A 144,179-nucleotide genomic window follows, 5' to 3' on the forward strand; every position below is an offset into this window, starting at 1 on the left:
AGCATGATTTCATTATGGCTAGTGAACATACTCGATATGATTTCAATTCTTTTAAATATATCAAGGTCGATTTGATGACACAAGATATAGTATATCTTGATAAATGAACCATGCTCTTTAAAAAAATATATATTCTACTCTCTTCTGGAGGAATTTTCTACAGATATCAACTCAATCTCATTGGGTAATAGCATTGTTTATTTCTTCTATATACTTGCTCACTTCTTACCTACTGATTCTGTCAACTACTGACAAATACATGTTCCAACAGCCAACTCCAGTGTGAGCTTGTTCATTCTCTCCATTCAGTTCTAGTAGCTTTTCCTTCACATGTTTGGAAACTCTGTTTTGTACATAATGCATATTTAAGACTGACACTTATTTTTAATGAATTGACCCTTTTACCATATAATGTCCCTTTTTATAGCTAGTAATTTTCTTTGCCCCAACCTGATGTTATGGGATATAATATAGCCATGCTAGCTCTCTTTTGATTAGTATTTGAATTATATATTTTAATTCTTTTACTCTATTCAGCTTACATCATCAGATTTAAAATGAATGCTTCTAGAGATCATATACTTGGGTCATTTTTTAAATTACTTCCCTTTCTGTCCTTTGGAAAATGTAGGAAATTTCTACTAAATGTGTTTATAGAGTTCTATAATTTTATTGTTTTCAGGCTTTTGCTCAGTTTTCATTTCTGTTCCCTTTACCCATCTTTTGTGGGTATTTTGGAGTGTATCTCTGTATTGTTATTCAAGTGGTTGGAATAAAGATTACAATATGCTTATGTAGCTTATTGGAATTTGCTAATGCCAACATTTTCCACTTCAAGTGAAATCTACACAAATTACAAACACTCAAGGCTCTTTACTCTCCTTCTTCATATGATTATCTTAAATGTTGTCTCTGCATACACAAAGAACAACATTAGACAGCACTATAATTTTGCTTTTAAATACAAATGCAATTTTGAAAATTCAGGAGGAGAGAAATAGCCTATTGTATTGATGCATTTATTTACCCTTTTCATTGCTTTTTCTGCTTTCCTGGTATTCCAGGTTTATAATTTCCCTTCTAATCAGAGCCAGACATGTAGAGGAATTCTAGCAAAAACAAACAATTCTCTTAGCTTTCTTTCATCTGAGGATATCTAATTTTACCTTCATTCTGAGCATATATTCACTGATGTAGGATTCCATATTACCAGTTCTTGCACCAAACCATTTTAAATGTGTGCTTCTGGCCTTTGTGGTTTCTGGTGAGAAGTCTGCTGTGATGTGTCTTGTTAGTGCCCAAGGGTAATGAGGTTTTCTCTCTGCCTGCTTTCCACAAATTTTTATTATTTATTTATTAGTTTTCATAGAATTTATTGTAAATAGGTTATGTTGTTTGGATTCTTTAGTCTGAATGCATTTTGGCAGATGGCTGAATTTCAGCTATTCTCTCATCAAGTATTTTTTTCAATCTCACATTTTTTCCTTTCCTTCTAGATGGTTGGACTGAGGTGGGACAACTGTGAGCTCTCTTGGTGTTGAGTCACCATGACCTGAGTCTCAGGCTTTGTGGTTTTCAATACATTGTCTCTGTGTTGTTCAGATCAGGTATTTTCCTCTGTTCTCACTTCACTTTAACAGATACTTCTAACATTACTGTTGTGGTTTTGAGCAGCTCTATGGAGTTTTTAAGTTTAGCTTTTGTAGTTGTCTGCCCTAACATTTCCTTTTGGCTCATCTCTGTCTTTTAATTTTTTTCCTCATATTTCCTATTTTATTTGTTTTAAGGGTTTTTGTAATTTTTCATTGGAACATTTTTCAAACAGCTGTTTTAAAATATGTCATGTCCTATAATTCCAAATTCTGTGTGATTTAGTCTAATAGAAATTCCCCTGGTGCTTGGTTAGTAAGAGACATGAAACAGCAACCCTTAAGGGTAAGATAGCCACATATTTACTGCAGGGGAGATAGAAGCCAGAGATCTGCCTGCATCTGCTGCATGGGGAAGGGCACCTTATTTTTCCTGTAGAACAAGAGTGGAATCAGAATTCTGCCATTAGACTACTTCACGGAATCTCTTTACAGCTGTCTCTTTAAAGAGAAGAAAGTCCCAATTCAACCCACAGACTCAGTGCAAGAAGGACACACAAGAAAGGTGAAAGACAAGATTGCATCCATGACAATTGCTGCAATGCCTTTTAGAGCCACAGCTTTTTCATGTTGTTCATGTACAGAACATAGAGGTTAGGAAGGCTAAAATTTTTTTGTTTTGTTTTGTTTTCCTTTGAGCTGTAGTTTTCCTGGCTTTTGTCTAAAGAAAGTAACTTTTTGTTGATGTTAAATATCTGTTAAGTGTGATCATTGTTTAGTAGTATTAAGAGAGAAAACTTTGATCTTGTCTGCATTAAGATGTTTGATCAGTGTTTTTGTTTTGCTACTAAGGTAGAGGTGACCACAGAATTTCAATGATTTGCCTAATGTCACAGAAGTGTCTAGTGATTAAACTGAGGCTAAGATCTTAAGCCTACCCAGTGAATTTTCACCACATTGTCTATTTCTATTTTATAAAGCTTCTCATTTTTATAATTTTGGGTATAAAACCAGTTAATTGTTTTAATTGTTACAATTCAATTTAAGTTCTTGCATTTGGGAAACATCTGGATTTTTATGTTCATTCTCACTTAATCTTTATGATAGGTAAACAACTGTCTTTGTTTGCTTTTCTTGCTCCCATTTCAGTCCTTTCTGTTTTCTTTTTCTATTATCCTTTATGATTTCAAAACTGTATTGGCTTCTTGAACCATCTTATTTTTACCTCTTTTGTTTCATTACCCATCGTTTTAAGTCTTTAAAATGGCTTTTCAATATAGTACATTGAAAAGTGAGCTCTGTGTTATGAAATCTTTTCAGACACCATCTGGTTCATTTAATACCCATAAAGCAAGTGACAATAAAACCCAGCACATTTCAGAATTGTTAGGTAGGGTTGCAGGACATTGTTTTACCTATCCATGTTTGCCTAGTTGACGACACTATAAAAATTTTTGATTCAGTTCTGTTGAAATAGAAATATAAATTAGTAAAAAAGTGGCAAAAATAGAAGACTGAAGTTCATTTCAGTAAACACATTGACACTGGTGTGCTGAATCTGCCCCAAGTACAAGTTAAGACTCTAGTTATATACATTCCTAGTTGGGGATCATTTAACTTAATCTGAGATTTTCATCTTTAGCCATATAAGGCTCCGGTAGATAGGGGCACAAGTAATACTACACATGCGTGTGCACACATGCACACACATACTGAACACCAAGACACGCTCATTTATCCAGATCTGGGGAAAGGAAGTTACTGTCCAATGGTACAAAGCATAATCCTTCTAAGGGAGAGTTTTCTTTTTTGGTTTATAAATATGACATAGGTTTGTCTTACATTTTTCAGCTGGTACCTCAGATAGACAGCAAAGGAAATCAGCCTGATTTACGAACATTAGATTTTTAACCTGCTGAATTCACCAGTCTACCCTGAGCCCAGCAGAGTGCAGTATACATAGTAAGCATTAAGCAAATTTTTGTTAAATGAATTGACGAATATTCTCACACCAATCAGCAAACCCATCATTTAGCAGTCTTACTTTCATTATTTGCATAAACTAAAATAATTTTCACTGCAATACTGCTAGTTATGAGCTAGTAAACATCTACTTACAGAGCTGGGTATGGTGGCACATGACTATAAACCTAGCACTCTACAAGCTGAGAGGCTTGAGGTCAATCTGGACAACATAGTGAGTGTGGGGCCAGCTTCAGCTACCAAAAAAAGGAAAAAAAACAAGCAAGGTGCTGGTGGCTAATGCCTGTAATCCTAGCTACTCATGTGCAGAGATCAGGAGGATCGAGGTTTGATGTCAGCCAGGGCAAACAGCTCATGAGACCCTATCTTGAAAAAACCCATCACAAAAAAAAGGGCAAGTGGAGTGGTTCAAGGTGTAGCCCCTAAGTTCAAACCCCAGTGCCACAAAAAAAATCCACTTAGATTTCATAAATATGTTCAGATTTCACCATCGTCCCTGGCAGTCACCAAGCCTCTGTCAATAATCACTTAGCAATACTTCAGGTCCTCGAGTCTTAAGACAACAAATAAAGCCAGGAGGCTAAGAAACAAACATATGAAGTATTATTTGAGGAATACTTAAAGAATTGCCTAAAAGTATTTTTCCTTCACCAATTTACCATTAGTCTGATCTGAAATTGCCACTATTGTCTACTTATTGGACTTGAAGCATTCAAAGGTTCTGGTAAAAGGCAAATATGTTACAGCCAGAATCTGAATTTTCTTAGGCCCTAACACATGTGGGTTAATATGAAGTTTCATACTCAGGAGGCTAAGGCAGGAGGATCATGAGTCTGAGTTCATCCTGGGCTACACAGCAAGACCTTGTCACACAAAGACCAAATAACAAAAATAAAAGCTTCATTTAAGGGAATAATTTAAATATTCCTGTCTTGTACATTCACTTGTGCTGCCAGGCTCTTAGGTCTTCAGCCATTCCCCTCACTCTTCCATTCCCCACAAACTTCCTTCCAATGTTAGTGGGTCTTCAGAGGGCATCTCACACCTGTTCCTAAATAATATCATTCCCACCAGCTTCTATGTTAACCATCGCTAGGCCCACCCATAGTATCCTAGTCAGTGATAGAGCCCTCTGGAAATCAAATCTGTGCAAGCAACTGTGTTACAGCAAAGAATAGCTCACTTCTACTTTTGCTTAGGAGAGGTATTCCTGTTATCTTAGTCCCAGATCTTACAGGGTCCTCCCCACAACATCCCTTAAAGTTTTGGTTATCATCCTGCTTCTCTCTTAAGTATATTCCAGCAGAGCCAGCAGATAGCTTTAGGTGACTAAGCCATGATACCTTTGAATGCCAAGGCTGTTTGCAGAGAGTGCACTGACCTGGATCCACCTTCTTCCAAGAAATTCCTCAGCTTGTATAAGCATGCTTCTGGCAAGCACAATATAAAAATTTGCCAAGTATGCCTGAACTAAAGTCTCAGTTGTGACCATATCCATATATGGGAGATGAAAAGTTAAATATTGACCCAGTATCATCCATAAACATCTTCATAAGAATTAGATTAGAGATCAGTGATGCCCTGAACAGAGAGCAGATCTCTGAACAACAGGACAAATGTGATTTGATGAGAGGGAGAAAGAGATAAAGGCTAAAATATTGGGAGTTTGGAGGTCCTGCTCAGGGAGTAAAGAACCAGGAAGATAAGACCAAGTGCCTGCAGAGTGAATGGCCAAGAGCAGCCTGAGGGTATTCGGTCCACAGACAGGAGACACCTGGTCACAGAATGCTAAAACAGGAAGGAGAGACATAAGACATGAACATGGCTAGTCTAACTGCTTCTGAGAATCCATCTTGGAAACAAATAACCATGTTGTCCAGTGAAATTCCATACAAAAGTTCCATTTCAAATTTGTTTCCCTGTGACTGGCTCTGTTTCATTTTTAACCAGTTATAACATCAGTCTACACAATACTAAACATTCAGCCAGTTCAGCCATAATCAAAGATCCAATGAACCAGTCAGCTGGTTTCTGTACAAAATGCCAAGCAATCAACTGGATGAACTTCATGACTGGATTGATGGAAATGACCAGATATTTTAGTGTTATGTAGATTCTCAGTGTCAATTGGAACAGGAATGTTAGCTGTCATTTGCATAGCCTTAAAATGAGCAGGTACACTTTTCTCATGAATAGGATATAAACTCAGCAAAGATCTCAGACATGCATAGGCAAATAATGCATGTACATACATTCACTGAGAATGTAGTGAATGAGCATGTGGGGAAAATAAGAAATTAATCTGCATAATCTTAATTTTATAAAATGTATTCAATGTGCCTGTCTTTTGCCAGTCTGTGCCTGTCTTTGTGCCTGCTTTGCCCTGCTCTGCTCTTAAACTTAGGGTCTGACTCTTCTAGACTCTCACCCTCTGGCTTAAGCATATGAGAAAAACTGCTGGGAAATGGGGAGAATATGGAAGAAAACAGCTAGAGCTTTTCCCCATATCTTCTTCTGTGTCCTATGATGCATGTAGAAGCTATAGTTCCTGACAAGTGTCCCTTCCTGCCACAGGTCTGCTTCCTATTCAAAGACCCATTACGGTCCTTCAAGCTCCTTCACCATCTGTGGAGAATAATGTGGCCAAGGCATCTTCTCACCCTATGGTCTCCAAGGCAGTCTGGGGCTTATTAAAGAGCAGCCCAGGTGCTAAACCAATAAAGTTTGTGAAAAGAACTCCTTTCCTCCTTTCCTCTCTTCCCCATATCAAGACTTCCAGCCAGCAGGGAAAATAAGAGTGATTTAGAGCTTGCTTCAGCAATACATACATCATGATTGGAACAATTATGATACATGTGATATGATGTATAGATCTGTAGTGTCCCATATTCTTTACTATCTATATGCACCCCATAACGCCATTATGTATACCTTAGGTATGCATAATAAAACCTATTTATCAAGCCCTGTTTCCAAATTTTCCTCCAGTGATTCTTATGGACAGAACGCCCAAATGAAATGTCCAGCACACCTTCCAGAATCAACAAACCACCTTTTTCCTGCTTACACTCTGTATATTTGCAAATAGACTTCTTATTATAAATCTTCCATCATTAGGCTTCTGTTTTGTTTTATTTTATTTTGCAGGAAGGAAGGCAGCAATTTCTTTTTTTTTTTTTATTATTCATATGTGCATACAAGGCTTGGGTCATTTCTCCCCCCTTGCCCCCACCCCCTCCCTTACCACCCACTCCGGCCCCTCCCTCTTCCCCCTACCCCCTCAATACCCAGCAGAAACTATTTTGCCCTTATTTCTAATTTTGTTGTAGAGAGAGTATAGGCAATAATAGGAAGAAGGAACAAAGGTTTTTGCTGGTTGAGATAAGGATAGCTATACAGGGAGTTGACTCACATTAATTTCCTGTGCATGTGTGTTACCTTCTAGGTTAATTCTTTTTGATCTCACTGAAAAGAATTCTCTAGTTCCTTATAAACTTTTCCTACTGGCCTCAGTTGCTTTTAAGGTATCTGTTTTAGTTTCTCTGCATTAAGGGCAACAAATGCTAACTAATTTTTAGGTGTCTTACCTATCCTCACCCCTCCCTTGTGTGCTAAAGCTTTTATCATGTGCTCAAAGTCCAATCCCCTTGTTGTGTTTGCCCTTGATCTAATGTGCACATATGAGGGAGAACATACGATTTTTAGTCTTTTGGGCCAGGCTAACCTCACTCAGAATGATGTTCTCCAATTCCATCCATTTACCAGCTTAGGCCATTATCTTAACAGAAGCATTACAATATATGAAAAACATAAGCTTTGAATATAATTAAAAAGAACACATCATTTGAGTATGGTATGCAGAGTTGTCCCATGAAGCCACAGGAACTGTCCATGTGTTTGTCTCCCTTACATCACTGTTGTCTCTGATTATATCATCTCAGTATATTTTCTGGTGGGTGGTCAATTAAAGTAAACAGAAATCAGTACAAAAGCCATGGAAAATCTCACAGCTCTTTCTGCTTATAAGAATTTTTTTTATTAAACACACCAGAATGTCTTCACCTTTGCTTTTGTGCAAGCCTGGAATCCAGCATGAATCATGATAACGCTATAGAAGCACATCCTGCACAATGAAATTCATAGTGCAACAGCCAGCTGAGTCATTTCTGTTGCTCCATCCTCAAATTCGGTGAAAACCCCTGGCTGTTATCTCTCACTGCTCTGTAACTTTCTTACTTTTCCCTGCCAAATAAAAAGTCTTCAGAGATTTGATAGAAAGAGAAGACAAGGTACAAGGCTAATCAAAGTAAGATTGATTACCTTCCTGACATTCTGTAAAGGGAACAATAGCATCTTAAAGAGCTAAAAAGCTTTCAAACTCATTCATTTTTATAATAAACCTGTAATTGGATCATTTGGCTTTAAATGCTTCTTCAATTTAGAGAAGCAGATTCATTATAATTCATTCCTATTTGAAAATTCATGTCAAAGAAACATTTATTAAGAATCATGGTTAGAATCTGTAATTGGCCAATAAAAGAAAATATTCTACCAATCCTGAATATTTTCTTACAGAATTTTTAAAAATTATTTAACAGTAAGATATAGTAATCAGAGATATAAAAAACACTTTTTAAAGACAGTTTAAACTGCCACAAAAGAGAAATTTTCTTGCAATATATTCCCTGTAACATTGGAAAACCACAGCAAACTCTGAAACAGCAGAGTTTTTACATATTATTTCTTAGAAAAATATCTCTAAGTGCACAATGATAGAAAGTAGTTTTATCTGAAAATTCAAGACACGTTAAAAGACAAATATTAAAATTATAATCCTTTATAGAAATTGAAGCTATATACACATATTCATGTGTGTACATTTATTTCATTTCTGAATGGTATTACTATACTCCTAAAAATGCTGTACTCTTTTAAAGGAAGATTTAGATACTAAATTCTGCAATGAATCTCTAGTGATTTGTATCAAAGCTAAAGCAATGTACCAAAGCAAAATTGTAAGAGAAGGAGAAACGGTCTTTAAGCAAAAATGAGTTGAAAGGCAACTATGTGTTTATCTATTAGGAATTTAAACATAAATTCTTGTGATCTGAAGTCAGAAAATTAAAGTTGCCTTTCATTTACCTATCCCACTACACAAACTATTGAGGCACTTGGCAAAAGAATTGTACTTTGTCCCTTCCTGCCATTCGCCTGGCAGACACAAATGTAATAACCTGACTGAACTTCAGTTACTGCATCTGAAATACTGAGAGCAGTACTTTAAGTTCTATGAGTTTTCAGAAACTTCTCAGAACGAGGAATATCATGAAGGATATTTCATTGCAATTAAGAAGTTAATTCATCAAGGACATATAATTAATTCTGTTTATACACCTGCAATGTACTGAATTGTCACCCCCCCCACCAAAAGTTCATATGTTGAAATCATGTACCCATTTGTGTGACTATACTGATCAGGGCCTTTAAAAAAGTGATCAGGATTAAGTGAGGTCATGAGTGTTGAGCCTTGTTCTGTTAGACCTGTTATTTGTTTTTCTTTTTTTGTTTTTTTTCAGGGGGGTCTGTGATGGGTATGGAACCCAGAGCTAGACAAGCACTCTACCACTGAACTACTTTCCCAGTCCCTAGAACTGGTACTCATATAAAAGAGGAAGAAACATGACACCTTTCTTTCTTTGCTGTATGACGGCACAGTAAGAAGGCAGCCATCTACCAGCTGGAAGACAGCCCTCAACAGAAACTGACTAAACTGGCACTGTGCTCCTGGACTTTCCAGCCTCCAGACCTGTGACAACATATGTTTATGGTATTTAAGTAACCTAGTCTATATTATTGTGTTATGTCAGTTTGAATAACTAATATATTCTTACATAAAGTACTTCAAAATACAAATTGTAGGGCTGGGGGCATTGTTCAAGTGGCTGAGTGCATGCCTAGCAAGCACAAGGCTCTGAGTTCAGGCCATAGTACCCAAACCAAAAATACAAAATGTAAAACTGACAGACTTGAAAGAAGACACAGGAAATATTCCATTATAGAGAATTTCCCCCTTATCTGTAGTCTCTCTATCTTCAGTTTCAGTTACCCACAGTCAGCCATGGTGTGAAAATAGTAAATGAAAAATTCCAGAAAGAAACAACTCAGGGGCTTTAAATAGCACAACGTTCTGAGTGACATGAGGACATCTCACACTGCCCCACTCTGTTGTTTCCAATATAGGAATCCCTTTGTCCAGCATACCCATGCTGTGTGCACTACCCATGCATTAGTCACGCAATAGCCATCTTGTTTATCAGACTGCCAGGGATTGCAATGCTTGGGTTCAAGTAAGACCTATTTTACTTGATAATGGCCCAAAGTGATGCTGGCCATTTGAACATGACAAAGAAAAGCCAAAAAGTGAAAAGATGAAAGTGTTTAAGAGGCATGCATGATAGGAAAAAGCACAGTATACGTAGGGTTTGAGACTATCTGCAGTCTTAGGCATTGAGTAGGACTCTTTGAGCATATCCTCTGTGGCTAAGGTGGGGGAACTACTGTGCATGGAGACTGATGCTTCTCTCTCAGTAGTTGATAGAGTAAGGAATCCAAAGTTCTGAAGGATATAAAAGACTTGAACAACAGTGTCAACTCACTTGACCTAATTGGATACTTACAAAACACTATCCCAGCAAAAACAATACACAGCTATTTTAAGAACATATTAAGCATTCATGAAATTCAGTATCACAACACAAGTCTTAATAAATTTTGGAAAAGTGACATTATACAACATCTGTTCCCTTTCTCCAAAAGAGTTAAACTAGAAATCAATAGGTACTTGGGAAATCTCCAAATATTTGAAAATTAAACACATTTATAAATAACTCATGGCTGAAGAAGAAATGACAAGAGGAAATGGAAAATGTTTGAACTAAATGAAAACATAACACATCAGAATGGGTATAATGCACCTAAATGATAGTTTAGAGGAGAAATTATAGTAAATTCTTATATTTGAAAAAAGGAAAGATCTCAAATGAATTTCTGCAGTTAAGAAACTACAAAAAGAATGGAAATTTAAAACCAAAGCAAGTATACAGAAGAAAGTAATAATGAGTAGATATCAATGTAATGAAAATAACAAAACAGTAGAAAATAAACAAAACCAAAAGCTAATACTACGATGAAAATCATGAAATGATAAATCTCTAATTAGAGTAAATGGAAAAAGAAAAAAAAAAGGGAGGCACAAATCACCTACATTGGGAATAAAAAGAGGACCTCACAACAGATTCACACACATTAGAAAGAAGATCTGTGCCACCAAAGAATTTAGAATGTAGTTGGTAGGAAGGAAACAATTGAACAATGTTATTTAATCATACCAATAGTAATAATTAGAAACATCAATCAATCACTTATTATATGAAAGAATAATTCAAAGTATTTTATATATATTAAGTCATTAATCATCATAGCCCTAAGTAGGTAGGTAATATGTTATTATCCTCAATCTACAGATATAATCCTAAAGTACTTCTGCAATGTCCATATAATGAGACACTTTAGTAATCTGGAATCAGGAGAATCAGTTGTAGAGGAGAAATAAGTATTGTGTTGACTAAGAGAAATTGTCATGGAACTGATAAGGCTTGAGCTAGTTTTTATAAGATATTTGCTGATGACTACCAGGTTTTTCAGAATAGGTGTCACATTCTAATATTATCAAAGACCTAAGACTTCAGCTGAGTACTTTAAATCAGTTCCTCAACTATCTCCTCATGCATTTCTTGAATATATTCTATACTAAATGAATAAAAGATGGTTATCTTAAGAATGTACATACAATAAATACCAATTGCTTGATGTCATTGTGGTATAGTCCCTATCCTCAAACAGCTAGGGGTATAATTATGAACATATGTGTAAAAACCAAAAAAAAAAAAAAAAAGCAACAAAGATTAGGTTACAATCACAAGTTAAAGTGAGCACATTACATTTGGTCCTTATCCATGGGTACCACATGCATGGATTCAACAATGAATAGAAAATATTTTGAAAAAGATTGTATCCGTACTGAACATGTACAGACATTTTTTCTAGTCATTCCCTAAACAAGATAGTATAACAACTATTTACATGACATTAACATGGTATTAGATATTATAAGTAATATAGAGATGATTTAAAATACAGGCAAGGATGTATATAGAATACATGAAAGTACTACACATATATTTTGTAAAAGGGACTTGAGCATCCATTGACTGTTATTCACAGGGATCCTGGAACAAACCTCTGAAGATATTAAGGAAAAATTGTATACAAGTTCCAGGCAGCAGGAGACTTTTGTGACTTACCCAGAGACAGCAAAATTTTGAAAGAGCCACATTTATTATAAGTAAAGGAGGGAGAAAGGGCATACCAGCTGGCGATTTTTTTTAAAAGTAAGAAATACTGAATTGTGAATAAGTATTTTCAGTTTGGCTATGGGTAGATAATGTGAAAAGATGGGTAAAGATAAAACCAAGCAAACAAAAGCAGGAGGGATACACCAATTGCATCACAAAAGTTAACTTGCATCCAAGGCTATTTCTGAGAACATAGGCTTGACAATTCCCATCTGCAAATTCTAACTAAATAATTCTGCTTTACTTATGTAGGAGAAGGGTAAAATACATGAGGAAGTATAGAAAATGCCCAAAACAGTAAGAAAAAAAGTTTCAAAGTTCATTTGATATGCATATAATTTCCTTAGAACTTAGAAATGCCAGCAAAAATTAAAACACTTTACCTGATACAAGATTATAATTTTTTTAAAGCCAAGAGCTTCTTTAAGCAATTAATAACCATTATCAAGTTACATAGAAAGCAAGAACTTTATACAAAAGAGTAGCATGATCATTAATACTCCTGTGGGCTACAGAAGTGCCTATTCTCCTCAAATGGCAAGTCACCAGGCCTTCAATGTTTCCGGGATATTCCCATTGCAATTTGTCCGCAAATTAGCAAATGTTCTTGCTGATGGCGTATAGGCTAGGGATATAATCTTACCCTCATGCTCAAATCACCTCAGCTCAGTGTCCCTCTGATCTCCTGGCTCCTTCTAATGGTCCCAACTGCCAATTAAACAATCTCACCATCTCTGGATGAGACTGATTAAGTCCTTTAAGGAAACGTGCAGTGACCAGTCCTAGAATGAAAGAAAAGGAAAAAAGAATAAAATCCAAACAGAGCCTGAAATATTTCCTGTCTCTACTGAAGATTCCTAAAATCACAGCTGAAAGAACATTCTACCATAAGTTGCTGTGTTAACAGCAGGAAACAAAACCTTATCTCCTGAGACTTCTCCCACTAGCTCAGTTCAACCATCCTAAGTTTTAAAATCGTATGTCGACATCTAGTGGCCAGAGTCAGGTAAGCCCAATAGTGACATTTCTTTTTCTTTTTTCTTTTTTTCCTTTATTTTTATTATAAAGGATTCATTAATGGCTCAAGTGGGTTTCATGTAGCAATCCCATAGATGTATACAATGTATTTTAAGAAATTTCATCCCCTCTATTTTATTCCCTTAATTCCCCTCCCTCCCTTTTAAAATAAATTATATTTTAATTTTTAAATTAAAATAATTATTTCTTTTGATGTGCAGAAATGATTTCATTTGATGCAGTACCATTTGTTAATTCTTGTTCTTATTTTCTGGGTGATTGGAGTCCTATTTAGAAAATACTTACCTATGCCTAACATCTTCAAGAATTTTCCAATCATAGCTTTAAAGTATAAGGTCTTACGTTAAGATCTTTGCTCCATTTTGAATTGATTTTTGTACACAAGAAGAAATAGGAGTTTATTTTCAGTCTTTTACATGCAGATAGATAACCAGTCTTTCCAGTAGCACTTGTTGAAAATGCTATCTTTTCTCCAAGGTATGTTTTAGGCTCTTTGTCAGAAATCAAATGTCTGTAGCTTTATGAATTTATTTCTATTTTGTTACCTTTGTCTTATGTCTGATTTCTTGCCAGTATCATGCTGTTTTTGTTTCTATGGCTGTGTAATATAATTTGAAGTCCTGTTTTGAGATACTTTCAACATTGTTGTTTTTGCTCAAGATTGTGTTGGTTATTTAGGGTCTTTTATGCATCCATATTAATTTTAGGACTGAATTTTCTGTATGTGTGAAGAATGACATTGGGATTTTGATAGGGATTGCATTGAATCTGCAGATTGCTTTCAGCACAAACCTTTCCCAATATGAATTCTGCCAGCCATGAGATTCTTCAGCTTCTCTCTTCAGTGTTTTGGAGTTTTCATTGTAAAGAGCTTTCAACTCTTCAGTTAAATATATTCCTACATATTTTTTAGGCTATTGTGAATGGAATTGCTTTCCTAATCTCTTTCTCTGCCTGTTCATTGTTGATATGTAGAAAAGGTACTGATTTTCTGCATATTAATTTTATCACCTGCTATTTTGTCAAAGGTGTTAATCAGATCTAGGAGTTTTTGGTGGAGTCTTTAGGGTCTTTTTCTTAGGACAGTTTTCCTCAGTCATGCACCAAAGATTTCCTGTTAGACTTGCCCATTCACTACATCCTCTGTCAGGATCCTTAGTCTGGTTTCTCACCCTACCTCAGGATATATCTGTGAAAGTGTAATTAGAGACTTATTTATTGTAGCTAAACTTGCATTTGATAGATTATCTTCAAGTACCGTGATATTACAAACTGTTCCTCAGGATGATTATTCCACTTGGCATGCATTAAACTCCCATCTTTCCTTCTCCTTACTTTCCTTCATTATTATCATATCTCTATATAAAGTTGATTATTTTAATTTTAGCTTTTTACATGAAAAATAAAAGAAAGTCTGCATAAGAAATGCACAAGAATTGTTCATAGCACCAACATTTGAGAGGCTTTACAATTGTTTCATTTTGACGTTCACCTTTTCCCTCTTATTCCCTCAATCTCAGAATGAGACAGAGAAGGAATAAGCAGAGTAACAGAATACAACAGAAATAAAAATTATCCCAAATCTTCATAACTTAAGAGGCCCTATTTCTTTTTTTGTTCAACTAAAGGATTTAATTCAAAATCACTTCATAGTATAATATGTTTGACTTTAGAATATGATTAAGTAGATCACTATTTCAATTTAAAATGACAATTTTGGGGATTGCATAGGCTTAAAAATAAAACAAAATTAAATAAATTTAATTTAATTCATCCTCTAGAATGAAATTTACTTAATATTAATACAATTATTTAATTATTTACGACATAAATTTTCCAAATAGGACAAGAGAAGATGCTTTCAGTGGTCTGGTGGTTACAATTTTTCTTTTTTTATCATTATTCACTTATTCACATGTGCGTACATTGTTTGGCTCATTTCTCCCCCCGTCCCCTCTCCCACCCTCTCCCCTCCTCCCCCTCATTTCTTTCTAAGCAACTTTGAAGATACATTTGAGCCACTTCTAGAAAGAAATTGTGAAAATCTTTTGGAGATTAAGCTTTCAGATAGCAACAATTTCTCTGAAAGCATTTTTACACCTACATTCTCATCTTCAAGTTATTGTTTTTTCATGATCATGTAACACAGAAGATGTGAATCTTTAAATGAAGTTGATATATAAAGCATAAGAATAAGACAGCATTCTTAAATTGGTCTTGGAGTTATATGTGCTGTATTGTCATGCACTATTTGGGATATTCTTATGCTTAAAAACTATTCATTGTTTATTTAAAATTCAAATATAACTGAATGTCCTATAGTTCACTGGACAATCCTGTTTGGAGTGGAACAAATGCTACTGGGAAAAATAATGAGGCTGACAGAGTCAGAGACATTTTTATGCATGAAAATGGTGCTTTCATGGAATTCCAAGATTAACTATGAAAGCCAAGTCCCAAGCATCAAAATACTTTGCACTTATTTAATCATTTACGATTAATAAAGCATTTCAGATTTATTTTATTTTCTGGATCCTTGTGTGGCATTTCTATGACCACTTCAAGGAATTATCACTGTGATCCACATAGAGCTGTTTTTGTTTGTTTGTTTTGGTGGGATTGGGATTTGAACTCAGGGCTTCGTGTTTGCTAAGCAGGCACTCTACCGTTTGAGCCACACCTCTAGCCATATGATCCACATAGCGTTGTATGGAAAAGCCAGAACTTGAATCCACCTCTCTCAGGAGGTACAGTATCCACAAAGAAAGAAAAAGAGTGTGAACTCTACAAAAGACTTCTGATCCCTAGCTGCAGATGAACATTAAGCATCTGGCAAACGCATTATAAAACTAACATTTTGTGGCAGGAAAATAAAAAAGTTACCTCTGATCTGCCCCATATACATTCAAACTTTTTAGTCCAGTTTGGGTTTTAAGCCCCAAAGTATTTGCTTTATTTCTCCAAGTACAGTTTGACATTATTCTTCTGACACAGGCCTTTTCACATGCACCCAACCTCTCTAACTCTGTAGCTACTATTCTTTGTAGCCCATTTATATGTTCTAGAAATCTTTAGTAGGAGCTCAAAATGACATAAATGTGTTAATTTAGAATTAATTTTTCCCTCACATGTAGAAAATGTTCATGTAATAATTCTCTTCTTTGGGAACTACTAAATTGTAGACTAGTGACAGCTGGTGTTCATAGCACATATTACCTCTTCTCACTTTAGTACAGTTTTTATGTCTTACATTTGATCCACAAATTCTAGTGTTCATAAAAATTCCCAAGGATCTTAAGACTCATACTCCTAAGCCTTCACTCTCATAGAGTCTGGTTCTATATATACCTGGAGACCATGTACATATCATTAGCCCCACTGGTACTATCCCTTTTCTCACCTACTCAATCTCATCCCAGAGTGTCACAATGCTTCTCCAACTTCACTGTGTAAAGTGCAAGGAATCTTGTTCAAATATAGATTCTGGGATAGTACTTTGGGGATGGGGTCAGAGATTGTGCAGTTTCACAAGCTCCTGAGTAGCTTTGTATTCTTATTTTTAAACCTAAGTATTTCCACTTCTTTATGTAGCTAGAACCCCAGAGACTGAATTCTCTGAGCTTTCAAAATTGTGACTGACTGACATTTCTCCCTCCAGTAGTTAAAAGATATTTAGTTTAAATCTCCTCCCCTTGTTCTCTATTCTGTCTGAACACTTAAGAGTCCATGTAGCTAAAAACAAAGCGGGCCAATATCCTGATGTGAGTCCCACCTAAATCCACTCCTGCTCCTCTCAAGACAGTTTTCTGTCCCAAACAGACAGAAAGGACAGCATCATCTCCTATGAGTGCTATGCACATGCATGAGAACCAAATCTCCTTACTGCATTATCACCTGTCTATAAGAAAGGGGTTCAAAGGAGTTCAGTGATGACAATAATGATACTGTCAATGAAAAGGATATTGGCTAACATTTACTTGACACTTGCTAAGAGACATTTACTGGGATAAATTCTTCATATGGATTATTTCATGTACTTCTCAAAATATCCCTGAAATAGATTATACCATTATCTCCATTTCAAATGATGAAAAGAGACATGAAGAGAAATAAGTCAGATAATAGTTAATATCTAATCTATCAATTAAAGCTGAGTTTCAGACTGTACAAGTCACATTCAAACTAAAAAGTAAAATATTAAATCAAGAATTCCTCTTCCATTGTGTACCAAAGGTATAACATTCACTAGAACATTTCTCTCTAACATTCCTGTGCTGCCATCTAGCAATGAATGACTAGAACATACAAAGGGGTTTCCAGAACAACCTTCAGTGTTCTGGAAATGGTCAGAGCATATGCATGTCCCTATGCATCACATACTAAAAAGCTACTGGAGCATCCATGCAGGCAACATAACAGATGTTGAATTTTGTGATCAAGTCAAAGAACAAAACTGTTACTTTTTTACCCATACACTTTTTAATTCCTATTATTAACCTTGCTTTACATGTTATTTTATTGCAAACAAGTAATAGCTCTAGAAACCTTTCCTTAAAATAGCACAGAATATTGTCTTTAAATTGCTATGCTAATATGCTTTAGCTGTGCTTAGCTGAGCAGAAAATGTTTCCTCTTGTCTCTTCTGCTTTTATAATATAATTGTCTTTACAGAAAATCAGACTGCAATACAATAGTCTTTACAGGTTGAGCACTTAAAGATGACTACATATTCCTTAGTTTGCTTAAGTGTGCATCATTTGTTGAAGAAAACTACTGGTATTTAGAAAAAAAGGAAGCCCATATGTTTATCAGAAGGCATTAATGCAGGCAGCTGTGAGAGTGAGAGAGAAAACCCTAAGGATTACATATTGGCCTCTGAATAATCTCATAATCTGGGACTTTGATCAACCTTTACAGCTCTATGAAGTCTCTGCTTTGGCTCTGAAGAATAAGAACAAGACAAGAGAGAGTAAAAGGAAGAAAGCAAGTGCATAAGGTTAAATTGGAATTACATTTGAAAGGCAGCTAGTCACCTCTCTCTTCTTTTCAGCTTTGGTGTCATGGAAAGAATAGATTTTGGAGCCACACAAATCAAACTTCGAATCTCACACCTATCACTGTATCTGTTCTACTGCATCAAGCAGTTTACTTAACATCTGACACCTGCTCAGTTTCTTTGTCTGTGAAATGTATAAACTATTTATCTGGCAGAGTTGTTGGGAAGATAGATGCTAAGTAAGTATGGAGCCTGGAAATAAAATAACAAAGAACTGTTTTTAATGGTAGCCACCACCATGTCTTCATCTGTCAACTTCCAACACATTTATTGATCACCTGTTGTAAGAATACAGTGAAGTCTGAGGAACAGAGAGGAAACAAACACAATCTTTGTTTTCAGAGGTTCATGCTTCATCTTCTGAATATCACAGTACTCCACTACTGCACTGAAACTCCTTCAGTAACTCATCATTGCCCTACATATCAAATAGACAGGACTCTTATTGAGGACTTTTCTTGGTCCTCAATAAGACTTCTGTGTTCCATCTAATAATATTGTGCAGTAATCTTGATGCCTAGAGTTCTCTTTCTCTCTCTGATTTCCTTATATTCTCTGATAAACTTCTCAGTCTCTCTTGCAAGTTTTCCTTCTTTGGTCACCCCTTTAGAAGTTCTAACTTTTGTGTTTTCCTTTTACACTCTCCAATAGTGGCCCTTGATCTTTTCATGGGCAGACTCATTTAAGGATCTGAAGAAACTATGCACTTTCTTCTTAGAGGGAAAAATGGATCTACTTAAAAATACAGACAAATTCACACACATCTCAGGAGTTTCACAAACTTTACAAGCCCTCAAAACCTCTCACTGTTCTCCAGACTAAGAGATTCCTTGTGGCTTTACCACTACCCTTGTGCTAATGACCCTCAAATCCCCATTTCCCACATAATCCACTTCCTGAGCAACAGGCCTGCTTTCAAACAACTAATTGGACAAGTCCACATGACTGTCCATCATGCATCTTAAATATCCCACACCAAACTCATTATCTTTCTTTCTAAACTTATTCTCCTCCTGGGAGACAGTATCCTGTGGGAAAGAAAACACTATTTTAAACCAAAAGATGTGGATTTAAATCCAGCCCTGGAAAACTCAGTAATATACTTAACCTCTTTGGGCCTTAATTTTGCCATTTATAATGTAAAGATAATAAATACCTTCCTTTTCTGCATTGTTATTTCTAATGAAATAGGCAATGGGAAAATACCTATCCAAGGGCCTGCCACATAGCATATATTCTATAAATTTTAATATTGCTGATTCTCAATCTCAGTAAAAGCAAATCCATTCACAAAGTACTTTAATCTACAAAATTTAGAAGTCATCTTCAACCTATCCCCTTTTCTCCATCTAACTAGTAGATGTCTATGTGTTGATTCCTCTTTCCTCCTGCCCTTAGTTCAGTGTCTTATCTTTCTCATAGTACAGCAAAAGTCTCCTATTTAGTTGAGCCAATTGTAGCCCCACAACTTCCCAGTCCATTCTCTATACTAAAGCCAGAAGATCTTCTCAAAACACAAATCTGATGCCATGACTTTGCATAAGTCTGCCCGTTGGCTTCTCATTGGTTCTGTATTACATCTACTTTAGTATTACACTGAAAGGTGACTGTCCACAGTGTCCACACTATCTATAGTGTCCACACCTCTATTCATGCTGCTTTCACTGCCTAGAAGTCCTCAACCTTCTACAATTCTTCTTAGCTTTTGTAAACACCTACCCAGCTTCCAAAGCATAGTTCAAGCATTACTTTCATTGTGAAGTTATTCCTGATAATAAGCCTCCTGCCATACTGTTATCACTGCCTTTTTGCTCTTATGTTTGATTTCCTATCACAGCAAAGATTAATAACATATGGTTCCTGGTGCCAAAAATCTTGCTATCATCATTCAACCAGAAATTTTGCTATATAGGAAGACAAATGGGAAAAGGAATTATGAGTCACAAGAAACATTATTAATGAGTTGTAAATAGCTTCAACACTCAAATTAGTGATCTCTTCTCTGAAGCCTTTTGTGCTCTAGCCTACTGCAAGTGTTCTCTCTCTCTCTCTCTCTCTCTCTCTCTCCATCTCTGTACTAAGTTTGGCTATGTATTCTCCTTTGACTTCAAATCTCAGCATAGGCTAATGACATTAGTCACTGGCCTATTTTTACAGTTATACATTCTCAGCTTTAAACAGCAACAGTTTAAAAAAAAACACAATTTGAAGTTAAGAATTTTTGTTTTCCATCCCAATATTGACCAACAGTGAAAAGGAAAAGAAAAAAAATTAAACAGGTAGCATAAGGAGTCTGGGGCAGCGATAATTTCCTAAAGTGAGGGGTTTTAAGACATCAGATGGCCATTTCCCAGGAAAGTCAGAATCTTCTTCCCTGCATTTCCTTAGCTAAGACAGTAGGATGTTGTTCTTTATCTGGGATTGAGTATTCACTGATTTGAACAGCTGCATGGGTGTCAGATAGCATATGGTTTGTAAAACCCATAAATTTGGAAATTACTAATTATAGTCATTGGACAGGGTGTTAGGAAAAACGCCGCTCGCAAAGAAAGCTCACAAGAAAAGTCTCCCGTCCATAGAGCAAGGTTTAATGGCAGGCCCAAACTGCCAGGCTGGCCGGGGAAAAGATGGCGCAGCCCAGAGCCTGGGCGAGCAGTGGCTTTTATAGAAGGGGGAGGGTAAGGAGGTTGGGGTATGCACAGTAGTCTCTGGTAGGGGTGGGGCTGTCTTAGAGCATGGGAATTTGTTTAAGGGCGGGGCTGCCATTTTGGCTGATTCACAAAATGGTGACATTATTATTCTATGACAGGGGTAGAATGAAGTTGGCTCTAGGTTACCAACACAGAAGAGGATTCCTTGCATTTACTATTTATATGATTGTAGGAACAATGCTCAAGATATCTAGCAGAACTGTTTTGTTTTCAAATATCTTATAAAAATACATATGCCAGTAATTGTGTTCCTAGGTATTATCACGTCCACAGAAAAACCTGTACACAATCATCAAAAACTACAAGAAACTGAAATGTCTTTAATAAATGAAAATAAAACACTGCCATGTGCTGGTGGTCACACCTGTAATCCTAGCTACTCAGGAGGCAGAGATCAGGAGGATAACAGTTCGAACCCAGCCCCAGCAAACATTTCAAAAAACCCATCACAAAAATAGGACTGGTGGAGTTGCTCAAGATGAAGACCCTATATTCAAACCCCAGTACACAGAAAAGCAAATAGGGAAACATCCATACATTAGGATATTAGTCAGGATTAAGAAAGATAGGACTGAGCTTCATGAAGCCAAAACAGTGAGAATTATAAACAAAACAAATCAGTCTTGCAATGTTTCATATCGTATGATTCCATTTGTACAACATTCTGGAACAGTCAAAACTGCAGAGATAGTTAATACATCAGTGGTTGTTGGGTGCTTGCAGGGTGGGGGTGAGAAGGTTTAATAGGGGAAGCAAAGGGGATTTTGTTTAGAAAGGCAAAAGTATTCCAAAGCACATCATAATAATGGAGCATATATGACATTGTGTACAAGGAGAACTTCATCTTTAAGATGAAGACTTTTTAAGAAATCTTAAAAGCTTAAAGAATCTCATGATAGAACTATGAGAAAAGACACTCAGTTATATTATAAATGTATGAAACAATCTCATTGAAGGGAGTGGGGTTGCTGACCTGAGTAATTCTGGAAATGAGTGGAGTCTATAAGGCTAAAACAAAAGCACTACCCAAAGCATTGTGCTTTAGCTGGTAAATCTGTTTCCCAAAGGTGTAACTGGTAAAAATTTTGTATCCACCATACACGTACACTGAATATAGATTAACAGTTCTGAACTCACTGTACATGTAAACTGGAATTGATCAAGAAAGTACATGGGTACAGATGGGTGGAGTAGTTTCTCACTCATGACTCCTTGGGAAATGACTGATTCTAGGACTGGGGCAGGCAAAATACAAGATGATCCTAGGGCATCTTGTAGTGTCAGAAATGAAGGAAATGCTCAAGGAAAATAAAATACAAAAAAAAGAAAAAAATTATGCCAGTGTGTCAAAAAGGCACAGATACCAAGTAAAAGAAATCCTAATTATCAAAACTGTAACATTTTGAACAAAAATGTAGTATTAGATTATGACCCAAATGTAAAATTAATATGCACGAGTCCACATTAATATAAAGAGCCGAATACATAAACACATGATGGAGAACAGACAAATCTCCCTTGTAGAACTTCAACTAAACTGTGAAGAATCTCTGCCCTGGAAGAGGTGGAGCATAACTTTGGACTCCTACCATTTGGGCTGCACATAGTAACAGGCTTACGACATATGGGGACTAAATGTGACTGGTATTCTGAATCCTGGAACTGAAAGGACACTAGATAAAAAACTAAAGAATTGTGAACGAAGTATAATCTTTAGTTACTATTTTAAAAGCATATTAGATGAATCAAAATAATACGCTATTTCTAAATAAGGCGGCAGCTATATTAACTAAGCCTACTGAGAGTCTAGCGCTGAGAACAAAAAGAGAAAAAGACAAGTGCCCTATGCTCAAACGCAATGATTCATGAAAACTAAACAACCATCAGACAAAGAACAAAGACTGTGTCTCCTGGAGGCAGTAAGAAGGCTTCGGGAGACAGATCTGTCAAATGAATCAAGGAGTCAATTAACCGAATGAAAGGCCCCGCCTACTCCAACTCAGGAGCCCGCCCCCATCCCAAGTTGGTCCCCCCACCAGTGGTCCACCCCCATACGGGCCTAGCCAATCCAAGGACGTCTCGCGTGACGTACCTGAGATGCGTGCGCATCCACGGCCGGCGCTCCCTCGGTGCATCGATGCGCTCGGGAGCAACCTCTTCGGTCTGGAGGCGGCCGAGCCAACGCTCATCTGCGGCTTCCGCCGCCGCCATCTTGCCGGCGTGAACAGTCACGTGGGCGGCGGCAGCGGCAGTGGCGAGCACGGGGGCGGTGGCGGCGGCGGCGAGGACGGGGGCGGCGGCGACTGGAACGCACGGTTTCAGCCCCGGTAGCCCCTGCACATTCCCTCGTGTTTGGGCCACAGCTCGCGGTAGTGTCCCCGTTCCCACGGGGCCCCGCCGCCCTGAGTTCATCTTCGGGCGCTTGTCCGCGTCCTCGCCCCTCACCTGAGCCCGAACTTAGCGAGGCCGTCGCCTGACAGCCCTGGCGGGTGTGGAGACCCCTGCGTGGACCCGGGACCGCGGGCCTCGGCCGGGGCGGCGGGAGGGACGCCGGAAGTAGCGGGCAGTGCCGCAGCGCAGGTCACCAGCCGTGTGGTTTCTCCTTCCACAGGAACCCTTCACACGGGGAACGCGTGTGCGTCTGTCCGCTCCTCCGGAAATGGCCAAGGTAAATCCGTCTGCCTTGCACTAGGGCGTAGAGGGACAAGAGAAGCGGAGCTCTAGCAAATGGCACAATGTAGAGTGTGATCCTTGTGTGCCAGGCAGAAAGGAAAGTGGCAGTTTGGGAATCACTTAATCGAAAAAGTCTGTGACTGCCCTTAATGCTTTTGGAAGATGAGTGGGGTTTAGGTCTTTAAAGACATGGGTTGGGAGATACGGAATGAACGCCCCTCCCCATCACAATTAAAGAATTGGGCACCCTCTCTTGGGTCCCCTCCCAACTCTGGAAGCTCTAATCCTGGCGGTTTTCTATCCCAATAAACTCTCAGGCTTCACACAGATGCAGTAAGATGTGTGAAAGATTGGTGGAAGACGAGATGGGATTGCGAGGTGAGAACCAAGGTGAGCCTTGAATGCCAAGCTAATAATTTAGACTTTTTCTTTAAATCGTGATGATTTAATCTGAGCCTTGTGTTAGGAAGATTAATGTGGCAACAGTTAGCAGAGTGGTAGGTATCCTGTAATTGCAAAGAGGCTAAAGGTGTGATTGTATCCACAAGTCATAAGAGTAGGGTACTAGTAAGATTAGGCCAGGTTTTACGATGAGTTTTTACTTGGCTATTAGCTGCACAGGAAAGGGGTGTTGTAAAAGAAGCATGTGGTACTCCTAAAGGAGGGAAATTTAATTGAACTCTAATGGAATGCTAATATTTGAGCTGATTTTCTTTGCTCTAAATTAAAAAATGGGTCCAGTACAGTGAAGTGTTAGAAGATACTTTTACAAATTGTTTTGGAATGTAGTTCATATTATATTTTAGTATTGCAGTATACTTAAATTTGCGTATTAATTGAACTAGATAATGTGTCTTGAGCAATTTGGCATACATATTAAGAGTCATAAATGTCCATGTTTTAGAATCTAGACAAACTAAACTTCTCATGCTTTGGAATATACTTTATGACTATATTTTCTCCTCAAAGTAATTTTTTAGTAAAATTTCTTAGATGGTATGATACCTATCATTGATGACACACATAATCTTTTTCTCCTTAAATCTCAGAAGCTATGGCAACAATAGACTCACAAATCCAAATGGCATTAGTTAGCAAGAAATCACTGTAGCTGAAAGAAGACTACTGCTTTTATATCAGAAAGACATATTTCAGTTGGTCTACATTCTGAAGGGTGGACATTTACGATTCTTAATATGTATGTTTGGTAAGTTGTCTGACTTTCCCTAAACTGAGACCTGTTGGGGTTTTTCTTTTGGTTTGGTTTGTTTTATCTAAACAGCGAGACAGTAAATATTTTAAGCTCTGTGGATGAAGACGTTCTAAACCTACATAATGTTACCATTATGTTATGAAAGCAGTCATATGCAGTACATAATGAGTGAATGTAGCTGTGTTGCAATAAAACCTTACTTACTGAAGCAACGGGCTATATTGAGAAATGATGTGCTGTCTTGTGCTTTACCTTATTCTAACTCAAGTATTGTAGTGAAAGTTTATCCATGAATACTATTTACATATTCATCCATTTTTTATTCATTTATTCTTATGTGCATATATTGTTTGGGTCATTTCTCCCCCTTGCCTCCTTCCTACCCTCTCCACCCTCCCCCCCCCCCCCCTCAGTTCCAGGCAGGTCCTGTTCTGCTTTTATCACTAATTTTCTTGAAGAGAAGAGACAAGCATAATAAGGAAGTCAGTGTTTTTGCTGATTGAGCTAAGGATAGCTGTACAGAAATATTCCTAGCATTGCTTTCGTGTACACCTGTTCATATTTATCCATTTCTAACTGATGTTACAAGTCTGGAAAATGAACATAAGATAAAAAAAAAAGTACGGGAAAAGTATGGGCTGAAATGAAGGAAAGTGAATGTTGCCATCAAACCAAGAGGAAATAATAGCATAGGAGACAATTGTCATCATATATTGTAGTAAAAGAAGAAATGGATGATCTGTAGGCCGAGATACAAAAGGGGAAATGCAGAACAGCTGCTTCTTCTATGTTGTTTACATTCAGAGAAGTAGGAACACAAATTTCTCCTGTTACGATGTCACGCCCCTCCCAGAGAACTACTGCTCCACTCTGTTTAAGACTGGGGATATAAGACACACTTCAGGAGGAAGTGTTTTTGCTTTGGGGGCTCTTTGCTTTGGCTCTGGGGCTTTTGGCTTTTTGCTGTGGGAGGCTTTTGGAAGGGAAAAGAATTGCTAAAGGGGAATTGCTAAAGAGGCGTTGATAGAAAGTCTGCACCAAGAAGTTTATACATAGTCTTTAGAAATGCTAAGAGAAAGAAAAGCGAAAGACAATATTGGACAGTGCAAATCTAAGGACCAGGTCTTCAGTAGTTATGCATATGCAGTTTTAAGGGGTGGCTGTTGTTTGCAAGTCTGAGCACCAAGGCTTTAAGAAAGCAAGTCTGGGGGCAAAGACTTTGAGAGATTATGCTAAAGAACAGCTAAGAGGAAACATGGGACAGAGCAAGTGTAAGGAAAGAGGTTTTAAGCAAGGATTTTAAGAAGACTTTAGATGCAAAGTTTTAAAGAATTGTAAAGGAGTAAGGTCTTAAAGAAAAAAGATAGAGAAAAGAAACAATGAGGGTTGTGCCTCTCCACCAGAGTGCCCAACATACCTGATCCCACTTTCTGTCTGTCTTGTCTGTCTACCCTGTGTCTGTTCTGTTCTGCATCTCCAGTCACCGCCAGTTAGCCCCAGTTAGGTTCAGTAATAACCAGGAGTGAGAGAAAGGTCACTGCAACAAAGATACAAGAGAAAAAGCTCGCTCCACATACTAATGTAAGATAAAAGCCAGCTGTGTTATTTTTACTCCAGGGATTGAATTCTGTCAATCATGGTATTCTTTTTCTGGCAGAAAAGAAAACAAAAAAGTTCTGCATTTATGAAAATAAGGCCTAGGGCAACTTAACATATAAGACCTAAATGCATAAAAGAAATATATGTGTAGAATCAGGTAATATGAACTAGGAAAAACAAACAGTACTTGATAATCAAGTCTGCCTAGACATTGGTATTTTGAATATGAATATTGTATAATAAAATTGAAAATGAATAGCACTATGTTAAGATCAGATAAATTCATGAACATATAAAACATATAAAACAGCACCTGTTGTGTTTGCCCTTGATCTAATGTCCACATATGAGGGAGAACATACGATTTTTGGTCTTTTGGGCCAGGCTAACCTCACTCAGAATGATGTTCTCCAATTCCATCCATTTACCAGCGAATGATAACATTTCGTTCTTCTCCGTGGCTGCATAAAATTCCATTGTGTATAGATACCACATTTTCTTAATCCATTCGTCAGTGGTGGGGCATCTTGGCTGTTTCCATAACTTGGCTATTGTGAATAGTGCCGTAATAAACATGGGTGTGCAGGTGCCTCTGGAGTAACCTGTGTCACAGTCTTTTGGGTATATCCCCAGGAGTGGTATCGCTGGATCAAATGGTAGATCGATGTCTAGCTTTTTAAGTAGCCTCCAAATTTTTTTCCAGAGTGGTTGTACTAGTTTACATTCCCACGAACAGTGTAAGAGGGTTCCTTTTTCCCCACATCCTCGCCAACACCTGTTGGTGGTGGTGTTGCTGATAATGGCTATTCTAACAGGGGTGAGGTGGTAAACACAACTTGTTTGGTCACTCACATTGTAGTTTAAAAGTGTTTGCGTTTCTCCCACATAGATAAAAAGAAAAACAAAAGAGTCACTGAAAACATGCACTCTAGACCTTGCTTCTTCTTAGAGCTCTCATTCCTGTCCCCATCCTTTCCTTGCTATTCAACATCTTTCATAATTGACTGCATTTACTTTCCCAATTCTGTTATTCATTCTTCCATCCATTGCTACCTGGCTTCTAATCTCGTAATTTAAGCAAAGCAGATGCAAATATGTCTTTTACCTTAAGATCTAGTTAACATTGTCCGAGACCTTCAATAATATTTTCTAGAATTTTCTAATTTTCTTAGAGTATCATTGATGTCAGTGTACTTCTCAGTATATCCAGAGATGTTATGTTCTTAATCAGATTGTGTAAAAATTTCACCTTCCCATTCATGCATAATTTTGAGATTATATTTGGAACTTGGGTCTTTTCCTGGAGTTTCTATTCAAACATGGTAAAATCTGCTCAAGCCAAGTAATTTTTGTATATAGTATCATTTGTTGAAAGGTGGGTAGGAAATGTTTTATATTACAACACAGGAGTTCTTACATTGCACCGAGAACACTAAATCAGAACTGTAATTTGTGAATCCAGTAGGGAATTTTGGTCTTTATTTTGTTGGATTTCTTCATGAGTGCAACTTCATGAGAACACTCTATTCTTGAAGAGTTCTTCGTTACTTCTTCTTAGAGTAGTCATGCAATCTCTTACATAGAAGGCTCACGAGCTCCTTTTTCTTGCCTGCTCTTTCCACTTGGGTGTCACTAAAGTGTAATAGATATTATTATGCTCCAGCCATGTTGCTTTGTCACTCTAAATTATTTCTGTAGGAAATAGCCCTCTTCTGGTTTTAAAAGTTTACTTTTATATGCTATTAATTCCCAAATACCCTAGAAGACCTGTCATTGTGTGTTATCAGTCTATTTTCAATCACTTATTACACATTCACTCAAAGATGCCCCATGTATGCCTCAATTCTAATATAACCAAATAGAGCTCATTATCTCCTTCCATGCATGTTATCTCCATCAAAGGTAAATTTCCTGCCTTCTCTATTTCAAAATTGAACCACCGCTTGCTGCCATCACATGCAGTTTTCAAATACCATCTGTTGTCCTTAAATCTTTAAGTCCATTCTCTTTTATTCCTACTTCTGGTGTCTTAGTTCAAAAAATAATGACTTGAAATCAACTTATTTTCTGAAACTAGCATTGGAGCCCTTATTTACATTTACCAATCCACTTTTCATCTGTGTTTGTTTAGCTTTACAATGCAAAGCTCATTTATATTCATCTGATAAGAATTTCCCAATGTCTCTGTGTAATGTATAGCTTTTTAATTTAACATAAAAATTATTTCATTTTCAGGCTGCCAGTGCACCTTCTCAAACTCACCTCTCAAAACTTGCCCTTACACACTGTTGCTCCATTTCACTACTTGAACTATGAAACCTCTGTATGTCCTCCCAATGCCTTTAGCATACTATTTTATTAAACTGAAATACCCTCCCCTTTTTTAGTCTAAGGAAATCCACATCATTTTTTAAACTGAAGTTATTTTGAAGTTTTCCTTTAAACACCAGCTTGCTCTCTTCTCTGTTTCTACCGTAACTACCATATGCTTTTAGTATAAAGAAATGCATAGCCTTACAATTGTGTTTTATTATATTTGTCTTAGGAGTGGGACACATATTTATCAACTGTGTTTTCTTCAGAGATTAGTACAGTAATAGTACACAGGACAGACTGAAAATACACTTTATTAACTACTGACAGGATGACTTTTTCGTCTGGTCAACTGAGAAACCGTTAAATGCCTACTGTTTTTGAATATGTAAACTAGTTGCTAGATGAAGGAAGAATAGAGAGAGGAAGGAACAAAGAAGTAGAAGAACCACAAATACTAAAATTTCATTTGGAAGAAATTTTTGGTTTTCAAAAATCTTACGGCCCCACAGTGATCACTGGATAAAGATGTGATTATAGATCTCGCTTTAAGTGTGGAACCTGCAGTCAAGGTCACCAGGTGTCCATCTCCACAAGGCAGAAGCCTTAGTGCCTGAATCCACATCTTGCAGGCACACCTGTAAATGTTCATTAGAAATTTGACTTTTGGAGCTAATACAGAAGTCTTAAAGCAACAGAGTTTATCATGAGAAGGGGATCAGAAACCAGGGTAAAATTCAGTTAGAGATGAATCAACATGGGTCATAACACATGTACACGAAAGTGATGCTAGGAATATTTCTGGATAGCTATCCTTAACTAGCAAAAATACTTTGTCTTCCTTATTATGCTTGTCTCTGTTCTTCACCAAAATTAGTGATAAAGGCAGAAAAGGACCTGCCTGGAACTGAGGGAGGAAGGGGGGTGAGGGCGGGAGGGGGGACAGGAGGGAGAAATGACCCAATGTATGCACATGTGAATAAATGAATAATTTAAAAAAAAAAAAAAGGAATTTGGCTTTTGCCTAGGCAGTTGCTAGGGGGCTTCAGACAAGCTTCTGTATTCTCCCTTCCCATAACAGGAATTGTGTTAGGAGTAGGGGAAGAAGGGTAGTTTTTTTCACCATGCATCTCTGCAGGTTTCTTTGCAGATAAAATTTTATGTTTTTATAGGTTACACAACTGTAAAAGAAATTTCAATAATTTAATTTTTGAGTGTTCCAGGTTTTACAGTTCCTACTGTTTTCTCTTCACTTGAAGTATATATCTTGAGCTACTATAATATACTCTCTTCTGCCTCATTTCTTATAATAGCCTCTGTTTGCTACTAAGTGGCTTCTGAATAAAAGGTGCAGTTATATTTCATACTAATTTGAATTAGCAAATTTAAAACAGTGAGAGATGAAAAGTATTACTAACATCTTCCTTTATATTCATAAATTGAAATAAAGAAAATTCCCCCCACCAAATTTTGCTTCTGCTGCTTTAAACAAAAAGTTTGATGTCAGAAAGGCACTTCCATGGCCTAGATTTATATACACGGAAACTGTTATTTCTTACATCACAGTTATTCTTAAGGAAGAAATCTGCCTGGTGAAGTTTTCAGAAGCCCTTCCCAGAGTGGCTCTCAAGAAGTTTGGATGATTCAGTTCCCCAACGGGGAATCTGTTTTATTTTTGGTACTGATGCAACTAAAAAAGGTACAAGTTAATGACTCCTGTACCAGGAACCATGTTAAGGAGCTACATATTAAATTATGTGTGCTACACCTGTGAGGCAGGTATTATGAATATTACTTCTGTTTTATAAATAAAAATCTTGTGCTTAGCAAATTTAAGAACTTGTATCCAAGGGATTGTCTTTGGATTTGGAGCTGAAAAAAGATTTGTTTCTCTGTAAGTTCTAAAATTGCTGTTAACCAATTTTGAATAAAGTATTTGCCCTGCTAGCCTCAATGACTTTAGTTCCATAGGAAGAAGGCAGGTCTTTGCCTCTGGGATCCTGATCTTCCAATGTTGAGTTTGACCTGCTTCTTGGTTCCTGGGTCGCTCACCTGTCCTCCATGAGGTGGTTATGGGGCAGGCAGTAAACCTCTCACCTCTACCCTTACTCGGAATTTGAACTGGACCTCTTTCGCCTTTTTCCTTTGCTTGTTTCCTTTGGTGTTGGAGCTTGCCCACATCAATTGAAATTATTGTATAGTTTCCTAAAGGATGCTATGTACAAACAACAGTATCTCCAAGTAGTATTTACCTCTTCTTAGGAGTTGTTGATATGACTATTATTTTTGAATATTCTCTTTACAAATTTGTGTGTCGTCCTTGCTCAGGGGCCGTGCTAATCTTTTCTGTATGGTTCCTATTTTAGTCTATGTGCTGTCAGAGTGAGCATGATATCATTAACTGTAAAATGAAAATGGGTGGTTGTGTGTATGTGTGTGTTGAGGGAGGTGGTGTTATTAGGTGTTTATTTGTCTGTTTGCGAACCTTTCTCCTCTTTGGGGTTTTAAAGCATAGTAAATCTAATCATAGGGGAAGTTTGGTTCCAGCTCATCTGAGGCATTTCATGTTCTATGATGTAATTTCTCTCCCTAACTCCTTTAATTCAAAAAGGTAGAGTAGCCCCAGAGCAGACAAGAGCCTAAGTATTTTTAGTGTCTTCCAATCTTTGGGAGCAGTTAAGCACCTGGAATGGAGGAAGACAGGTTCAGCAGGTATTGGGACTTACATATTTCACTCCAGTTACATTTTCTATGTATAAAGGCGTAACCATGATCATAATTTCCTATTAATGAAAAACTTAAATCCCTGCTACATTATGCACAATCTTTGTGAGATCTTCCTTATTACTTTTCATGAATAATTAATTTGCTGTCACCTCTGCTAAAAGTGAAGTTCTGAAAGGCACTTTCATAGAAGACTGTCAGACATACAGTAAGCATTCAACTCATTTTCAGTGAATGAATTATGAGTGAATAATTGAGGCCTTGCTAAAGTAGCTTCTAGATGAATTTAAGGAAAGAAGTGGAGAGCAGTGGGTAGCAGGTGCTCTGGAGGAGGATTCTGGAGAGCCTGACTCTGTGTTCAGCTTTGCCCTCAATAGGTGACGTGTAACCTTGGGCAAGTCCCTAAATACCTCGAAAAATCTTTCCCTCTCTGAAGTCTGTGTTCTAATTAAAGTCCTATCCAAGTACTTGATGACATACGCTTTGTCCTCATTTCTGACTAGTTCTGATTCAAGGTTCTTATAGATTCAGTTGATGCAGTTCTAAGATGTGTGCATTTAAACGGTCTAAACCTGATGCCGTTGGTTATAGTTAGTGTATTTCTTCAATGAAATGCTAAGGCCTGTGTTAGATACTGTTGAATTGGTAACTATTTCAATTTTGGTTTATGTTCTATCGAGTGTCACTTGTTAATTAAAATGATAGCACTTTCTTTTTGTTGTAAATATTCTTCCTGGAGTTTTTTTATAGTCATGTATGTACCTATGCATCTACTTTAAACAACAACTTCACATTGTTCATTCACTAATTAAAGGGCTGTTTTTCTTTGGGGAGGGTTATTGTTATTGGGAGGTTATGCCCAGAAGAGAGGAGTGACAAGACTCACTCTATAGGTCAAAGAAGTCAACTCTGATTCCGCCTGCATATGTAGAATCCAAATTACACGTGAGTGGGAACAAGAGGCAAGACAATGTCCCCATTGGGAGTCAGCATTTCCTTATGTTCATTATCACCTGAAATTGCTAAAGACAAGAACAAGTAGAATCCTGCTCTGACAGAGGTCCAAGAGTGTTCGCTCTGAACTTAGAAGGTGAGTTCACTGGGACTCTTGATATTTGGAACTCTAATCTCATGTTTATCCAAGAAGGGCATTCTTAGGGAAAGCTAAACACTTCTAGGCAAAGAAAAAGCAGTCTGTGCTAGTTCATTTTACTAACTCATTTTTCAGCTATTTTGAGGGGAACTCTGTTTCAGATTAATATTTTCCAAATTTATTTGTATGTTTATAACTGTAAAATATAAAAACTACACTCTGTATCTCAACTCATTCCACACATGCATTCATACATGAATATGTGAGCACACACCCGTATAAAACAAATTAATTTTCTTCAGCATAGTGTGTATTCTAACTACAAAAGGGCCATCTGATATTTCTGTATTCTATTTCAGTTTTTAAAGAGTTACTCAGTATCATGACTCTAGAAATTTCAGAAAAAACAAGACAACCACTATTATAAATGATTTCAGGATATTCAACAAGAAATTATAGCTTATGACCAGTAGACACTATTTACAAAAATCCAAAGATAAAAAATACTGTGCCTGTCCATAAATGGTTGTGGGGTAATGGGGTAGCTAAACGTAAATGCAATGGAATGGAATTGAACCCCTACCTTATACTATATACAAAAAATTAACTCAAAATGCTTAGAGGCATCAATGTAAGAGGCAAAACTATTAAAGTCTTAGAAGAAAATATAGACGTAAGTTTTTATCAGCTCTGATTAGGCATTTGTTTCTTAGATAAGAACAAAAGAAAAATGGACTAATTGGACTTAATAAAAACACAAAGCTTTTGTGATTCAAAGTACTCCATAAAGAAAGTAAAAAAAACAACCTATATCAAATGAGAGATGTGAATTTAGAATACATAAGGAACTCTCGCAACTCAATAATAAATAACCCAGGGCAGAGGGAGTGGCTCATCTGCCTACCAGTAGCACACCTGCCTAGCACGTATGAGGCTGTGAGTTCAAACCCCAGTACTTACAAAAAGAAAGAAAAGGTTTTAAGAAAAAATTAACAACCCAATTAAAAAGTGGACAAAAGATTAAATGTACTGAGGGTGGGTTCAAGTGATAGAGTGCCTGCTTTGCAAGTGTGAAGTCCTGAGTTCAAACTGAAACCCCAGTTTCACAAAATACAAGAAAATATGTCCAGAAATTTGACACTTTCCCTTACAAAAAAAGTGGAGACTAATTTCCTCCTGTTGTATGTGAGCTGGGCTTAGTGACTTTCTTCTAATAAATAGGATATGAAGAAAGTGATAGTGTGACTTCTGAGGTTTGTTTATAAAAGATGCTATGGTTTCCCGCTGACTGTCCCTCTCATACTTCTTTTTCTGGGAGAAGCCAACACGCCAATGTGTTATGAAGTTAAGAAGCCTGTGGAGGGGCAGGATGCATGCTTAACATTCATAAAACCCTTGGTTTGATCCCTAGCACCAAAACAAAAACAAAAACAACAAAGCCTGTGGAGAGGCCCACATGGGGAGGAACTAAGGCCTCCTGCCTAACATGAACAATGGTGTGAGGGCTCCTACTGATAGCAATGTGAACACTCTTGGAAATGGATCATCCAGCCTCAGTTAAGCCTTCAGAGGGTGGCAGCCCAGCCCAAACCTTGACTACAACCTTATGAAAGAGTAAGCATGCTGTTTAGCTTTACCAGGTACTTTTAGATATTTGCAAGTCCATTTTAATCGAATGATCTTACAACTCCTACCACTCATGTAAACCTTACTTCTCTGTCAGTTTTAGGCCTGGTTCTGATCTGAAAACCTGTGGCTGAAAGGGAAAGTTGGTTCACTTCTTAATGATTTTTTTTTCTTGGTGGGGTTTGAACTCAGGGCCTCACTCTTGCAAGGCAGGTGCTCTTACCGCTTGAGCTTGAGCAAGAGCTCTTACCGCTTGAGCCCCTCCACCTTGGCTCACTTCTTTATTCCCTGTTTTGTTCTGAGTACACAGACAATAGCTAGAGTACATATGAAAACAGAACTGTGACCCATAACGTGCACCAACCAGACCAGAAAGGTGGTAACATCTGCAGCAATCAACCCAAAATGGCCAGAACGTGACCAAAAATTGCCAGTCTCCCTAGTTCCATTTCCAACTTAAAGTAGGGAAAGCCAAATATGCCTCCCTAACCAAACACTTAGCTTTGTAATTTGCCTCTGGCTTACCTCCAGTCAGGGATGAAGGGCATACCCTGATCTTTTTCTTTGTTCCACTATAAAACTTTTGCATTGCCCTGTTTGCCTTTGAGTCACTGCCCAATTCAAGTGATGGTGACTGTCTGTCTTACTATAGCAAGCCGTGACTACAAACCCTGGGGCATTGGTTCCCAGAAGCTCCTTGCAAACCCAAAGTACCACATATAAAAAGGGTATGCTATTGGCACATAACCCATATATATCTTCCCATATGCTCTAAATTATCTCTAGATAGTACCTAATACAAAGTAAATACTATAAATCATTTTTACACTGCAGTTTTTTCCTTGATTATTTTCAGTCTGCAGTTGGTTGCATCCATGGATACAGAACCCATAGAAATAGAGACGGTAAATTCCCTTTGTTCGTTCACATTTGGATTTTCATTTATTCCCATATTTGGAATTTACAGGCTTCTTATAGATGAATTAACTTAGAAACGCCAAAGACTCATAGCATAATCCTTTGTAATTTGCTAGGGCTTGGATTTAAATTATAATCTTTGAGACCGGTATACTGGAGAGTTAGCTAGTGCCAGCCCTGTACATACACTTGAACTTTTGTGTTTATATTCATATGGTGGCATATGTACTTTGGGGGAGACTTAGAGTCTTTATCCTTTATGACTTTTGTAGAATAGCTACCAAACTAGTAAATAAATCCTCAGTTTAGGATGTTCAGGAAATTATATCATGCTCTAAAATTGAGTCTCTTTCCTTATCTTGAAATTAGAAAAATCTTACGAGAAGTGAAATTAAATGAGTCACATTTAAATTTTATAGATATTGCAAGTGATTAAATAGATGAGGCAAAATACACATATGTAAATAACATTTACTCCCTTATTTATGAGGGAAAACGTAGAAGCATATAGCTATTGAAATCTTGAGGGGGAAACAGCTTAAAACCTGAAGAGTAGACAGAATAGCTGTTTTTTCTTATAAGAAAATACATTTCAGAGAATCTTATCAATTGTAACCAACAGAGATTGAAAAAATATGGAGTGGTAATAGTTAGATAAAGCCCCGTGGGCCCACCTCCCCCCTGGCATCCATGTTTTCCCTGGCTGGAATGACTGGCATTCTGCATATTCCTTTTAGTCAAGCTGCCCAGAGTCCTTGTAGTCCTGAGAAGGGAAAATCTGTGGCCTTGATTTCATTTGTAAATATGTTTAAGTGTTTTCATTTGCAGTAGCAGTCACATAGTGCACATACTGTCTGTGCCTTCCATGAAATATAATCCTGACTATGTTACTAGATAAATTATATCTTAATACTCCTTGGGTTTTAGAATGATACATAATTCAGTTACAAAGACTACAACTGGTAATATAGGGAGAAGTTTGATATATCATCATTGGGTACTTTACTACTTAACCTGACTTTCTTACAACAGTGTAGAAAATTGTGATCTTAAATATAAGTTGTATATTTACTTCTTTTGGCAGCCCTGTTAGAAAGAGTGAGATAGATTAAATGACCTTTCTTTGCTTCCTTTTTTAGATGAGTTTTCATATATCTCTCTTCCTCCTCCTTATTCTAAGGCTGATCTTACTTCATTTCCCTGAGAAAATACAAGCAATTAAAACAGAACTTTCTCACTCCAAGTTCATTAATTCACCAGTCTATGAATCTAGAACTAACTGTTTTACCTTCCTTTTACTAGAATTGAAGAGCAAACTAAGTTTTCTCTTACCAAAGATCAATCCTGCCATTTCATACAAATTGCAACTTCTCTCACTGTTTAAAGATTAGTGTCATGCCATTATCTTTATTCTTTGAAATCACTAATGCCTTCTTTTCTCTAGATCTTTCCCCTCAGCATTCAGATGTGGTGAAAATGATGTAAAACAACTTTCTTCAACTCCATTTTTTTCCAACCACCACATCATTTTTCCCTTTCCAGAATAAAAATACTCATGAAGGATGTATTCTTCTCCCATTTTTTTCCCCTTCTGTCTTGAACCCACTTCCATGGGTTGTACATTATTCTACTCACCTACACCCACTGGCAATTTCACCAGTGACGTCTATTTGCCTAATTAGTAAGTTACTGACCTCAGCACACAACTAATAGTTCTCTACTCTTTGAATACTTTTTTTAATCAAGCACCACTTCTTGGACTTTTGCCCATACCATACTTTGCATTTTCCTCCGGTTATTTTGTTGCCACTCTCCTCATTTTGCCAGTAACTTTGCATGATTCAGAACTCAATCTTCTATCTTCTTTTTCCTTGTTGATTCTGTAGGTCCAATTGTTGTATATCATGTCTTTAAAACACACCCTGTTCCACGGCTTTGAAATATATTAGGAGACTGAGACTTCTAAATTTTTATCAGCCATTCTGATCTCTCTGCTAAACCCTAGACTCAGATTCAACTGTATGTTCAATATCTGCCTTTGAGTATTTAACAGAAATGCCAAATTCTGTAGGTTCCCAAATGGTCTCTTTATTATCTCCCATAACAATGTTCTTTCTTCAGTATTCCCTGTGTTGGTCAATATCACCTTCTTTCATACAATTTTTCATGCCAAACCACTGGAGTCATCCTTGACACCACTGTTTCCCTCAAACTCTTTTGTTTCTACTCTTAAATTCATTCTGAATTGGACTAGATTATCTAAAGAGCAGCCTCATCCACATACTTATGCTTTTCCTTATCTTCATAGAATTTGTCCCTGCTAAACAGTATGAAGTAATGCTTGCTTACTTTGCTTATTGTCTGCATTGCCAACTAAAAATGTAAGCTGTATGGAAGCAGAAATTTTGTTAGTTTTGTAAACTGCTTTTATCTGTAACTTCTAGAGGCGAGCCTGACAGCCACTACTCAAGCTCTATAAATAGTTGTTGAAGAAATAAATGAATTTGTGAATGAGGTGGCAGTATTTTTTTTTTGAAGCCAAATTAAATGTGCCTTCTCTAAGGACCAATATTTTGAACATGAACTATTTTATGAGTAGTGTTACTTAGAAACAATTTTCAACTAAGTCAAACTATCTGTTTCATTTTACACTCAGATATTATCAAGTATAGTAGCTCATAGAGGAATATGTATGAGTTGGGGAAATGTGTTCCTATAAGTAAAGGAGCTCCGGCTGACAACAAAAAGGTGCCTGGGAGATTCTATAGTAGCTAAAATGGATCAGCCATTCCTGGAGTTTCTGCTAATTGAAATACTCATTCAATAACCTAAAATTTCAGCTAATTATTCTCTGCAATTTACTTGTTATGAATTAAGTTTATTTAATCATTTTCCTAATTATAATCCGAGTATATTATTTCATTATACTCATTGAAAGATATACTTTTTAAAATTAGAATATCGGAGAAATACCCCCGAAATCATTGGCAAGTTCATATTGAAATATTCATCCAAGCTTCATTCATTTATTGAATGCTTAACCATATGTCAAGGGAAGCCTTCAGATAATAAATGACATAGCTTCTTGGTCTGCTGAGGCATCTGTCTAAGAAATAGGGAAATTGTGCTGCTAATTAGTAAAATAAGATGCCTTTATTTTCATTTTCATGGCATGATATTATTGATTTTTGTTCTTATAAAAATGAGTTTTCAGTCTTCTTCCTGAGAATGCATTTCATTGTTTTTCAGTTATAACATTTAAAATTGGAATATCCCTTAAAACAATGAACCAGTATTTCACTAGGAAGGTGTAAATAGAAAACTGATTAAATTGGTTATGGTTATGGCAAATTCAGGTTTTTCCATAGTTTACTAGAGTGAGTTTTTCAATATCAAGGTAAGATTGTGAAATACTTTTAAGCACTGGGCAGTTTTGCCAGTATTGAACTCATCACCTTCCCTTAAAACTGACTTGGCTTTCTTTCCTTCCTGTTTATTTTAATGACATCATCATTCTCCCCAAAACCTAAATCTGAAATTCATGTGAATTTTTAGGCACTATTATTAAATCAAATGATGACAGATTATGAATCACTTGACTTTCTCTTTCCTGGTAGTCTGCTTCTTTGAGTCTTTACAAGTTAATGGAATGTATGTTTTTCATTGCAGTAATTATCCAATTCATTGTAAAACCCAGCTACAAAAATCAATTAATTTTGTCAAATAAGCATTTTGCACTTTGAACAGTCTCAGGGGAATCTTAGCACTTCTTCACAGTCCAGCATCTCTCCAAAGAATGTTACGGTTTTCTTAAGCTTACTGACTCCTAGCTAGCTAAGAAAGATTGTCTAAATGTGCACTTCATAGAAAGCTTTGCAGCAAAGGAACTTTCAAAAGTTGTTCATTCTGAGTGAGAGGCAGTGACACTGAAGTTCCTTTCATTATCAGATGAAGACATTAAGCACTGTCATTAGTGTCAGTGTATATTTGTTAACCTGATAACATAACCTTCCGAGACTGTTCTCTAACTGAGAAATCTATGATCTCACAGGTTCAGAAGTGCCAAGGTCACCTGGAAAATGACAAAGCTAGGAGCATAGAAGAGAGGCATAGTGAACCTCTGGATGAGGGATTGGCAAGGGGAAGTTTAATATAGTCTCATGATAGATTGAAAAATGCAGGGTGGAAGCCAACTGCCTAACTTGGCTCAGATGCAGTCAGATGACAAGGTTGCATTAAGCATAAAGGCTGTACAATTTTACTGGTGCTTCTAAGAGAGTTTGTTTTTGTGGAAGTGATCTTATAATGCTTTTTGTTTTTTGCTTTTTTCTGTAGTGGGCTTTGAACACATTGCCTCCTGTTTGCCATGCAGGTGATCTAGCCATGCTTCCAGACCTATCTCAACAGTTTTGAGGTTTGTTTGTTGGTTTATATTCACTCGGACAGTCCAAGATAGTCTCTTGCATCCATTGGTAAGAAAACGTTGGGCTAGACCTATGATCTCATTGAGGCCATTTGTTTGTTTCTTTGTTGTTGTTTGCATTGCTGTTTTTGTTGATTTCATTAAGCCAAAATGCTTTGTGTCTGCTTGAAGGTAGAAGTTTCTTACAGAATCCAATAGCTTGGTTGAGGTACTTTTTGGAGGGATAAGAGTTTCAGTGCTCACAGAATTCATTGGGATGCATTCTAGACATGGTGTTTTAAGTTTGTGAGGGATGATTCAAAACCATCTCCACTGGAGAGCTCTTCTACCTGATGGAAACATGAGGAACATGATATCCCTACTCCCACCGAAATGATAAGGACCACTAAATAACAGTGCTTTGAAACTTTAGGTTTATTTAATTACAATAGTCAGTGTGTTTGCATTTGTTTTGACTTAGCTTGCAATATTCAACATTAGTGGAATTTTTACCACATTTACAAAAATTTCTGGATACTAAGTCATTTGCTAGATTCCCTTCATATTTAAATTTTTATTTTGTTACTAAGCTAGCAATAAATTCATAACACATTGTGATATGAAGAAAAGGAACTAGACTCTACAAGAAAGAGGAAAGAAATGTGGGTTGAACAGTAAGAAAGATGTCTTGAGGAAGTTAAATATAAGCCCAAAATTGAAGAAAAGCAGGGACCAACCAAATAGAAGAATTAGAAGTCAGAGAGTTTAAAGTTTCTGTCAATTAGAAGCTCTGGAATCCTGGGACACACATCTGTTGCCTTAAAGAAATTAGATATTTTGAGAAAAGCATTACCATCATTTAATATGCAAAATTCTTGAGCACATTCCAAAGGTTATCTTGACATTTTTTACCACACATGGTTGTTCTGAGCCTGGAGGGAGTGTGATCCTCAAATATTGTTTAAAAGTCAAGTATTTGCCTTCACGTAGCAAATACTTCACTGTGGAGGGGTCTACAGTTTTTGGATGAGTGGTCATTTGGCAACACTTTGAGGAGCTGGATTTTGAGAAGGCCAAATTGGTATGATTTTTGTTCTACCAAATAAGAATTTTCATGAATTCCTGGACTTCCATGGTGTTTGTTGCTATCTCCCCTTTTGCATTCCTGATTCTACTAATTTGCCAGGGATCCATCAATCTTGTTTATTTTTTCAAAGAACCAACTTTCTGTTTCATTAATTCTTTGTATTTTTTTTTTTGGTTTCTATTTCATTGATTTCAGCTCTTTTATTATTTCTGTCCTTCTATTTGTTTTGGGATTTGCTTGTTCTTGTTTTTCTAGGGGTTTGAGATGTATCATTAGGTCATTGATTTGGGATCTTTCAGTCTTTTTAATATATGCACTGATGGCTATAAACTTTCCTCTCAGGACTGCCTTTGCTGTGTCCCATAGGTTCCGGTAGTTTGTGTTTTCATTTTCATTGACTTCCAGGAACTTTTTAATTTCCTCTTTTATTTCATCAATGGCTCCGAACTATGATCCTCCTGATCTCAGTCTCCCAATTAGCTAGGATTATAGGAGCCTGGTTCAAGATATTATTTATGTATGAGGAATACTACCTCTAAGGATATCTTATAGAGACCTAAAATGTTTTCACAGTTATTTCAGAGAATATTTTATAAGCGTGATTCTAACAATCCTGTGCAGTGGATGGAACAGAGATTGTTATCTTTATTATAATGTAGATGAAACTAAGGTATAGCAAGAATAAGTATCTTCTCAAGGTCGCATGACTATAATTTCTAATTCTTTCTCTCATTTTCCTTCTTCAGTGTAATGTAGAATCATTGTAGGAAGGAGGATCTTCTGTACAGGGTGGTGGTGCTGGGTTTGGGAAGAGAGTTGATACATTGAAATACAATACCAACTTGGTAGTTTTGGATATTTGGTCATATAATTCGTAATGTAAATGTTAGTGGCCTGGCCTCCATTGCTTTTATGCATAAATAGAGCAACAAGAATCAGATTATGTAGAGTTACAGACTAGTCAATGTTTGCAGTGAATGTAAGACTAAGTGGTGATACACCAAAGAAACTGAAAACACTATGTACACTTTGACCACTCTGATATCATGCAATGCTTGTTTTCATTTAGTAACTCATCTGAGTTGTGGTTGAATTTCAGATTTTGCAAGTGGCAGGTCTATCAGAAAGGAAAATCCTAGTCATGCCATTGTGCCTTAAGGGAAAATGTGGTTATTAAAGCATGTTAATTGTTAACTGAAAAACAGTTGACTGTATTCTTGGAAGGAGTGACCAATGAAAGTCTTTTAAGCTTTTAAACCACATCACCAAGTACCCCGTTGAGGTGTGGACTGTAGTAGGTACTGAAAGCACTTTATAGACTGATAAAATGACTGACGGTATTTCAAATGTATCTGTAAATTCAAATTGTGTGTGTGTGTGTGTGTATAAATAGAGAGATAGATAGATACTCACATTTTCAACCTAAGGCATGCAAATGTTCTCCTTCAATTTTCAAATATCTGAGTACCTGACCATAGTAGGAATCTATTTTTCTGTCAGTGTTTAATGTCAGTAAAAATGTATTTTACATTCACATCCAATATGTAGTACCAGAGGTATTTCTCATGCCCTTGTTTTTCACATTCCATAGCTTTTGCCTAAAAGACAGTTCAATCTTTAATTTTTTAACTGTGTTTTCATGGAAAATGTCAAACATGTATGAAAGTAGAAATAATGTAATGAACCCCTAAGTACCTATTGTTCAACCAAGCTATAATAAATTCTCAGTTAATTTTGTTTTATATTTTCATTTATGTTCCTATCCCCCTCCTACACCAAATATTTTGAAGTAAATCCTAGACATTCTATTTTTTCATCTCTAAATACTTTAGTTAGTACATACCTCTAGAAGAAATCTCTATTTCTCCTTTTTTTGTGGTACTAGGGATTGAATTTAGGGCTTACCACTTAAGCCATGCCCCCAGTCCTTTTGCTTTTAGTTTGTTTTTCAGATAGGGTCTCACTCTTTTGTCCTGGTTAGTTTAGAACCATGATCCTCCTGAATTACAGGCCTGTGCTGCCCTCCCCAGCCCTATGCCCCCAGAGGTATCTCCTTAAAAAACCCTGAAGGAGATTATAGATGACCTCTCATTTTTCACTCTTGTCTCTGAGAGGTAGCATCTAGTTCCCCTTACCTTGGATTGCATCTGACCAGAGTCACCCGCTTAATTAGTATAATAGTCCAGAAGTGTTGCCCTGGCACTGCCATAGTTAGATCTTAAGAAGCTTTGAAACTTCAATCTGGACCTCTTAGTACATATTCTGAGAGTTCTGAGATGTCATATAAGATGTCTGATGGCCCAGAATCCCTGTGCTGAACAGGTCAATGTGACTGCTCTGGTTAGAAGTTTCAGTGGAATCCTGCTGACTAGTTTTCCTCTCCAAGGTACCATGCATGTAAAGAAGACCATCCTGGACTTCCTACTTCTGCCATGTGCCAAGTGAACGCCACCAAGTGGCTTCCGTTGATGCCATGTGATGCAGAAAAGTCACTCAACTGAGTTCTGTTCTAAGTGTTGGCCCACAAAATCATGAAATTTAATTGTGTCCCGCTTTAAGTCACTATGTTTTGGGGCTATTTATTATGCTTCAACCACAAAAGCCTTGCCACTCCTAAAACAATCACCAGTAATTCTCTAAAATATCAAATATCCTGTGTTCAAATCCCAAATAATCTTTAAGTGTCCCTTATTTATTTATTTATTTATTTGTGACAGAATCTTACATGCAACTCAGGCTGGCCATGAATTTGTGATCCTTCTGCTTCACATTCTTCAGTGCTGGGCTTACAGGCGTGCTCCACCACACACAGCTACAAATATTCTTTATTCTCATTTTTAAAAAATTATTTTGTTTTAACTGGTATCTAAGTAAATTCCATTGGTAGTAATTAACTTTTATATTTCTCTCTCAAGTCTCTCAATCTATTGGTTTTCTGTACTCCTTCTGCCATCTTCAAATTATTTGTGTAAAAAACTGGTCCATTTGTTCTCAGAGTTTCCCATTATCTATATTTTAATATCATTTTATATATTCTCCTATTACCTGCCATTCCTGTAAGTTAGAAAGTAGATCCAGAGGCTTGGTCTGTGTCAAGTTTGGTTTTTTTTTTTTGGCAAGACTAGTTCATAAGTGCTATTGCACAATTCTATCAGAAGGCATATCACGTCAAGTTGCTTCTTCTTCTGTGATTTTAACAGCCATTGAGAATTATTGCCTTGCAAAATAGAGATATCACTTAGCTGTTACTATACAAGATCAAAGTATCTCAGCATCATACAGAAGCAAGTACTTACTTTGCTCATTTCCCCCAACCACCACCACACACACATACCCCATGTGTCTGCATTCACAATAAGGTCCAGGCTCCAGGCCTGGGGCTGAGGTGTGTATGGGGTAGGTTTATTTTGCCTCCTCCTTCTATACAGACTGAGTAAGAACACAGCCTGTTAGAAGTACCAGGAGGCCATTAGTTCACTTATTTATCATCACTCTCACTTCATTTCTTCAACACAGCAAGTCATATGGCAAATCCAAAGTCAAGAGGTGGCAAAGTACTGCTGCCTCCAGTGGGTGGTGGGCAGTCAACCTCCAGGCTGAAATGCCTATGCATAGGCAATGACAAGGCTTTACCTAGCAGGTCTCATGGAGGGAAGCTGCCAATGCATCCCAATCTCTGCAGGGAGGTACACTAAAGGACTCATACTCCTCATGTTCCCATGTATTAGCCCAGGAGCCTCCCTTTAGAGGTCTCTTTACTAGGGGCCTCAGCTGAGGTCTTCCCAGGTGCATCTTCCAGAATTCGCTTTTTGTGGACCTCGGCTGAGGCATTCTTCTGCACTTTGATTGTTATACTTTTGTACTCTGAGCCCTTTCCTTTATCTCTCCTTCTTGCTCCTGGGTCTATAAAAAAGCAGGAGCCTTTCATCCAGAGCTCCCTAGCAGCAAGATTTCTTGTCTGTACTTGCATCTATCTGACCCTAATCTGGTGGTGTTCCATGGGAAATCTGAAACCCTAGGACAGGTGCCTTTCTCTTTTGCCTCTTGGTGGCATAAGAAAATGCCAGTGAATGCATAAGGCTAAATTGTTGCTTTCAGTTTAGGTTGAGTCCTAATTGACTACCACAAGCCTAGTGGCTCAGCAGGATGGTATTGCAAAGTTACATAGAAAGTGGATACGAGAAGGGGTGAAGAATTGAGTCAATACCAGTCTATCAGAGTGAGAACCCACTATTATTTTTCCTTTATTAATAAAGTAGAGTATTTCTATAAAAGGAAATTAGTCAATTTTTCTAGTCAGCTAATACTTAGAATTTTAGAAAGGTGACAAGTGAGTCTCATTGGATTTTTAAAATATTAATTTATGGATTTTAAATATATTTAATGTATTCAATCTGTTTTACTTACTGTCCTGATTATTGCCTAAGTTCTCCCATCTTTTACCAGTATAACTCATGAAGTTGCTCCTGAATCTTTTTAACATAGCCACAGTTGTCTTTCATAGCTTCCTTGTTTCTGGTAGTCAGGATATGCCTGACCTGAAATGAAGCATTCGGCACATTAATTTTTTAAGATATAGAAAGATCTGGCGATAGATGGTGAATTTGTTTTTTAATATGTCTGAAGAGAATTTACTTTTAGTTGTTGAAAGCTTAAGTAATTTTGTTACCAGGAAAAAATATGTATAAAAACATGTTTCAAACATTCAGATTAGTTAGTGTGGTGGTATTGTTTCCACAGAATTTAAGAAGAAAATCCAAGTCATTTTTGGAGGAAGCTGACTTCAGAGGGAGAAAATTCCATGTTAGCATACATTCCTCTTCAGTCTTGAAGTGGGGGCTACCAGTGTGACATCCTGCCGTCCATACCAAGGACTAGAATTCATCTTTGGCTTTAATAAAGCTTCATGACAATAACTACCTCCCATAGTTGTATGTATTTAATTCATTACTCAACTAAATTCAGCAAGTACTGGGTGAGTTCTTGGCATTGAGTAAAAGCAACCAGCTAAGCTATGTATGAAATGCAGAAGAAAAAGATGAGAAAAAATAAACTCCGTGCTTATGGGAAAACAAGTTAAATTTAGAAACAATTAGATTATGACCCGGGATAATACATAGCTACTGGTTTAAACAAGTGATGCTAATACTTAGTGCTGTAGGTTTTGAGAGAGAGAGACGAATTAGCTTAGCATGGTCAGAAGATGATTTATTGAGGAGTTAATCCTTGATTCAAACCCTGATGACCGCATGTTTCCATGGGCAAGAACTAGGAACACATGAGCAGTGACAAAGATAGTGGTAACAATGACATGAGGATGGTGGGGATGCCAGCCACCTTGGAGTAGAGGGTTCTGGCTGGGAGTACATGGGATGGAATCAGTTTCTTGGCACGTTTCACCATCATGCTGAGATTAGATTTCAGTAAAGCATCTGTCCTCTTCGTCTCACCTGCCAAGGTGTTTGCTGTTAACCTCCAGCTAGAATATTTATTTCTGGAAATGGCAGCATGATTAATGTTGGAAATGAACTAACAGAGTTTGGAGTGGGAAAAGCAAGACATGCAGAACAGGAATTGAAATGGATGGCAATAAAATGGAGATAGTAAACTCAGAGAGGGAGTCTATTCACTTATTGAATGAAATTTTTATCAGTGTATATTAATTGTGTATATGAAGTGTATATTAAGAGGTTGCACTATAGCGTTTCACGCATGTATACATTGTGGATTCATCAGATTAGCCCTCTCTATTGCTGTTTCTTTTCCCCATCCCCCTTTCTCCTATTTTTTGACAGCTTTTAGTAGGTTGCCTTGTGCCACGTTCATACATAGACACAATATGTTTTGGTATTGCTTCCTATCATTTATTAAACAAATATTTATTGAGTACCTCTATGTTCAATGCACATGCTAGGTACTGAGACAGTGAACACTGTATCTTAAGAACCTGTTAATAGTCTGAATAATTGAAGAAGAATCAATAGCTTGATGTAATGACTTAATAATTGAATCCTTAAGAGTGTAATTTCAGATGCGGTGATAGTCCGAGAGAAGATTTTTTTATCACAGCTTTTCCTATCATCTGAAATAATTTCAGACACCTACTCAGCCACCAATGCATAATGCCTAAACTAAAATGTAAATTGATTTCCTCTGAACTGTTCATTTCTCTCTGTGCCTTCTCATATTCCCAGACTGCAAAAGCTCCTAGGAGGATAAAGGAGAAATAATGACAAGAGTTCTGGTTGTAGATAATGGGTCCAGTGTACTAATGGTAGGCTAGCTTCTCTGGAGCAGGGCCTTCCTTAAGGAAAATTGTCAGAGAGCCTGGGCAATGCAGTCATCAATAAATGGCACATATAATTTCCTTCTCTGCTTTGCGCACTGATCTAGGCACTGGAAATGCATACAGAAGAAGTTTCTGTGCCCATGGAGTTGATGATATTCTTGTGGAAAAACACGCATACACTATGCTTTCAGTTAGTGGTAAGTACTATGAAAAAAAGTATATCATGAGGAAGACTGGTAGAAATGTGTGTGTGTGTGTGTGTGTCTAGGATGGGGGAGGTTATTTTAATTGAGTGGATTAGGGAAGACCTCTGTGAAGAAATAATGTTGAAATGCTGCAGAAATAGTGTAGGAAAATAGACCAGCAAATGGAAAGGCTTAAGACAGGAATGGCTAGGAACAGTGAAGGGGAAGCCTGAAGCTGTTAATGACCGGAATATTTCCAGCTTGGGTTAAGTGGTAAGAAAGGTGGCTCGGCCAAGACAGGTTCAATGGAAATATGTATTATTTGTTATGATGTGGATTGCTGGATGGTTTTGAGAATTGGATAGACATGCTCTGATTCCTATTTTGAGAACTTTCTAGATGCACTTTGGAAAATGATCTATAGAGAACAAGAGTGGAATCAGATCCATCAGGAGGTAGGTTAACAGTCATGTGAGAGGTGATAGCAGTTTGGATTACAGTGTGGTGGTAGAAGTGAAAAGTAGCCAGACTTGAGGTATTTTAAAGTTGAAGTGGTAGAACTTGTTGATGAACTTGAGTCTGAAGACAAGTTAAAGAAGGGTGATCTCCTCGATCTGATGGTGAATGGCAGGCCCATGTATTGAAATCATTAAAGAATGCTAAAAGAAGGGATTTGGCACACGCTTAATAGTTGTTGAATGAAGGAATGAATCAAATAAATAACGGCATTAAAAACCTGAGGTGATGAGCAAGATAAATTGTCTACTTTGTCAATATTATGAGACAGTATGTATATAACAGTCTGAAGTCAGTTTAAGTCGTGGAGTTTCTAGACTTTCAAAATTTGTGGAATAGACATCTTTGAATAAATACAGTGCTGAATAAACAGGAGTGATGTAGAAGAAAAAAAATTAAACTCATTCGAAGAGAATTAGCACCAGTCCTGAAATTCAAAATATTTTCAGGGCCTGAAGTAGGGGATAGAAAAAAGAAAACTAGGCATTTTCCTCTGAAACCCCTCTAGCAGCCCTGCTTTTACCTGGGTCATGTTCCTCCATTGACCGACTACTTTAGAGAATTCAAGGGAGAATGGGCAAGGGATGTTTCATTTTTTTCTTAACAGTGTAGAAATAATCAATTGGACACCATGCCTTTAGCTGGAGCAGGGAACTAAAAATCTCTCGGAGTTTTACAGGCTGCCAAAAACACCCAGCTCATTTATCACCCTGTCTCCCTAGGCTCTCACAAACTTGTCCTCCTGCTTCCTGAACTGAGAGCTACAGAACAAGATAGTAGTCAGCTACCAGGATCAAGGTAGCAGGCCTTGAGACCAGGAGCAGGTTTATTCTGCATATGTTCACTGTAAGAAAGGAAAAAAATATAGGGAAAAAAGCAAAAGGGGAAAATATAAACTACCTTCAACAACCCCACTAGAACTACCTACCATTCACATTTTGTGGGACATTTTTCTAGGCAATTCTAAAGCAAAATCATACTAGGATACAATGATATATCGTTTCTTTTCTGTGTGGTGAGAACGTGTAAAATCTACTCTTACCAGTTTTCAAGAATAAAATATGTTGTTCTTAACAACAGTTATCATGTTGTACCACAGATCTCTTGGCTTAGTCCTCCTGTCTAAAAGAAATTTTGTACCTTTAACCAATATTCCACCAAGAATTCCCCATTCCCTGGTAACCACCATTCTGCCTTTTAAAACATTTTTATTAGCATTTGATAATTATACAGGGAGTTTTGGTGTGACATTTCTCTCTCTCTGTCTCTCTCTGTCTCTCTCTGTCTCTCATTTGGTTCATCCCCTCCATTATTCTCCCTTCTACCACATTCTGTTCTTAACTTCAACAGGTTTCAGCGTTCCATATTCATACATGTATAGAGAGTACACCAACCATATTCATCCTCCTTTACCCTTTTCATTTACCCTTACCTTCCCAGTAGTGCCCTCCTCTGCTGTCCCCTGTTTTGTTCAGTGGGAATTTTGCCTTAGTATTTTACCTGTAAATATATTGTGATTAAATCAGTCTAACCCCCTCCCTCCACTGCTGTTTCTCCTCCCTTCCTCCTAGTATTATTTAACAGTTTTCAGTGTGTTTCATAGTGTCTTGTTCCTACACAGATGTGATACATTTCATTATTATTCACTCTCTATCATTCTTTTGCTCCTCCCTTAGTGTCCTCTAACAGTCCCACTTTTGGAAACATGTTCTGTTTATAGTTCTATGTATATGTGATCATGTTTGTATTTGTTTTGGATCTATCGTTTACATATGAGCAAAACATATGCACTTTGTCTTTCTGAACTTGGCTAACTTGATGATACTCTGCAGTTCCATCCATTTACTTGCAAACAACAAAATTTCATCCTTCTTTATGGCAAAATAAAATTCAATGGTATATAAATACCATATTGTCTTAATCCGTTTATCAGTTGTAGGGTATTTGGGCTGTTTCCATAGGTTGGCTATTGTGAATAGTGTTGCAATAAACATAGGTGTGCAGGTGCCTTTATTGGACACTGGCTTACATTCCTTTGGGAGTGGTATTCCTGGATCATATGGCAGTTCTATTTTTAATTTATCAAGGAGACTCCATGCTGTTTTCCATAGTGGTTTTACCAATTTACATTCCCAACAACAGCGTATAAGGGTTCCTTCCCCCCCATCCTTGATGATAGCCATTCTAACAGGAATGAGGTGGAATCTTAATGTGGATTTGATTTGCGTTTCCTTTAAGGCCAGGGATGTTGAGCATTTCTTCATGTGTTTTTTGCCATTTGGACTTCTTCTTTGAAAAAGCTCTGTTCAGTTCATTCGCCCATTTCTTCATTGGGTCATTGATTCCTTGAGAGTTTAGGTTTTTGAGCTCCCTGTAAATTCTGGATATTAGTCCCTTATTAGACATAGTTTCTCCCATTCTGTGGGCTGTCTTTTCAGTCTGGTGACTGTTTCCTTTGCTGTGCAGAAGCTTTTTAGTTTCATGCAGTGCCATTTGTCAATCCCTTCTCTTAGTGTTGAGGCACTGCATTTCTATTTGGGAAGTTATTGCCTATGCCTATAATGTTCCTGTGTATTCCCTACTATTTCCTGCACTAGTTTGAAGAACGTTTCAGTCCTTATGTTAAGGTTTTTGGTCCATTTTGAATTGGTGTTTGTACAGGGTGAAAGACGTAGGCCTAGTTTCAGTCTTTTACATTCAGCTATCCAATTTTCCCAGCAAAATTTGTTGAAGGGGCTGTCTTTTCTCCATCGTATGTTTTAGGCACCTTTGTCAAAAATCAGGTGGCTGTAGCTGTGTGGATTTTTGTCTGCATCTTTTATTCTGTTCCATTGGTCTTCTGTTTTTGTGCCAGAATCAGGCTGTTCTTATTGCTGTGGTGCCATTCCACTTCCTCCTTCTGAGTTCAACTTTTTTTAGTTGGGTTTGAAGCTTTTCATCTATGCTTTCTTCTATGAGATTTATAGTTCTGGGCCTTAATTTTAAGTTGCTAATCAATTTTAGTTGATTTTTGTGTATGGCATGGGAATGTCTGATTTATTCTTCATGTATCCAGTTATCTGAACATCATTTATTGACGAGATTGTCCTTTCCCTAGTATGAGTTTTTGGCATCTTTGTTGAAAATGAGTCTCTGTGAGTGGATTTACTCCTGGGTGTTCTATTATGTTCCATTGGTCTATAGATCTGTTTTCATGCCAGTTCTGTGCTGTTTTTTGGGGGTTTTTGTTTGTTTGTTTGTTTTATTTTTTTAATGATACTGGAGTTTAAATTCATTCTTGCAAGGCAGGCACTCTACCACTTGAGCAATGCCTCCAGCCCTCGATGCTGTTTCAATTATGTATCACTGAAGTATAAGTTTAAATTAAGTGGTGTGGTGCTTTGTTTGTTTTGCTTAAGACACTTTTGGTACTCAGACATTTGTGTTTCCATATGAATTTTAGGATTGCTTTTTCTATTCTGTGAAAAGTGACATTGGAATTTTGATACAGATTGCATTGAATCTGTATATCATTTTGGATATTATGGACATTTTAATAACATTAATTTTCCAATCCATAAACACGGACTGTCTTTTCAATGATTTGCATCTTCTTCAGTTTCATCAATGTTTTATAGTGTTTAGCATACAGGTCATTTTTTCTTTTTTGGAGGTACTGGGGTCTGAACTCAGAGCCTTGTGCTTGCAAGGCAAGCACTCTACCACTTAAGCCATGTCCTGAACCCTTTATTTCTTTAGTTATTTTTCAGATAGAGTGTTACATTTTTTGCCAAGGCTGGCTTCAGACTGTGATCCTCCTACTTAAGCCTCCTGCATAGCTGGGAATACAGATGCACACCACCACACCCAGCTTTTTGGTTGAGAAGGGGTGTCACTTTTTTCCTGGATGAACTGCAGTCATCCCAGTCTTTGTCTCCCAAGTAGCTCATAGTAAGGTATGAGCCACTGTGCTCAGCCTTCAACATACAGGTCTTTTACCCCCATGGTTAAATTTATTTGTAGTTTTTGTAGCTATTAAAAATAGAATTATTTTCTTGATATCTTTTTATGAAGTTTATTGTTAGTGTATGGAAACACTATAGATTCTCATATGTCTGTTTTGCAGTTTGCATTTTTGCCAAATCTATTTATTATTTCTAGCAGCTTCTTTGGTGGAGCCTATAACATTCTTGATCGCATTTTCTTCTGATCCATTCCATTGCGTTTAGTTGTCACTTATGACACATTTCATGCTTGCTCTTTCTTCCTAAATCTGTGCCTTTATGAGCTTTAGGTTAAGATGCAGTTCTTTCACTCCTGTATTTAGGTCAGTAAGCACCACTTATTTTAGCATGTGCTACATGGTGAGCATTACATTAAGCCAGAAGAAGACAAAAAGAAGTAGAGAGGAAATTTCCTATTGTGCCATCTCTTGGAGAGCAGTATTGCCATTCATGAAATAATGAGGTTCTAGCTCCAAGGTAAACACAGTCAACTGTAAAATAAGCTGTGAGTGGTCAAGGATTTAGAGAGAGAGGGACGGGATGGAAGGAGGGAGAAGTGAAGGAAGGAAGAGAGGGAGGGAGGGAGGAGGGAAGGATGGAAGGAAAGGGAGGAAAGAAGGGTGGGAGAAAGGAAGAAGGAAGGAAGGAGGAAGAAAAGGAAGTGAGGGAGGAAGGAAGGAAGACGAGGAAGGAAAGGAGGGAAGCTGAGCATGATGGCTCATGCCTGTAATCCTAGCTCAGGAGATGGAGATTAGGAGGGTCTCAGGTTTGAGGCCAGTTCAAGAAAAAAAAAAAAGTTAGCTAGATCCCATCTCAACCAATAAGCTGGGTATTGTGTTTCACATCTGTCATCCCAGCTATGTGGGAGGACACAGGTAGGAGGATCATTTTCTAAGGCCTGTTTTGGAAAAGTGAGTCTCTGTCTGAAAACCTAAATAGCAAGAAGAGTTGGAGGTGTGGCTTATGTGGTAGGGCACCTGCATAGCAAGTGCCAGGCCGTAATCACAAACCTCAACACTTCCAAAAGAAAGGAAAGGGGAAGGGTAAAAAAAAAGTGGGTGGGGAGAATGGAAAGAGAAGGGAAGTGGAAGGGAAAGGAAGGTGGAAGGGAAGGGAAAGGGATAGGGAAAGGAAAAATACTGCAGGGCCAATTTTAGCCCATAACTCTGTTGAGTATTGCTTTTCTAGATTAGATAATGAAGAGGGGTACAGCCTGTTCACCGAAACTTTTAAAAATTCCCACGAGTCTATGTTGGCCTATGGGTGAGAATCATTGTAATAGAATCTGAAGTCATTACAGTAAGCAAAAACAGCTGCTCATCCTTATGCATTTTTTCTGATATGGTTGACACGTTTCTGATTACAGCTTTGAGATATTAATATTGACCTCACTTTATATATTTATTTTTGCTTTTTTGTATGTGTTTTTGTTTTGTCTCTTTGTTTTGTTTTGAAATAGGCCTCACTATGTAGCCCATGTTGGCCTCAGTCTTCCTGCCTCAGCCTCCCAAGTGCTGGAATTAAATTGTGACCCACACCCCAACTCAAGTTCATTTCATTTATTATTTTTTAATTTTTTTTTGGAGGTACTGGGGTCTGAACTCAGCCCCTCATGCTTGCTAGGCAGGCACTCTACCACTTGATTTGCCCCTGAAGCTCCCAAAAAAATGGCAATAGCCAAGTTCATTCATGAACAAATAAATAATAAAATAACAAGACCCGGAGATATGAAAGGATCCTTTCAGGGGCAAATTAAGGATATTCTCAATAGGATTTATTCTCTCCTACTTTTTGCAAAGCAGTCTGCCGGCTGGTACACCCAATCATTAGTTGATTTTCCCTTTTTTTCCATCTATTTATTTAGGGACAGGGTCTCATTATATAGCCCAGTTGGCCTTAAACACTTGATCCTACTGCCTTATCCTCCCAAATGCGTGGAGTAGAGGCATATGCCACCGTTATTAAATCACCCCACTTCTGAGCTTGCTCTTATTCAGTTATTCTCCTGCCCTCAACCTAGACTAGTTGACTACTAGTTTGATCTCTGATATTCTCTAAATAGCACATAGAGTAGGATCTGATAGCAGTGTCCTGTATTTACTGTTTAGTTCCTACATTTCTAGATCCTTGACCAGTTTTATTCATTCAGTAAATTTGTGCATATTCTAGGTACTCTTCAACACTAAATACATGTAGATATTTTTAAATTAATACTCTTCATGCCAATCCCACATCCATTTCATTCCACATCCAGTTTGCTAGCTCCATTTCCAAGATCTATGTCAGTCTGTTTATTTCTCCACATTTCCCTGACCCCCTAACAAGTCCAAGGTGCCACCATCTACCTGGACTTCCCCAACAAACTTCCCCTTAAGTTTCTTTTTATAAAATCACTTAAGTAGAATATTATCACTCCTTTGTCCAAGATCTGTTAGTGGCACCCATTGCACAAACAATGACATGGAGACTTTTTACCAAGATCCTCAGGACTGTACATGTTGGCTGCTGCCTGCCTCTCCAGTCCCATTTCCTACCTCCTTTGCCCATAAGGCTTTAGACATAATTGGTCTTTTTTCTTAAACCCAACTATTGTTTCCTCCACTTGGATTATTCTCCCCACTGCTCTTTGCATGACTGGCTCAATGTCAGTATTCACAATAGTCATCACCATAGAGTCACCATGAAAGAAGAGATCCATGAAAACTGTCCTCTCCTAGCTACTTTCTCATCCCCAGGTTTATCTTTCTCAGAGCATTTGTCTCAATCTATCTTTATTTAGTTATGTAATGTTTGTTTATATAGTGTCTATTTTCCGCCTCTAGAAAGTAAGTTCTTGAATATTTGTTTTGTTTACTGCTGTATCTCAAGTGATTTGATGTTAAAGTCATCCTAGAGAGGTCAGTGCTTTGAATAGAGCATAGTCCATAGTAGACTCTCAGTGAATATTTATAGAGCCAGTGATTATGTCACCCACATTGTTTTGTACAATGTTTACCGATAATGGAAGGGAGCACCAATAATTTTTTTTTTCATCTACTGCTATATGAGGTCTATGATAGGAAACTACCTTCTTCAACATATATTTTGAGTTGTACTTCTTAAAAATAAGTAAAGTGCTAAAACTACAGTATGACATATTTAATGGAGTAACTAATATAGCCACATCCATTTGTACAACCTGTGTTGCAACAATTTCTAAAGAACGCTCTGTACATAGAGAGACACTTTTGAATACTTTAAATGATGACATCATGAATGAACTTGGCTATTACCATTTTTTTGTGAGCTTCAGGGGCAAATCAAGTTCTTTGATGGCTTACCTAAACAAAAAATCCTGAAGTCATCTTAGGATGATAGGACCACAGAAGCAAGGCTCCTTCAAAATTACTCTCATCGGTTGGGGTGAGGTAGAGAGGTAAAATGGTAGTTTCCTGTACTCACAAACACTCTGGAGAATAAACTAAGGCAAATCAGTGGTCAGAAGGCTACATGGAGAATTGGTGCTTATGAAGGAAAGGACTCAGTTATTTGTAAGGTCACCAAGTATAAAACTCTCCTTTTTTTCTTAAGAGTTCCTATTATTAGTAGGTTGAGTCTTTTTACAAACAAATTAATTTTACCAAAAGGAAGAGGGTCTCCAAATCCTAAACCTACCTCTACCTCACAAACATCGCTCTGAACAAATAGGATCTCTGACACGAGCTAGGAAGCAGGGCAGTAGACATATTCAAAGACCCTCTGTTTGTAACCTGGATTTACTCAGGCTTCAAGTGGGTGCAGTTCATAAGAGCAGCTACACTTACAGTCTCACTGCTTGTAGACCCACACATAATGCTGGATATTATTCCCTGGAAGACCTCCTATTCCTCTCGAATTATTTCTGCAGTCCCTAGATATTCACTTGTTTTCACACACAGCTTTCTCTCTTTTTCAAAAATAATTTATTAAATAATTTAAATTCACAAAACATAAAATCAACCATGTCACACTTGACTCTTCAATGACATTAAGTACATTCACAGTGGTGTGCAACCACCACCTTCCCTTAGTCCCAAAACATTTTCATCACCTCAAAAGGAAACCCACTCCACTAAGTAGATGCCATCCTATGCCCTGACCATGCTTCCCCACCCATACTACCTGACAATCGCTAATTTATGTTCTGTCTACATGGATTTATCTATTCTGGATATTTCATGTAAATAGAATCATATAACAATTATCTTTTATGTTAAGCTTCTTAGTGTAATGTTTTCAAGGTACATCCATGTTGTAGCATGTATCAGTACTTCATTTGCATAATATTCCTGTATAATATCATGTTGTATATATATACACAATTTGTTTATCCATTGATGGACATTTTCGTTAGAATTGTTTCCTCCTCAATTTCCTGCAAGATCGTCAAAGAGAGCACTGTTTCTTCTTACTAGTCTTTTTTTTTCTTTTATTCATATGTGCATACAATATTTGGGTCATTTCTCCCCCCTTCCCCTTGCCCCTGCCCTTCACCTCCCACACCCACCCTTTCCTCTCCTATCCCCACTCAATACCAGGCAGGAACTATTTTGCCCTTATCTCTAATTCTGTTCAAGAGAGAGTATAAGCAATAATAGGAAGGACCAAGGGTTTTTGCTAGTTGAGATAAGGATAGCTATACAGGGAGTTGACTCGCATTGCTTTCCTGTACATGTGTGTTACGTTCTAAATTAATTCTTCTCAAAATAGCCTTTTCTGTAGTTCCTGGCCCCTTCTCCCATTGGCCTGTGTCGCTTTAAAGTATCTGCATTAGTTTCTCTGCATTGAGTGCAACAAACGCTATCTAGTTTTTTGGGTGTCTTACCTATCCTCATACCTTCCTTGTCTGGTCTCACTTTATCATGTAATCAAAGTCCAATCCCCTTGTTGTGTTTGCCCTTGATCTAACGTCCGCCTATGAGGGAGAACATACCATTTTTGATCTTTTGGGCCTGGCTAACCTCACTCTGAATGACGTTCTCCAGTTCCATCCATTTACTTGCGAATGATAAGACTTCATTTTTCTTCACGGCTGCATAAAATTCCATTGTGTATAAATACATTTTCTTAATCCATTCGTCAGTAGGGGGCATCTTGGCTGTTTCCATAACTTGGCTACTGTGAATAGTGCTGGAATAAACATGGGTGTGCAAGTTCCTCTGGAGTAACCTGTGTCACATTCTTTTGTGTATATCCCCAAGAGTGGATCATATGGTAGATCTATGTTTAGATTTTTAAGAAGCCTCCAAATTTTTTTCCAAAGTGGTTGTACTAGTTTGCATTCCCACCAGCAGTGTTAAAGGGTTCCTTTTTCTGCCGCACCAACACCTGTTGTTAATGGTGTTGCTAATGATGGCTATTTTAACTGGTGAGGTGGAATGTTAGTGTGGTTTTAATTTGCATTCACTATGGCTAGGCTTGGTGAGCACTTTTTCATGTGTTTTTTGGCCATTTGAATTTCTTTTGGGAAAGATCTGTTAACTTCACTGGCCCATTTCTTTATTGGTTCATTAATTTTGGGAGAATTTAGTTTTTTAAGTTCCCTATATATTCTGGTTATCAGTCCTTTGTTGTGTAGCTGGCAAATATTTTCTCCCACTTTGAGGGTGTTCTCTTCAGTTTAGAGACCATTTCTTCTGTTGACCAGAAGCTTTTTAGTTTTATGAAGTCCCATTTATCTATGATATCTCTTAGTTGCTGTGCTGCTAGGATTCCATTGAAAAAGTTCTTCTCTATACCTATTAATTCCAGAGATTTCCTGCTCCTTCCTGTACCAACTTTAGAGTTTGTGGTCTGATATTAAGATCCTTGATCCATTTTGAGTTAATATTGGTATTGGGTTATATACATGGATGTAGTTTCAGTTTTTTGCAGACTGCTCACCTGTTTTCCCAGCAGTTTTGGTTGAAGAGGCTGTCTTTTCTCCATCATATATTTTTAGTGCCTTTGTCAAAGAAAAGTTGGTTATAATTCCAGCTGTTGGGAAGACAGACACAGGAGGGACATGGATGAAGGCCAACCAGGCAGTTAGTGAGAGACCTTATCTGCAAAACAAAACTCAAAGCAAAAAGGAGTCGAGTGTGGCTTAAAATATAGAGTCGTTGCCGAGTAAAGTCAAGGCCCTAGGGGCTCTGGGTTTAACCCTCAGTACTTGGAGACCAGGAGAGAGAGAGAGAGAGAGAGTGAGAGAAACATGAAGGAAATGAGGGAGGGACAGATGTAGAATTATGGGGAAGTGCATTATTTGAGGCAGAGAGAAAAGCAGGTGTAAAAACTCTGAGGAGGGGCCTCACCAGCCATGGAGGAATAGCAAGGTGGAGGGCCCAGTTGATGAGTGAGAAGGGAAGCGAATTGGAGTTGATGAGGCCAGAAAGGGCTTGTAGGATAAGAAAATCATTTTTAGGAATTTGACTTTTCCTCTGAGTAGAAGGAAAGTCTCAGCGGTGAGTTGAGCAGAGAAATGATTTAACTTAAGTTGTCAAAATTCTCAAAACTCTGGTTGTTGAAAATAGACTTTAGGGGCAAAGGTGGGGAATTAGTATAGTCATATTGGTGGAGATGATGGAGACAGGAAATGTGGTCAGATTGTGGATGTATTTTGAAGGTAGAGTTGCAGATAGAATTGGAGCAGGGTGTAAGAAAGAGCATCCGGAATGACTCCAGGACTTTGGGCTTGAGTGACTGGAAGAATGAAATTATGAGAAACTGAGATGAGAAGACTGCATGTGGAAGAGGTCTGAAGGAAAGAAGGAGTTCATTGTGGGGCTATGTTAAGTTTGCGAAGACTACTAGACAGCTTACAGTCAATTGGGGCCTCTGGATATCCGAGTCTGCAGGTCTGTAGAAAGATGGAGTTGGTCAGGCCCCAGCCATAGAAGGGAGGAAACACAGCTATGTCCAGTAATCTGCAGGCTGAGTTGGCACAGCCTCAGCTGCAGAAGGGGGCGAGGGCAAAATGCAGCATAGCTGCTTTTCCTAAGATGTTTACATTCAGAGAGTAGGGAGTTCCCACCTCCCCCATGAGAACTGTTGCTCCACCTCCTTGTCTGCCACTATATATAATAAAGTCACTGGAGGTGGATGTGGCTGTTGTATGTCTCTAACAGAGCACCCAGCCCACCTGACCCCAGCTTTCTTCATGTTTTTCTTCTGTCTTTTGTCCTTTCTTAATCTCTCATCACCCCCAGTTAGGTTTCTAGTATGAACTTGCACAGGTCTCGAGACATACTGCTGAAAGTAGATATCTATGTGAAAAAAGTAAACCTGGATTTATATCTCACAGCATACCTACATATTAATCTGAGATAGACCATGTCTCTAATTGCAAAATTAAAAACCTTCCAATGGAAACGTCCAAGATAGAACATTTCTGTCACCTCAAAGAATTCCTTCATACCAATTTCAATCAACTCTACCTCACTAGAGAGGAGATAATCACTCTTTCCCAACATCATAAATTAGTTTTCTCTATTTTAAAAAGTCATATAAATTGAATCATACCATGGTAGTGCTATACTGAAGGGGGCACTATTTCTCATGCTCCCTCCCTTGCTGGGGAGAGGTTTTCTCTCTTGCTCCTTGGTTATTATTGAACCTAACTGGGCTTAATTTGGGGCAACTGCAGATTTTAGAGAAGATATAGACAGAAAGAAATTTGGGGTCAGGTGTGTTGTATGCTCAGCTGGAGAAGCACAACCCTCATTGCTTCTTTTTCTCTATCTTGATTCTTTAAGGCCTTGCTCCTTACAGTTCTTTAAAACCTTGCTTCTAAAGCCTTCTTTAAAACTTCTTTCCTTAGACTGCACTGTTTGCTTTCAGCTTATCTTTAGCTTAACTGCTCTTAAAGTCTTTTGCCCCCCAAGCTTGCACTGTCTCATCTCTCTTTAACTCTCTTAAAGCCTCAGTGTTCCAAACTTGCAAACAGCCATGCCTATAGCCTGCATATGCATAACTCTTATTAAAATTTTTGTCCTTAGACTCGCACTGTGTACTGTCCCATGTTCTCTTTGGCTTTTCTTTGGCTTTAGCTTTCCTAAGGCCTATGTATGAAGTTCTTTCTCAGCTTTGCTTTCTGAAGCCTATGTTATAATTCTCGGTGCAGATTTTCTATCAACCCCTCTTTAGCATTTTTCCTTCAGCAATTGTTCCCTTTTCCCTTCAATGATTCTTTCCCCTTCAGCAGTTTTTCCCATTTCTCTTTAGCATTTTCCCTTCAACAATTCTTTTCTCTTCCAAAAGCTTCCCACACTAAAAAGCCCAAAGTAAATCCCCAAAAGGTGTTACTTTTGGGGTCTCTTATAGCAGCAAGCAGGGTGGAGCCACAGGCAGGGGCGTGACACTGCAACAGGAGAAACCTGCATTCCTGCTTCTCTGAACACAATTTAGGAGATGCAGCTGTTCTGTCTTTCCCTTGTTTCATTGCCAAGGGCTGTGCCTATCTGTGCCTGCAGGTAAAAGCAATTAACTGCATCTCACCTTGCTTGTGTCCAGTCTCATAGGCTTTAATCTGCTGCCCACACTATACATTTGTGGAGGGTGGGGTGGCAGTCAGACACGTGCTTTTGTGTGTCAAAAAAGCATTAACTGTAGGAGGAAAACTGATAACTTAAACTTTGAATATGATAATAAATTCAATGAATTTTAACACAAGCAGTCATGTAATCACAATCATGCACACTATATACAACATTTCCAGCACTACAAGAAGCCTTCTGATGTCTCTGGGCAATGAGTCTTCTTCCTTGTCTGAACACCTATACAGCCATTGATCTGCTATTACTTTAATTTTGCCTTTTCTAGAAGTTTATGTAAGTGAAATCATATACAGCACATAGTCTTTTGTTTCTGTCTTACCTCAAGTAGCATGACAGCTTTGAAATTTGCACATAATGTTGCATATGTTGGAGTTTGATCTTTTTTTATGCAAAATTGAATTTCATTGCAAGAATGTACTGTTCCACTTATCAGTTGCTGGATATTATTATTCAATGTAATTGTAATTTGCATTTGCCTAGTTACAGATAGGGTCTCGTTATCAGCCATATACGTGCCTGTTCAATATTCTTACCCATTGAATAGACTTTCTCATTCATTCATTTTGCTCAGTTTCTGCTGTTCTTTGTTCCTTTCCTGTCTTTTACTCTATATGCATTGAATTTGCTGTTCTCTTTCTATAGTCCTGCTCTAAATATTTGAGGGCATTATATATTGGAAAATGTATAAGTTATGAATAGCTACCTTTGTGTTGGTCAGTATGTAACATAGTTCCTTAGGATGTATCTTCTTCAATGATTATATTTAAAAACATTTGTGAATGCATGGTTTTATGTGACTGATATTGAGCAGAATGTAATATCTAAATTGAATTATGGTCACTTGTGTTTGGATATTCTGTCTTCATCTGACAGTATTTGGATAGAACAACATAAGTACTTTTCCAGGAAAATTGTTTTTTCCTTTTTTACCAAAATCATTAATGAAATTTGTATGATGAAAATTTTACATTGTTTATATTGACAAGTTTCAAATTTTTTTGAATTTTATTTATTCAAAATTAATTTGAAATAGGATGCTTATTTTAAATTAATTCAATTTGAAGAAAATTTTCTCTACTGAGACTATAGCAACTTTAATTATTGCTTTTCAATTTATTTATTCTTCTTAAGTTTCTGCTTTTAATCTTCTGGGGGCACATTGTGACATTTCTTATAATAATACATCATACTCACTTTTTCAATTTAACCAAGAGTTTTACATGTGTTCAAACTCTGCAGTAAAGTTGTATTTGACAGTTTATAGCTATTGCAAAACTACTACAGGATATTTTTCATAATGTAAATCAGAGCGTACATTGCAATTTTCCCTGTCTCTTTAACACTCTGGATCCAAATAGTAATTTAAAAAGATTAATATCTCCTTTCTTACATCACTCACAAAAATTAAAAATTCAGCATAAACTTCAGTGTAAGAAGTAAAACTATAAAACACTTAGAAGATTGCAATAAACTGTAACATTAGGTTAGGTAAAGCATTCAGAATTATGGCATCAAAAACAAACATTACAATGAATAATAGATAAATTGGGTTTCCTAGAAATAGAAAAATATGTCCTAAAGGACACTGTCAATAAACTGTAACAACCACCACAGAATGGGAGAAAATATTTTCAAATCATAGGTGTGCCAAGAATGAGTAAGTATGTAAATAAAATCATATATGAAAGCCAGGGATGTGGTTGAACGTACGTATACTCCCAGCTATGTGGGAGGCAGAGATAGGAGAATTGTGGTTCAAGCCAGTCCAGGCAAAAAGTAATGAGACCCTATCTCAACAAACATAACTATATTTCCAGCTACTTGGGAATCAGGAGTAAGAGGATCATATTCTAGGCTAGCCTGGGCAAAAGTGTGAGACCCCCCCCATGTTAAAATACACTAAAACAAAAAGAGAGTACTCAAGTGGTGGAAAACTTGCCTAGTGAGCTCAAGGCCCTGAGTTCAATAGTGGCAAAAAAAAAGAACCCCTATATTAATAACAAAAATACACCTGGGGGTGTGGCTTCAGTTGTAGAGCACCTGCCAAGCAAGTGCAATGCCCTGAGCATAAACCCCAGTACCACACACCAAAAATGTACAAATAACCCAGTTTTTTAAATGAGCAAAGGATCTGTATAAGCATTTCTCAAAAGAAAATATACAATTGAAAATTATCACAGATCCATTAGGAAAATGTAAATCAAAATTTCAGTGAGATACCACATTTTACCTAGTAATATGATGACAATCAGAAATGCTGAAAATAATTGCTTGCAAACATAAGGAAACATTGGAACCCCCATATAGTGCTAGGAAGAAATAATTCAGGCACTTTGAAAGCAGGCGGATAGTTCCTCACAAGCTTAGGCATAGAATTGGCAGATGACTTTGCAAATCTGCTTGTAGGTATCTAGCTAAGAGAATGAAAGCATATGTCCACACAAAAATTCATACATGAATGTTCATTGCAGCAATATTACTAACAGCCAAGACAATGAAAAAAACTCATGTGTCTGTCAACTTACGAAGTGATAACGAGTGGTATATCTATGCATGGGAATATTATTTAGCAATGAAAAATGGCAAGATGTAGCACAGCTGCTTTTCCTAAGTTGTTTATGTTCAGAGAAGTAGCAATGCAGGTTTCTGTTGTTACATTGTCATGCCCTCCCCAAGAACTGTTTCTCCACCTCCTTGTTTACCTTGTTTACCACTGGATATAAAAGACATGCTGAAGAAGGACAAAAAGGTTTTTTGATGGGGAATTTTGATTGGCTGGCTGCGACCTGCTTGTGAAGCTGCTGTGAGAATGCTGCTGCTGCTACTGTGGCTGAGTTATACTACAAATTAGAGGGAACATGGGACAGTGCAAGTGTGAGCACCAAGATTTTAAGAAAGCTAAAGAGAGAACATGGGACAGTGTAACTCTAAGGACTGAGACTTTAGAGAATAGAAAAAAAGAATTTAGAAGTGAGGCTTTAAAGAATAGAAAGAAGACTTTTGAAGCAAGGCTTTAAAGAATAAGAAAAAAGAAGCAAAGTAAGAGAAGAGTTATTAGGGAAAAGAAGCAACAAGGCTGTTGTGTGTCTGCATCCTAGTGCCCAGAACACACCACCCCAACATTCTGCATGTCTGTCTTCTATCGTTTGTCCTTTCTGCATCTCCAGTTGCCCCTAGGTCGGAGGAACAAGAGCTTGAGAAAGCTCGCTACACACATCATGCTAAGTTAAAGAATCAGTGTCAAGCTTTATGCGTGTTTCACCTACAGTGTGGGGAGGGGAGAAACTCCCTTGGGGCCTATGCGTCAAGGACTCTTGTGTTCCTCTTAGCCTAGTAAATTTGCTGAAAGCTTTGCTCAATATTTCAATCCCTTGCCACTCCTCCCTGCCACGAATCATCAGATGTCCATATGGTATTTTCCTCTTCTTCAATCTGTCCCTCTTTTATTTATTAGAGATCAGATTTTTCTACTTTTATTTAGCTTTTCTGAACCATGGGAGGATTTGCCTAAGTTGCTCTGACAGTTATTAATGTAGGCTTTCCCTCTAGTGTAATCTTTCCCAAAATATTTTTTAAAGAAATGATTGCATCATTTTAATCATGTCATTCCCCAGCTTCAATGACTTTTCTTGACCTTAGGTTACTTTAAGAGTCTCCAACTGTTTGGTTCCTTACTGCCAAACCAGGCATCACAAGATACTCCTCCTCTCATGCTGCCCTCAGATGACCTTTCTCAGGTTCTCCAATGTGACACTGCTTCTCTCACCTCATGACCTTCACCTAGAACATCTCCTCAACTTTCTCTCTAACCATTTGCCATAAACCAGGCCCCAAGGCCTCTCATTAATACCTGCCCAAGTGGAAATTAGGACATAAGCCAGAAATTGAATTTTCTGAATTTACAAAGCTCAGACTGGTCTCAGAAGCCACCAGATGCTCCATGACTCCTATGACCTAGAACACCTGTTCATCACTTCCCAGAATGGAAAGCATCTCCGCAGTCTGGGAGTTGGGCTGTTGGTATCCAATCAGAGCATCAGGAATATGCAATGAACACTTATCAGCTTTTGAGCATGGAGCATTCATCCCCTTCTTGGAGTGCTACAGATCTGATTTCCTTTCAAAGAACCATCACTCTCCCATTTAAATGTTATTAACAAACTGTTGCTCAAGTGCCATCACTATTCAAGGTATGGGGAATCACTCAGTCTCCACCTAAGAGATGCAAAGAGCAGATGGAAGAGAGGTAGTGAATGGAGTAGTGACTCAAACAACAGCCTTTGTAAATGACCTTATGGTGATCTGTTACTGCCACCTACTTCATCTCCTCCTAAAATTGTTTTTTGTTGCTGCAACTAAATTAATTTGCACAACAGGAATATTATTCAATTTTTGCTGACTACATCAAAGAGAATCACTTTTATGATGGTTTAACTTTAAAACTCCAGCTACACTTATTAACTTGCCTTTCTGGGAGCAATAAAATAATAAGCCTTCAAGTTTAGAACTTTGAGCAAACCAAATAGTAAATGCTAAAAATTATGAAATTGTTTGTATTATACTTCCTTTTGCTCTTATAATAACAATTGTTAATGCTTTTCTACTTATATGTCACATAAAACTATTTTTAAATGAACAGAATTTAAATTAAAATATTAAACTTGAACAGGTGTAGGTTGCTATGTGAAAATCCCAAAACATATTGTGAGAATGAAGTTTGGGAAACAGCTTGGGGGAAGGAATCTGGGCTGTGGTCATTTCAGTGTTGAGTGTAACTCATCCTTCATCACTTGCCACTGTTAGATTGCTCTTCTTTTCCAATTTCCTGTCCAAAAACTCCCAACTTTTTTATTCGCACTTGTTCTCTGGTTCTTAAATTGATTTCCTGATTATCTTCATTGGTGTTCTCAGATTGACTATCAAAGGCTCGTGTTATGTAGAAGCAGATTCTGCTGTGGAATGATTATAACAGCAGATTATAACACTCAAAAGTCATCAGAAAGCCAAGCGTCTATAAAAGTTTATTTGTGATGTCTAAAAATGTTTTTGTATAAAACCCTTGGTCCTTCCTATTGCTGCTTATACTCTCTCTTCAACAGAATTAGAGATAAGGGCAAAATAGTTTCTGCTGGGTAGTGAGGGGGTTGGGAGAGGAAAGGTGGAGGGGGGAAAGGGGGGAGAAATGACCCAAACATTGTATGCACATACAAATAAAATAAAAAAATTTTTTTAAATGTTTTTGTATTCCCATGGTCATACTAGATGGATCCCATCATCCGGAAAGAGCTCTGCTATGTCCCATCATTGTGAATCCTCAAGGTCACTTCAAGACCAACACTGGGCTTTGAATCCACGGAAGCTATTGAAATGGAAGTGACTGAAAGCTTTATCATTCCTGGTTATGAAAAGGTCTTGTGAAGGTGCCTGTGCTTTACACCTCTTGTACGTCATTTCTCTACATGGCTACCACCCACCATTTCTTTCTGTGTTTTCCTTGGCTCTTGTCTTCCTACAGTCTTTCTGTTTTTCATTTGTGGTGAAGAAATCAATAATTAGACTATGGATGTGAATCCAAATAATGCTGCCTTTTCTATTGAGAGGATTAAATCAACACTCTGTTTTCATTTATAGTCATCTTTAGTTGCCTTTCAGCAGTGAAATTACATCAGAAGATTCAATATTGATAATGCTACTAACCTTACTTTCAAAGTTGGGCTTTTCATGTAGGGTATTCTTGGCACTGAACCCATCCTGATGTGGATTCTCTTTAATCATGTTGGCTTCAGCTGACACAGGAAGGCAGAGAAACCCAGCAATCAGCCTGTGATAAGTTTGCCACGGGACCACATACTATTGCAAAAGCAACCATATGAACTTGCTGAGGAAAGAGAAATTCACAGCAGGCAGCGTGCAGTGGGCTGGCTCCCATGCACTCACAGGGTTCCAGGAAACTGAGACAAGAGTACCAAAATGAGGATGGTGCCAAAGAGAGACATGCACTTTTCCTAAGATGACCCTTTCCCCAGAGCAGGATGTACTGCACTGGCAACAATACAGGAAGGAAAGCAGCATGACAAGGTAACAATGGCACTGGGCCAAAAGTTAAGAAGGCTGAGTTTGGGACCAAGCTTTGCCATTGAATACTTGTGTGCTTTTAGTGAGGCATATAGCCACCCTGAACCTCAATTTCTTTTTCTAAATATAGGAATAATAATTATTTCCATTGAAAACTCAGAACAATTGTGAACACCAAATATAAAAAATTTTGCTTATCAGAATTGCATCATGGAATATAAAACTTTATATAAACATAAAATGGTCAGATGAATCATCATGTAAAAAAAGTATTAATAAAAGTAAACACCTTGCTCCTGAGTCAGATAGCTATTAGCATTCAATACTTGCCAGCATTGAATATTGTCACTATTGTTTAATTTTTTATTTCATTATGGTAAGAAAACTTAGCATGAGATCTACCCTTTCAACAAAATTTTAAGTGTACCCTACAGTACTAGGTTCCCTGGGCTCAGCACTATAGGGTAGGTTTTCAGAACTTACTCGTGGTGCCTCATGAACACTTCATGCCCACTAACTAGAAACTTTCCATTCCCCTCCTCCAGGGCCATGGACCACACAATCCTACTCTCTGATCCTGTGAATGTGACTATTTAGTGCTATTGAGAGGTGAATACAGTATTTGTCCTTCTGTGTGTGACTGGTTTATAGTGCTAAGCATAATGTCTTCAAGGTCCATGAATGTGGTCACATTGCAGGATTTTGTTATGTTTTTAGACTGAATTATATTCCATTGTATGTATATATAATATTAGTCCTTGTAGATTCATCCATCCATGGATATTTAGGTTGTTCCAATCTTGGCTTGAGTGCTGCTGCAGTGAACATTGACTGGTGTTCTAATACCCCTTGGATATCTTGATTTCAATTCTTTTGGCTAGATACCCAGAAGTAGGGTTGCTAGGTCATATGTAACACTTTATAATTTTTTAGGTACTTGCTTACTGTATTTCATAGCAGCTGAACTATTTTGCTCTCCCACCAAAGCTAGACAACTTCCCACATTCTCTCAGTATATTTTCTATTTAAGTGATGAGTGCTATCCTAACAGGTGTAAAGTGATATCTCATTTTGAAATTTTTTTTTTGGGTACTGTGGCTTCATACTTGCTAAGCAGGCACTCTACCACTTGAACCATATCTCCAGTCCATTTTGTTCTGGTTATTTTGGAGATAGGGTCTCTCTTTTTGCCCAGGTATGCCTGAACCATAATCTTCCAATTTTAAATGTCCTGCTGTGGCTAGGATGACAGGCAGATGCTACCACATCTAGCTCTTTTCCATTGAGATGATGTTGTATTAACTGTTTGCTTAGGCTGGCCTGGAATTATAATCCTCTCATATAGCTTGGGATGACAGGCTTGTTGCTATCACACCCAGCTATTGGTTGAAATGGGGATCTCACAAAGTCCCTGCCCAGGTTGGCCTCAAACCACAATTTGATCCACCTCAGCCTACCAAGTAGGTGTATCACGTAGATCATGTATAGCTTGATTTGCAGTTCTGATGATTAATGATGTTGATCATGTTTTCATACACCTGATAGTCATTTGTATGTCTTTCTGGAGACATGTCTATTCAAACTTTTGCCCATTTAACAAAATTGATTTATTAGGATATTTTGAATACTGTTTTTTATTTTAGCAGTTCTAATAGCTATATCATGATATGCCACATTGACTTTAATTGTGATTTCCCTAATGGCTAATCAAGCTAACCGCCTATTGATATGCTCACTGACATTCATATATTCTTTCTGGTAAAATATCTCTTTATATCTTCTGCCCATTTTCTAATTGGATTGTTTCTTGCTTTACTGTTGAGTTTTGACCATTCTATACATTAGATATGAGTCTCTGTTAAGATGTGGGTTTCAAGTATTTTCTCCCTGTCTTAGCTTGCTCTTCCATCCTTTTTAATGATCTTTAATAAAACAAAAGGTTTTGGGGGAGTCAGATGTGCCTGTAAATCCAGCTACAGGCAGAGATAAGGAGGGTCACAGTTTGAGGCCAGACCCAGGAAGAAAGCATGAGACCCTATCTGAAAAATAACTAAAGCAAAAAGGACTGGGGTATGGCTCAAGTGGTAGAGCACTTGCCTTGCAAGCACAAGGTCCTGAGTGCAAACTCCAGTAACACCTATACATAGAGGTTAGATATAGATATAAACATTTTTCTTTTATGTATCTTGCTTTGAGTCCTAATAAGAACTCTATGAAAACTGAGGGTTTTGTCCTATGTTATCTTCTGTCAGTTTTATAATTTTTCATTTAAATCCATTTTAATTTAATTTGGTTTGATGTTTACATTCTTTTTTGCCTTGTGGCAAGCGAGGGACAGCTATGGATTTCCAGTTGGTCAAATACTATCTGTTGATAAGATTGTCCTTTGCACCTTTCTCAAATATCAGTTGTCCACATTTGTATGGAGATGTTTCTTGATTGTCTGTTCTACTCTTTGCAAATACAATAGTCTTGTTCTCTTCAGTCATTTATTATGTCCTGAAATAAGGTAGAATTATACTCCTCCTTCCTTGTTTTCCAAATTGACTTGATTACTCAACATCATCTTTCTATGTAAAACTTTAATGTACCGTATCACTCGTTTCTTATCATTTTCCCTACATGTTTTATTTTTGGTTTGGTTTTTAGGGAGTTTTCTTCTTTCACTCTTTCTTTCTTTTGTATTATTTACATTTCTTTATTGCCTCCTCCCATTAGCTTGGAAGTACATGATATTTTACTCTTCTTTTAGCACTTTACTTAGAGCTTATAAAAATCTTAACTTCACTTTTGCCTCTACCCTCTTCCTAGACAATCTTAAAATAACTTATTTTATTCTCCTAACATATATGATGGTCTATTTTTATTTTATGCAGACAATATGTATTGTTGTTGCTGTTCCTTTTGTTTGTTCATTTTTTTATTATTGTACTGGGGATACTTTGTGACATTTACAAAACTTATCACAATATATCATAGTTGAATTCTCCCCATCCATCATTCTCTTTTATTCTCTCTTCACCCATTTCTGGAATAGCTTTAACAGGTCTCATTTTTCCATTTACATGACCCTCTTAGCTTCCACATGGTCTCATTTATTTTTTACTTAAACAATGCTCTTTGCTGGGTGTGGTGGCACTTTGTTGAGTGTGTGGTAATCCCAGCACTCAGGAAGCTGAGACAGGATGATCTAGAATATGAGGACAGCCTGAACTACAGAGTGAGACCTTGTCTCAAAAAAAAAAAAAATGTTCTTTCAACATTTCTTTCATTATTGGCCTGCTGGGTAAAGGAAAAAATTGTTTTGAATATTTTCGCCTGACCTATAATCTACTTTATCAATTCTTTCTTTAGCTATATCTGAACTGCTACTAAACCTATCCATTGAGTTATTAACTTTGGTTAGGGTATTTTTTTAATTCAGAACTTTAACTTTAGAACTTTATAATTGCAGTATAAAGTTTTTATTTTTTGCTTTCATACTGTCTCTTTTCTCCTTGAATAACACAAAGTACAGTTATTCTAAAGGTCTATGCCTGACAACAACAATATCTGTAACCTTCCCAATATTTCTACTCTAGTGTTTCCATTCATTTCATCCATGCAACCTTGCCTAATTGTGTGTAAGGATTTTTCCCTTATGTGCCAGATGGGTTTTGTAATATTTTTTATAGAAATGAAGTGAGGACTAGGATGGTATTATCACTCATTAGGAAGTAATTGTGTTCATTTCTACTAAACATCTATGGGTATCTGCAATCTGGGATCTCCTCAATTTAACTATGGAGATTAAGAAGATTCTAAAAGGAGCTTCCATTTCTTTGAGAATATTTTTACTTTTCATTTACACTTTCCCCTTGCTCTTTAGGAATCCCAAACCCTAGGAAAACAAGGCCCACCAGTATTTTCCCTTTTTCAAAACTTGAAGTGTAGTTTTTGTATTCTTAGCCCTCTAAACCTGTCAGATGGGCTGTTCAGCCTCTTACCTGTTCAGCTGAGCTAGAAAAATTGGCCTTAATCACTGATCTCTATTCATCATCTTGCTGTCCTCTATTTTCAATTCCCTTACTTCATGGGCTCATTGTCTACTTCACTCCTTGAACTCTTAAGGTGCTGACTGTTCTCTCCCTTCATCAACTACAAAGCCTTTGCCATACAGTGCCCCTGAAGCAAAAGAAGCAAAACTCCCATGGGAATAAGATACTCAAAGTGCTTCCTCCACTCTCCCCTGCCCTTCCTTCATGTGACCAAAGATATCAGAGTCAGAGTCACTACTGCACATTTTTGCAAGTATGGCACTCACAGTGAAACTAGTTCAGACTTTCTGTCTTTGTGCTGCTAATTGATGTTAAGAAAATTTTGCCTTCTCTTGTCTCACATTTCTATGGAGGACTTTCTTCTACCATCTGGCCTCTCTGGAGGACTTTCTACTACCATCTGGCCTCTCTCCTCATTCCTTTCCCATACTTCCTTATGGAAGGATGAGTTCAGTGTGATGTGAGCTTGAAGGAAGGTTCTGTGGGCTGTGACACCTTACAGAGATGGTTGTCTATACAGAGAAGCATTGCATTCTGCTCTCAACTAGGTGAGATGTTCCCTGCAAGAGGAATGAGTGTAAGATTTAATCCACTATAGATAGTAGAGAAGATATTATATGCCTACTTGACCACAAATTAAACTGTATTCCTTGATCCAGTTTGTATCACTAATGGTAGTAATATTTTTCTCTCCCTTTGTTTCACTTTTATCTCATATTTCAACAGGTTCCAAACTCAGAATGGGGGAAAGAGGATGTGATTTGATTTCCTAAAAGCCCCAAGCAGTGATTGACCAAAAACTTCCTCCTGACTGTAAGTTGTTCTATGGAGGAAGCTTTCATCCTTATCTTTATGTGTGTCATCACCCCAAGTCACACTTGCATCTTCAAGCAATAGTAGTGATACATTCATCCATATGGTTTTTCCTCCCTATTGCCACATGTTATTCATGGCCTGAGATTAATGACGAGGTCATAGTGAACTGAAAACAAAGGATGTGCAGGAATTTTCTCATGGACACAGAGACTGACTATCATGGAATGGAGCAAAAGCAGCTGAGTAACCTGTGCCTTCTGCCCACAGCTATCATATCCAAATTTACTTTCTCTAACCAAATTATGAATTGAGGTTACATTTTTGAGGAATGTCTTGTTATGCAGGCCTGGATGGCCTTGAACTCACCATTTAGTACAAGTTGGCTTGGAACCTGGCAATTCTCCTGCCTCAGTCTGCTGAGTTCTGAGATTATAGTATATGCCACTGTATCCAGCAGTAGTCAGTAGTTTACATTTTTATACTTGTGACTTTTTAGAATAATTTATACAGGGCTGGGGATGCAGCTCAGTAGTAGAGTGCTTACCTAGCATGAGCAAAGCCTTCAGTTCAATCCCAGCACCAAAAAAAACAAAAAAAAGAGAGAGAGAAAATTCATGTAAAAAACAATAATATACTTCAGATCCACCAGTTGAGACCTGATGTCATCTAAAGCAAGACAAAAATTTCCTAAATCCACCTAGAAGAAAAGAGCCTCAACAGTATTAATAATAGTGTGAACTTGGTCCCCAAATCCCAAACTGTGTTTATGTAGATATAGTCATAGATAAGTCTCCTTTATCTTAAATATTTCCATGACCTTTAATTTTCCTTTTTTCAGAGAATGTCTGCTCATTGCCACAGCAGTGCTCCAACAGAATGTTTTGGCAACAGTCCCGACTATGGTCAGCAACTCCTTAAGCAGCTGGGATTTCTTAAAACAAGTGAGTAGCATTTGCCTTGCAGTGCTCCAGCAACAAAACAAGCAAAGCTTCCATGGGAATCAGATATTTACAGAGCATTCTCTCTCTTGCCCCTGCTCTTCCTTCATGTAACCAAGGTCAGAGCCACTCATGCACATTTTGGCAATTACAGTGCTCACAGTGGAGCTTATATACAGATACAATCCTAAACACTAGGCCCTGCCACACATCACAGGGAACTTCTTGATTGCACTGATTGTTGGATGAATAACCTCAATGTGTCAAGTTGAAGGACTTGTGACAGATCAAAACTGTATCCCCTGTAGCAGACACTTGTCACCCAGTGAGCGTGTGTGTGTGTGCGTGCGTGTGTGCGTGCGTGCTTGGTGAGGAGTAGAAGGTTCAGCTAAAGAAATTCCCAAAGCCAACAAGATTGTGGAGTGAATAAACATAAACATAAGCACGTAGCTTTTTCTTAACTATAGCCGACAAAGTAAAGCAAAATCCAGCAACAATATCAATATACACATACACACAAGTCCCCAAATATTCAAATTTTCATGGTTCTGCAGTGATTGATGGTACTTACCTAGAGACAAAGGGAATCCAAGGTAAAAATCACAAGCAGCAACTTAAAATGCAGCAGTCTTGTCTGGCTAATCCAACTTGAACAAAGCCACTGCAAGGAGTCAGCCTCCAACTTAAAAAAATGGGACCATGCAAATATACCCTTGACTAAAATTCAGCCTTACACTCCAAGTTGTTGCCATAATCTAATAATCTTCAAGCAAAATAACTGAACAAGTTTTATTGGGCCACCCAATAAAATACCATATGAGAACCTAGAGGTGGAAACATCTGTGAGAAATATTCAAGTGCTACAGAAGACCCTTACAGAAGCCTTAAAGATAGGCTGTGAGCTTTCTATTTTAAAAAAATAACAATCTTTTATTAATAATATTTTAGGTGATCCTAAAACACTGTCTTGGTGTTGACTCATTTCTGCAAACATCTGCCTTCATTTTGAGGAACTGGTAATAGTCCTACTACCAGTGCAAGCCAATGAGTGGCACACACTTCCACCTTTTGATGAGAAAGTTTTAAAACCCACATTAGGCAAAAGAGTGTTTCTCAGAAGAAAAACAGGCAATTAGCTTTGACAAAGGGCTATTTGAATCACCCCAGAGCAATACAGATGCTGGAGAGAGAGAAGATTGAGAATTGTTTTTTTTTTTTTTTTTATTATTCATATGTGCATACAAGGTTGAGAATTGTTCTAAACCCGATCCACTTGGTTACTTCCTCTGCTTGCAACACTGCTGCAAAAAGAGGAAATGGGGACACCCAGGCTGAATAACTGTCTTCAGTCAAAGCTGTTAGGAAATCCTCTCAATAACCTATGATATCACCTATGATGACACAGATGTCATCTTCCTTATAGAACTTTGCTCCAAAAGCAAGATTTACAGAGTTTTTTCATGCAGACTATTGATACTAAAATACAAGCCAATGACTTAGGCAAAAAAAAAAAAAAAAAAATGCAACATCTCAGGCAAAGTCCTTCCAGGAATTAAAATTTTGGCATTAACTCTACCCACTAATCAAATAAACAGTAAGACATGGTAAGCTTTAGCTCAGATGGAGACTCAAAGTTTGGACCAAAACTTAGGAGCTCCATGTTTCAATTTATCTCTGTCAGAGTTCTCCCTGAGTTTGTTTCATTCTTCTCAGTCTTAGAATCCTGACCTATTTAAAAAAGGGCACTGGGGTTGATAATACTTGCGAAGTTTCCAGATATCTATGTCTGATTCCCCATGAACACATGAAATTAATGTATTTACTCTGCTTGTTTTAAAATACAGAAATGTATCTTTATTTTTAAACAAATGGAAATATCTCTATAACAATGTATACATAATAATAATTCACAACTGAGGCAGTGCCTCTCAAACAAAGGAAAGCTTAGAAAACTTAGCCACCAGAGAGCTCGTGGATTTGCCCAGTTTCTGTTGACTCTGCTGCTTGTGTGCCTGGAGTGGCACAGAATCAGCCAATGACAGAGCAGTGAATGCTTGAATAAGGGCTGACATCTTGACCCTCTCCTCCTGCTTTGAGCCTCCATTGATGGGCTGGGATTTGGGTCCTATGTAGGGTGGGGGAACGGGATGGGTGTTGGAGGAAGAGTTGGTGGTGTCTCCGACTCTCAGTGTTCCCAGGCTGGTAGCAGTAGTGAGTGGGTGGTTAAGGCCACTGATGCCAGGGGTGCTGGGGTTAGTACTGGCTAGGGGGCTGACCAAAAGAGGTGGGTGGTGCAGATATGGACAAGGTAGAGGGCTGCGGGATCTGGAAGGAGCTTGGGGCCACTGGGTTGTGGTCACCAGAGGGAGGAGAAGCCCCCAAGGGGAAGCCTTGAGAGGTCAAGGTGGTGGTGGTGGTGGTGGTGGTGGTGGTGGTAATGGTGGTGGTAATTGTGGTGGTGGTGGTGGTAGTTGTGGTGGTGGTGGTGGTAGTTGTAGTTGTTGAGCTGGTGCTGGCCACTCTGTTTACCCCCAAACCACTCATAGGCTGTGAGGAAGATAGATTGGCTGGACCAGTGGTGGTGAGTGTGGCTGGACTAGTGATCATGGGGTTACCAGTAACTAAAGCAGTTGTCTGCATTAAACGGTGGGCTGGCATGTATAGGAAATTAGGGGGTCTAATGAGCCCACTTTGGGGCTTGATGGGCAGGGTGGTGGTTTTGGTCACGGAAGGGGTTTTGTGGTGAGCAGAGGCTGGAACAGTGGTGGTGAGAGTGGCTGGACTAGTGATCATGGGGGTACCAGTAACTAAAGCAGTTGTCTGCATTAAACAGTGGGCTGGCATGTATAGGAAATTAGGGGGTCTAATGAGCCCACTTTGGGGCTTGATGGGCAGGGTGTTGGTTTTGGTCACGGAGGGGGTTTTGTGGTGAGCAGAGGCTGGAACAGTGGTGGTGAGTGTGGCTGGACTAGTGATCATGGGGTTACCATTAACTAAAGCAGTTGTCTGCATTAAACGGTGGGCTGGCATGTATAGGAAATTAGGGGGTCTAATGAGCCCACTTTGGGGCTTGATGGGCAGGGTGGTGGTTTTGGTCACGGAAGGGGTTTTGTGGTGAGCAGAGGCTGGAACAGTGGTGGTGAGAGTGGCTGGACTAGTGATCATGGGGGTACCAGTAACTAAAACAGTTGTCTGCATTAAACGGTGGGCTGGCATGTATAGGAAATTAGGGGGTCTAATGAGCCCACTTTGGGGCTTGATGGGCAGGGTGGTGGTTTTGGTCACGGAGGGGGTTTTGTGGTGAGCAGAGGCTGGAACAGTGGTGGTGAGTGTGGCTGGACTAGTGATCATGGGGTTACCAGTAACTAAAGCAGTTGTCTGCATTAAACGGTGGGCTGGCATGTATAGGAAATTAGGGGGTCTAATGAGCCCACTTTGGGGCTTGATGGGCAGGGTGGTGGTTTTGGTCACGGAATGGGTTTTGTGGTGAGCAGAGGCTGGAACAGTGGTGGTGAGAGTGGCTGGACTAGTGATCATGGGGGTACCAGTAACTAAAGCAGTTGTCTGCATTAAACGGTGGGCTGGCATGTATAGGAAATTAGGGGGTCTAATGAGCCCACTTTGGGGCTTGATGGGCAGGGTGGTGGTTTTGGTCACGGAGGGGTTTTTGTGGTGAGCAGAGGCTGGAACAGTGGTGGTGAGTGTGGCTGGACTAGTGATCATGGGGTTACCAGTAACTAAAGCAGTTGTCTGCGTTAAACGGTGGGCTGGCATGTGTAGGAAATTAGGGGGTCTAATGAGCCCACTTTGGGGCTTGATGGACAGCGTGGTGGTTTTGGTCACGGAGGGGATTTTGTGGTGAGAAGAGGCTGGACCAGTGGTGGTGAGTGTGGCTGGACTAGTGATCATGGGGGTACCAGTAACTAAAGCAGTTGTCTGCATTAAACGGTGGGCTGGCATGTGTAGGAAAGTAGGGGGTCTAATGAGCCCACTTTGGGGCTTGATGGGCAGGGTGGTGGTTTTGGTCACAGAGGAGGTTTTGTGGTGAGCAGAGGCTGGAACAGTGGTGGTGAATGTGGCTGGACTAGCGATCATGGGGGTACCGGTAACTAAAGCAGTTGTCTGCATTAAATGGTGGGCTGGGATGTATAGGAAATTAGGGGGTCTAATGAGCCCACTTTGGGGCTTGATGGGCAGGGTGTTGGTTTTGGTCATGGAGGGGATTTTGTGTTGAGAAGAGGCTGGGAATGGGCCCACCTGTGTGGAAAGAAAGGGGTTTTTTCCCTGGCTTTTAGTTGAGGTCACCCAGAGGCTGTTTGTCATGGAAGTGGCAGAGGTCCGGCCAGGACCAGTAGGGGAGGAATGGTTGGTAGGCATGATGCCAAGGGCCTTTGGGTTTTGAGTGGGGGCAGGCCAGAGGAGACCTTGTAGTTTGGATGATACTGCAACTTGAGGGCATGGAGGGGATGACGTATCCATGGGTACAACTGGGGATAAAGTAGGTGCCCTCCCCACAGAAGTTGCTGAAAATATAGGGGGGCCTTGTAATTTGACTGAAACTGAAGCTTGAAGGGGTGGAGGGGATGATGTATCCATAGGTACAACTGGGGAGGAAGTAGGTGCCCTCCCCACAGAAGCTGCTGAAGATGTTCCTGCAAAGGTCACTGAATGTGACGGACTAAGAACAGCTGGAAGACCAGTTGCCTTTGGAGGTGCGGGAGCTACAGTAGTAACCACACCAACCGCCACTGGAAAGGATGGTGGGGCCTGTAGATTCTGCACCTTTTTCAAGTGTCCAACCAGTGGGATAGTGCTTAGGCCTGAGGTGGGGATGGAGGCTGGCAAGGAAACTGGCCTTTCTGCGGTCAGGGTCAATCTGTGGCCGGGTCGCTTGGCAGGTGCAGGAGTTCCAGTGCTAACTCCATCGGCAGGTCCTTGTAAGGATGGTGTGCAGTCAGGGTTCAGCATGGTCTTTGGGCTGGCCAGCACTGGAGTAGCACCTGGGCCTGGTGCAGGGGTTGTAGTGCTAACTACATCAGCCGGTCCTGGTAAGGATGGTGTGCAGTCAGGGATCTCCACGGTCTTCGGACTGGCCAGAAGTGGGCTAGCACCTGGGTCTGGGGCAGGAGTGGGGAGGGAGGCTGGCAAGGAAGCTGGGCCTGCTGCAGGCAGGGTCGATGTGTGGCTGGGTGGCTTGGCAGGTGCAGGGGTTGCAGTATTAACTACATCAGCCGGTCCTGGTAAGGATGGTGTGCAGTGAGGTATCTCCACGGTCTTCGGACTGGCCAGAAGTGGGCTAGCACTTGGGTCTGGGGCAGGGGTGGGGAGGGAGGCTGGCAAGGAAGCTGGCCCTGCTGCAGGCATTGTGAAAGTGAGGCAAGGCTCCTTAGTGACACAGTTAGAGGCCACAACAGTCTTGTCCTCCAGAGCCTTGCTAAACCACTCAAATCTGGCCTTCTTCTCTCTATGGACTTCAGGAGTGATAGGATAGGCAAGCAGGGGAGGTAAAGGGCAGGTCAGTGGGTCCCCACGCCGCTTGCGTTTCCTGCTCCCAGAGCTGCCAGGTGTGGGTAGTGACATGGAAGACTTGTGTTCCTTCCTTGTGGTGTCATCTGTAGCCCTTTCTCCATGGGACTCTGGCTGCTGGCAGTGAGAGGAAGCTGGTCCAGAGAAGAGGGGTGAGGTGTGTCCCCTTCTCTTCCACAGCTGGGAGATGCCTCCAGTGGAGCTGTAGGAACTTGTGATTGCATTGCGCTTGGGCACTGGGATGCCACACGTGACCTTGCTTGGCGGGGAGCACCTAGAACACGTGCGTGCCCGCTTACTTAAGGGGTCATCAGAGGTCTCAGATGCGAGACTTCTCTTCAGGGGTACAGGTTTCTGTACAAGACTAGCAGAAGACCCATCAGCCGGGAGGGGTTCAGATGTTGATGGGCTGCTCCCACTACTCTCATGGCCCTTTCTCTTGCTTTTCTGGCCATCTCTAAGTATTTGGGACTCTTCCTCCACCCTACTTTGCATTGTCTCTTTGAGAGTAGTGTCCTCTGCACCTGGTTGCTGGGCATTTCTTGCTGGGCAGGCCAGCGTGGAGTTGGTCATCTGCCCTGCTCCTCCTTTCTGCACTATCCCTTTATTCGAGCCTTTCAGGGGACTCGCTGTGGTCTCCTTTACGCTTGGCTCCTGGGCATTTGTTTGCCTGGAGGCCAGTGTCCAGCCGACCATCTGACATGGCACTCGAGGTGGCCTTTGGTTGTTACTGCTGGGGCAAATCTGCTTGGTTGCTGGGTTGCAGACCATCCTGCAGTTTCCCGCAGAGAACATGGCTCTGTGGGGGTGACTGATCCCGCAAGGGGTGAGCATACCCTGCTTGAGCCGGTACCGTCTTCCAGGTGCTTCCAGGAACCCTGGCATGAAATCCCCAGAATGACAGTAGCAAGGTCTCCTGTGGGCTAGAAGAGGGGCAGGGAGTGAGGGATGGTTGGGCTGGAGGAGCTGGACCAGGGAGGGGTGTGAGGGGCCAGCGGGTGGTGGCCGGGTCCGTCCTGGGTGGGGAGCATCAGGGCCCTGGCTTACCCTTGTATCTGTACATATCAGCAGTTCAGCAAGGTAGTTCTCCTGAAGCAGTGTCGCGGACAGTCGCTCTACCAGTTCTGGTTTTCAGGGAACTTGTCCTAGGAGACTAGTAACATTCCATGACATAACAATTGCGGGTTCCAAATCCACGCGCACGCCCAGACTTTGACAACATAATCCTTCTCTTACATTTGGCCTTTGTCCAACATAATTCATTCAAACCAATTGTGCAACTAAAACCTGTAAGTAATACCTTTCAGGAACTGAAGGTAAACCTTTGTTCTCAGATCCTTTTCTCTTGAAAGCCAAACAAAACCAAGAAAGGGGTGTGGGATGAGGGAACAAGGTAGAAAAAGAGAGCTGTAGTATCCCTTTGCTCACAGAAAGAGTCCAAAACTTGGAAATAAAGCAAAGGGGAAGGTAACATGCTCTTTCAGCAGCATAATTAGGCATTATTAAAAAAAAAAAAGGGGGCCTAGTCAATGATTGAGTCATTCTCTGGATGGAAGAGTGTTGTTCAATAAATAGTGCTTTCTATAATGATGGAAATATTCGTATCTCTACTGTGCAATAAAGAAGCCAAACCAAAAGCATCTAGTGAGCACTTAACAAATGGCTGACAGGGAAACTGAATCTTTAATTCCATCCCATTTTAGTTGATTTAAATTTAAATTCAAATAACACAAGTATCTTGTGGCTACTATGGATAATATACCTCCAGAAGAATGTACCTATGATTAATTTATGCATTTTGATCAGATTTGTGCACTGAAATTGCATGTTAATTTGTAAGCAATTGCCTGGTAGAAAGAATCTGAAAAGTTACATTTTTTATTTAACAATTATATTTAAACTGAAAAGATTAGCAAATAAAATTTAAACCAGAAATTATTCTTACTACAGTACTTGTCACCAAATGATTTTTTCTTCCTCTTTTCCAAATTCCTTATTTGTTTCATCAAAATAATGTATATCAAGTAAAAAACACCAGTTCCACAAAGGAAACACTGATTTCAAGTATATTTTATAATTTACTCATGTTGACAAGAGCATCATACTATCAAAGTTTCTGATTAGTAGGTAAAACAAACCTGCACAATATTATGATGTGCTATATGGCACAGTGTGGGAATGTCAAGAATTTCCCACTCAGGTTTGTAAAATCTAACAAAAGAAGCAGACAGGTGAATCTAGACAAAAAATTAAATAAACCTAACTTTGAAAACAGTGATGTAAACGTTTTCTACAGGATCAAGCGCAATTTGGATGGGAGTATATATGTGTCTACTACATATACAAAACATATTTTAACAAATGTATAGAAAAAATGAATACAAGTTCCCATTTTTGTCAAGTCTTTACAACTTGACAAAAATACAGCTGAGCTAACAATAAATACAAATTTATAGAACAACAGAGTGGTAAGAGATTTTCCTGTTTCCTTCCGTTTTTGTTTTCTTGTTTAGGCATTTGGGAATGTCTTTTATGGTGATGTACTGATTACAAATCCAAAGGAGTTATTTACTTCACTGTATAAATTCATTAAATATTATTGTAAAAATTAAGAAATAACTTAATGCTAATGTCTACCTACACCATTGCGAGTGAGTAAATTATTAAGAAAAGGATTCTGAAAATTCTCAGGAAATGTGTTTTTCAGACTATCAACTTTAGTAATATTATCTGTTTTAGACTTTCAATGGATTGTTTGGATTGTGTCCTCTCACTTAAAATTCCAGATGCCAGCCAAAAAATTGTATTTTATTAGTTTTTTTCACAGACCTCTTTCCCCCAAACACCAAGTCATGTCACAGAAAAAAACCCGCTTTTTAATGTTTCCACATAAATGAGCTAAATAGAAGTGGGGGAGCTTTTAAGAACTCTAGAGCTTAATAGAACACGTGTTTGCTTATAGAACAGCAGTTAAGAAAGGTACGTTTGGAAATAGAGTTGTAATATCCTCATACAGGATGCACTTTGGCAAGGAATAACATAAAAAGTTACTGCAGCCAAGATTCTTGTGCAAAATTTACTTCTCCACAAGATTTATTAATAAAAAATTCTGCATTCTAAACAGCTAACATATCAAACAAAAATAACCCACCTTTTTTTGGGTGGGGGCAGGGAAAGGTCAGAACGATCAATTAAAAAGAAAAAATCTCAGCTCAGGCTTCTTTTGGAGCCATCAGGAAATTGCCAGAATCTGTTTAACACATTAAATATATTCATAAGAAAAAATATTTTTTTTCTTTGTTTTTCCTATGTTTCAATGCAGCTGTAAAGAAGGTGATCCATAAAGCTGTGCAGGCAAAGCCTAAACTGACCTCAGATGTTGGAGATGTCAGGAGTGCAATGTCTGCCAAAGAGCACCGCAGGAAATGAGTGAAGCCAGCCCACATCAGAGGCCATATGGGCTGTGAACAGCAAGGCAATGGGACAGGACTGCTCAAGACTATCAGAACTCACATTATTACACAGCGTGTCTAAGATGCTAGGCATGGAGCTATAGGATTGAATGTTTTCCTTTCTGGGTTTTCAGCTGATCCATCATTGCTACACTCCTATTCCTCCCTTTTAGAGTGGGAAAGTTTAGTATGTGCTATTATATTTTGGAAGCATATAATTTTCCATTTTGATTTTACAGAGGTTGATAGCTAAGAGTTTGCCTTTAGTCTCAGAAGAGACTTTGGACTTAGATTCTTGAATAATGTTTGAATTTTTGGGACTCTGAGAAATCCTGGAGGTAGACTGAATACATTTTGCAATATAAGATAGCCATAAGATTTTGGAATTCAGGAGCAGAATATTATGATTTGAATGTAGAATATCCTCCAAAGGCTTGTTTGTTAAAGCCCAGGTCCCCAGCTAGTGGTGCTATTTTGGGAAGTGAACAGAAACTTCAGGAGGTGGAGCCCAGCTAGAAGAAGTAGGTTACTGAGGGTGGATCCTTGAGGTTTCTTGTCCCTAACCCCTTTCTTCCTCCCTATCTCTGCTTCCTCTCTGCCATATAGTGAACAGCCTCCTCTGTCACACAGATACCACTGCAATGATCCAAGGATCAACAGTAAAGGACATTAGACTGAAATCTCTAATTTGGAACCAAAATAGAATTAAACTAGAAATCAATAGCAGAACAATACTGAAAGGTTCCTCAAATATTTAAACAACCACTCATAAATAATACATAACTTTAAAAAAAGAAAGCACAAGGAAAATTAGAAGATATGTTTAAAACACTGCATCAAAATATGTGGTATGAAGCTGAAGTTGTACTTAGAGGAAAACGTAAAACACTGAATGGTTTTATTAGGAAAAAAGAAATCTCTCAAAGTTATTGTGTAATTTTTTACCTTAAAATACAAAAGCAAAGGTCAAGTTAAGTTAAAATTAAGTAGAAGCAGGAAATTATAAAGTTGAACAAAACAAATGAAAATGAAAACAGAAGATAAAAAGACAAATAAAACTCTGTTTCTATGATCGTTCAACAAACCTGATAAAACATTAATTGGTTAGACATGAAAGAGAGTATAAATAATGGCCAATATCGGAAATGAAAGAATATCTCTACAGGGCTTAGAGATGCTTAAAACAAGAGTGTATATTATGAACATTTTGGTAATAAATCAGACAATTTAGATGTAATGGAAAAATATAAGATACAGCTAACAAAGATCCTTCAAGGAGCAATAGATATCTTGAATAGCCATCTATTAAGGAAACTATAGTTGTAGTTAATAACCTCCACACAAAGGAAACTCCAGGCCTTCATGGCTTCACTCATGAATACAGTAAGCCATTTAAGAAAGAAATAGTATCAATTGATCAATTGCTCCGAAACTCTTCTAGAAAAATCAAAGAGATAAGACACTTCCCAATTCATGTTACAAAACAACATTATCAAGATGCATAAAACAGACATTATAAGAAAGTGAAACTAAAGACAAACAACCCTCATAAGCATTATCTTTAATAGAATTTTACTAAGTGTATTCTAGTAATATATAAAGAAGACATTATGACATAAATATGTAGAACTAATCACAGGGATGCAAATTGTGTTAACACTAAAATAACAATTGAATTTACCTTATTAATGGAGTAAAATGAAAATTGTTATGATCATCTCAGACTATACATTTAAAATATTTGTTAGAACTGGGTATGGAGCTCAGTGGTAGATCATTTGCCTTGCATGTGGAAGAACCTGGGTTTGAGCTCCAGCACCACAAAAAGAAGTATCTGTTAAGATGAAAAACCCATTTATTATGAAAACTCTCAGCAAACTAATAATAGAAGGGATTTTCTTCAATCTGATTAGGTATAACTATGAAAAATCTATTGCCAACATTACACTTTGTGGCAAAAGACTGAAACCTTTCTCCTTAAGTTTAGGAACAAGATAAGGATATGACTTATATCACTTCAACATCATATTGGAGTACAACTAATGCAAGAAGACCAGATAAGAGACTGAATAGAAATAAGTAAATCTCTCTACTTCCTACTAACAGTAGGAAGAGCCTAAGTAATCTACAAAAATGTCACCCAAATTGCTATGTATTTAACAAGCCTTCATGATTCAAATCAATATATTAAAACAATTGTATTTATATATAATAGCTGTTATAGTTTGCATTGTGTCTCCCCCAAAATTATATGTTGAAGCCCTAACCTTCTATGCAAATGCATTTGGAGATATGGAAGTTAGGGGGCAATACATTTTAAATGAGCTCATAAGGTTGGGCCCCAATCCAATAGGACTGGTGTACTTAGGAGAAAGATATACTGAAGAGATATCCCTTTCTTTCCCTGCCCCAACAAGTGCACAGAAGAAAGGCCATGTTAGGACACCATAAGAGGTGGATAACTTTAAAGGAAGAAGAAAAGACCTCACAAGATACTAACCCTGTACCCTTATCTTGGACTATCACCCTCCAGAACTGTGAGAAAATAAATTTCTATTTAAGCCACCCAATATTTGTTACGTTTTATGATAGTCTGAGCCAACTAATACACTAGCCATGAATAATGGAAACTGAAATAAAAATGAAATCATAAGAGTATCAACAATATAAAATACCTATAAATAAAAGTAACAGAACAACATGTACATCTATCTATCTATCTATCTATATGTGTGTGTGCGTATACATTTCATGTACATACACAAAGTCAATATGGAAATTGTGTATATTTATTGTCCCAATGACTATAGTATTAAAAGTGATTTCTACTCATATATCAGAGAGACATGAGCAGGTGCCTTCTGGTAGTAGACAGTCATCATAAAACACCCAGAGAACTAAGGAAGCCTGTGGATAAAGCTTAGCAGCTAAAGGACATTTGCAGACACTAAGTGCTTTGGTCATAGTATGAATTTAATTATACTAACTTCTAAGTGCTTTGGGAATGTATGTAGGAAGCCTTCCTATTTTTTTTATATTTCCTATAGCTGCTTGTAACATTCCAGGCAGCAATTAATGATGGAAAAAAGGCATCAGAAGTCATGCCAGAGAAACTGTTTACCAGAGCCCATTTATGAATCTGAACTAACAAATTTCAATTTGAGAGACAATTCTGATAGTTGATAGTGACTTTCTGGAACAAAAGTTAAAAAAGAGCATCTTGAGACTTTATCTCAGTAGGAGAAGGGACTACAGTCAGTGAGCTATGTCTGCTGTGGGATTGTTAATATGTACACCTGGATTTAGCACTCCTTGTGTGAAACACCACTGGAACCAAGAGTAAGAAGTAGGCACTAAATAATGCTGTGATGACCATTGATCTTTGGTGATCATTGAGTTCAGATAAATAATTGCTTTCCAGATTTTTCTTGTCCTTTCCATAATTGCAAAACTCAAAAATTACTATTGGCCTATCAAGTATAACTATTTGGTTAGTTATTTTACAAAGTTAACATAAGTGAAAAATTCTTTTGCTTAATACACACATACTGTATTTATAAAGATACCTATTTTGCAAGATGGAGAACTAAGTTTCACAGATGTGTTGAAGATGAACACAGACCTACATTTCAATTGTCATTCCCAAGTCTTGTGTGTATTTCAATACCATGCTCAAAATCTGAGTCCTGTACTAGAGCAAGGTGATTTGTCCAAAAGTGAAAAAAAAAAAAAAAAGTTGCCAAAGAAGGACTCCATTTAACCAATCTTGGTTAGATTTAGGATCATTTCTATCTTTTATGATTAGGGATTCTTTTTGCAGATTTCCTTTACCTTACATATTTCATGCTATTTTTTATTATCCATCATTTTCATGTCTCTATTTGATCATAGGCAACTTGAAAACAGTTCTTTAATCTCTGTATTCATAGAGGCCAATATGGCACCAGGCATATTATCTACATCCCTAAAAATATTTTTTAAAGAAATGACTACATGCATAAAATTATCTTTTGCTTTTTACAATGTCAAAAAAGTAAGGCGACAATTTAAAGAAAGTGTAATGATCTATCTCCATTGATTTGAATATAATCAATCTTTCTTATTCACAGCCAACAGACCTGGCACTGAAATAGGCTCTTTAACGTATATTATTGTTCATTAGTCACTCACAATAAGTTTGCAGAATAGATACTAATTTGATGTTTTGAATAGTTGAAGAAGTTGATACTGAGAGAGAACTAACATCAGACAGTCAGATTCACATCTTCACCTTCAGAGCCCAATGCTTTCCAGCACAATATTAGTTAAATTTAGAAAATATATAGATATTTTAAGACCTGCCTGTAATATTTCCTAGGGTAATGATGACCAGGATTCTCCATAATTCCTCAGAGATTAATCTTAAAAGTCTGAGCTCTAAGCACATATTTGTAAAAACTTTAACTTCCATTTTTAAATAAAAAGCTGCTTGATATCTAAGAATTTAAAGTAAAATTCATTTAACAATGTCCTGGCATATGATGTCTTTCCCTGCTAAGTCCTGAATAGGTCCAACAGGTTGTAATTCAAACTTACAACAATTTTCCACATGTAGCAAACTTTCTCTCCTCGTTCTGTCCCTTGGATAACCTTATAATGACTTTTACTGTATTTATGCAAGATCTTTCCAATTAGCCCATTGGAACTCTCAAATGGAGAAGAAACGGAAAATAACGAAAAGAGGAAAGAAGAAAAACAATGATCTGGGGTAGCATTTAACTAGCATGAGTTTTTCACACTGTCAGGTCATAGACACATGGAAAGTCAGAAGGGTCCTAGTGTTCTCGTAGTAGAGTCCCATAATATTTATAGATGTGTTTACTTTGGCATATGCAATAGAACACAGGATTTGTAGTTAGTCAATCTAAGGTCAAATACTTTGCTACTTTCAGTATTATAGGCATTATAATATGTTACTTAGCCTTGTTTTCCTTAATTATAACATGTGTTGATGTCTAACTCACAAGGTTATTTTTAGGATCAAATATGGTAATATGTTCAGCATTTAGCACATGCATGGAACTCAAAAAGGGTTAGTAAATGGTAGCTCCTGTTGTCATTATTCTTGTAATACCGTATACTGTATTGAGCAATTCTAAATTTACAGTCATATGGCTATTGCTTGGTGTGATTGCATATTGATGACATTGCTGCTACTCAACTACTTTCAGGCAATGGCCTGGATTTTAGCAGCGGTGTTATGAAGTAAATTTAGCCACAGCCCTCTGTTACGTTTCTTATTTTGGTGTATAAGACAGTATTCTAAGGGTGGTAACTTGTAAATCCAGAGTAACTTTTTGTACTTAAATATGTGTTTTTACATTGGTGGAAATTGTAACTTTTTTTACCTTTCACTCATTCATATTTATTGTATTAAATTTATTGATTGATCTCAGTCTCTGCCTCAATGTCTCTAATATTTCCAAAGTCTCTCCCTCTCTTTATACACTTCAGTCCAGGGAAAATGTAGTGACATATAAGCCTGTGTGACAGGCAAATTGGGAAGACTAAACTAAGCACATTCAATGAAGCTCCTCCCCTTCCCTCCTGGGGCATGTAACTTCCAGGGAGCCTACACTCCCCTTGTTTCCTTCCACATACTATGTTCTTATGGGAACTTACAGACCTCATCTGTGTAGGTCTGTGGCTGTATGACCATGACTGTAACTAGATGGGTAAATCTGTGTAGTCTGGGTCAATGTTAGATGTTTAATGCCTCACATACATATTGCACCTTCTAGCTGAGTCTTACCAGGGTAAAGATGGGAGCTAATAGATTTTGTTCTCCATCTTCTGACTCATTTTTTTAAAAAACTGAAGCTACATAGAGGGATTCTGTTCTTCCTGTTCCCAAAGACAGGAAGGAGACTCAAAGCTTGAGTCTGGGATCATAAAACTTGACTTTTACTATTACCATTTGTTTTTAAATTGCCCTCTATTAAATAGCTCTTGTGCACACTATAATTAAACATCTGAGGGGTGGTTAGTTTCATACCATCTAGCGTGTTTGTCAACTAGCTCTGTTTACCATTTTGACCTTTTTGGGAACCTCAGTGATAAATGATGACCTTCATTTGGATCCAAGCCAATGCTGGTCTGGAGGTGCATGGCTTGTCTAATTTTATATTACCTTTGAGGCTCCACATTGTAACACCTGCTGACTATGCTTATGAGATCCAGATTGTACCTTTACCCTTTGAAATAAAGTAGATTTTATTAATGGGCAAATAAAAATAAATGATGGTCACTATTGAATTAGAGAAACAAGTTCTGCTTATGAAAAGAAAGTAGGAAAAATAGCCACAAGATTCCACTCCCCTAAATCATGTAAGAAGCCATGTGTGGTGCCTTAATCTTGGGAAGTTGGCTGTCTTAGAAAGAGTAGAGCTGAAGCATTAGATGAGGTAATTTAAGAATGCTTTATGGGCAACAAAAAAATGGGGTTCAGCAAGCATAATGACAAATAATGAACCAAAACTGAGTCAAGATATAGTGTAAGCTAGAGAGATGCCTAAGATTGTCAGAGCAGAGGCAGTGTTGCAGGTAATTACTTAGAAATGGACTGGAATAGGGTATATTTTAAGGGAACAAGTGATCAGATCAGGTGAGGGAAGCAAGGTCTGGCCATGATTGGAGAGGCCAGAGAAATGGAATGGCACAGGAGATGGGATCTTTGTCTCCTCCTCGGCTTTTTTGGACTGAGATAAACTAAGTCTCTATGACCTGGCTTCTATTTGCCTCTATTCACCTCTACCCTCTCATCTCCATATGATTTTGTGGTAGTCAGCTTTGTGTGACTATGACAAAATACTTGAAACAATCAACTTAAAAACTAAAGTTTATTTTAGTTCACAGTTTTGGAGGCTGTAGTGCATGGTAAGTTAGCTCCAGTGCCTTTGAGCCAATGACAAGGTAGAGCACCACGGCAGTAGCACATGGATTTGGAAGTTGTTCACTCTGTGGACTCCAGGAGGAAAAAGAGAAAGATAAAGAGACTTAAGTCCCACCATCAACTTAAAAGGTACATCCCCAGTGATGCAAAATGTCCCTCTATGTCCACCTCTTAAAAAGCTCTACTACCTCCTAATAGTGCCAAGATGGGAGCTTACCCTTTAATAACTGGACCTTCAAAGGACATTCCAGACCCAAACTATAGCAGTTTATCTTTCATATAGCCTACTTTCCTACTATATCAATCTTCTTGCCATTCCTGGAACACAATTCTCTCCCTCACCTCAGTGCCTTTGCACCTGTTGCTCTTTGTGTGAAGGAAACGCTCTCCTCTTCTTCTGTCAAATACCTAAACATTTTTTGAGATTCCACTCTGCTATCACCTACTCCCTTACTCCCTGTCATAGGTATGAGTTCCTCCTCTACATTCTGGTAGCACCCTGACCTTTAAGATGTACTTTCAACGCTGTATTGAAGTTACTGGCTTATTGGTCTGATTTTTCCATTAGCCAGAACCTTAATTTTTGCATCCCTTGTGTCTACCTCATAATTTGAAGCAAAGCAGGAAAACAAATAAGCAATGTCTTAGAGGCATGCTCTTTAGTTTTCAGTCTGGGAGACCAGGAAGTTGAATTCTAATCATAACAGTACCACTGATTGCCCATATAAACTGGCACGAAATCACTCTTTGGGTGTCATTCTCCCTCCACAGATGAGGTTATTTAACCACATCATGATTCAATATTTTTGGCAAGGAATACTTTTTTTTTTTATTCAATGTAATCATATTGTTGAGCAGGCTTGGTGGTTCAAGCCTGTAATCCCAGCACTTGGTAGGCTAAGGCAGGAGGACTGAGAGTTCTAAAATAGTCTGGCTTACATAGAGAGATCCTCTCTCAAATTTTTTTGAAAAAAATTATACTGTAATACCCAAATTAAACTTTGAAGCTATCGTGCATGAAAAAAGAGCCCTGGCAATTTCACCTCTCTTTTCCCATTGCTCTACTCCTACCTTCTCTAATTAGAGCAGTTTGAAAACCATAGAATTAGGCAGTTTGTAATGTTTCATCCAGAACAAATGCTCCCAGATTATCTACATAGTGCTAAGCCTTTTCTTTCAGTGCTGTACCCTTTTCCCAGGCCTTGGGGTACACCTGTTCTCTCATTGTGGTATGGAAGTCAGGTTATTCAGAAAGTCAGTAAGTTTTGCTTTGACATTTAGAATATTTGTTAGCTGGTTTACTGGGACCTGTACTCTATGTTATTAATTAGAAAAAAGAATGGCATGTATGTTTTGGCTTTGAACTTGGAATAGCATTTTAGAATCCTGTATTGTATCAAGTCATGGAATAGTGGCCATGAGCCAGAGATGGAAGAAATTTAAATGATTCTGTATATGTAGTTTTTAATTGCTTGTGGTTTGTGAAAGGACTTAAGCAAATGCATTATTTAAATGAGTAGTTGGTTAAGTATTAGCAGGTGAATACCAAGAGTATTCTTTGGTGATATGGTAGAATGATTAAAGTACAGTATAATGACATAATTGTTTTTAACTTGCATCTAGTTGGTTGTGGGACTAATATGAGAAGATTATTTTATAATCAATAGTGGATAAATATAAGTAAGTATAGAATTCTGCCTCCTTTAAAACTACAATTTCTGTAAGATTGTTAATTCTATGTCAGAACCATTTATCTGTCTTCCTCTGAGGACCAAGCTTTTTAGATCTGATTACTTGTCGTTAGTAATATAAGTCTTATGAAATCAGTATTACTAAACTCTTTACTCATGTTATAAGTAAAGATCATGTTTAATAACTTACTGTCATTCACATAGCTTATAAGCATACATAATAGAACTATCAAAGGTACATGGAAAAACTGCCTACGTTTTTTTTTTTTAATTATGATCTTTATTGGTTAAACAGTCTCAAACAAATCCAGAACAGGTTTTCACATTTTGAGCCTTTAGTGCAAAGACAATAAGTCATGCAGGAAATAAAATATGTATCCAGTGAATCTCTCCCCTGATGCATTTAAATATTAGGACGACCTGGCAGGAGGTGACTTATGTGACAGAAATTTGCTCAAAAATTTGCTTGAACAAGGACATGATTTAAAACTTATATAAGGCTTTTCACAACATAAATTTGCTTTAACTTACAATTTCAAAACAGAACAACCCAAGAATCAACTATCCCCTTAAATAAAAAAAAATTTACTCTTCTTAAAGGAATTCCAACCATTTAAAATAAGTTTCAATTCATATGCATGTACATTTATAACTTAGGTGCTCTTTTGCGCTTTGTACTTTAATTCATGCAACAGTGACAAGGACTGGCCAGGAGCCCTATAGGGGCCTTTCTGAGAACGCAGTGTAGCTCCTCACTCTGGCGAAGAACAAGGGTGTGTACATCTTGTCGATCTCAAAAGCACTGACTGCAGTCTCACCAGTTGATTTGTAAGTGATGTGACAAGAATGATGGATCCAAACGAGTTTATTGAACCTCTGGTGGCCACTGGAACATAGCTGCAACCCCACATGAAAACTGTGATCTGCTTCTTGCACAGGGACACGACAAAAATACCTGTATTTGTAGTCAAGTGGTTTTTCCTCTTTCTTCTTAGTTATTACAGCAAATACTTTGGTCTGATTGTCTGTATCTTGTGATAAGCGATAATGACCCAGCAGAATTGCATCCGTTCTGGTGTTCCTAGTTCTTAAACGGGGAACAATGGACTGAGGCTCCTCAGGGGTTGTCAACATCATCACATGGCCATCGGGAAAGAATCTTATGTACCTGTAATATTCCACTTGGTGCCAGGCTCTGTAGAAGCCATCAAGAGACTGCTCCCCTTGACGAATATATGTGGTTTTACTGATATACACTCCATCAAACCGAACACGAGGCCGTTCTAAAAACATATGTCTCCAGGATGAGTATGGAACAAGTTTAACACAGCTTCTGCCCCATACTTTCAAACAAGCCAGGCGCCATATTTCAGGGTCTCTGGCACAGATATAGAATCCTCTGCACACCAGTGACAACTGCTCCAATGACCTGAGGTCCAGGTCACTAGACACCACCCATCGGAAGATGTACATCAGGACCTCCATTGGCAGCACTGATATGTGAGTCTGACTGCTCTCGAGCCCCGGCTGACACAGTTTGAGCACAGAATCCTGAAATGTGAGTTGCTGCTGGAAGTAGGACAAGAGATCTGCCATCTTGCTGTCATCGTCATTATCCTCAATGTAGCTCTTTCCAGCGCCGTCCCCATCTGGAGGCCGGGTGTAAGTGATCCTGAACTCTATGTCAGGCACAAGTTGCATAGCCCTGCGATAAAACTTGATGGCTTCATAGAGAGCGCCATTTCGTTCTTCTACTGCTTTTAGGAAGAGTTCTCGAGCCTTTTCTTTTGCCAGTTCTTGCTTTCCTTTGGTATCTGCGGCTGCTTTCAGTAGAGAGTCTGTTGCTGCTCTGCAAGGTCCAGTTTCTAAGTGGCTGGAGCCCACACCTGGGGCAAGTTCAAACATCCACTGAGCTCGAAACCCCTGGAGCTGGGCCTGCAGGTCTGTCTCAGCAGGCCTCTCATTTTCATCAACACCTCCTGCTCTGACAGTGTCAGAATGACAGTCTTCCTCAGCTTCTGCCATGCCGGCGGGCCGGCCGGCCGCGGTCCAAGGGCTGTGGCGCCCCCTCGGCACCGCCCCCCGGAGGAGCGGTGCGGGGTCTCCGGTGTCTACTCCTGCCCGCCTACTGCGACGGGCTTAGCAGAGTCCTCGGTGGAGAAGCGCACCAGGCAGCGGGAGTAACTGCGGGCCCGGCGTACGGCAGCCATCTTCGCGGGGCAGTGGGCCAGATCCGGGCGCGCTGGAGCTGCGGCCGGGAACGCGGGCTGCCGAAAGGCGCGAGGGGCCAGCGAGGCCGAGGACTGAGCGAGCACCGGAGCGTCGGCCCTGCTGGAGACCCGCGACGCCGCTGCGGAGCTGCCGCTCTGCTGCGGAAACCTGCCCTACGTTGTTTTAATAGTCTTTATTTTGCAGCACAATTTTAGGTTCCCAGGAAAATTGAGAGGTGAGTACAATGATTTCTCATATATCACCTGCCTCCACCTGTATAACCTCTCCATTGTCAACATCCTCTATAAAAATCATACACTGGTCACAAATGTGGCCTACATTGATTCATCATTATCACCTGTGGACAATATAATTGCTGTTCATTCTTGGTACTGTACATTCTATGAGTGCAGACAAGTATGTAATGATATGTAGCGATGATTATGATACCATACAGAGTAGTGCAATGCCCTAAAAGTTATATATGCTCTGCTTCACTGTGCCCTGTCCCTGACAATCACTTATCTTTTTACTGTCTCCATTGTTTTGTCTTTCCCGAATGTCACACAGTTGAAGTCAAACTTTATGCAGTATTTCCAAATTTGTTCCCTTCACTCAGCAATAACTAAGTTTTGTTCATGTCTTTTTTTTTTTTTCTTTTTTTGTGACTGGGGTTTGAACTCAGGGCTACTACATCTTGCTAGGCAAATGCTCTACCACTCGAGCCATACTCCCAGCCCTATTTGCTTTAGTTATTTTTTTAGGTAAGGTCTTGCTTTTTTTTTTTTGCCTGGGTTGGGATAAACCACAGTCCTCCTACTTACAACTCCTGAACAGCTGGGATGACAGGTATGTGCCACCACGCCTGACTTATTTGGTAAGATGGTGTCTCAGTTACTTTTCTCCCAGCCTGGCATAGAACTATGATCCTCCTGATCTCTGCCTCCTGAGTAGCTGGGATTACAGATATGAACCACAGTGCCTGATCCCTCCACATCTTTTTAGAACCTGATAGCTTATTTCTTATACTAGTGAATAATAATATTCCATTGTCTAGATATACCCAGGTTAGTCCATTCACTGACTGAAGGGCATCTCATTTGCTTTCAAGTTTTAATAATTACAAATAAAGCTGCTATAAAAAATAAACAATTTTTCACCATTAAATATGATGATGGCTATAGGTTTGTCATATATAGCCTTTACAATGTTGAGGTACTTTCCTTCTATTCCTAGTTTTCTTAGAGCTTTTATCATGAAGTGGTGTTGGATCTTATCAAAGGCTTTTTCTGCATCTATTGAGATGGTCAAGTGGTTTTTGTCTTTGCTTCTATTAATGTGCTGCATTACATTTATAGATTTGCATATGTTGAACCACCCCTGCATCCTTGGGATGAAACAGACTTGGTTGTGGTGAATGATCTTTCTTTTCTTTTTTTTTTCCTTTTATTATTCATATGTGCATACAAGGCTTGGTTCATTTCTCCCCCCTGCCCCCACCCCCTCCCTTACCACCCACTCCTCCCCTTCCCTCTCCCCACCCCCAATACCCAGCAGAAACTATTTTGCCCTTATTTCTAATTTTGTTGTAGAGAGAGCATAAGCAACAATAGGAAGGAACAAGGGTTTTTGCTGGTTGAGATAAGGATAGCTATACAGGGCATTGATTCACATTGATTTCCTGTGCTTGGGTGTTACCTTCTAGGTTGAGTCTTCTTGAACTAACCTTTTCTCTAGTACCTGTTCCCCTTTTCCTATTGGCCTCAGTTGCTTTTAAGGTATCTGCTTTAGTTTCTCTGCATTGAGGGCAACAAATGCTAGCTAATTTTTTAGGTGTCTTACCTATCCTCACCCCTCCCTTGTGTGCTCTCGCTTTTATCATGTGATCTTTCTGATGTGTTATTTTATTGAGGATTTTTGCATCGATGTTCATTAAGGAGATTGGCCTGTAGTTCTCCTTTTTGGATGTGTCTGTGCCTGGTTTTGTGATGAGAGTAATACTGGCTTCATAAAATGAGTTAGGCAGTGTTCCTTCCCTTTCTATTTCATGGAACAGTTTAAGGAGAGTTGGTATTAGTTCTTCTTTAAAGGTCTGATAGAATTCAGCAGAGAATCCATCAGGTCCTGGACTTTTCTTTTTTGGGAGACTCTTTATTGCTGCTTCAATTTCATTTTGTGTTACAGATCTATTCAGGTGATTAATTTCCTCTTGGTTCATGAAGAAGAATGAAATCTTACCATTCTCAAGTAAATGGATGAAACTGGAGAACATCATTCTGAGTGAGGTTAGCCAGGCTCAGAAGACAAAAAATCATGTTTTCTTCCTCATATGCAGACTTTAGATCTAAGGCAAATGCAGCAATGCTGTTGGACTTGGGTCACACGCTAAGGGGAGAGCACATACAGGAGGAATAGGGAAAGGCAGGAAACCCAAAACTTGAAAGTGTTTGGTCTCCCCACTGCAGAGGAGCCAATACAGAAACCTGAAAGTGACAGAGGTCAGTATGGGAAGGTGATCGGGAACTAGTGAAAAGGTCAGGCAGCAATGAATCAATTTGGGTTGTAATACACTTGTGCATGAAACCAATGCTAGGAATCTCTCTGTATAGCTATCCTTATCTCAACCAGCAAAAACGCTTTGTCTTTCTTGCTATTGTTTATGTTTTCTCTTCAACAAGAAAAGGGCAGAACAGATTCTGCTTGGAAGCGGGATGAAGGGGGGAGGAAGAGGGAGGGAGGAGGAGGCAGCGGGGAGAAATGGCCCAAACAATGTATGCACATATGGATAAATGAATTTAAAAAAATACAAGTTTTTGAGTGACATAATCTTCCTTTTCTTTTTTTTTTGGTAAATACCAAGAAATGCAACCATTGGATTTTATAGTAAGAGTATGTTTTGTTGGGTAAAAAACAAAAAAACCAAAAAGAACACTAAGCTGTCTTCCATAGCCATGATGTCATTGGTATTTTCACCAGCAATGAATCCTTATCAGCATTTGACGTTGACAGTGTTCTGGATTTTGGCCATTCTTATAGATGTGCAGTAATAAGTAACTCAATATTAATTAAATTTGCATTTCCTGATGACAACTGATGTGGACCATTTTTAATGTGTTTATATTCCATCTGTATATCTTCTGTGTTGAGGTGTCTGCTATGGTCTTTGACCCATTTTCTAATTGGGTTGCTCATGTGTATATTGAGTTTCAACAGATCTTTGTATATTTTGGATAACAGCCCCTTATTTAATATGTCTTTTTCAAATGTTTCTCCCCAGCTTATAGCTTGTCTTTTCATTCTCTTGACAATAGCATTTGTGGAGCACAAATTTTTTATTTTAATGAAGTGTTTCCAAACCATGCTTTTGGAAGGACTCACTCAAACCATAGTAGTGTTGCATGTAAAAAGATATAACCAAACCTAAGATTGTCTTTGTTATCTTCTAATAGTTTTATGGGTTCTTGTTTTTTCAGTTTTACTTTAGGTCTGTGATCTTTTGAGGGTAAGTTTAGTGAAGATTTTAAGGTCTGGGTCTAGAATCATTTTGTTGCATGTGGCTGTCCAGTTATTCCAATATCATTTGTTGGAAAAAATAGCTGTTCTAGTTTGTATTACTTTTGCTCCCTGCCAAAAGTCAGTATAATATATTTATATTCGTCCATTTTGGATCTCTCTTTTCTGTTCTATTGAACAATTTGCCTATTCTTTCACCAATTCCACAACACTCTCTTGGTTAATATAATTTATTGTAAGTGTCAAAGTTGAGTACTTTTAGTTCTTCAGTCTTTTTCTTCTCTTTCAATATTGTTTTGGCTGTTCTGAGTCTGTTTCCTCTCCCAAACAAACTTTATAGTCAATTTGTTATTATCTACAAAATAACTTGCTGGAAACTTGATCAAGATTGCATTGAATATATAAATCAAATTAGGAAAAACTGACAAATTGACAATATTTAATGTATAAATAAATATGGAATGTCTCTCTCCCCTTATTTAATTCTTAGTTGGTTTCTTCCATCAGTTTTTTTACTGCTTTTTATGTACATCTGGTACATATGTGGTTAAATCCATACATAAGTATTATATTTTTTAGGTACTAATGTATATGGTATTTTCTGTTTAATTTCACATTCCAGTTGTTCATTGCTAATATATAGGAAAGTGGATTGGCTTGTTTATATGAACCTTATATCCTGAAACTCTGCTAATACCTCTTATTAGTTCAAGTTCTTTTATCAATTCTCTTGGATTTCTGGCATAAATGATCATGTCATCTCTGTTTTTACTTTTCCTTCCTTAAACTATATGCCTATTATTTCCTTTCTTGTCTTACCTGCATTAGCCAGCACCTCTGGTATGATGTTGAAAAGCAGTGGTGAGTAGACACATGCACTTTGTCTCTGATCTTACAGAAAAGCCTTGAGTTTCTCACCATTAAGTATGATTTAAAATGTAGAGTTTTGTAGATATTATTTATCAAGTTGAGAAAGTTTCTATCTATTCCTAGTTTATTGAGAGTTTTTACTATAAATGGATGTTGAATATTGTGAAATGCATTTTCTGCATCTATCAATCTGATCATGTGTTTTTTCTTCTTCATGCTGCTGATGTAATAGGTTACATTAATTAATGTTTGATTGTTAAACCAAACAGCCTTACATGCCTGGGATAAATATGACTTGGTTGTGCTGTGCAGTTCTATTTCATTGAATTAATGGATTCAATTTGCTAGTATTTTGTGGACAATTTTTGCATCTCTACTCATAAGCTATATGTGTCTGTAGTTTTCTTATAATATCTTTTTCTGGGATTGATATTAGAGTAATGCTGACCTCATAGAATGAGTTAGGAAGTATTCTTTCTGCTTCTATCTTCTGAAAAATATAGTGATGAATTACTATACTTTCTTAAATTTTTGGTAGAATTCACCAGTGAGCCTGTCTAGGTCTAGTGCTTTCTATTCTGAATGTTATCATATTGATTCTAATTCTTTAATAGGTGTAGACCTTTTCAGGTTATTTATTCTTCTGAGAATTTTGGCAGATTGTGTTTTTCAAGGAATTTTCCTATTTCACTTTTATCAAGTTTATGGGCAAGCTAGTGCAACCACTCTGGAAAAAAATTGGAGGCTTCTTAAAAATCTGAACATAGATCTGCTATATGATCCAGCAATCCCACTCCTGGGGATATATACCTAAAGGAATGTGACACAGGTTACTCCAGAGGCACCTGCACACCCATGTTTATTGCAGCACTATTCACAATATCCAAGTTATGGAAACAGCCAAGATGCCCCACTACTGACAAATGGATTAAGAAAATGTGGTATTTATACACAATGGAATTTTACTCAGCCACGAAAAAGAATGAAATCTTATCATTCTCAAGTAAATGGATGGAACTGGAGAACATCATTCTGAGAGAGGTTAGCCTGGCCCAAAAGACCAAAAATCATATGTTCTCCTTCATATGTGGACTTTAGATCTAGGGCAAATATAGCAATGTGGCTGGACTTGGATCACATGATAAGGGAAGAGCACACCTTGGAGGTAGTGGGATAGCTAAGAAACCCAAAACATGAAAGTATTTGATGGCCCCACTACCGAGGAACTAATACAGAAACCTTAAAGTGACAGAGGTCAATATGAGAAGGGGATCAGGAACTAGTTAAAAAGACAGTTAGAGATGAATCAACTTGGGATGTAACACATTTGTACATGGAAGCAATGCTAGGAATCTCTCTGTATAGCTATCCTTATCTCAACTAGCAAAAACACTTTGTCTTCCTTATTATTGCTTATGTTTTCTCTTCAGCAAAATTAGAGATAAGGGCAGAACAGATTCTGCCTGGAAGAGAGCGGGGGATGGAGGGAGAGGGAGGAGGCAGGGCAGGGGATAAGGGGAAGAAATGACCCAAACAATGTATGTGCATGTGAATAAGCAAATAAAAAAATTCAATGCTATGAATTTCTTTCTAAGTATTGCTTTTATGCATCTCACAAATTTGATAAGTTGTGCTAGTATATTTTCATTTAGTTCAAAGTATTTTTAGACTTCTGTTGACATTTCTTCTTTGTCCACTATGTTATTAAGAACTGTTTTACTTAATCTCCAAGTATTTGGGGTTTTCCAGATACCTTTCTGTTGTTGATGCCTATGTAATTCCACTGTGCTTTGAATGCATGCCATGTATAATTTCTATTTCTTTCAAGTTGTTAAGATATGTTTTACAGACAAGAATATGGAATGTCTTGGTGAATGTTCCATGTAAGATTGAGAACAACTGCTGTTGTTGGGTGAAGTGGTGCTGTTTGATTCCACTGTCCTTACTAATTTTTCTGCCTGATTCATCTGTCAATTTCTGATAGAGGGCTGTTGAAGTCTTCATCTATAGTAGTGAATTCATTTACTTTTTCTTGCACTTCCATCAGTTTTTGCCTTATATTTTGAGGCTGTATCGTTAGGTGCATAAAGATTAAGGATGAGTATGCATTCTTATATAATGGAATACTTTATTATTAATCCTTTGTCATTCTTTATCCCTGATAACTGCCCTTGGTTTGAAGTCTGCACTACTTGAAATTATTATAACTATTTTTACTATCTTCTAATTAGAATTAGCGTTATTTAACATTGTATAGCATTCATTTTCTTTTAATCTATAGGTGTTTTATATTTAAAATAGATTTCATGAAGACAACATATTGTCATATCTTGTTTCTTGATCAAATCTAACATTTTCTGTCTTTTAAATAGGTGCATTTAGACCATTAACACACAATTTAATTATTGATATAGTTGAATTAATATGTACCATTTATATTACTGTTTTGCTTTTGTTGCCCTTGTTCTTTATTCTTATTTTTGTCTTTTACTTCTTTTTCTTTTTTAGTGGTACTGGGATTTCAACTTAGGGCTTCATACTTGTTAAGCAGTAGCTCTACTGCTCTAGCCACATCTCCAGTCCATTTTGCTCTAGTTATTTTGGAGATAGAGTCTCACTTTCTTCCCAGGCTGGTCTGAACCACATCCTCTATTTTACAGTTCTTGCAGTCTTTAGTATGATAGGCACATGCCACTACCACCACAGCCAGCTTTTTTCCATTGAGATGGGGTCTTGCAAACTTTTTTGCCTAGGCTGGTTTGGAACCATGATCCCCCTGACATCAGCCTCCCATGTAGCTTGGGATGACAGTCTCATACCACTGTGCCCAACTATTGGTTGAGATGGAGTGAGTGATAACAAAATAATCCCAATTCCTCTAATTTATCCCTTGTACCATTGCTGTAGTTCAGTTTGTTTATACACAGTGCATACGAACACACACAGACACACACATACACAATCCTAATGCATTGTTACTATTATTATTTTGAACAGTTTACTATTACACAATTAAGAATAGGAAGTGCATACATTTATTTTTACCTTTCCTTATTCCTTCCTTCTCAGATGTTCTTCCAATCTTTATATAGACCTGAATTTCTGTCATTTACCGTTTTCATTCTGTAAAGAATTTCTTTTAAACTTTCTTGTGAGTCATTTCTATTGGCAACAAATTCCCTCAGCGTTTCTCTGGAAAAGTTTGTTATTTATCCTTGACTTTTAAAGGAGTAATAAATAAATTCAAATTCACATTGTACACAATTCTAGGTTGGTGGGATTTTTCTCTCAACATTATAAATATTCCATTCCACTCTTTTCCATTTGTATAGTTTAAGGAAGAGTTGGAAGTAATTTTTTCTTTTCTTCTTCTATAGGTTCAGTGTTCCCCCAAACCCTGGACTCTTTTGGTGTTTTTTATCTGTGGTTTTCTGTAGCTTGATAATGATTTGCTTAAGCTCAACTGTTTTGCATTTATCTTGCTTGGTATCTCCAGAGGTCACACTGAGCTGGATATCACCTTGATACTGGATAACTAGCCAAGGCACTCAGTGGTATTCTCAGCATGGTCAGGCATCTGCAGTTATTTGATAGGCTTACGATGAAAGCTACTTTAGATCACCTCTTAAAATTCCTATAAATAAGCATTAAAGGAATTAAACTGATTTACAAGGAACATAGGGACTCACCTAAATCAAATTTAACAACCTTTAAGCTTTAACAACATCGACACATTCAATATTGCAATGTACACAAATTCAGCATCCAATAAAACATTGTAGTATGTGTGAAAAAGTAGGAGATGTTGGCCCATAACAAGGAGTAAAAGCATTTAAGCAAACAAAAAAGTCAATAGAAATAAACTCATTAGTATAAGAACTGATGAAATTAACAAGAATTTTAAAATAGTTATTATGATTCTGACCAAAAATATAAAAGAAAACTTCCATGTGATATGGGGAGAACTGGAACATATATTTTAAAATATCCAGAGTTATAAATTGCAAATATGAAAATTTTAAAAGTCACTGGATAGAATTAATAATAGATACTGCCAAGGAAAGATCTGTGAGCTAAAGGTATAATGATAGAACTTATTCAAACTGAAGCACAAATAAAAAAGGTTAGAGAAGTAATGAAAGAAACAATATTATGCTTGCTAATGTTCATTTAACTTAAGTTTCAGAAAAGGAATGATGAGGGTCAGGAAAAAAAAATCTGGAAAAGATACTGATTAAAATTTTAAATCAATTTTATAAAACCATATATCCAAGAAGCTTTAAAAAGCAGAATAATCATCAACAAAGATCATACCAAGGCATATCCTTATCAAATTATTGACAATAAGTGACTAAAAGCAGACAGGAAGAGGGACATACATACATAAGAACAAATATGAGAAAGTCTTGGAACATTTCTTTAGAAAACAGGAAAAGTAATAAGAACAGAACAAATAAGAGACAAATAACAGTATGGTAGCCATAAATCAAACCATACTGATACTTACTAAAAGAAAAGACTCTAAAACCTTCAATTAAAAGCAGAGATAGACTGGATAAAAAAACAAGACTCTATTCTAAGTGACCTATAAGAAATTCATGTTAGATATCAAGACAAAGAGCAAGAGTAAAAGGAGAGTAAAGGTATTTCATGCAAGCATTATAAGAAAACTGAAATACCTATATTATGGTGAAACAAGTAGACTTTAGGACAGGAATATTACCAGAAATAAGAAGCATTTCATAATTATAAATGGACAACCAAGTCAAAAAGCTATAACAGTCGTAGTGTATATGCACCTAATAACAGAGCTTCAAAATACATAAAACAAAAATTGAAATCACAAAAGATGAATAACCATATCCACAATGATATTGGAGATTTCAACTCTTTATCTCTAGATAGCTGATGGAGCAATTAGACATAAAATCAGCATTAAACGGAAGCTTTCAACAACACTGTAACCAGTTTGACCTAATAGACATTTATAGAACACTATATGAAATCATGCAGAATACACATTCCTTTCAAGTATACATGAAATGTTTACCATAATAGATCATATTCTTGGCCACAAAACAATGCTAAATATATTTCAACACATTGAAATTATACAGAGTATCTTCTCTGATCATACCAATTAAATTATAAAACCATAGCAGGATGATATGTGTAAAATCTGCAAATATTGGGAAATTTGTCTAAGGCAAATGTCATGAAATAAACCCAACATATATGAGATAGTTGATGGTGATTTCACATTCAAAGCCCAGTAATTCCCATCTAAAAGTTATCTCTCCTTGTTTTTGCTGCTCATCATGAAACAGCTGATATCCACATAGAGATAATTTTAAAATTTGATCCATCCTATTATTTTTCCCAGAAATACTAGTCTCACAAGAAAGAATTTGAAAGGCAACTTGGTATAATTTATTTTATGTAAGAAATAAAGTCAGTTTAACATATAAGAATATAACAAAACTGTAAGTGCAACTTACATTGGTCTATTCTCCTTGATCATAACATCTGATTTTCACTATATATAAAATATGTATATATATACATATGAATACATATGTATGTATGTACATACCTTTCCCTTGTACCTCATTCATCATGCTACAGTGAGAACAGTGGTCCAGCCTATGAGAATGTTTTGTATTGTTTCATTGGCAAATTGGCTATCATTTTCTGCTTGAGCCATCTCCCCACTTGATAAGCATCTTTTAGATATTCTGCATACATTGATTCTGGTCTTTTGTCATTAAAACAGATTTGTACAACATGGCTCTCTTTCCTTTGAGTAAGCCCTTTTCCATGAGTCTCCTTCATCCATTGTAGAAATAGGACAATAGAAGCTATTTTAACTTAAGAAACTAGTACTAACATTTTAGAATCATCAAGGCCTATTTCTCCATGTTATCTATAAGACATTGAAATACCAGCCAATGCTTAACTAAAGTTCAGATACCCCAGTGCATAGGATTTCCTTCATTTAATAATGCTATCATAAGTAGAAAAATTTATATGGCTGACCTTCCATTACTGTTCTCCTTAGAGCAGAGTAGGGGCTAAGAGAGAGTGAGGAGATGGTTTCAGTACATCACGTTCTTGGTGAGCTGATCAACACTACATTTTGTCAAGAACATTACCCAAGTTTACTTGATATTGATCACACCATCATGCAGCCTGTTACCATCTATAAAAGTGTCCCCAGTGCTGTCTCTGCACACTAATGTCTGTGCCCACATTGTTGAATGTTGTGGACACTGAGTTGTGCATCAAAGCTTCTGTCTACCCAAATTACTAAAACCATTAATATATCTCTCACTGAAAGAGTTTCTATACACCTTTTACCCTATGACTCTTTATTTGTCTTTGTTAACTTATTTATTACTCATTGACTAACTGGAGTTCTGGAAAGCTAATATACACTCATAAGTTGAGAAGTGTGAAAGTATACTTTATCACTCTTCTTCTCTAACACTAAGTTTGAATTCAACTGGAGGGCCAATGGCTAATTTTATGTGTCATCTTGAGTAGTCCACAGGATACCCAACTGTCTGGTTAAACATTATTTCTAGGTGTGTCTCTGAGGGTGCTCCTAGAATGGATTTGCATTTGAATTGGTGAACTGAGTAAAGCAGAAGGCCTTTCCTAGTATGGGTGGGCATCCAATCCATTAGGGTCTGAATAGAACAAAAAAGGGAAAAGAAAGTTGAATTTACTCTCAAACCATGACTAGAACAAGGTCCTGGCTTTTCTGTTCTTTTAGAATGTGTTTCTTCCAGGTTTATGGGGCCCTCAAATAACACACTTTTGTTGCACTCTCCTTACTTTTATAAACATATCTGAGTCCTATGGCAGTCCCATGTGGGCTCAAACCAGAAGCAACTGCTGTACACAGCATTCCCACTGAGGCCCTGTGAAGCCCCCTCTCAGACTGTAGCCACACAAAGATGAATGAGACAGAGTCCCTGACCTCAAGAGCTTCAAGTTATTTACCTAGATCTCCTAAATTAAAAGAATCTGCTCACCCAAGAAAGGCCACGTATACATTTGTAGAACATTAATTCTCCCTATTGCTCTGCTATGCAGGGTAAAACAAAACAACAAAACAAAGGAAAATCAGTAGAAGGCAAGAGTTACCCTGCAACTTCTTCCCTTTTAATAGGCATTAATTCAACGATCCAAAATTCTGAATTTCTAGGAGATTGGCAAACTGCTGAGTTTAAAATAAGTTAAAGACATGTCAGTGGTCTGTCAGATATTTTCCCCTTGGGGTAAGGAAGGTGGACAATAGGTAGAGTGTGATGGTTTCACATTTTTTATATATGCCACATGTTTCATGATTGTTATCTGTCTTAAAAGATAAAAACGTTCAGAAAATGGTAACCTAACATTTTTCAAACACTCATCAGGAAAGAATGATGTCTGCTAAGGAAATATTGGCAGTTATTCAACAATACTGTGTATTAGGTAAATATTGGCATTTAAATCAATAATAAAGAAAATTCCATCCAGTGGGATTGTTTTCCCACTTGAGAATGGCTAAGAGCTTACCTCATGGTCCTGTGACTCTTAAAGGAGTTTATTTCTCTCCCTTAAAAAATGTGTCTCCAATTCAGAATAAAGAACTGTCTATTCTTTTCCCCTGCTAATCTAAGAAGTCAGGAACAATGTGCATTTTGACATCAACTGAATTTTTAGAAAGATAAATATAAAGCCAAAAGAATAAAGGCCCCCTTTTACTTTCTTTTGGAACAATAAATAGCTTTAAAATTATTGAACTATATTTTTTTCTTTCAAGCTTCTCTGTACTGTATTTATACCAATGAGTCATTGTTTATATAATTTAATTAACATTGGCTAGTGCTGGCAAACTAAAACACTGTCTTAAAGCATTTGCTTGAAAAGCCTCCTTGTCCCTGAGCTGTCGTTTCTTACCATGATGGATAATGGATAGAAATAATTACCCTGAACAAGGCTAGACAGTTTAAATGATTAGAGTTTCAAAGAATTAGCAGCCTTGGCTAAACATCTTATTTTTCAAGATGTATTATTAAAGAAAAATGCCATAGAGACTGCATGAATATGGAACCCACTTCAAACAGTTCCATTGTCTATGGCAGTTAAGTTTACACCAAGAATACTTGCAGAAGCTCATTTAAATCAACCATCCGCTACCTCACAAATCCCTCCAAGTGACATGGCATACCATTGAATGGCTAGCATCAATGTAAGACACACATAAGTGGAAGTATTGTGGTTTATTTGATATAAGCCAGGGCCTTGAATCATCCATCCCAGGCAGCATTTTGTGTCTCTTTTGCAGACCTAATATGCAAGGTTTTCCTATTTGTTTTGTTTGCTAAAAATAAGATGCAATATTCTCCCATAGTTAAGATTATATTTCCTGACTCAGGCCCAGTCTTTTGGGTTGCATGGAGTGCCTCTGTGCTGCTGCTTGGGAGGATTTACCACCTTTATTTTATTAGAGCACTTTTATTGTTCAATAAAAAATTTTTACTATTATGTTCTGTATTGGAAATGGTGAGGAGATGATGGAAAACTTTGAGGGCCCTCAAATATCTAAAGAAGTAAGCAAATCAATTTAATAAAAACTATGTTCTTTTCTGAACTATTTCTTTCTCAGACTTACAGTGAACAGAGATACCAAAGGATCTTTGTGCTGATGCTTCTTAACCTCTTCCTGGGAACAGAGGAGAGACTCCATTTCCTGCGTGTGGTCAAGAATAGGTCCTTTTATCTCTTCTACTAATGTTCAATTTTAGTCCCATCTCACTGGGAAACATTTTGCAAATATTTAAGAGAGATGTTGGGAATACAAATCGAGACCATTTTAAAGAACTTGTGACAGTGGAATTGCACATGTGGGGCCTGGTTAAAAACATGCGTCTTACTCTGGGGTGCTGCAGGCAAGTTACCATCCTGTTGGAGCTCATGTTCCATCTGCAAAGAAAGGAAGATAATATATATCTTATACTAATTATTTTTAATTTTTGAATTAGATTACATATGAAAATATTTAGCCCAATAGTCTCCCCTGTCCACATTTTCTGCAATTTTGTTTACTTCCAATCAAACCCAGTCAGTATGGTACAATAAGCTACGTTGAGAGAGGGAGAGAGAGTATTCACATAACTTTTAGTATGCTGTATTTTTATAATTGCTCTATTTATAATTAATTATTAGTATTAATCTCTTTGTGTGCCCAAATTATAAGTTAAATTTTTTATTATAAATATATATACTATTAAATGTAATATATATGTATATATGAAAAAATAGTATATATAGGTTTTTCAGTACTATCCTCCACTGTAGGTCTTAGAACGTATACCCCATTGACAAGGGGAGACTACTGTATCTGTCCCATTACAGGTAAAACAAAACAAAAGTTTGCTCATATTTTTTAATGCAGGAAGTGTGATTAACAGGCAGGAAGCAATGTCTCATTTGAAATATAGAGACAGCAAAGGCTGGACCAATAAGAATTCAAACAAACTTAATTTAGTTATTCTTCTTCCTATGTCCTTCTCCCACCTTTAAAGGCTTAATGCACTTACAAGAACTACATAATGTCTTTATATTCCTCTCTGATGACCACTGCCACCAAGATTGAGTTGCCTTGATACAATAGTGCTCATTATTGTAAAATAATTTTTTTCATTTCACATACATGAAATGAAAAGTTCTCCTTCCCTTTGAACAATGATTCTGAAACTTGGCTACACATAATAACTAACTAGAGAGCTTCTAAACACAAAATACCCGATGCCAGAATCCAACCCACAGAGATTCTGACATAGCTGGTCTGGGGTGTAGCTTAGCCAATAAGACATTTGAAAACTCCCCAGATGATTCTATTGTTCAACTAAAGTTGAGAGCACTGCTTTAGAAGCTGAATGTCAAGAAAGCAATCTTATGGTCAACAACCATGTTTTTTATGTATGAAAATACATCAGAATATCCTGGGGAGTGTTTTTAGAAATACAAATACAAGATGGCATGTCTTTGACCTACTGAATCTGAATTTTTGTGAATATACATGTAGGTATATATTATAGCTATTTGTATTTAAGGTGCTTCAGATGATTCTTATATAGCTTGCTCAATATCAAAGTGTAGTGAAGTCTGATTTTACTCACTGTGACCTTAATATAAATCATATTTGTCATTGAACCTTGGTTCTTTCTAGTTTTGTCCTTCCTCTCCAGCTGTTATTTGCTTAAAATATCTTACAGACATTGGTTTGCAAAGAAAGATAACTAAATACTGTAAAGAATTCACTAAATTTTACAAAATGTTTACCAAATACCAATCACAATGATAGGAAAGTTTCATGCATTTATTGAATCTATACATAAATGCTTTCAGTTGGACCATTCTATAGCAAAGGAGACTGAGGTTAGCAGAGGTAAAGTAATTTTCTTAAGTTGTGCAAATGAAAGATCTGGGATAGGACATCAGTCTGATCTAACATTAGAGCCTCTTATCCTCATTAGCCTCTACATGGGTGATTTTCAAAGAAAGATCCCCAGATTATTAGTATTAGTACCATGTGGGAACTTATTAGAAATTAAACCTTGAACCCGATCCCAGACTTCCTGAATCAGAAATTCTGAAGTTTGGACACATTAGTTTGTTTCAACAAGCCTTCCAGGTAATTCTGATGCGTGATAGTACTGTGGGCCACCAATCTTCATTACACCTTCTACCTATTGAAACAGGAGTCTTCTTCTACAGGAATTATAGTTATATGAGGGTTCTACAGGATTCTTCCTGGGAAATTAGACAGGACATGTGCTGAAGTCTTGGATGGAGCAGCCCTCATATGTTAAGGGACAGGTGAGGGCAACAGGGATTGACTTTACCCAACAGGAAGAAAAGTAACAGGAAGACAAAAACTACTTCCTTCTCTCTATTGCCTTCGCCTTTTTCCTAGGATTTCTTCCTTCCTCAGCTGCCTCCAGGAATGCTGGGATTGACAGAATGCACATAGTAGTAATTATTTGGTTGCTGTAAATGATTTACTGTGTGTCTTTCATTACTATAAGATACAATAATAATAATAAACATGATATAAAAGCTTTTAATTATTTAATTTCAACTTAAATCTTTCTTATGTGTGTATACTGAATACTTATTATTTAAGACAATTGTAGTAAGCATTACTTCTGGGTTCAATTTTGTGTTGTTGTTTTATTCCTCTTTTCTATATTTAAAGTAGTCTACCTAATTTGGTCTTTTAAAATGACATAGTCATTTTAAATGTTTATATATAAAAATGTGTATAACTTCCACATGTGTAATTTTTTCTCTGACTTCTAATTAAAACCCATCTTCCTTTTGGCCTCATATTTAAAGTCCTTTACCCTAGTAAAGAATGATAGATTTTTCCATGTATCTTGCAGAGAGCTGCTTTATTGATACTATGATAGCATAAAACTGAATGGGCAGTGATATTTCAAGAGAACGATATGGGAGAAGGCAGTTTGCACATGGTAATGGATCTTAGAAACACTACTCTTGACTCCTTCCCCAGTGTCCTTTTAATGATGAAGTCACCAAATAAGTCAAACATTCTAGGAGCATTTTAAATCTGAATTTGTTAGTGGAGAAGCTGTTCAATGTGACATGTAAGGCAAAAATGAAACCAAAGATCTAAGAACAAGTAAAATACAACACTACAGAAGATTTGTTTTCTTTTCTCTTCCTTCCTTTCCTCCTCCCCTTACTCCTTCCTTTCCTTCCTTCCTCCCTTCCTTCTTTCCTTCCTTCTTAACCAAATATTTATTGAATGTGGTCTAATAAAAAAAGGTTGGACTTGAATTGACTCAGATATAGGTTTAATACTCAACTCTACTTCTTACAAGATGAATATCAGCTTGTTTGGAAAAGTCTACTTACCTTCTGTGTGCTTGTTTTCTCATCTGCAAAATGGGGATATAATAGATACTGAAAAATAAAGTGAATAAATAGACATGCAAAATCCCATCATAATGCTTAGCCCGTGACTCCATAAATAGATAATTTATTTATCTGTGTTCCTTCTACATAGTAGAACTGCAGTGCTCTTCAGAACAAAGATTCTCTTTTGCTCTCTCAGACTTTCAAAGGTGAACGATCAATGTAACCCTTTCCCTGACACAGTCTTCCATACTCCCAGACATTCTTCTAGAAACAGGCTCTGAACATTAGAAGAGAATGGCTTCCTCAAGAGGACATTACTGATGAATAATAATTGCTGAGGATTCTATTCAAATCTATTTCCTATTATTTGCTAATTTGAAGCTGGTTGGAAAAATGAAGGGATTTTAGAAAACCAAAATGATCTTGTATTCACTTCCCAATTTCTTTGTGAAGTGTGATGTACTCTGGTATCCTAATCCTCCTCTTTTCTCCTTTTTCCTTCCTTTTTTCTTTTTCCCTTTATTCCAAATTGTCAAACATGTGTTTCACATGAGGGAAAAAGGAAAGTAATGTGCCCAAGGAAAGAAAGCAATGGATGTGTATTTAAGTAAACACAGTATTCATCAGCCAGAAATTGAGAAGCTGATTTTGGAGCTTTGAGATCTATAAGGTTGTACACTTTGAGACTAAGATTTGGGCCCAGTTTGGTCCCAAGCAGAATGATCTTGCTGTGTTAGAAAGAGCATGGATGCAATTATCAAGCAGATGGTGCTTGCTCCACTTTCTGGCCATTTGATGTTGAAACAAGTTGCTCAAAGTACCTCTAAGATTTAGTTTGCAATAATACACGCTGTGAGGATTGAATAAAATGGGGATTAAGTGCTTAGTATGTAGAAGTCAGGCAATAGTTGCAAACCTGATTTATTTTTATCTGAGGCAAATTTCCCACCATTTTATCTGTTGCTTAACTGCACAGTTGAATCAGAAGAACAAACTTTATTCTGTAAGGCACAATACATTGCCATCAATCTATTTCCTTCAACATAGAGTTCAATGTTAAAAATTCATGCTTCAACCTTTGCCCACTCTTCATTCTCTGGCCCTGTAAAGTGAGAGAATTGTACCTAATGAATCTAGTAGTCACTCATTTTGCTTTTGTAGGATTGGAGAACACATTCCAATAATAATGTGTTGCTTGATTATTTTACTAATGTCTAATTCTCACATCAGACTTCAAATCTCCACGACAGACCACTGTGTTCATCTTAGTACCCCCTAAGATCTAATATAGCACTTGACACCTAGAAGACTTTGCCATTAGGCCTGTTTTATAGATAGAGAAAGTAGATCCTACAGACATTAAGGAATTTCTCTATGGTCACACAAATGTCAGAGAAAAAGTGAACTATAAGCCATTTTAAAATTTAAAGATATTTTACATAGTAAGCACTTTACATATATTAATTCTACTTAATCCTTATCAAAAAGGTTTTGTAAATTGTTGCTGTTATTTTCTTTACCTTTCAGATGGGGAAAAGGTAGGTGACTTTCCCAAGGATATAGAAATAAGCAAAGGTTAAGCAATCTGCCTCTGAACTCAAATGATTAATAGTAGAGAGGGAATTTGAACTTAGGACATCAACTCCAGATTCCACACTCTTAGCTATCATACTCTGTTATTTTACAGACTTCTATTCATTGTTCCAAAGGAAATAACAAATACTACAAGACTTCTTTGGTTAGGGTCAGTTGACTTAGTCAGGTAGTGACTAAAAATAGAAGCATAGTAGAATTGATCTGCTGTATAACTGATTCATACATCAAATATGATTTATGAAATTGTGGTTTATGGATTGTTTTTATGTCTAGCTTAGCACAAAGAAGTGCTGGCTACATTAGGTAAACGTTCAATAGATTTTGTTGATATTATGATTGAAGTATACATTGTCAAAACCTAACATAAGTCATATCAAGCAATTCATAATAAAACATAAATCAAAGAAAATGCTAATTATTCATCTGGAAAAATGTACCCTTCATTAGCATAATATTCATTGTTTCAAAATAAGAATTTCAACAAGAGTTGGTTGGAATGTATTCTCAACACCTTCAGTTCGGTACATTTTGATTTCAGTACAAGTAAAGGTGTTAATCCCTTCACCTAACAAAAACAACGAATATTACTTGAAATAGGAGTTTCTAAAGGGGAATTCATGTTGCAATATTGTTATTGATAAAGAGCAAAAGTGCATTCTTAAAATTTTAGAAAATTTTAAGAATTCCAAAGTAAGAGCCTCTATGTTAAAAAACTGTTTCCGTAGGAAAACACATGCATCTTTCAATTTAAAATGTTGATTTTAGTTTGTGAATCCTCAGAAATCAGAATAATCTAAAATGTGGTTTTGGGATCTCATGACTTAATGTTAAACTCCCTATGCCCTTTTAAAAATGCACTGCAACTTTCTATCTGTTTTCAATTCTCAGCAATTGTGACAGCAGATTATCCCAAGGAAAAGTCTCAGAAGTAAGGGTGAAGGCATAGAAAATAGTTTGCTATAATGGTCCTTAGTTTCTCAGGGCTACCTTGGATTCAGCCAAATATATTTAAATAACACTAACAATAGCCTATTTAATTGAATTTCAAAATGAACAAGCTCTTCTCTTTGTTAAGGTAACTTTGAGACTACCTTAAACAACTTCTGGGATATAAGTCTGATTTTGTGTTGCTGTTTTTCCCACATCTTTGCTATATTGTGATTTTCCACTGTATAACTGATTCATACATCTTATCTTCAATGTATTCATTCATTTCACAAATATCTATTCAATGCCTACTGTGGATAAGACATGAAAACTTACATTCACCATTTTAGTGCTATATAGAAGATGCTCAGTAATATGGTTTGAATAATTCAATTTTTTACCTGTCGTCCTACCTGGTTCATCATATATAAAATATCTTAACTTTATTTATCATTTAACAAATATTTATTGATGGCTCTTGGGCTATTGTGCCAAGCACTACAGACACAATAATAAGTCAAACATGCATGGTCCTTGATTTATATGGATTATGGCAAATGATTCTTGTGAACATACACAAAATTTTTAATTGGTACATGATAAGAAGTATAGGAAGAGAACTTGAAATAACCAGGAAATACTAAGAAATGATATTTGACCTGCAACATAAACAATGAATACAGGGTATCTAGGTTTCTTACACAAGTTTCCCTAAAGGCAGGTCCTGAAACACAAGTTCTTGGACTAGTGATTTATTATAGAGTTATAGGAAAGGGCTGGCAGAGTGGGACAGAGAAGAGAGGAAGCTGAGCAACAGTGTAATCGCAGGCAAAGTGGTGCCAACAGTAACTTCGGGCAGAACCTTCAGGGGAATTCTGGATTGCATGCCTTGCTTCAGAGTTGTTCTGACCTATGGCAAGGTTTCTGATCTTTCAAACTCTTTCTCTTAAGGTTGTTGGCAAAAGGTTCCCTTGCAGGGATGGGAGCTTTAAACTCACAGACAATTCCTGTCAGCAAAGTGGCTGCAGTAAGCAAAAAGTAGTCCTCCCAAGGGAGCTGAAGGTCCTAAGGAGATTGAGGCCACAGAAGGTGCAAAAAAGTTGATAGCAAAGGTTCCCAGGGGATCAAGAAGAGTACAGCATTGTCCTTTGCACTAGAGGAGGGAGAAGTATTCCCATATACTTCAAATTCCTATGGTGGACTAGAGCTCTGCTAGCATGAGAAACTAGAAGGAAACAAACGGTTAGAGCAATGGTCTGATGAGGTAGAGGACACAGGTTGGGTGAAAGCCATGACTTTTATTCAAGAGCAATTATGGCCACTGAATGGTTTTGAGCAGGGGAGCAATACACTTGAACTTGTGACTAAAAGCTTTTTCTACAATATGGAGAATGAAGAATGCTTTGGTGGAGGTAAGTGGACAAATCAGAGGTAATCTAGAAGAGAAATGAGTGGGGAAAAGAGGTAAAGGTAAAGAAAGGTTGACAGATGGGAAATTTTTCAGGAGGAAAATCACTGGAAATTATTGATGGATTGAATGGGTAAGTTTTCTGACTTGCCTGATAGATGGATGGTAGTTCCACTAATGAAATACTGGGAACATTGAAATGCTAGATCCTCAGGTTTCACAAGTAAAAGAATGTACATGTATCCACACATAACTGGAGACCTATGGGTTTGTCTTAATTCTAGCAACCAATGACCTGCTGATTGGGTAATATTTTGGGAACACAAAAAGAAATCAGCTGGACTCACTGGCTCGGTCTGTAATCTTAGCTACTCAGGAGATGGAGATTGGGAGGATCATGGTTCAAGGCCAGTCCAAACATTAAGTTAGGGAGTAATTCATCTCATACATAAAAAAGCTGGGTGTGGTGTCACACATGTTATTTCAACCACCCAGGGCAGCATAAAACAAGACCTTACCACAAAAAGAGCCAAAAAGCAAAAAGAGCTGGGGATGTGGCTCAAGTAGTAGTACATCTGCCTCACAAGTATGAAGCCCTGAGATCAAGTCCTGGTACTGCCACAAAGAAGAAGAGAAGAGAAGACAAGAGAGGAGAGGGGAGGAGAGGAGAGAGAAGAGCAGAAATCATAGATCAGTTTTCAAGTAAGGGTTTCACAGGCTCAGTGGTCAGCTTGCTCTAGGAAATTTACCACCACATGAATGCAATGGAACTTATGAGGAAACAAACTTACTATAGGTGCGGGAATCATAGAATGGTAAGAGAGTATAATTAGTGTTCACGTGTGATTCAACTAGAAGTCTAGACTGTAGTCCAGGGTTGGACACCAAAGTTGCTTCCAATTTTTCTTCATTGAATGGACATCAAAAAGAGTGGAATTATTAGGTCACTGGGAATATAATTCAAAGACCTCGATACATAAAGGCAACCTGCTTACCCTTAGTACTGCTTGTGCATTCCCTGTACTCTGACCCAACACCCTTAGATTTGCTAAAGGAAAATATGATATGATGTTGGACTTGGGCTTGTTTTTATTTAATTACTTGTGTGATCAACATTGTTAATGTCATTTTTTTATTCTTTTTTTAAAAATGGGGTTCATTTACTTTGCATAAATATCTTCTGGAATATTAGTATTTTTCTTATCCATTTATATGAATGGATCCTTTCTATTTAGGCACCTTTAATTGCAGACTATGGAATTTTTGTAGGATTTTTCCTTTAAAATGTTTTCAATGCTTTTTTAAGCTTAGAAAGTTTTTCCTTAACTAGAGATAAATTTGTATGTCTAGTTTTTTTTTTCTTTTGGTTTTGGGAACCAGACCAAGGGTCTTACACGTATGAGGCAAACACTGGGCCACATCTCCAGACTTAGAATTTGTTTTTAAAAATTTGAGGGGTGTAGAAATGAACCAAAATCAGGTATATGTTGTTCATGGTAAAGCTGATTGTGGTATTTATAATACTTCCTTTACTTCTCTATAAAATTTTACTGAGATTTTTATAATGGAAGATATTTTAAAGTCATTTTAATATAAAGGCCAGAAAGATAGTCCTGCATTATTGCTACAGAGTTCTAACTGGACTCTTTATGTCCTATAATCTATTCTGAAATTAATAACCAGGTGATCTGTTAAAATGTAAACATTTCAGTTCCCTTTTGAACTCAAAGACCTTCAGTGGCCTTTAGAGTTCTAGGCCACCCTGTCCATCTACCACCACCCCCATTTACTGCTCTGATCTTACTTACTACTCTCCCTCCTTGATGACTTACCTTCAGATATACAAGCCAAGCACACCCTCACCACAGGGCCTTTGCACTTGTTTTCCCCTTTGATGCCTTAAATTCCTATATGATTAACTCCACCTTCTACATACCTTATCAGTGCATGTTCCCTGATTACTCAATCAAAAATAACACCTCTTTCCATATTCTACACTCTCACCCTTTTCTCTCATATCATCTGACAAAAAGTTTACTATTACTTTTTTATCTATTACCTGTGTTTCAGAATGTGAACTCCTATGTATCCTTCTTCCTTCTAACTTTTTCTATATTTCCAGTAGCCAAAATATACTGAGAAAAATGAAGTCACTCTCTCTATATTAAATGAGTGATATATTCAGGCATTAAGGAAATGTTTGAGAAGTATGTTATACCTATAATGGAATTGATTATAGTCATTAAAATTGAGATGATTTTTAATAATATAGGAAATACTTGTGTCCTACTGCTAAGTGTAAAAAGGGAGAACACAAAATTTTTACCTTTAAAAAATTATGGGTAAGCTGGGTGTGATGGTGCATACCTGTAATCTCAGCACTTGGGAGGCAGAGGCAGATGGATTGCAAATTCAAGTCCAGCCTGGACTATATAAGTAAGAAACAAAACCTCAAAAAAAAGGGCTGAAGATGTAGCACAGATGTAGAGCACTTAACTAGCATGTGAAAAGTGTTAGATTCAACTCCAGCACCACAAAAATAAAAAAATAAAAATTATAAGTGGAAAAATTCACAGAAAAAAAAGTGATAAGAATCTCCTTTGCATGGGAGAATGTTGTGACCTTATTTTAATTTTTAGTTTTTTTTATGTTTTCTAAATATTCTTCCAAAACTTTTATAAATAATTAGTAGGAAAAATTTAAGAACTGTATTGCCAAATTGCAAATCTTTCATATCTGGGAAATATCTTATGTGACAAGTAATATAACTATACTTTATGAGCTCTATGGTAATATACATCACTAGATTCTTCTGGGTAAAATAAATAAAAGCATCTTCATATATATATGAGGGTTGTTAGCTGTTATCATTGGCAAGAATAAGTAGGCACTGAGTACTTAATGAGGGTCAGATCCTGGAGAGTTTATAACAAGTAGAGACAGTCTTTTTGTTTACTCTAAAATCCCTAGCACACCACACCACATAGCAAATGGCACAAAGTATGTGCTAAATAAATAATTATAATAAATGAGAACATAAGACTTTGAGCTACCACCCTGTAGTAACTTTGACTAGTAAGAGAACCAACACCCACAGCACTACACTTTACTTTTAAAAAGTTTACCACACTTGTCATTGTTGTACAAACTTGCCTTTCCTTCAGTATTGTAAAGTTGGTGCTCATATCTACTTTGTTGATGACTGCTTCTGTTGCCTAGCAGAGGGCCTGACACAAAGTAGAGACTCAAAACATATTTGTGGCATGACTGATAGATAGATACTCCCCACACATTACACCATAATGTGTTCAAAGTCAGCGGTGGTATAAAGAGGTTTAGGGAGCAGGTTGCACAACTGGTTTAAAGGAATCTGCAAAATAGAAGGAAAAGAGCAGGCACTTAAGTTTGACCATAGGGAATATTCAAACAGGATATGATAGAGTAATAGGAAGATGTCATTTCAGGCCAAGGGTAGAATTATCAACGGTATCAGATATGCTTCTATGGGTTTTTGTGACTCGGTGTCTTTCAGAAAGTTAGTCCTATTTAAAAAAAAAAAATGTTTAATTGTAGGGACCCACAGCTGGCACCTTAAGTACCAGATGCTGGTTTTGTTTCATAGTTAACAGTGGCAACACTACTTAATTGTATATTTACAAGCAAACACATGTTGTTTCATGAAAACTATTTGATAATTACACAGCCACTAGTGGAACCCCTGATAATCACACAGTTACACATGTTACCGCTACCAAGTTATCTCCTGATAGCTGAGTAATTAACTTGTCAACTCTGCAAATAGGGCTGGAGGGGAGGTGTCTGAAATGTTTATTTGTTTTCTTACAGATGTCTATGCATTCAGTCAACATTTGTTGAACTTGGTAGCACCCTCCTTCAGTCTCTTGGTACTAAACTTGGAGGATGAAGCTATCTGACCAGCTTACTAAACTTCCTAATCCTCTTTCCACCTCTTCTGACTTTTAAACATAGTTTGCCTTTGCTATTCTGTGTCCATTCATCACACCATAAATATCAATTGAGCCCCTACTGTGTGTTAGATCCTCTCTGGAAATCATTGCTACCATTTCACTAAGTAGTGTGATACATGAGAAAAGCAGGTCTTTAGTTTTGAATTCTAACCGCTCTTCCTTGGGTCTGTGATGTCTGGGCCAGTTTCTTATTCTGTAAGTGGACCTAATGATGCTAACAGGATAGCTGTTAAGATAACAGATAATAAGAAGGCTAGGCATAAAATTAACAATAAACCTTACCTTGCCCTATGCACCCCCAAACCTTGGCCACAACTAGTCCTGACTGATTCATCTCTTTGTAAAAACAGATCCCAGAGGGACCTCTACTTGGGACTGTTAACACCTCGGAATATGATTGAAATTAAAATAAATAGGTTTTTTTTAATCTGAAAATTAAAACTCACATATTAGCTAGATCAACTGGCCTTTTTTCAAAGTATATTAAAATTAATGGACTTTACTAAATGGTGCCCCAAACACCTAAAATAGTAGAGATAGGATATGTAAGTCCCATCTGTTTATGATTTAATAAAACAAATGTCCAAATCAAAACCCAGGTCACAATTAAGCACGATATATCTACATAAAAGACAGAACTCAGGAGCCCCAAGAGCTCCTGGTCAGTGGAGACGTCTCAGGGCTCTTGCTTCTGTCACAAAGCTTCCATCAACAAGGAAGCAGCTCTCTGTGTAGAGACCAGTGCACCATACAATGTACAGAGACAAATAAAATAGATGGTGAAGATGATACACACCTCCAAGATTAGTTAATATACTCTGATGCTGAGACAGATTAAATGATGTCCATGTTAATGTAAAAGTAAGAGGGACAGAGCTATAGTTCAAATTCAGCATCCTGGCCATGCTTCTTATGCCACACCACCTGCCCCAAACCAAGTTTCACAGTGCTTTGAAAACTTGTCATTCAGGGCTTATTAGCTGCCTGGAATATTATGATAAAATAGTATGCCTGGGGAGAATAAAAATAGCTAAAACTAGCAGTTATTCGATCCCTGCTATCTGACCTGTACATATTTTCTGTGCTAATTTGTCAACTGGATCATTTTCATAATGTTGAAAGGTACTACTATCATCCTCACTGTGTGCATGAGGAAACTGAGGCACAGACAGTTCATATACCTTGCCTGAGGTCACACTCCTTTAAGTGGAAGAAATGATACTCAAACCTAAGCTGACTACCTCCAAAGTCCCTACTATTACTCACCAAGCTTATGTTGCTCTGTTTTGCTGCTATAGCTACTAGCCCTAGTAAAAAATGGAACAAAAGCAAATGTGTTCCTTGCACCCCGATCACAAAGAACACACAGTCTAACAGGGACATAAGCAAACCATTCAATACGCTGAGGTTTGCAGTGTGTGAGTGCAACACAGCAGGATCCCAAATCCCTACTCTGTCTCTTATAGCTCCTAAGAAATTACAACGTAAAAGATGTCAATCATACATGCCCTGGTTATTCCTTACCAGGGTTTTTGTCTGAATCCCTGCCTACTCTGGGGACCTAGAATAGACTCCAGTGGAATAAGTAGATCAGAATCAAACTCCAGGACAGAACTTTTAAGCTGAACTCAAAATCAGTTCTGAGTAATTTATTTATTCATTTTCTCATGGAACCCTATTCTCTCATGGCATCCACCTGGTCCCATTTGGTCTCATTCAATCTTGGAGACTCCCTAAAACCAAGTTACCGAGCCTAAGCCTTATATCCCAATGACAGGAGAAAAGAGAAAGTACCCTAGGGCAAATAGTCATTTTGACCCCTTCATAACTCCAGCAAATGTTCATTTGTACATCTCCAGAACTCTCTAGTTTAAAAAAAAAAGAGAAGAACTGAGGACCAACATAGCAGGACAAGGACAAAGTAAATGAATGTTGTCTCCAGCCAGATAGTGGGCTGGCCATAGGTAGTGAAAGTGGAGAGGAACAGATACACACAAGCCTTGGAGGAGGAAGAAAGACTTCCCAGAGGTCGGGATGTTTGAGCAGAGTCTTGAAAGATGAATAGGAATTGCCAAACATATGGGAAAGAGAAAAATTCCTGAAAGCAGGAATATGTAGAGGTACAGAGTAGGGGACAGCAAGAAATTCAATGTTTATTAGTAGAAGACTCAGGGCTAACTCTGCATTTAGAAGCTCCCCATGAGTCCTTTCTCTTGGCTTATCAGTGCTGCATAAAGAGGCTGTGTGCTGAAATAAAATTGAAAAAAGAAAGAAAGAAATTTAATGTGCACATCAATACCTGGACAGGGAGAGACTAATGATAGGAGGCGTGGTTATGGAAGTGATTGGAATAGATTGTAAAGAATTTTGCTTGCCAAGTTGAAAAGTACTAATTTTTCCTGGAATTCACAGGAGATCTTGAAGTGTGGAACAAGCATGATTTATTTTAACCAAATCAGGGACAGGATGATAAGTCAACAATCCATTTCAATGTTTCAAAGCATATGAGATTGTGAATAAGCTAGAGATAGATCATGGCTCTATTTATAAATATTAACCTTCCTGGGTTAGTGTCAGATATGGAAAGAAAGAAGGTGGGGAGGAAAGAACATGCCTTTCAGTGGGATTGAAAGTAACATATAGAAACATAGTAAAGTGTTATAAATCTATTCTTGAAGAATTATAATTGTTGCAAAGTTGAAAAAAAGAAATATGGAGCTTCAGAGTCCTGTTTTGATGTGCAGGTGGCAGGGTAGAGGGGAGGGAGATTTAACTTGACTTCCAGTCAGACCTCTTCTGCCTAAGTTCTAATGCCACTCAAATTACAGACAGCAGTAGTCCACTCAGAGAAGAACAAGCCTGTCTGTGCCAGAGTGCCAGGCCAGTGCCTTCTGACTGGCTTCTGTTCCATGCCCCAGAATCTTAACTTTAGGCTGGATCTATCTAGCAAAAGAATTTATCAACAAAAATGCTGGGATCTGATCTTTGACTCAAGGCATCATGAAAACAAAAGTATTATTGACAATGACTGAACTCATTCTCTGAAATTGTGGAAGCTTAAATAATAGCTAATGTTTACTGAAAGCTTTCTTTGTTCCTGACCCTGTAGTAAGGGATTTATATTTAGATTGCTAATCCAATCTTTGCTGTAACATAAATTTGAGTTTAGTGTGCCTATTCTCCTCCCAAATTCACTCACTATAATTCTCCACAGAATTACTAACTACCATGGGAGCAGAAATAGGTCCATTGGTTATTTGGGCCAAGATGTAATAGAACTTTTATGGCCAGAATGGGATGTAGTGTGATATAATGGGAAACATTTGGGGCTTTGAAGTTAGAGAAAACTGGCTTGAGTTCAGTTGTTCAGTTCATCTCAACAGAGAGATGTTGAGCCTCAACTAGAAGAGTTTCACAAATGTGAACTTACCATGAGATAACCATTGTGCATAGAAGCAGGAACTCAATGATGAATGAAGGAACAGCAACTGCTCTTATAGATCATGTAAGTGACTGACAAAGAGGAGATATGTGAATACACAATTTAAAGATAAAGTGGATAGTATGAAGATGGGGACAAAGAATACTTCACAGAGGAACAGCCTAGCTGAGATGATTCCTGATTGGATCTTAAGAGGTAAGTAGGATGTCCAGCCAGAAATGGTGATAGAAACAATATTATGAATAAAGACAGAAAGAACACAAATAGGAGGTATGAACAATTATAAACAGCATACAGTGAAAAACAAACTGAGTTGACTGTGTCAGTCTTGGGAAAATTCCTGAACCTTGCTGAGCCCATTCCCTTCAAACAGCCTGTGGATTATTGCAAACATGAAATCCAATAAAATACTCCAGATAGTGTTTATGAATCAGAAAGTTTAAAGTGTGTAAGATATTTCCCAAAATATTTATTCTTTTTAAATTTATTATACCTGGATGTGTGCAGTTGAACTAAGTATAAACTTGGAATCAGAGATTTTAATACGCTGATTCTCATTGTGAAATTAAGGATAGGAGTGAGAAAGAGTATATTCCAGTATATTTCCAAAGCATTTTTGTTTGTCCCAAACTGAGCACTGCAAGGGATTCATGTTCAGATAGGATGCCAATAGGATGCCTTGTATAACTTTAGTCCATATTTTTCTTACCTGCAGGGCAACTGTGCTTTATTAGTTCATCACTGTATCTCTAGAACAGGACTTTTTAGCCCATGAAAGTCCAAGTCTGTGTCACAATGACCCATATTAATTAAGAGTTCTATGGGTTAAGGTCATTTAACAGTTTTTTTATTGCCTTTAAAACAGCTGGTATGTGGAACAGGCTGGAGTGTTACCTTTGTCTCTTGACTATTTGGACTACACTCTGCATCATAACCTATTGCCATGTAGATAAGAAGGCAGCCTGATCTGGTGGCTGTGAACTTCATAAGGATGGGGAATATCTCTTAGATTCTCTTCTATGCCACAATTTCCACCTTTAAAAAACAGGAAGTATTTGCTGTCCATAATCTGTCAGTATCCCTCTATGGTTCTACTATTATATCATATCATAGGTCAACCTAGATCCTACTGAGTCTCAAACCCCCCAATTTGTTAAGGCAGGAAGCCATGAATAAGGGAACAGAATGCCACAGTTTCTAGAAGATTTCATAGTCAGTGATACCTGGGCAGCAGGAATTCCAGAAAGAGTGGATAAGCCATTAGGAAGAACAGTGTTCCAACTTAGTCTAAGACTCTTTGAAGGAAAATGGGGACTAACATTTAGGACATGTTAAATTGAGTCAACAGAGAGAGGGAAGTGAGACAAGGATAGCCAGAAGGAAGGTATTTGCTTGAGTGCAACTCAACCAGCTCAGGTGATTTCCAAATTTCTACTCAGAGTTCTTGCAAAGTTGTACACCTATATATCCAAATGTCCAGAAACCATCTCTACAACGTATTCAGCAGACACCTCTGACATAATGTATTTAAAACAGAACTTGAGTCTTCACTCCTCCACTGTTCTATCAGATGCCTTAGGGCTGGGAAGGCAATGACCCGTATCATATTGGCAGTCCTGATAGCATTTCTCTGAGCAGACAAGAGACAGCTGCCAGGGACTTCATGCTTCCTTTTTCTTCAGTGCTTTCCTGTGTGCTATCTTATTTAATACCTAAGAGGAAACATTAATAATTAAGTGTCATTATCACTTTTTTTCACAAATGATGCAAATAAAACTCCAAAGGGGTAAATGACTACTCAAGTTGACAGAACCGAGATGTCCAGTAGTTGATTCTCACCTGCCCTTGATTCCAAACCCTGTTTTCCTGTGACTTAGTCCATAGCCCTGGGGACATAATAGATTGGTGTGAATGATGCTCCAGCATTGGGTTGGTGAGCTCTGGCCCTGGGGAGAGCTGCACCTTACTCCATGTTGTACTTTCTATCATGAGTGAGCATCTCACAGTGCTGGCTGCCACCCAAAGAAAGTCATGGAATTGTCAGGCAGGAAAGAGACATATGAATCCAGGTTTGGTAGCTGTCTCATGTGATATATTAGGAGCACTTTACTTCCTACACACAATACCTGAGCACCACATTCACACACTAGCTCTATATCTCCTGCCTGCTTTCTCTCCGAGTCTCTTCTATCGGTCACTCAGATACAACTCTGCCTAGTTTTATTGGAGACCGGAAAAAGTTGCAAAATATTTTTTAGACTTAAAATATGCAGTAGTTATGCCTAGCTCCCATTTTTTCAAGAATAGCCCTCATTTATCAAGCACCTATTATGAGCTTAAGCTCTACAAGCCCAAATCAATTTAACTCTCACAGCATTCCTCTGAAATAGCCATTATAAATTCTGATTTGGGGATGAGAAAACTGAAGCACAAAATTTTTAAAGTTCTTTGAGATCACACAGCTAGTAAGGGTGCAGGGGTAAGGACTAAGTACTTGATGAAACCTAGGTGATCAGCTCTGAAGCCCAGGATTTTACTGAGACCCTTGGCTGTCTCAGAGGCCCTCTCAGTGTGGTGCCAGATCTCATTCAGAGTGACTTGGGAAAGAAAAGAATTTTTCAAAAATCATTCATTGTTCCTCCCATTGCCTTAAACATACCCACACAGCACAGCTGGGAAAGTACATATCAAAGAGAGTTCTAATCCCTTCTTTCTGGAACAGGAAAAATCTTTAATGCATAGTCTTCCATTCCAGTTCACCTGAGAGGTGCATGAGGGGAAAAGGGAGCATTTCCTGCTGCCAGAGAAGGTGTCAGAATCCTCCTACCAGTGCTGCAAGACTGACACCGTGTGGCCATGTCAGCTTCCCAAGGCCTTCTCTGAATCACCTCTCACAGCCTCCAGATGGAGGCTCTTAACCTTCTCAGACTTTCTTCTGAGTCACAAAACAACAAATGAAGAGCCAATCACTAGGTTAGGTAGCTGCTAACAGAGTCCATAAGTAAGTAGTCAATTGCAAAATTAGTTGGCATAAGAGAACAGAAATGTAGACCTTTTTAATTCTAATCTCTGTGAGTTTACTTACTAATTTATATATTTTTTACTTTGGTCCAAATGTCCTTAAAGGTAACTTAAAAAGATGTATTGAGAGTCTAGTAGATAATCAGTTTTATAATTCTATGGGCAAGATGAAGCAAAGGTAAATAATGTAGAAACAAAAAATAGGCCCAGAAATGAAATAATAATAACAATGCATAAAACTACAATTCAAGGATTTGGTTAGGACATAGACTTTCCTCTGCACCTTCTATAAGCCAATGAAAGGATGGAGGCCTCATTGATGTTAATCTTTGGGGAAAAAACAAACCGTGAGCCAAAGAACACAACTACTCCTGATACAAATAGCAACAATAAAAAAGAAATCCTGATGTCTGCCTAGACAGGACAAGATGTCAAGGTCATGAATAATGACAGTAAACACTTGAGTACACCTCCCCAGATGATTCTTCAAGATCAGCAAGTCAGAAAACACTCACACTGTAACTCATCCCTCTATTTTTGTATTCTTAAAAGACTACAGTTTGCTTTTCATCATTACTGCTTTGGAGTGTGTGTGTGTGTGCGTGTGTGTGTGTGTGTGTGTTTTGTGTGTTTAGAATGCTTTGTGCTTACCCTTTAAATGATTGCTGCCAATTAGTTTCATTTGGCTGAAATGCAGTAAGATTCCATTTTAAGAAGTCAATGCTGGGCTTTTACTGAGGAACACAATAAATTAATCATTAAATCGATTGTATTGATTGAACTTCGTAAGACATGAAAAATTGCAATGCAAAGAATATCTCCACCACAAGGGTAGGAAAGGTCCTCAGCATCCTAGGGGAAGGTAACTCGCTATTCTCATAATACTGTCTGATTTCTTCCCTGGGATGTTAACTTCATTTATCAGCTCTAAAATAAGTATAGTGACCATTTAATTTCAAACACATACTCTAAACAATAGCTTCAACGTAGTAAGTGCTCACTAGGCACTCTACCCTGTGCTTAGTGCTTTCATACATTATCTCACATAAACCTAACAACAAATCTGGGAGGAACATACCCTATACTTACTCTGTAGAAAGAATACTGAGTCTGATGGACATAAGAAGTCTGTTCAAGGTGATTCACTTAAGGAGAAGGGATGCCCCAATTTGAAACCAGTTTGGAATGAACCCATCTTAGCCCTGAGTTGTATTTTAATTTAATAAAAGAATAGAGGGATAGGTATGAAGTCTACACTTCTCTGCTTAATGCCAGGGCAGCTCACACTTTTGGGACTCAGGGTCCCAAAGCAGTTTCAGGGATATAGAATGGGGCCAAGGTTAAGTTTTACTTGGGAGAAAAGGAATATTGGTTAACAAGGCCTAAGATAATGAGAAGAGCCCCATGTTAACTGAGACACCAAGCAAATGCCAAAGGAAAGCAGAGATGGGAGCTGGTGTAGGTGAACAAAGGAATCAGAAGAGGCACTGGGGGCAGACATGCTTTTATTCAGTGAAGTAGCACAAAATACCAGGACTCTGGGGATAAACAGATACAGTTTTCAATCTTTAAGTCCACACCTTGCCCCTGGAGCATGTCATTAAGATTTCTAAGCCTCACTCTCCTTATGTATAAAATGGAGACAGTCACACCTCCCTCAAAGTGCTACTGTAAGGTTTAAATGTGACAATGTATGTGAAGTTCTACAGACAGCATCTTGTACAGAGTAGCTCCCAGTACAGGGTGGCCCTCTCCCCACTCCTTCGGCTCCTTTGGCAATCTTCTGTAAGGCACATGTGTACTGAACAAGGCAGAATGTTCCATCCCTAGATTTTCCTAATAGACTTCATGGGCTTTTTTCCCTGCACTCTAAACAACATGGCATCCAGCCTTCAAAGAGTCTCCCCTGGCCTACTACTCACAACCTAGAATGAAAGCATAACCTGCTAGATGAGGATAAGGAGGAATGGGACGGTGGTGATGCCATGACAGGGTCCCAGCTTCTTTGTCTAGCTCTGCTTACCTCCATGAGATAAAGCAGTCTGGTCTCAAAAGACTGTCTTGATTCTAAAGGAAGCCAAGACAGAAAGAAACCTGTGTTGACCTTTCCTGTATATTTTCCTCCCAGAAACAGGACTGCTTCCACCCTTAGTGCAAAAGTAGCTTTTTCAGGATGATTACAGGAAAGATTTGCTTGAAAGGAAGAGGAGGCATATTATTACGTAACAAAGCACTGGACACAAAAGTGGGGAATCAACGGAAATTTCATTTTGCTAAGCAAATTCTTTTGACAGATGCATACCCATTGTCTTATTTAAAATAGAGGAGGTTATTTATTCATGCCTCCACCTCCCGAACAGGCCAGAGCCAAAAGGAGCACAAGGCCCTGAGTTCAAACCCCAGTACTGCCAAACTAAGAAAAAGAAAAGTCTGAATTACTGTGTTAGCAGCATTTAAAGGCTAGCTGAGCGTTCAGCTGAGATTTGAAATTCTCGTACCACACAGTGTGCGATTCTAGGGAGGAACAGGAAATGACCTAGCTCAGAGTATTCCTTTTCACTTCATGAGTCCATTTATTTTATGGTCCTGAGTGTGTGCCAAAGCCATTTGGAGTCTTCAAGAGTTTAAATAGCAATGTCCAATTAATAAGGCATAAAACCCTGCAGCTTCCTCACCCCCATGCATTTAGACAGCCCTTCTCTGTTCTGAATGTCTAATTGATAGGAGACACTTGAGGGCCTGTGTCTCTGCATAGAGGCTGAGGTTGGGAGTGGCAGAGGGGTATCTAATGTTGGTTCATGTATTTGGATCCATTTCCCAGTCCTATATCGAGCAATCATGTCAAGAAGAATTGTAGTTTCTTGTGGACATCCTGTCTATGGCTGGAAGAGGATGAAAGTTTAGGTAGTTTTATTTCTTTCTGAGACATTCTGGAATATTCCAACACTGAATTTGCATCCTGGCCTTTTTGGACTGCAAACTCCACACATATTACCATAATTATGGGGCATTCTGATGAGGGATTAATGAGATGGTATTGCAGTATGACAATTAAAGCTATTGCTTTTTTTTTTCCCGGAGATGCATTCATCTCTTTAGAAATCATTATTTTTTTTTAAATAATCATGTTTAGAGTTTAGATTTCACCTTTACTTGAACAAAGACAAACTGGAAAGTATGTATGAAACAGTTTGGCTCCAGGAATGTTCAATTATATTTAATGAGAGAGTCCAGTAAGTCTTTCCTCTCCTGTTGTTTTAGTTTAAAAAAAAAAAAAAGCAAAACTAGTGTTGGTGGTAACAGACTTTCCCTATGCAATTTGGAAAGGATAATAACATTTTTTTGGCAAGGAGTGGGTGGGCTAAGGATTTTAGTTTTGGGGGAGAGGAGGGAGAGAACCTACAATCTCTTTCCTCCATAATTTGTGAATTGCACAAAATCTTGGTCTTTTAATGGGTGGCTCCTCATTAGATAGCACAACAGAATAAATTAATTGTCCTCTATTATCCTGAAGAGGCAGGGCCAAGTTTCCCCCAAAGACATTATCACTTCAAGCAACTGCTTTAAATACAACATGAAACACTGGCTTTCTGGGAAATCTTCAGATTCCTCCTTCTGCCAAAGGCAATCTAAAAGATGAACACTTTGTTGGGATGGCTCTGGGCTTACTTTAACAAGCAGACCAGGTGAAAGATGGCTGGCAACATCTCAGATGGGAACATAGGCTAGCAAAGCACCATGAATATCTGATGGATATACAAGCCTCTCTTTGTGAAATATAGTCTTTGCTCTGATTTATACCTTTAGTGCATGTTTAAAAGAATGCCACATTCTCAGTGGACATACATTAATTTTAAAAATACCTTAGATTCTTAAGGATGGAAAGAAAGTTTCTGTTTCCTGGCATAAACATTACTGTGTTTCCCTCACAAAGCCTCACCTTTCTCTCCAGAGCCTTGGAAAGAGGACATTCACTTTTCTGAATGGGGTTTTGGTTTGTTTCTCTTTTTGTTTTTGTTTTCCCAGAGCAAAGTCCATTTGTGAGAGATTTTGCTACATGAAAAAGCTGTGGTGTTGGAGCAACAGTGTTGTAGTCCTGACCTGTGAGTTCAGAGATGGAACTCTGTATATCAATAAAACCATGGATACTGCTGTCCTGGTACTTAGTAGGCTCTAAGTAAGTACTTGTTAATCTGAGCCTTGGTTTTCTCATCTGCAGAATGGAAACGAGTGATATCTAAACCATAAAGATTCAACTCCCCTATCCTTTGTTTTTTGGTAGTACTGGGGTTTGAACTTTAGGGTCTCACACTTGCTAGGTAGATTTTCTACCACTTGAGTCACGACCCCAATATCAAACCCCTCTTTTTTGTTTGAGACAGGATCTCATTATTTAGCCCAGGTTGGCCTTAAACTCATGATCCTTCTGCCTTAGCCTTCCAAGTACTGCCACTGCAGGCCTGCACATCCATACCCAGTTTCAATCCCCATTCAGCAAGAGCCTTTGCATCCCATATTCCATGTTCAGCTCTTGGTTCAAAAAACCCTGCCTGCACAAGTACAGGATGGGAGGGAAATAAGTCAATTGTAACGTACGTGAGAGTGTCATAATGTAACACCTAAAAGCTTGAACTGTGAAGTTAAGTAAACCTGAGTTCAAATCCCAGCTCAGTCACTGCTATCTCAGTGACCTTGGGGAAATTACTTAATCCATGTTGGCTTCCATTTGTTAATCTGTGAAACAGAATATTAATAATTTCTACCTTATGAGGTTATAATAAAGATTAAATAAGGTGATGTATTTAAAACTCTTAAGAAATTGCCTGCATATAATAAGTACTCAGTAAATGTCAATCAGAAACTTGGATGGACTTAATGAAACCTCATGCCTGGAATGAACTCTTCAATATACCTCTCCCTCATCAAACCATATGCAGGATATTTTCGTTTTATTTACCTGGAACATCATAATTAAGTAGACATTGGTATATGCAATAAAGAATCCCCAAGAAAATGAAAAGTTTTTAAATCACATTTTAATGATTTAATTAAGGAAAAACATACATCACTCTACACTTATCTGAAGAGGGATTCAAGTACTGTGGATTTTTAAAGGACAAAACTGGCACCATATGGCAGAAGAGAGTTTTCTGCCCCAGGATTCAGGAGGCCAGCCTTGGATACATAATAAGACCCTATTATCGAGAGAGAGAGAGAGAGAGAGAGAGAGAGAGAGAGAGAGAGAACATTTCCTGATACTTCCAGGCTTTCTGAAAATGGCATTTTCTCTTCTATGTGAAATTAGTATCTCACCACTAAAGAAAGTAGACATCCTCTATATGACATGGATCCAAACATAAAGGTAAAGGACTGGGATTTCTTCAATCTTAAGTATTTTGTGATTCCACATAAGTATTCATATTCTGACTCTCCTAATATTATATATTGAATGGCAGAAATCTAGGGAGATCCCGACTCTCCAGCTACTTGGTGGAAAATGTGTGCTACAAACTCACCTACAAATTTCGTTCTACTCACACTTCGCTGCAGGCTTCTTCTAATGTCTTTCCTTGTGAACAGGGTCAATCCCTTCACTTTTCTTCTTGATTCTGTTCCTCCTATGTTCTCTAGGTTTGGATCTTTCTTTCTAACTTTTTGCCTCTTGCTACCTAAAAATATGCTCAGAGCTGTCTTGTGTTTCCCTCTATCTAACTTCATTTTGCATCTCTTATCTCAGTCAATGATGTGTCTTTGTTATCTCTGGTTACTTTACTCCCATTTACTCCTCAATCCACCCACATATGCAATACTCAACTTATACATTCTAGCAAAGGTTTCTTAGAATTTTCATGTTATGAAGTTCAACAGATATCTTCTAGACCAACAAAAATCTGCACACTGGATTCCTTTTACTCTTAGATTTTCAGTCTGATGTCACTCTGCTCACCATATTATGTATTGAGATACAGTGTGGGGGTGGGGGAGAGATTCTCTAAACATAGGGAACAGAGTATCAATAGAGTAGAGGCAGGATAGTTTGAGAACATATAAGAGAAATAATGAGTAGTTTATTTTGATTATCTTTGACCTACATGTAATGTGAGTGGTGGAGTAAAACAACATTTCCAAGACCTTAAATTCCAGGCTGAGAAATGGGGAATTAATTCTATCTACAATAAGCCATTTCATATTTTTAGTACAAACTGTCATGATCTTCAGTTATGACACATCAGATGGAAAACTTGAGGTATGAAGACCATACAAGAGGTTATTGCAACAATCCAAGTCCACTGATTTCCTGCATCCATTTTTTGACTTCCACCTAACAAACTGTGTTACCTCACTTGAGGAGATGGGTACCAAGATGAGCACTTGCTGAATTTCAGAACAAGATCTCACAGTACTACCAATAACCATGAGAAGAGCTTTCCTACATGTGGGTATGTGGATGGGTGGTCCGTTGTGCAGTGCATCATATAAATTTCAATTGTCTTTCAATCCTTTTGATTACATCAAAGGGAAAACATCATTTTGAGCTCTATATATTTAGGACCTCTCTAACACTTCATCTTTTAACAGAGAAATAATCCATAGGCACAGAGCCTTCCGAACATTAGATCTATAGCAAGAATTTAATACCACTATTTTACTTTCATTTTTTTACCTTTGTTATTGCTATCTATTTATGATAAGCAAAACTGCTTTTCCATTTATGGTGCATTATACATTTTCTTTTAAAAATACATTTGGGTAAGTAACATTTAAGAATGAGAGAAGTTGACTTTACAGAAACATATTAAATAAAAGTTCAAGCCCTAAGCAAATGTAGAGAAAGCACAAAAATGGAACACTAGTGAATAATCTTTGAAAATTAGCTTAGTAGAAAATGTGGAATCTGGAATCAGACAAAATTGGTTCCAATATCCAGGTCACTGAATAATGTAAGACAATTTAAACGGCTTTGGCCTTAGCTTCTTCATTGACAGAAATGAAGAAAATAATATTTTATAGGACTGTCGAGAGTAATGAAAAGAAAAAACATTTTAGAAGTACTTAGCACAACACAGTGCCTATCACAAATTTGACACCATGCATTTCAGTTCCCCTTTTCTTTTCCTTTCCCTCCTACTGACTGCTGAGATTGGCCATAGCTTCCTTTTCCCAAAGCTTGCATTTCTCCTGTGGGCAGCCTCTGGTGTCTTAACAGCCTCTAAATTAATTCTCTCCTTGCCAGTTTCTGCCACTGTCAGCCTGGCCTGGGACCTGCAGCTCAATTGCCAGGGAAGGTAAAACAACTGTAGCAGGTGACAGGGTCTCCCAACAAGCTTTTCCAGCTGACGCCCTTCTTTCCTCCCTGTCATGGAGTGGCTGTGGGTCCCTCTTTCTCTCCCCTTTTATGTGAAAATCAATAGCAATCTCCCCTGGTATTTTGGGAGAAATTCAGGTGCTCAAAAAGTAAGTTCCAAATAGTGAGAATGAGCTGATTTCTGGTATCCTAGGATTTCTTCCCCAGATATAAAGTGAAATACTGTTACATATTACAAACTGGGAAAAACTCTTAAGTTTCCCACCTGAGGCACAATTTTATTATCTGCAAAATGGAACAGTTAAGGCCCCCTGTTTAGGATCCTTGTGAGAATGTAAAAGCTACTGGCTCAGTGCCTGGTACCTGATATCCTAATTGCTCTGCAGATAGTAGTCTTCACTAAGCATTGCTACATTCACAGGCATTGTCAGAGGTTGGAGTGAAAAAGAATTTGGAGAAGATTAAATCCTTTATCCCACCAGAAGCAAGAATCTTTTCCATCAATTACCTTAGAACTTTTTCTGATCTTCTAGATTGATAAGATTTTGAATTTTGTTGGGGTTTCATTTTGTTGTTCTTTTATACAATTTAATAAATTTAACTGACACTTCCTAAATCCGCTCCATGTGCAAGGTATTGGGCATACAGAAGTGGCAATGCCCCTACCATCATCTATAACCTGGTCATAATGACACTCAATTAAATAAGCCAGTCACACTCAATTGAACACTGTGGTGGGTGAAACAATGAGAAATATGGATAAAGGAAGCTCAAAGAACAAAGTAACATATTCTTCTCTGGCCTACTACACATGCAAATTTAAATTTCATTGTTCTTTTTTCTTAATATTGTAATACATTTATCATCCATGTTATAGAACTATTTTTGTAAGATCTTCATAATGTTCCACCAAATGAATAAACTATCCTTTATTCAAACAAAAACTTCAGCTGTTTTACAATATTCACTATTGTATGTAATTCTTAAATGGACAACTTTGAAGATTAAGCTATTTTTTCCTTTTCTTTTGGCCTTAAAATGCAATTAATAGTTCAATGTATGTCAATTTCTTTCCCAAAATCACTTATACCATTTTACCTACAAGTAAGCTAATGTCCAAGGCCCTAAGTTGCTACGATAATGAATAATTAGTCAATCTGAGTCTGGATTATAGATTATACAGTTTCCAAGGTGATGCCTAAAGATTGTAGGAGAAAAAATATTCCTCTAGGCCAGGGTGTCTCAACCTGAGTGCTACTGATAGTTAGGCCAGATAATTCTTTCATGAGAGAGTGTCCTGTAGTTATACGATGATTAGCACCAACCTTTCCCTCTATCCAATAGTTTCCAATAGCAGCCCTTCCCCTCCCTGCCCTACCAGTAATGACAATCAAAACCACCTTCATATCTCATATCTCACTGAACACCTATCTGGGGGGTGACATAATTGCCCCTGCTGAGAATCACTGCTATAGGAGGGTCCCAGGGCAATGCCCATCACTGACAACAATACCAGTTAGACGTCATCTTTTTCTATATTGATAGATTTAAATTCTATCAATATAGAATCGTATGTGGATAAATGAATCAAGTATAATGTACATGTTAAACCTCAGCAAGTTCAGGCTAAAATACCAATTAAAAGCCTTGAAGGTAGGCTATCCTAAAGAATAAAAGGAAATACATTATCTGCAGTGCTTTTAGGATTCTTCCTGGTGTTCAGAGAATATATGATCCACACAGACAATAAAAGGAAGGAACAGAACACAGAAACAGACATCAAATCTCAGTTTATATGGTCTTCCAAGCATCAAATCTCTCAGGATTTCTGAGAAGACAAACCATATGGAGAGCTCATCTACCTGGCACTAGTGTTTATGAGTCCTTAAGTAGGGATGCAAGGCTGTGGGAAGATTCTGGCTGGCTGTGGGGAGGAATCTAAAGCTTGCAGAATCACTTTCAGCTAATGCACAGTTTAGTTTCTTAGAATACAGAAGTTAAAGGTACCAAAATCTTGTAATGGATTTTCATATGTGGTTCCTAAATATGTTTCCCTTTTTGATTTTAGTGGACTATGGAAAAGGGAATTACCAGGTCTTTCCAGCCTTATTGAGCATAAAGTAACCAGGCTTGAGCACATTTTAAGCTTTGCTTGAACATCTCTTATATGTGTATGAGGAAAAAAAAGTCAGAAGTGAGCAGAAATTGGCCTGGAGATTTGACTTAAAATAAATGACCATTCAATGCACAGAGTCAATGTTTTGTCAAAAGAGGACTGGGCTACTCTCTTTTCTCATTCATCTCTGTGTCCCATGTCAGTTACATTCTGTTAACTGAATTCCTGACCAATAGCACAAAGGTGTAATAGAAGGGAAAGAGGCTCTAGAAATTACTAGCTGAGTGCTAATAGGAAGATTCTTCACTTTCTGAGCCCCAGTTTTCTTAATTGAACAACTGCTTCTCTAGGTTGCTTTAGGACAGTGAGATAACATAGTGCTTGCTATTTGGAAAATAGTAAATATGTTATGTCTTTTTTTTCCCTTATTGCTCTTCAGTAGTCAGATATGGACTTGGGAGAATTTTTTTTTTTTATCTTTAAGGTCTTTTGGCATTTTGCTAGGTAAATACTGTCATTGTAATCCAGGATATAGTTGAATGGTAGCCTCCATAAGAGAAGAGATTATATCTGCATTAGTAATATCTTAGCTCTTGGCATGTATTAGACATTCAAGAAATCTTTGCTAGAAGAATGAAAATATAAATGAATATATTGGTTAAACAAGAAAGTCTTGAAATTTGAAAAGTAAAAATTTATATTGATTTAGTGCCTATACTGTGCTATTCATCTTGATATAAACTTTCTTGTCATTGATTTATTCACATTTTTCAAATTTTAGAGCCATGTTTTAGAAGATAATACTATGGTTTAAGTAATATTAGCTAAGATCATTAGGCCAGTAGGTAGGTCTGGATGAGATTGAAAGCTAACTTCCAAGCCTGGTATGAGAAGTCATGGATTAGGAACTATCCAAGGCAGGAACCAATTCTTATATTCTGTTATAAGTTTAATTTTGTTCCTCCCAAAAGAAAAATTGAAATCCTAATCCTCTGTACCTCAGAGTTCTTTGTGTGTTACTAAGTTTAATGTTATTAGGCTGGCAGAGTGACTCAAGTGGTAGAGCGCCTAGCAAGCATGAAACCCTGAGTTCAAACCCCAGTATTGCTAGAAAGAAAAGCTAAACTTAATGTCATTAACATAATAAAGCATAATCACCATCTGTATTGATAAAAGACAAAATAGAGGCCTAGAATGGTGACAAAATTTTCCCAAGGCTGATGAAGAAACAGATCCAGGGTTCACACCTAACTTTGTATACTTCTAATGTTGAACCTCTTTCCAGTGGCTGTATTACCTTTCTAAAGTGGAATAGAAATAGGTAAGAGTGAATGGGTAGCATTTATTAACATCAGTCTATACCTTGTGCTCTTTGAAGCTCTGATACTTTTGCTCCATGGAGCCATTAAGAAAAGCCACTGATCCAAGGGCTATAAATTAACACTTTCCTCATGCACAGCTTAAAGAAGCTCTTTAAAACCTAGGTAATATCTTCTTTTAAAAAGATATCCATTTTCTCGGCATTTATGCTCTATCACTCTTGGTTTTTCCATCATTGACTCCATTAATAGAATTCTTCTTAATTCCTTTTCTCTTTTTATGGCTTTGTAAGGGGCTAATTTGCAGGCAAAATTGCTAATTTTACAGTTGCTTTCTTCTTTGTCAGCATGAGACTGACTGAGGAGTTATTAATAGAAGAATAGGATTCCCTTTTCATCCCCTTGCTCTTGACTACACAGGAGGTAGGACAAAAATCCATTATTTAATAGCATTTGTTCTTCTTGAAAGGTCATCATTCCAGTCTTTCAGTTTCCACTAAACTAGAGCAGTATCAGCAGCAGTAGCAGCCACTTTCTCTTCCTGAAAGGCTTCTAGGATTCTCCAGTAACCCAGGTGGTATAAGAATGTCTTTGAGATCCATGTTGGAAATGTGGTCCAAGCTGGGAAATTCTCTCAGCATTTCTGTGTATTTCTGAAGAGTAATTTCAAGCCATAAATATTTGTAAGTGCTCCCAGTCACCTGCCTGCAGATTCCTCAGTGTATACTACATGTGGATACAAGCAGCAGAAAATAGAAATATGAATAGTTTAAACAAGACAGAAATTTATTTTTCACATACAATAAATCCTAAAATAGACATTTGGGATTGGTATGGTGACCTCATACAGTCACTGGGGACTCAGATGCCTTCTGTCACTCAGTTTGACTGTCACTGTCATGTGGTTTCCACACTTGTGTGTCCAAGACATACATGATTCTAAGCAGGATCAGAACATGAGAATAAAGAAAAAAAAGCTGTCTGTTCATCTCTGGCAGGGCTTTCCCAGAAGCCTCCCTCCAATAATTTATGCTTATAACCCCAAGCTGTAAGGGAGGCTGGTAAACATAGTCTCTCTACTACCTCCAATGAAACTATGGGGAAAGGGAAGGACAGTATCAGAAACACAAAGTATATGACCACCATATGGAGCAAAGAATGACTAGATAAGTAAGGCCAATTCTCACTGTAAAACAGCTAGTAGTAATAAATAAAATAAAAAGAGTATTTGTAAACTTTGAACTGAATGTATAAGACTGTAAGTAAATTTCTCAATTTTGTTTTGTTTTTGTTTTTAGAGATGTTTTTGGTGGGATTAAGATTTGAACTCAGGGCTTCATGCTTGCAAAGCAGGTGCTCTTACCACTTGAGTCATACCCCTAGTCCTAGTAAATTTCTTAATAGTGAAATATTAAGCATAAGTACAAATTTAAGCAGGTAAGCAAACACTGTAAAATGCAGCTGGCTTTTGTACTTCATAGAAACAAATATTTATTATATCCTACATTCTGCCTAGGGTGAGATTACAAGATCTAGGGCCAGTACAAGGTGAAGTAGAAATACAGACCTCACAAATAGCTGAGATCCCCAAATCACTATATCATTCATAAAAATTTGAACAAAGAAGAAGCAGGAGGAAGAGAAGGAGAAAGAGGAGGCAGGGAAGGCAGGAAGGAGGTAGGGAGAGAAAGGAGGAGGGAAGAAACCCTACAAGAAAAGTTAACTCTGTTAGCCATAGACAAAAATGGAGGGGAAAAAAAGTCTCCCATGTGAATTGTTGACTATACCAAGAGCATGTTGCTACTAATAATTCAACCTAAGAACTGAATTTAGTGCTGTCCTGAGTTAAAAAGTAGTTTTAGGAATTTAAAATAAGCAAACACAATTCCACTATTGAGAAACACAATTAATCCAAGCTCCATAGGAGTCCCAAAGACAAAATCTTAGGAAGTACAAGTTCACAAAACAAATTCACAAGTCATAAAGCAAAATCGCTATGAGTGAGGGTAAGTAGAAAACATTCACAGCAAAAATTGACCCCAAAGACCTTAAACGAAGTATTTTCAATATGCTTATATGACCTCACATTATTTTCAATATATTTAAAGAAACAAAAGACTTCAATAAAGTCCAAGTATTCTTTAAATTAACAAAGAAATTTGAGAAAGAATAAAAAGAAACCCTAAATGTTGACTATGTGATAACTGAACTTCAAGGTTCAAACAATGAAGTAAGTATCAGACAATACGGCCAAATAGTGACTGAACAACTTGAAAGAGCATCTGTGGAATCACTGACAATGTAATGCAAACTAAGACAAAGACAACCTAAAAGATAGAGTTTATAAACCTGGAGATACAAGGAGCTCTAAAACATTCCTAATTATACTCTCATCCAATGATGACTTTAAACAAGGGGGAAGATGATATTCGAGTAGGCTGTCATGAAGAATTTTCCAACTTTGATGACAGAAATCCAATGAATCTCCATCTAGATAAAGAAAATAAACCTACACTTGAACATATGGTAATACAAAAGAATATCAAGGAAAAAGACCAGTCTTAGCATCAGGTACAGAGAAAGGTTAATTCATGTTTGAGGGAACAACAATTAGAATGACACTTGATCTCTCAACATCCATTATAGATAATTAAAAAACTGGGAATGCTAAGATAAAATAACTACAGTTGTATACCCAATAAGACTTTAAAGATCAAGAAACAAATAGGTTTTAGATAAAGCTCAGTAATTTTACTACCAAGATGACATCAGTGAAAATATCTGTAAAAGATATATTTCAGGAAAAAGGACACCAGTCTTACAAAAGAAAAAGGAAGCTATGAGAAAAAATAATGAACACAGAATCAAAGAAGTTGGCTAACATCTGTAAAATAAAAAAACACTGACTCTTAAAACACCAATAAAAGCATTCAACTTATAGATTTAAGATAAAATAAGTTGAAACTTAAATATTATAAAAGATATGAGTGTAATCTAGGAGGCAAGCTATGAAAATTAGAGTATTTTAAGGTGAGTGTAAAGATACTCATTATAATTTGTACCTTATTAAGTGTAAATATTAAAATTTCAAGGTTGACTAACAAAAATAATAGAAATAGGGCGAATCACTTAACATCAATAGTAAGAGGAAAACAAGATGAGAAAGAAATAATTCATACAAAAGAAAACAAGAAATGAAGGCAAGTAATGCAAAAGTAAAATGAATAAAAGACATTAAAACGCTAAAAATAAACCCAACTATATCATTAACTATAAGAAATACAAATAGACTTAACTTTCAAACTAAAGACAAACTTTGTCATTTTGGATTTTTTATAATGTCAATGCTCATTATATAAAAGTGATATAAGTGAAGCCTAAAAACAATGAAAGGTTGAAATCAAATGCAAAGAATAAAATTTCTCAGGCAGATACTACTCAAAAGAGATTTACATCAGTTATACAGAAACTCTTAAATGTTGCAAAAGCTAAAAGCATTTTTAAAATAGAAAAGGTCACTACTTAATAATTAATTACAGTTTTAATTCATCAGGAACTTTAATGATTCTAAATATGTACACAGTTGAGAAGATAACCAGAAAGTATATATGGCAAAAAAGAAAAGTGAAGCATCAGGTAGAAATGGATAAATCCAGTCCATTAGAACCACTAGGATATTTTATCACAGTTTTTTGTGCAAAAACTAAGCACAAAAACCAGTAAGGATATAAAAACTTGAACAACACAAGTAAAAACTTTAACCTACACAATGTTACCCCAATATTAGAAAACACACATCCTGTTTAAGCACAGTTAGAACCTTTATGAAAAATAATTTCCTTGTTCATAATGCAGTCTTAACCAATTTTGAAGAATTATCATTATCTAGACCACATTCTCTGACCACAATGTAAGCAATGAAGTAAGAAGTTATTGCCAAAAACTTTAAAGAATAAACAATTGGAAATTTAAATTTTTACTTTTAATAATAACCTATCACATATAATTTTCTACCTACGGTGCCACATTCTTACAGCAGCACGGGCATTAAAACTAAAATCCTGCCAATTAGTTTCATTTCAAATTCATGATCATTAAACTCAAGCAGAGCCTTAAAGCTTCTTGGTACTCATGCCAATTTCACTTCCTCTCTTACTCTTATACCATGTTCTTTCTACTCAAATCACTACATGTACCGCTGTTTTTCTCTCAGCTTAAGGCTTCGCTTATTTCCTTGAGAAAAAGAAGGAATCTGGAGATAACTTCGGCAAGCTCATATCACCAAACACATTCACTTGTTTCTTCTCTATCTTCTGCTTTGATGCATGAATGTTCATACCCTCCAGTTTTGTATCAGATCCCATTTCCTATCATCTACTCAAGAACACAGCTCCTGCAATTCCCCCCTTTATTTTCTACATATTAGATTTCATAGTCATATAAACATGATGCAAATTATCTTGTCTTGTAAAAAGAATGTATTTTATTCCACTTACCATATTTCCCTCTCCTTTTTTTAAAAAATAAAAGTCACTATGGTAGTCATGAACATGGATCTGGAATACCTAAAACTTCCTGCAATGACCAAAACCCAGTTCTATTCTCTGAACTACATCAGGACATGTTTCCCACAGGTTACTCCTAACCAATGACTGTAGCAGTGATTAGAAAGCAGCTATATTTCTGGAAAATGTGGGACCCCTCTGATGGCTGACTTTGACTTAACGACTTTGATAGCCTACAGAAATGTCCTTTATCTGCATAGAAGTCTATGATATGTACATAGAATATTCCATCCCTTTCTCGTTTGTGGAGAATCAGGCTTTTATGGATGTCAATCTTTTTAAGCTCTCTTCTCATTTTCTCCAACATATGTATGTTCCCTCATGAAATCTGTGTACATTTAATCTCATCTTGGAGTCTATTTCTTTAGGACTCAGACTAACATATTCCTTTGAATAGTCCACTTTTGTCAGTGTCCAATTCCTTTCTTCTCATTTTGTCTTCAGTCCATTCTAATCAAGTTGAAGTTGAACACAGCTCAACTGAATCTGTTCTTATCAAGAACACCCATAATTATAAAACTGCTAATTGAAAGATTAAATTTTATCTCCTTAATTTCTCTACCAGCATCATTTATTATAGCTTCATGTTCTCTTTGTCTTCTCTAATTGGCATTTAGGATATACTGAACTGTAACTTGTTTATCCAACTTGACTTCTCCATTTAGATGTTTCTTTAAAGTGTCAATGGATTTTATTTATTCACTTATTTAAATTTTTATTGGTATATATTAAATTGTAATAGTAAGGAGTTTTATCATGACATGTCCATACATGCATATAATGTACTTTGATCATATTCCATTTAGATGTTTTAAAGGGCTTCAAATCTAACCAACCCAAAACTCAGAATTACGTCTTCCCCCCAATTGGCTTTCCTCTTAATCTTCCCCATACTTGTAAATGAAAAGTTTATTTTTCTACTTGCTCATGGCCAAGAAATATTAAATTCATCTTTGTTTTATCATTCTCATGTCACAATCCTATCCATAGTATGTATTTTCCACTCTACCTTCAAAACATTCAGAATCTGATGATTCTCATCATCTCATTGTTATCACAATGATCCAACCAATCTCTCTTTTGTCCTGAATTAAGTAGTCTCCTTGCTCCCCGGCCCTTGCCTCTCTGTAGAATATTCTCAACAATACAATCTAAGTGAACCATTTAAAGAGTAAGTTCGATAATATGATTTCTGTGCTCAAAAATCTCCACATGGCTTCCAGTTTCAGTTGCCTAAAGGACTCTAAATATTTAATTCCCCCACATACCACTTTACCTTTCTGTGTTCGTCTTCTTTTTGCCAATGTCTTCTTTATTCTTCAAGTATGCAGGATTCATGATTTGCAATTTCTAGTTCAACCTACCTGAAACATTCATCTATCGGGTATCCCAAATGTAATATCAGGTATCCCTTCACCTGGTCTTTGCACAAAAACACCTCCTCAGTGAAATTTCTCTAACCAATTTATTTAAAATCATAATCCACATATATCCAGAACTTGCTGTCACCATTCCCTCTTTTATTTTCTCCAGAGTACTTTTTACAAACTGTCATAAGTTTTACCCTTTTTTCCTCTTTTCTTTTTGGCTTAAACAGCAAAAGTTTATTTGCTTATAGTTCTGGAGGGTAAAAATTGAAAATCAAGGTGCCAATAATGTTAGTTCTTTCTGAGGCCCCCCCTCTCTTCTTGGCTTGTCCATGGCTGCTGCCTTCTCCCTATGTTTTCTAAAGTTCTTCCAATTTAAATTAATTGGTTGTTTTTTTTACACTTTTTTAAAAACCCAAAGTGGTAAGGGTTCTTGCACTAGAGTCATGTTCCCAGACCTCTCTGTGTCTTCATATAGTCCTTCCTCTGGAAGATATTACAATGTGTATTCTAATATCTTCTTATGGAAGCCACCAATCAAAATGGATTAAGACCCTACCTAATGACCTCATTTTAACTTAATTTCCTCTTTAGAAACTTTATCTTCAAATATAGTCATGTTCTTAGGTAATGGAGGCTAGGACTTCAATATATCAATGTCTGTTTCCTCATCAGACTATAAGCTCCACAAGGGAAGAAATTTTTTCCAGCTGTGTTCACTGCTGTATTCCTATCACCTAGCACAGTAACGGATATACAGTACATTCTCAATATTTGTTAAGTGAACATTGAATGAATGAGTATTATAAATATGCATTCATGTCAATTCATATCAATTATAAATAATCACATGAATAAATTGCAATAGAGGTTAAAAGTATATCTTTTCAAGCCCATAAAATATTATAACACAAATTATTCTAAGTAAAATTATGAAGTCATGGTAGACCAACCCTTCTGTAACAATCAAAAAATGTTAAAAAATTTTTTTGAAATTATATTGTTAAATAATTTGGAGTGCTTGGGAGATTCACAAAGAGTAAAGGATCTGAGGTACCAGGGATATAGCACCTTTCTAAAGTGAGCTGAATATTACTAATATTTTCTTTCCTCAAGGAGTGGTCCATGCAAAGGATTTCTACGGTAAAGAGAAAGCAGTAAAGTTTTTGGTGATCATACATGGAAGGCTGACAAATTTGAAGTATATAGAATTGTAATATTCTCCATGTTTTGCCCACAGAATAATTGCTGCATGTGAGTAGATGAGATTGATAAATCTTAAAGCTTAGCATAAAATCTCCTGTAACTTTTAGTCTTAGGGGATAGAATCTTGCTGGAGAATAAAGACATGTCTAAAATCCACAGCCAATCATCCCTCAATATAATTATGAACTATTGAAACCTAAGATCAAAAGTTCTACAGAACAGAGCTAAGTCTGCGGCCTTTTATTATTTCTTTAAAATGTTTTATTATTCATATGTGCATACAAGGCTTGGGTCATTTCTCCCCCCTGGCCCACCCCCTCCCTTACCACCCACTCTACCCCCTCCCTCTCCCCCCACCCCCTCAATACCCAGCAGAAACTATTTTGCCCTTATTTCCAATTTTGTTGTAGAGAGAGTATAAGCAACAATAGGAAGGAACAAGGGTTTTTGCTGGTTGAGATAAGGATAGCTATACAGGGAGTTGACTCACATTGATTTCCTGTGTGTGGGTGTTACCTTCTAGGTTAATTCTTCTTGATCTAACCTTTTCTCTAGTTCCTGGTCCCCTTCTCCTATTGGCCTCAGTTGCTTTTAAGGTATCTGCTTTAGCTTCTCTGCATTAAGGGTAACAAATGCTAGCTAATTTTTTAGGTGTCTTACCTATCCTCACCCCTCCCTTGTGTGCTCTTGCTTTTATCATGTGCTCAAAGTCCAATCACCTTGTTGTTTTTGCCCTTGATCTAATGTCCACATATGAGGGAGAACATACGATTTTTGGTCTTTTGGGCCAAGCTAACCTCACTCAGAATGATGTTCTCCAATTCCATCCATTTACCAGCAAATGATAACATTTCGTTCTTCTTCATGGCTGCATAAAATTCCATTGTGTATAGACACCACATTTTCTTAATCCATTCGTCATTGGTGGGGCATCTTGGCTGTTTCCATAACTTGGCTATTGTGAATAGTGCCACAATAAACATGGGTGTGCAGGTGCCTCTGGAGTAACCTGTGTCACAATCTTTTGGGTATATCCCCAAGAGTGGTATTGCTGGGTCAAATGGTAGATCAATATTTAGCTTTTTAAGTAGCCTCCAAATTTTTTCCCAGAGTGGTTGTACTAGTTTACATTCCCACCAACAGTGTAAGAGGTTTCCTTTTTCCCGCATCCTCGCCAACACCTGTTGTTGGTGGTGTTGCTAATGATGGCTATTCTAACAGGGGTGAGGTGGAATCTTAGTGTGATTTCAGTTTGCATTTCCTTTATTGCTAGAGCTGGTGAGCATTTTTTCATGTGTTTTCTGGCCATTTGAATTTCTTCTTTTGAGAAAGTTCTGTTTAGTTCACTTGCCCATTTCTTTATTGGTTCATTAGATTTGGGAGAATTTAGTTTTTTAAGTTCCCTGTATATTCTGGTTATCAGTCTTTGTCTGATGTGTAGCTGGCAAATATTTTCTCCCACTCTGTAGGTATTCTCTTCAATTTAGAGACCATTTCTTTTGATGAACAGAAGCTTTTTAGTTTTATGAGGTCTCATTTATCTATGCTATCTCTTAGTTGCTGTGTTGCTGGGGTTTCGTTGAGAAAGTTCTTACCTATACCTACTGACTCCAGAGTATTTCCTGCTCTTTCCTGTATCAACTTTAGAGTTTGGGGTCTAATATTAAGATCCTTGATCTATTTTGAGTTAATATTGGTATAGGGTGATATACATGGATCTAGTTTCAATTTTTTGCAGACTGCTAACCTATTTTCCCAGCAGTTTTTGTTGAAGAGGCTGCTATTTCGCCATCGTATATTTTTAGCTCCTTTGTCAAAGACATGTTGGTTATAGTTGTGTGGCTTCATATCTGGGTCTTCTATTCTGTTCCACTGGTCTTCATGTCTGTTTTTGTGCCAGTACCATGCTGTTTTTATTGTTACTGGTTTGTAATATAGTTTGAAGTCAGGTATCGTGATACCTCCTGCATTGTTCTTTTGACTGAGTATTGCCTTGGCTGTTCGTGGCCTCTTGTCTTTCCATATAAATTTAATGGTAGATTTTTCAATCTCTTTAATGAATGTCATTGAAATTTTGATGGGAATTGCATTAAACATGTAGATTACTTTGGAGAGTATAGACATTTTTACTATGTTGATTCTACCAATCCATGAGCATGGGAGATCTCTCCACTTTCTATAGTCTTCCTCAATCTCTTTCTTCAGAAGTTTATAGTTTTCCTTGTAGAGGTCTTTCACATCTTTTGTTAGGTTTACACCTAGGTATTTGATTTTTTTTGAGGCTATTGTAAATGGAATTGTTTTCATACATTCTTTTTCAGTCTGCTCATTGTTAGTGTATAGAAATGCTAATGATTTTTCTATGTTGATTTTATATCCTGTTACCTTGCTATAGCTATCGATGATGACTAGAAGCTTCTGAGTCGAATTTTTTGGGTCTTTAAGGTATAAGAACATGTCTCTGCAAATAGGGAATTTTGATATTGTATTCCTTTTATTTCTTCTTCTTGCCTAATTACTCTGGCTAGGAATTCCAGTACTATGTTGAATAGGAGTGGAGATAGTGGGCATCCTTGTCTGGTTCCTGATTTTAGAAGGAATGGTTTCAGTTTTTCTCCGTTAAGTATAATGCTGGCTGTAGGTTTGTCATATATAGCTTTTATAATGTTGAGGTACTTTCCTTCTATTCCTAGTTTTCTTAAAGCTTTTATCATGAAATGGTGTTGGATCTTATCAAAGACTTTTTCTGCATCTATTGAGATGATCAAGTGGTTTTTATCTTTGCTTCTGTTAATGTGGTTTATTACGTTTATTGATTTTTGTATGTTGAACCACCCCTGCATCCTTGGGATGAAGCCTACTTGGTCGTGGTGAATAATCTTTTTGATGTGTTGTTGAATTCAGTTTGCCATTATTTTATTGAGGATTTTTGCATCAATGTTCATTAAGGAGATTGGCCTATAGTTCTCCTTTTTGGAGCTGTTTTTGCCTGGTTTTGGGATAAGCTTAATACTGGCTTTATAAAATGTGTTTGGCAGTTTTCCTTCCCTTTCTATTTCGTGGAACAGTTTAAGGAGGGTTGGTATCAGTTCTCCTTTAACGAGAACTTTATTCTATTCTGATAGAATTCAGCAGAGAATCCATCAGGTCCTGGACTTTTCTTTTTGGGGAGACTCTTGATTGCTGCTTCAATTTCATTTTGTGTTATAGATCTATTCAGGTGATTAATTTCCTCTTGGTTCAGTTTTGAATGATCATATGTATCTAGAAATCTGTCCATTTCTTTAAGATTTTCAAATTTATTTGAATATAAGTTCTCAAAGTAGTCTCTGATGATTTCCTGGACTTCCATGGTGTTTGTTGTTATCTCCCCTTTTGCATTCCTGATTCTACTAATTTGGGTTTTTTCTCTCCTCATTTTAGTTAGGTTTGCCAGGGGTCTATCGATCTTGTTTATTTTTTCAAAGAACCAACTTTTTGTTTCATTAATTCTTTGTATGGTGTTTTTGGTTTCTATTTCATTGATTTCAGCTCTTATTTTTATTATTTCTCTCCTTCTATTTGTTTTGAGATTTGCTTGTTCTTGTTTTTCTAGGAGTTTGAGATGTATCATTAGGTCATTAATTTGGGATCTTTCAGTCTTTTTAATATATGCACTCATGGCTGTAAACTTTCCTCTCAGGACTGCCTTAACTGTATCCCATAGGTTCCGGTAGGTTGTGTTTTCATTTTCATTGACTTCCAGGAACTTTTTAATTTCCTCTTTTATTTCATTGATGATCCATTGTTCATTAAGTAATGAGTTATTCAGTTTCCAGCTGTTTGCATGTTTTTTGTCTTTACTTTTGTTGTTGAGTTCTACTTTTACTGCATTGTGATCTATAGTATGCATGGTATAATTTCCATTTTCTTATATTTGCTGAGCCTGCAGTCTTTTAAATCTGAGCAGACAGATA

General features: G+C 37.6%; 1 protein-coding gene, 2 non-coding genes and 1 pseudogene across 3 annotated transcripts; 1 reads left to right on the top strand and 3 right to left on the bottom strand.

The window, feature by feature from the left end:
- The first annotated feature begins 17,845 nt into the window (after window positions 1–17,845).
- On the top strand, window positions 17,846–86,242 carry LOC109676187 (uncharacterized). Its single transcript, XM_074079600.1, has 11 exons — window positions 17,846–17,993; window positions 22,889–23,160; window positions 23,403–23,459; window positions 23,782–23,854; window positions 46,833–46,925; window positions 65,227–65,384; window positions 65,751–66,042; window positions 66,585–66,648; window positions 70,803–70,889; window positions 71,731–71,833; window positions 80,679–86,242. The coding sequence occupies exons 1-6, from the start codon at window positions 17,846–17,848 to the stop codon at window positions 65,310–65,312; spliced, it is 729 nt and encodes a 242-aa protein (XP_073935701.1). The 3' UTR covers window positions 65,313–65,384; window positions 65,751–66,042; window positions 66,585–66,648; window positions 70,803–70,889; window positions 71,731–71,833; window positions 80,679–86,242.
- On the bottom strand, window positions 30,870–30,979 carry LOC141425218 (U6 spliceosomal RNA). The gene has a single exon (XR_012450306.1). It is a non-coding gene; the product is annotated as a U6 spliceosomal RNA (small nuclear RNA).
- On the bottom strand, window positions 43,775–43,907 carry LOC141425353 (small nucleolar RNA SNORA51). The gene has a single exon (XR_012450413.1). It is a non-coding gene; the product is annotated as a small nucleolar RNA SNORA51 (small nucleolar RNA).
- Window positions 86,243–89,698: 3,456 nt separating the features above from the next.
- On the bottom strand, window positions 89,699–91,464 carry LOC141424930 (F-box only protein 9 pseudogene; annotated as a pseudogene).
- Window positions 91,465–144,179: the final 52,715 nt, after the last annotated feature.

This window comes from Castor canadensis, chromosome 7 (assembly GCF_047511655.1).
Source record: "Castor canadensis chromosome 7, mCasCan1.hap1v2, whole genome shotgun sequence".
In the NCBI taxonomy this organism is placed as follows: domain Eukaryota; kingdom Metazoa; phylum Chordata; class Mammalia; order Rodentia; family Castoridae; genus Castor; species Castor canadensis.

Coding starts and splice junctions, on each gene's coding strand:
- LOC109676187 (XM_074079600.1), top strand. CDS start 17,846: ATGCAGGCAGCTGTGAGAGTGAGAGAGAAAACCCTAAGGATTACATAT. Junction 17,994..22,888: donor TAAGAACAAGACAAGAGAGA/GTAAAAGGAAGA, acceptor GACGTACCTGAG/ATGCGTGCGCATCCACGGCC. Junction 23,855..46,832: donor ATTGCGAGGTGAGAACCAAG/GTGAGCCTTGAA, acceptor GCACTGATCTAG/GCACTGGAAATGCATACAGA.